Below are 104823 nucleotides of genomic sequence, written 5' to 3'. Positions count from 1 at the left end.
GACCCCTTTGTGCCCTTTCTGCATAAGAGTAACGCAGAACAAGTGTTTGTATCACAGAACAAGTGTTTGTATCACAGAACAAGTGTTTGTATCATAGAAAAGTGATGGTAGAATATTTTAACTGATATAGCTCCAGGTGAAACGTGAAAAAAAAATTTAAAATATCACTCACCTTTTACAAATTGGTTTCTGATTTACGTTAATATATATCTCCGGATCCATTATCGCTGAACAGTAGAGCTAAACCTGCAGGAAATTGTGGCTATCGCTTTATATTACTGGAAAGATACTGGCTTCCTTGGTGTGTCGGCGAATAGTTGGCGTCGCAATCTGTACGGTTTCTGCAGTTTTAAATTCAGTTTGCGAGGCTATATCGAAATACCTTGGACAAAAAACATATTTCTTGTCCAAGGAATCAACACAACAATGCGATAAAATTTTCTGAGTTTAAAGGTAAGTTTGGAATGACGCAAGCGTTTGGGTGCGTTGATGGAACTCACAGGACTATTTCTGCTATAAAAAATATTTTTCCCTCAATATCCAGTCCCTATGTGATTACAAAGGCTATTTTATGGATGTTGAATACATATGATTACGTTCACGATGCTAAAGTATTTGCCAATTCTTCCATCAATATAAAACTGAGAAATACAAATTTACCCCATTGCCATTATTTGGAAATAGAATAGTACTGATTCAGCAAAGTTTTACTGGTTTATACAGAAAATTTCTTCTGAAGAGTTTGATGAAATAAATAAAATTTATTTCGCACCGTTGATGATGGTATTTTGATAAATTTATTTTGAAGCTTGGCTTCCATCTCTCATATGAAAGGTCTGCAACAATAAATTTGTTAGTTTTTGGTCTATTGTTGTTTGTTTCTTTTGCAAATAAGAACAACTGCGTAGGTTTACTGAAAAAACCCAAAAATTATTGATTTTTGTTACAAAAATCAATTTATTGGGATACAGTAATTTACTCGTCTATTTTTTAAACTCTATACTAAGAATCAGAAGAGACAAATAAGGAAATAAATGATCGTTGTTATGGAACATTTTCTCCAGCGAATGAATTTGGGAAAATTTCCTTTTCAGGTGTAAAAATGGTCTAATTGTAACTGCTGTATGTTATGGGTCAACCTCGATCCCAGGGCTTGTAGCGGTTTTGCCCATATTAAAAAACGCTTTAGGACCTGCGATCGAGGTTGGTTCTGAGTAGATTGATGAAGCGTATTGATTTTTGAAACAGTGTTTTTTTCTGTGATTTGCTTGTTTCGGGGTGTTCAGACGTTTCTTTATCGCAACATCTATTTAGGTGCGATCAACCAAGAGTTCATAGGATAGAACTTAAGAAAAATACAGAATGAATTTGCGGACTTTATTCTTGAAAATAAAAGATTGAAAATATGACATACAATAAATTTACATGCATACATGATTCTCATTTAAACGAAAAACATTCGAAGATCTAAAATAAATATCTATGTACATTTCCCATGCATAAATCATAGACTGCATAATAGAGACAATAAAGACAATACGTTTCTACCCGTTATATTTTCTTTATTTCGATATATATATGATGGATTTATTTTGCAATGCTGAACGACTTCAAGGTGCAAATTCCCTTAACACCTTCAGATCAGTTCAATCACACTGATTCCAATTGTTTTAAAGTTATTTTGCGTTCTTAGTGAAAAGGTCTCGTAATGTCAACTTACAATCAATTTAGCAGCCTTGTTTTTTGAATTCCCCCTTGTGCAATTGTGCGTATGCGTTCACTTTTTATAAATTTATACCACACTACAAAAAAATCGATTCTACGAGTTAAGGCTACTGATACACGATTTCTTTTTCTTTCATAAGAACATGCTTTATAAGAATATTAGTTCGGATGACAGGTGAAACAGAAAAATGGAAAAGAAAAATAAGAAAATTATACTTATGTATCACTTTAAATAATAGTTAAATATAAATATATAGATAAGATATAAATAGAAAAGTCGTAACTTAATAAAAAGCACTATAAATATATATAAATATATATAATAAATTATATATACGATTTCTTCTTTCAAAGAACACGCGTCTAAAAAACGCTTAAAAATTGTGTTCAAAATTTTCTGTTAAAAATAGACTGGTTACAAGTCACGTGACTGAAAGTTGTCTCGTCAATAAAAGCTGTCACGTGATCCAACCAATATGTTGCCATTACACCACGTGAATATGTTTTGGCATTTCGTTTATAACAACTGTTTTCATTTTACTTGAGTCGAAGTAAACGATATTGGGATGGTGAACACTCTAAAAAAAAGGCCATTGTGATCTAGCAAAATCGTCTCCAGTGCCTTTTAAAAAACCGACTGCGAGAGAAAGACGCTGGCTTGTGTTCTTTTAAAAGCCTATCCCAACAATGGCGAGTGGCGCTGGTAAGTATTGGCTAGTTATGCCCCTTGTTATTGCATTATGAGTTTATGAAATTATATTTAAAAAAAAATGAGTTTCTATCAATGTTTACGGTGTTTGATATAAAAAAAAGAAATTTATTTGTATCCAACGGCAAAAATATTTACGACTTTTTCAACTTTTTTGTTGACTAATATCAGAAAAAAATTGTTTTTTTAAATTTTGATATAGTTTATTTTTTGAAAATTGTCCTTATGTAATTTTTTCCTTTTGGTAAAGTTTAAAGCCTAAGGGTATGCGTTCAAACATCAGGTAAATAATAACTGAGATATGATTTACCATCCCCTTAAACTACCCTGACCTACCTCGGCTGGGATGACAGACTCTTCTGTTGAAATGAAACTACCGTCATAATGTACTGGGACGCAGTGGACCGGAGATGTACAAGCCATGGCTGTTTGTAGTTCCATTTTGTCCGCAGAACTTTTCTGCAATTTGAAGTATTGTTCGTTTGCTGGTGTTAACGTATTCACATCTAAAAGTGAAATAGAAAATCTAGTTACGGGTTCATTTCTTAGCCATGACTTGTGTAGTTTTGAAGGAAGCTTGTGTAACGCATTTTTGACAGGACTAACCAGAAAAACAAAAACAAAAGTGAAGAATCCTCAAATCTAAAACATGTGCAGTTAAACAAACTTAGTTTAATTTGACTTTTAGGGACAAGTGTCTTTTTGGCTACAGGGTTGATAAGCTGGAAAATACACGTACTAATGGGATAGGTTGTGAATGTTACAGGAGTTGCAGTTGAGTTTGCATGGTTATACACTGTGTGCGATTCATGGGTGATAAGTGGAGCATTTTGTGGTGGCGGTGGAAGTGGTTGCTGCGGCGGTTGCGGTGGTGGATTAGTTACTGGTTGTGCTTGCATTTGCACTTGCATCTGTGGCACTACAGGCCATGTTGGAGATGTGGGTGCAGAGTCGGGGTAACAATTGGGACTGTATGACGGTGCATAAGGCTGAAACGAAAAAATAAATCAACATCAACATTTACAAAAACTTTCATTATCCTGGAGTCAAGATGTTCACAATAGCCTTAGCTCAAATAGATTAATATCGAAAATTTTCCTTTAAATATTTATAGAACTGACTCATGAGAATTGTTCATGACAGAGACAGTTCCAGATAGGGAGAGCCTATTGTATTTTAGGAATTGTAGATGCGTATAATACTACGCTACACGCTCTTTCTTTCTATTTTTTCATAAGTTTTTAAATAGGAGCCAACTAAGAACAACTCGCGTCCAAGTTTGTACTTTGAAGATGATTAAAAAAATAGACAAAGTAAAAAAATATAAAAAAAATCCCAGAGCAAGTCTGAAAATATTGTTCCGATTTGAATGTTGTTATAATAAAGTTTGAACAAACTGAACCTCGAAATGCTTCAAAAATATAAGAACAGTCAAACTTCAGTTTCACGGCTGTCATGAAAAAAGCGTATATATTTGTTTTGAATACAACGTTTTTTATTATCAACTTTATAAGAATTTATCTACCCACGGAAAAAAACATTTAGACTTAAAAACACGGTGTTTACTAAAATCTCAAGGGAGAACCCCGAAAGCATTGAAAAAGAAAATTAATTTCCGTACTCTTATTGGTCGGTTTGATCTATTTTTGGCGGCTTAAATTGTTACTAGCCAATCAGAATTTCACAGGGTAAAAACAACAGTTCAAACAAGCAATCTTGAATTCTGTTACGTCTATCAATTTTTTTTTAATTATTTTTATGCCTATATTTGTAATATTTTTGACAGATAATTAGATTTTTTGATAAAGTCATTAAAACGAACAAACCTCAAACTGGTAATGAGTTGGTGGAAATGAAGGAACCACTGGCATTGTTTGAAAATACCAAACACCATCTGGAGAAATGTAACAAGGAACGTGATGCTGGGGAATCTGCCATCCGTATTGATCTGAACGAAATCTAATACCCAAAACAGGCTTCTTTTTTCGAAGTTTGGCAGGTCCCAGCACTAAATCGCGGTCTCTGTACATCACATTACCCATAGCTTTCACTTTTTCTGCAATTTCTTGACTATCAAATGTCACAAATCCATAGCCTTTACTGATACCTGTATTATCGCGCACAATTTTCGCATCGTGAACTAATCCATATATTTCAAAAAAGCTTTTCAATTCTTCTTCAGAGCAGTCTTTTGCAAATCCTTTCACAAAAATACGGTTCGGTATTTCAACATCACCGGGACAGCTTCTAAGATGGTGGTCTTGAGATATTTGTTTCTGTCTTTCTTCTTCATTTTCGTACGTCTTTACATTCTCCTCTTTGTTTGGCTCCATTTTGTGAATTAATTTGCCACGTCCGAGTTACCAAAAATTTGGTAAAGGATAACATTGTTTTAAATCGATCACATTTTCGAATGTTCGATGATTCGATTTTCGAATTTGTGTCCAACTGCTCGTGTTACACACACGGCACCTCGTTACCGCCTCTCTCCAGCATGTGGATGACGTGCTTTTTGACAGTTTTATCATGGTCTGAGCACATTCAAAAATTTGTCGTGGTTGAGTTAAAGCCAAGATCTTTTATTGGCAGACAACCATGTTCGATACTCCTTCCATCATACTGACTTTATTTTGTTCTGGCCAATTCGTCGTTTATTATCTCTCTCGCTAACTGAAAAATCTTTTTTCTTGTTACTTTTCTTATTTCTTGCTTTTGATTTCACTATTAGTTTTCTTTGACATCCATCCTTTCAAGAATTGAGTTTTGTAGAATCCAGGTCAGATACTTTGACATGCATTAAAATTTGTATAAGAGAGGGGCATGGTCTAAGCCTGACTCTATTAATCAAATGGTAACCCGGAACATCAGGGGTCAAAAACAACTCATATTCTGATAGAAACATTTCTGTGTAAGGCAGGCACGTATTTTTTATGAATCACGATGGAAAATTTAGTTTTGATAAATTTATGCTGCGCACTCGGCCAACGCTGACGCAAGAAACTTTAATAACACCGTACTTTGTTCTGAAACAATTGAAACGCAATCTGAAGAAGCTTAATCAACGTCATCACGACTTCGCATCCTTTCTTTAATGGCAATTTATAACACGGTAAGACGACTCATTCTACAATAAAGAAAACTTTTATACGAATTTGATTGATTTCAAAAAAAAATTCGTAGAGCATATACGATTATTTATATACGAATTGATTCAAATTTTGTAGATGACCCCATGTTGTAAAAGTTATTTTAGGACAATGAATATCATGCATTGCAACTGCATATTTAACAGGTCAATTTATAAACTGATAGACGGCCGGTTACCAACAACAATAGATAAAAAAGCATGTGATATTATTTTTCCAACATCTATATCTGCTTCATAAACTGTTAAATGGGTATCGATGTCCTTAACTTTCGCGATATCTATCTTTCACGACGATCTTGATCCACGAATACACAGAGAGAGCATGATCTGAGTAACGTAAAAGTCAACTCAAAACGACTATTCTACTAATTGGAGGATTCGCTGGTCGTACAAAAAACCCTTTTTCTCGTTTCTATTGCGTTTGCGATGTGATAAAAGACTCTGGTTCAAGTCGCATTTAGTCAATGGGTTGAAAATCTTAACGTTGCAATGGACTATTGGTCCTTTTACCCAGAATTTCTTTTGATGTTGGGATGTTCCTTTCGCACATTTTTATGCGGAGTATAAGTTTGCGAACGTTAGGGATTCTCAACTCTTATAATATTGATTATCTTTAGAATACCTAAAAGATTTATCCGTTGGATTTCTTAGAATCATTTTAGTTGCTGTAATAGAAATGTGCGTCATTTTCAGAAGATAGAAGCAGCGTAATTTCGGTTTCGGCGTCTTTTTTGGACCAACATTGTATGGGGTTCTGGTCAATGACTTTCCGTATTATAAATTCGAAAACAAATGCGTGGCCGTGCCCTCCCGGTTCAAATCTTTAAACACATTTTAAGTTTTAAACCTTGAAGGTTTGCGCACAGAAACCATCAGTCTCGAGACAAGAAAAAGGTGAAATTTGCAGGCACCAAACCAAGGAGCACAACAAAGAAAGGAAACTACCCAGTTCAGATATAGTAAAGGAGCTTTAGTGCTCACAAATATTTGAAATTTTTTATAATCGTATTTACCATGGCTTCAGTCTTCCAAAGGTTCATAGACTGGATTAAAAGTTTATTTTGGAAAGAGGAGATGGAATTGACCTTGGTTGGGTTACAATATTCGGGAAAAACCACTTTTGTCAATGTTATTGCGGTAAGTACTGGTAAAAAGGTACATAGAGCAATGAGAGAGAGAGATGTGCATATTTTACATGGCTTGACTCACAAATATCAAGGGATATACCCTGTATATTTTTTCCATGCGGAACCATGATGGCTTAGATAGAGAGTCCTAGAGTATTTAATGCTCATTTTGAGCTATGCAGACCCAATTAGGGCCCGCACTCTACTAGACAACTCCCGGGAATATCTAATGGCCCACACAGTGTGCCATCTTCTCAATTTACCTCACATGGCTTGGGTTAACCCGGGGCTATGGTAATATTTATTTGCCCATGTTGAATAGATAGATAGATAGATAGATGTGCATATTTTACATGGCTAGCCTCACAAATATCGAGGGATATACCCTGTCTATTATTTCCAGGAGGGGCCATGGCTTAGATGGAGAGTCCTAGAGTATTTAATGCTCATTTCGAGCGACGCAGACCCGATTAGGGCCCGCGCTCTACTAGACAACTCCCGGCAACATCCAACGGCCCACACAGTGTGCCATCTTCCCAATTTCCCTCACATGGCTTGGGTTAACCCGGGGCTATGGTAACATTCACTCGCCCATGTTGAATCGCCGTCAAGAGGAATCGAACCCCGGTCTCCCGCACAGAGTACGAGAGCTATAACCACTAATCTACGGCGCCAATCGCCGTTGAATCGCCGTCAAGAGGAATCACAAGGGTGCATATGCTGTAAAAAGTACGGGCGTTTGCATGCGAGTTCGGCATTTTCAAAAAAATTCTGGTATTTGCCCCAAAAAACCCCCAATAGTGCAAAAAAATGCCTGAAAAAAAAAAGATTCATCACAAATGACTTAAGAATTATTAAAAAAAGAATTAAAATTAAAAAAAACTAACTATATGTGTGGTAGCGAAGTTCTTAAAAGAACTGTTTTTTATGATTTTTGATAAGATTCATTTGATAAATGACTTATATATAAACTTTATTAACTCCTTTCTCTTCAAACGCATTCTTCCAACTTTCATCTGTCATGTTTTTACAAGGTGTTGTATTACCAGAATGTTCCGGGCCAGTTCGGAAAAATGCGGGTGGTTCCGCAGGCAATCGTCAAATTAATTCAAAAATTTGCTTGTATATATGATATATGTGCTTTCACATTGCTTTGATATATGTGCTTTCACATGCAAACTTTCTCTTTACAACTAAATTTAAAAATATTGTTTGATAATTTACGCCCATGGTGGAAATGGCTAACACATGCTTTACAACACCTTTATGTTGTAGCATGTTCCTGTGCATGTGCAAGAATATAATAATATCATGAATCAATTCAGTTCAGCTTTTACTTATTAATAGACACAATAAATGGCAAAGTTGCTGCTAAGAGTCCTTAAAATAATGGTGAAGTCCACCAAGCAAACTGTATATATACCTAATTTTGTTTCCAAGAATCTTGGTATATTCTAACATTGGGTCCCAACCCCTACCGCCCTGTATCTCCTCAACAAGGCTATACGCCAAATCCTCTTTCAACATTTATAGCGTGTGCTCTTTGAGAATATCAGACTGGGATTTTAGGTTAAAAACAACAGGTCTTTTGTTTAGAACAATAGAAAAATAAGAATAACATGGTCCACTACATATAAATATTTTGGAGAGTTATTATACTTAAAACACTTAATCTTAATTTAATGGCCATACCAGTATGTTTTTTATTTAAAAACTTAAGTTATCAATATTTAGCTCAATATCAATATTTTGAACCAAAATTGGGTCTGGGAATTTTTTTGGGTTGATAAAAGAGAAGTGTTTTACACTACAAAAATAAACACACACACTGCTGCTGGTCAAAAAAATTATATAATGAAACAAAAACATCACACTTGAACATCATCATCATCATCATTCTCAGCTTAAAGTCCGTTTTCCATGCTAGCATGGGTTGGACGGGGTATATTAATGACCCTCTTCCAATCTGATCTAGACTGTGTTAGATCTAAACTCAACTTCCTCTCTATCAAGTCTGTCCTTATAACCTCCTGCCAAGTCTTTCTCGGTCTGCCTCTGGGCTTTGCCCCAGGAACTATCAAGTCTCTACACTTTCTTACCCAATTATCCTCCTGCATTCTTTCCAAGTGCCCCAGCCAATTCAATCTTCTTATCTGGATAACATCTTTAATTCTATGGAGACTTAGTCTGCTTCTTAGCTCATCCGAACTCTTTCTGTCTCTCAGACTGGCATTACACATCCACCTAACTATTCTCATATCATTCCAAGGAACCTAAGTATTTATTCACGAAGATAACTTTTCATTTTTCACACGAAACTTGAATTTTATAGCGAAAAACATACTGGTTCATAAAAAAGTAGTCCAAAAATAGAAATTTTCTGGCTTAAGCTAAACTTTTCTTTCCCAAAACTTACAGAGAGTTTTCGAAACTTGATTCGACACAAAATTCTTAGAAGGTGATCATGAATATCCTGCAAAACAAAGGCATTAAAGTGGTCCATCTTTCAACTACTACATTGCTGGATAAGCTAATGTCTGATCAAGAAATGAATGCCAAGATTGATGACATTGATTTCAATCTAATTTCAAGTGTTCCTTTAATTCTTTCTTTGGAATCAAAAACATTTTCATAAAGGTTTTTAATATCCCTTTAACCATTTTTAGCATTCTTGCCCATACAAACCTGGATGGTTTTTACCCTGAAAAATTCAAAGATTGTTGGGACAAATGTGTGCTTTGTCAGTCCAATGTAAATCACTATTGCAACAAAGTTAATTCTAATCACAAAACATCTGCTTACATTATTGGTCAAGTTTTGTGCAGGAACACTTGTGACATAGACCCATTCCATAAATAGATAGATGTGCATATTTTACATTGCTAGCCTCACAAATATTGAGGAATATACCCTGTATATTATTTCCAGGAGGGGCCATGGCTTAGATGGAGAGTCCTAGAGTATTTAATGCTCATTTTGAGCTATGCAGACCCAATTAGGGCCCACGCTCTACTGGACAACTCCCGGCAACATCCATCGGCCCACACAGTGTGCCATCCCCCCAATTTCCCTCACATAACTTGGGTTAACCCGGGGCTATGGTAACGTTCACTCACTCATGTACAATCGCCATCAAGAGGAATTGAACACCCGGTCTCCTGCACAGAGTATGAGAGATATAACCACTAATCTACGGCACCATGTCCATATTCCTAATAAACACTTCTGCTAATAGAAATAACACGTTTTGATAGAGCGTTTGCTTCCAGTGCAGAAGGTCTTTGGTTCCTACCCTGGCCGAGTCATGCTAGAAACCATAAAAGTGTAAATTGATCCTTTCTGCTCAACATTCAGTATGAAAATAGAATTGATATCTAATTAAGCGGTTGTTGCTCTTCTGTAGCTCAAATGGGAGCTTTAAATGCACTAGGAACCCCTTCCCAAAAAACCCATTGATAACAGTTCTATTAGGAACTGAAGAGGCTATCCTGGGTAAATAATAGTAATAATAATAATAATAATAATAATAATAATAATAATAATAATAATAATAATAATAATAATAATTTTAATAATTATTTTTGATAGAAGAAATTTTTTTGTCTGTAGTATCCTGTAGAGTTTAAAATCCAACATAAGCATATCTATATGTTTAAAAGGGAGTGTGTTTTTATGTGATGAAACAAAACTTCAATACAGCCTTCAATGCTTAAGGGGAAAAGATACACCTACAAAACTGCCTCAGTAAGATTTCACACTACCAATTTCTGTCAGAGAATAAAAACAAAGCCAGTTGACCTATTTTGTTCTTTCTTTTTAGTCTGGTCAGTTCTGCGAAGACATGATCCCTACAGTTGGTTTCAACATGAGAAAGGTTACGAAAGGAAACGTTACTATTAAGGTAGGTTCTTGCAAAATTGCCTGTGATACGTTATCAGTTTATTTTTGTTTTTTTTTGCGTAATATAAAGATACCTAAGTATTCTTCTTATGTTGTCTCGCGATTTAATTGAGAAGAATCAATTCTTTTTGCAAAAATTGATCACGCTCATCGATTTCTTAAAACTTAATGTTCGTAGACTAAAATATATTTTGAACATTCTAGTCATGTTTCTGTTGTTGTTGTTATAGTTATGGGATATCGGAGGACAACCACGATTTCGAAGTATGTGGGAGAGATATTGCAGAGGTGTTAATTGCATTGTGTAAGAATATTTCCCACGATACTACGTTGTATTTGCGTGATTTAAAGACTTTCCTAAGCACAGATTTAAGACTGTGGAAAAGTCCAGGGTTTTGCTGAATGTGATTTTGTTGTTTTTTACACATTTTAATGCTTAGTATGGTTCGCTATTGGAAATAAACTTTTGTTCTTATCCAGAATAACATGCTTTTTGCTATGTTCGACAAAATATGGTGTATTTTTTTAAAAGGACTGTATTATTCTTTTAAAATGGAATTGTTTTTTGCCACTTTCAGGTACATGGTTGACGCAGCTGATCACGAAAAATTGGACGCTGCTAAAAATGAATTACAAAGTTTACTTGAGAAACCACAGCTGTCTGGAATACCGGTAAATGTTCTAGCTTTGTCGTTTGCCATAAATGTTTACAAAATCCGTCATGCTTAAACTTTTTCATGAACTTTAAAGTACTCCTAAAAATCTTCCGTTCGAACGCTATTTGCAACCCCGAGAGTACAAAACCATAACATTTTCTTTATACATTCCAGAAAATGGCAATTTGAGTATACGTAATTTGAGCATCACTTTTCTTATGACGATGTTTCGGTAAAGATACGTAAAATTACTTCACCTTGTAGCTTCTTTCATATATGCTGTAGGTACTTGTTTTGGGCAATAAGCGTGATCTACCCAACGCGTACACGGAGAAAGAACTTATCGAAAAACTGTAAGTGACATTAGATGCGAGTTAGGTGAATCATTTCTATACAAGACTATCTACATGTGTGCACGAGTGGTTTCTTTTTTCTTCTTCAGAAATCTTGGTGGTGTACAAGATCGCGAAATTTGTTGTTATTCAATATCTTGCAAGGAGAAGGATAATATTGGTATGAATTTATATGTTTTCTAAGTTAATTTTTTTAAAAGTTTTTTAAAAATAAAATACACATTTGGCATCTTTTAAGAAGTTGCTAGTAAATTCACGGGGCTGTCTTTCTTTGAATTACACCCGATTTCGTGTGCCCGGACAGACAAAATACGGCTGTTATTATAGAGATGTGCTTGAAATGGTGTAACAGCTATGTTAAAACTCAACAACGTGTTGTATAGACTTCGTCCAGGTCAACAACTTTGCTCCAAACTTGAAAGTTTAAACTCTCTTTAGAACGCCCATTTTTATATTGTGGGATTCTGTTTTTAATCATCTTAGAAGCAAACTGATTTTTGGATTGTGTGATTTTCTGCTGTCCTTGCCTAAGACCTAATTGTTGTGTGTTTTCTACACGCAAGTTTAAAATGACCACGCGTTGTCAGACAAACTCCATTTCTGATGTTTAACAGGCTGTAATCCAGCGTTGTCAAATTTCCCAATTTATTAGAAGAGATGATGATATTTATTCTAAAAAATAGGGACTTATACCTGCCCATTTTATGCAAGTTACGAAGAAATAAGATTTTCATAATACCAAAGACCACCTTGATGAATTCCCATTTGGGATTTAGCGGCCTTTATTTTACATTCCTAGATTGCACCCTGTTTAAGCTCCCCTTATTTTATTTTTAGATATTACTTTACAATGGCTTATCCAGCATTCCAAATCGAAAAGCTGAACAATTTCCGTGTTATACTCACACCAAAATTAGATACTTCTTTGCATAGAGAAAATTCAGCTATTTTGTATACAAATTTTGTTATTTTTTTTTTTTTTTTGTTAAAATATCTGCGTTGTTGTACACATTCGTCTTATGCAATTTTTATACATAATTTGAAATGTTGTTTTTCGTGTTTTGTTTCTCAACTCGTTTGACCATGAATGCCTTACAGCCAATCGAAATATGTAGATGTTATTATAACTTTTATACCAAGACTTTTACGAGTTTGTTTCCAGTAAAAACACAAGCGAGAGCCTGGCTAGCGAATTATGTATGAAATATATAGAATGTATTGTAGCTACACTTCTTAAATTTATGAAATAAATTAACTTGAGTGTTTTAATTTAACTTCTGTTGTTAGACACATATATTTCTGCGCATGTTTAAATTCTGCGTGTAAATATTTTTGGTTAGAATGGGCAGCTTTATAAATTTCTAAGAACTGTCATATTTGGAAAAAGTCCGACAAAATACAAAATTACCCACAACCCTTTTTTATTAAATTTGTACGTACTGGGTTTTTGTCCCTCCTGAAGTTTACAAAATGGATATCTGATTATTATTTTTTTTATTTCTCATCAAGATTTCAATTATTATCTCTGTCGTGTTGATTTCGAATATGTTGCACGTGTTTATAAAAACAGATAAAAATTTAACTGCCTGAATGTGTCGACGAAGTTTGTTGTGTGTTTACAGTTGGCAGCTACTTTTATAGTGTAATTGCGCTTTCTCAAAACTCCCCAATTCTCCTCAATATTGGAAATTCTTCTTAATTCTCTTAAAGTCTCTCAAAACTCCTCTAAAAGTGGATTTTTTAACAACTTTCTCAAATCTCAATTTTCCTTTTACAAAACTATATGGTTTGCGACATGTAAAATGTTCTTAATTTTATTTATAAAAATATGATAAAAAAATCTTGAGAATTCTCATCAAAGTGGGACCCAGTTTTGAAAAAACATAAAAACCTTTTTTTTTTTTCACTTCTCAATTTCGGCATAACCTACAAAATTGTTAAACACTTCAAATTTAACGATACAATATATACTGCCTGTATCCGTTTCATTGAAAGTATACCCCTAAATAGTTTTGCAAAAATCACATTACTTCCTTATACAAAACACAAAAATCTCAAAATTCATAATGGCATGAACACAACACTGCACCTATTTTCGTACGTTTTTAAATCTTTTTAATTCCTCCATTAAATTAAAGATAAAATTAAAGATTAAATTAGCCTAGGTTAATTGTTTTGGTTTTTACTGTTGCATTACTTGTCCAAAAATAATTAATTTTTTCTCCTACCAAAGTGTTTTACATTTATACCAGAGAACTCAATAGGTCAATTTTGATGTACATACGTGTCATTACTAAGATAGAAATTAGTTCAGTTAAGAAATTTGTTCAAAGTATTCAAAAATGTTACCTGCTTTCCTTTTTTTTTTTTAAAAAAAAATAACAATGGGTCGTTTCCTTTGTAAGCTACCATTTATGTTGCAGGCCTCTATGTTTTTCTGAGTGAATGTCAACATCAATTTTACTTGAAATATAATTGGAGTTAGGACACCAGAGAATTTTAAGCACTATGACAAGGACTCTACTGCTTGTTTTCTAAGCAGCGATTTTCTAGTTCTTTAATTCTTTTGCACAGCATATTTGTGGCGTTACTTATAGCTGATAGCTCACCTTAAATTTCTTAAAGCTTCCGTTCCAAGTTGTACGTTCTTAACGCAAGCTCAGCATTATCCTATTTCGGGGCACTTGGAAAGAAAGGAGGGGGATAATTAAGTAAGAAAGTGTAGAGACTTGATAGTTCCTGGGGAAAAGCCCAGAGGCAGACCGAAAAAGACTTGGCAGGAGGTTATAAGGACAGACTTGATACAAAGGAAGTTGAGTTTAGATCCAACACAGTCTAGATCAAATTGGAAGAGGGTCATTAATATACCCTGTTCAACCCATGCTAGCATAGAAAACGGACGTTAAGCCGAGAATGATGATGATGATGATGCTTGTTTATCAAACGGCGTTGGCTGATCTTTTTCTTAATTATGCGATATATTGTAGATAAATTATTTCAAATATATTACGAGTTTCATACCGCGCAAGTTTGGGCCTGACCGAAGTGGCTTATAGGGACAAATTTCCAGAACTCTCGCAAAGTGTAAACATTTAGCTGGCGTTTGTACACAAGTATTGTTTTTGCAATAATGGAAAAGAAAGATTGTGTACAATGGCTTATGGAACGTGGCCTGTCCACAGGAGGTACAATAAAAGAGCTTAATATGCGTGTTAAGCGATTCAAATTATACCCCACTGGCGGAACAATTGAGAGTCAAACGAGAAAGACATTTTAGTTTTGGTACAACATTAGATATCAATCTTATCCTTCTCATATCAGCTCCCTGCGTCCTAAAGATTAATTCTATCCAATAGTTACAGCATCCATGTTTAAGATTACTGTATGTTAAAGTTCGCTACACTGCATACGGTAATCAACAACGCTGTGTTGAAAAAAAAAACACATCCGAGCTTTACGAAGTTTAGCTGGGGAAACGATGAAGAATAATCTCCAGGCTTATTTTCAATAGGCAGGAGATTATTATTATTAGTAAGTTTTTGGGGGCCAAATGTTTTATCCAACCTAAACTAGTGGGCTTAAAATAATAAAACTATGTCGGTAAATAGAGGGATACGCTTTTTTTGACAAAAGGAAAATTACATTGTGGGTGCTATAACCATGTTAACAGACTGTTTGTATCCGTTTGTGATTGCCATTGACTTGGCTTTATTGTTTATTATTTCATTTCCGTCTTCAGAATGAGCAATTCCTTAAGACGAATACAATGCATTCTTGGTTTTATTTAAATGGTTATGCAATGAGATGCAGGCCAAAACACACTTCTCAACATCTATAAGACCTAAAAATATTCTTCGGCGGGTTGGTAAAATGCTGAATAAGTTTTTCATAACATGACTGACCCTTTACAGTCGATAAATTTAAATGCGCTGTTCTGCAGATAGTCGCCCAGAGTATAGTTGCATAAGTCAGGTTTTTAGCGACAAAATTACGTCTTCAACTAAAAGGGATTAGATCAAAGAAACATCCATCTATGGTATTGGGACCTGGTACATTCGGTATTTTTTTTAAAAAACATTTTCCCAATGATACTGTTGACAAGCACCACGGTGTAATTGTTACTATCGCATCGTCCTATGTCAAATAATGTAAAATTGTAACAGGCATCACAAAATGCCAACTGTACGAAACTGATTAGCACAGCCACAAAGTCTAGAGGATTACTTTAGTTAAGACTCCATTTTTTTGATTGCTTTGCAAACGAGTTCGTCATAGTCATTGTTATTAGTCAACAGGAACATTTCTTCGGATTTATACATTAAAATTGAGATAACTTCAGACTGGTTACATAAAACCTCTATTATCGATAATTACCTGCTTCTCAAACTCTCTGAACCTTGCAAAAACAAACAAACACATCCTTATCTTTCACTGTAAACAAATCTTTTATTTGTTTGCATCTTGTTTTATTGGTATTCTGTATTAAATTATTCAACTAAAGCAATGTTTAAGCAATCTTTATTTACCTGGTAGTATATTCAAAGAAAACAAACACAGAAGCGGTAGTAGTTAAGTTTTAGATCATAAGAAACTAAAATTCCCTTAAATGGTGCGGGTTGATGTCTAGCTAATGGAATTGAGGCTGGTCTCTTACTTGTTACAATATGTAACAGTTTTTATCTATTTCATCAACAAACATACATCAAATTCACAGTAGCCGTTCTGTATTAATTTATTCAACTGCTACAAATTGTTCAACCGTTTCCATAAACAAAGTAAACCAAAAATAAAAAAAATAAAATAATATATAAAAAAATAAAATAATAATTCAGGACGGAAAAATATTTTAAGTAGCGAAAGATTCATTTTTAAAAAGTACGGATGAGCTCGTTATTTCGTTGCGAGCAAATTTTCAAAATAACACGAAAGTTCAATTTAATTGACTAGGGCGTAATTGACGTAAAGGTATTTTACTGCAACTAAATCGTATAAATATATTGTGCGGATTTCTTTATCGTTCATCAACAAACATGCATCAAATTCACAGTAGCCGTTCTGTATTAATTTATTCAACTGCGACAAATTGTTCAAACGTTTTCATAAACAAAGTAAACCAGGTAAAATGATTAAATAATGAATGTACATTCTCTAAAATGTCTATGTTCTTTATTAATAACGGCTGTACTGCTAGACAATTCTCTTGTTTGTGTCAATGTTTTGATGCTTTATCTTTTAAGGTTAAGGAGAATGAATTTATACATTATTTTACTGGTTTGCTGGCTTGGCATAGCAACTACAATGGGTATATACAATTTTTCTACTTGCCTTTCATTAATTGTATATATAGGTGACAGCTTGTTAGATCTTTCACTAAACTTTTTTAGGGACTTCTTGTGTTTTGTTTATTGATTTCAGAATTTTTGAGGGAAAAAGACTTCATCGCTGAATTTTCAAGATATGAAGTTATAATTCGTTAGAATTCCTTTGTCGTAACACTAACTTCAAAAACATGACTTCACAATCTAGCATTAATGTACTCAAATGATTAAATCATAAGAATGACTCCTTTCGTTGAAACAATTAGCTATTCTTTTGTTAAACTAAAAATTGCTCGTGAACTTTTCTTTGATTTCTAAATACCTAGCATTGTAAATTCTTCTTTATATCAGACGTTTTTGTTGGCTTATATCGATCACATGACCGGCCGCTATTTTTTTGTCCTGGCGAAATACAGAAGTAATAACTTTAAGAGGGAATCAGATTTTATTCTTCTAAGTGAATGAGCATCCCATTATGTCAATGTTTTATTTTCGTGGTGAAGACTATGAGCCTGACACCTTAACCTCCATACATCGCTGACTATAGAGATAAGCAAATATAAAAAAAGCCGATGTGAATATATTGACTCATTCCAAATTTTCAGTAATCAAGAAATGTTTCAGTTGGCTGCAGAAAAGAATTCACGTGTGTGGATTTAGAAATCAGCTCATGGCTTTGGCCATAAGTTCTAACTAAACTGGCAACGGTCAATATGACAAGAATTTTGGTCTTGCTGAATTTAAGTAATCTTCTTTTCATCTTTTGATCACGTGATACGCGTCCACTTTTTATTGCTGATAAAATACACAAAGTTTAAAAACAAAAATATTACTAAGCAAAATAAATGTATTTAGAGATCCAAAAATTTTAATCAGCTCCTTGCAATCGTTGTACACTTCCCATACTGATCTTTTCTATTTTATGCTGTTTCAGGATCAGAGGGATTCTACAATATCGCTCATATGACCAACAACAAAGAATCTGTTATATGGGCAGTCGAAAAAGGAGCCAACTCAGTGGAGATTGATTTAAAGTTTGATGAGGAAGGTGTTCCGTTAAAATTTCATCACGGTTTCCCATGTGATTGTTCGTGCATGTGTCCAATGTAAATATACATAACAATACTATTACTTCTGTTTACCTGTTAGTGTGATAAATCCATAACCTCATTATACTTATTAAATTTTATATACGTTGTTTGTGTCTATCTGTTTATTTTATCTGTCTACTTATTTATCCTTAGCAAACCAGGTGTGAAATGTTATGTTTTGTCGACTTCACCTTGATCATAAAACAGCTAATGATTATTATTATCAAAAATATTTTTTAATTGGCATAAAAGGACCTAATATACTTACAACTGCCCATTAAACGAAATCTCCCAGTTTGTTAATTTTAGTGTCTTATAGTTTAGTGTCTTATTTGATATTTACTGACGTATAAAAGTATCTTCGCAAAAACAAGTTTAACAGTTGTCTATTGGCTACTTTTTCTGATTTTACTGTATTTTAAGAATTCAAAAACCGCAACCAATGAAGAGTTTCTTCATTATCAATAACCATGCGGCCCATTTAATCATTCATAAAAGAAGTCGTAACATATTTTTTCACATTTCTTTACAGAGGAAGATGTGATAAAATATTTCCAAACAGCGTCTGTGTGCAACTTAAAAAGACTGCAAGTGATCCATGTGATGCAAGCAGTAAACCTAAGGAATTGCTTAATCTTTTAGGTAAGTAAAATTTCTAATCATGTAGGATGTTGGATGTTCTTTATTGGATAATTATAAGCCGGTGTGTGTGATATATTTTATTATTTTTTTCCGTCACTTTTTTCTAGCTCAACAAGAAAGCATGGCAATGGTCTTGATAGATAGCAAGATAGATTCTATGGACGAAGCGACGCAACAAGAAGCGGCTAAAAAGGTGACGCCTCGAATATTTTAAGGGCAGAAATGTTGGCGATTTTGACCCTTTTTCGCGAAAATTTCTGCTCGGTAAGAAATTTAACCTGAAATTCACGAAAGTTATTTTCCTGAAAAATTTTTTTCAATTTTTTCCAAGTTTAAAAAGCCGAAAACTCTTAAATAACGAGGGTTCCGAGGACAAGGATAAAAGAAACACAACGAAAAAAAATCAGCCCGAAAAATGGCTCTAAAACTCTAACTTTAAAAATGGCTTTGTATTAAAATTCAATGTCATTCGCGAAAGCTTTTGTTCCCAAAAATAAAGATTTTGGAAAATTCGCGAAAGTTTTTTCTGTAAAATTTCTTCCAGAAGTCGAATTAACTTCGCGAAATTTCGCAATTTTTATCCTCGCGAAAATTTCCGCCCGCGAAAATTTTTGCCCTCAAAATATTTTCCTAACGTAGAAGAATTCTGCAATTTATTTACCACCAAGGAAAGAAAACTTCACAAAAAAACCAGGAAAATTTGAACTCAATTTGTTAGTGCTGCTAATATTATAGTCGATGGTGTTTCCATTTAAGATTTATAACTTTTTTAACTTTTTTCACTAGGTGGTAGCTCTTGTCGAAAAAGAATTGTTTGGAGAAGGATTTCAAGGTGAAGTGATTTTTGGAGCTGGTAAATTTACATCCCTTCCATACATCACAGCAATTTCAAAAGAGAATTCCGACAATAAGGACAAGATCCATTTCACAATTGATCAAGAAGATATGGCACAGACAAAATCAAAGCTTGATGTCTTGGAAAACAAAAATATTGTTTATAACGTTGGAGAAAGTACCTGTTCACCAAGGAATGTAGCAAACAAGAAGTTGTCGCATTTAGCAGCATTAAACAAAGTGAAAGGTAAGCCTGTCAAATTATCCTTATACATTGAATCACAATAGTTATTCTATCTTTCTTTACATGCTCATTACAAAACATGGCTTAATACACATTCCGTTAATTGTTTTAAAGGAAAGAAGGGGATGGGGAGGGAATGGGTCTGCAACTGGACATTCCTTATTTGGAGATTATACCATCCACTCAAAGATAAGGGCTAATCCTTAATAAAAAGTGTAAAAGCAAGAAATTTTGTTAAAATGAGCAGTTATGGGTTATGTGTAACATACGAAACAACTAGTTGTAAATGTATCAGTTTTTTTATAAAGGTAAGAACTGTCACAAAACATTATTTTATTTAGAAATAATAGTATTGAATTCAACTTGGTTAACCAATAATTTTACCTATCGCTGATAGTAAAAATATCTAAAACGTTTTAAATCTAGAAAACTTTATAAAATTAGTTCTTTGTCGCACATAAAATGTCGCAGAAATTATTGTTTAGAACGTCCAGTCTCAAATAAACGCCCCTTCTCGACAGAAGAAATACATTAAAATTCATTCCAACTACTAACTCTATCAACCATGTCCCTGTTCATATGATTTTCATACATGCCCTAAAAAACAAAATTCAAGGGCACCTTCCGTGTGTGTTCCTTGTTTTATTTGCTTATTGTGCATGATAGGTGATAGCGTCGAGTGATTTGATCGGTCTATTTGTATACGACATAATAAATACAGCTAAATGCTCACTCGTAAACAATATTTTGGATTTGAGAAGTGGTCTGGGTACATAGTACCTATCACAACCTATAAAGGGATGTATATTAGATTATAAATTGTAGTGTTTAATTTAAATCTTATAATAAGATTTTAAATGTAAAGAGCACAAAATTGTGCCTATTATGGAGTATCCAACCTCATCCCCAGCTTTTTTTGCCTTTGACATCAGGCGGGCGGCGAAATTACTAATTGTTTAAGCCGTCGCGCTAGCGGGTTTAGTAAAGGCTTGGAACGAGGATGATGGAGGATCGTATGAAGGACAATTTTAATTTTTCTCTGCCTTATTATGGTTGGAAAGTTGTTGTTTTTTGACTTATTATGACTTGAAATTTATTTTCTCTGCTTTACTATTGTCTTGGCTTCTTTTTTTCCGCTTGTTTACCACAACTGGGAAGTTACTGTATTCAAGTTTTTTTTGACTGGAGGTTCCCTTTTTTGAGAAACCAAAAAAGTGAACTATTCCGGTACCTTTCTTGCCTCAATAACAACGAACTTTAAAAAACTATTTTTTTGTTTTAGGTGTCTGGGGGATGACATACACTTGGAGCGTGGACAAACACTCTACTCTTGATTGGTACACAAATTATTTCACAGGCATAATTACAAATTACCCTGGCATACTGGCAGATATCGTAAAAAACAAAAAAATAAGACTGGCTGCACCATCTGATATTATTCCACCCGCATTATCAAGTGAGACAGTGACATCTAACAGCAACTACGAATCATGTGATTGTGATTACGCTTCCAGTGGTTGCAAGATCGTGAAAAAAGCACCAAAAGGAATGGCGTGCCAATGTGACAATTACATTTTTCGTGCGTGTCAGGGATGGGTTGTAATGTGCAGTGATAGGAACACAGACACGTGCAAAAATCCAAACAAATCGAAACAATCATGCTTAGAAGGAAGAGGAGATTGTGAAGGATATTAGAACTATCGCTATCGTGAACAGAGATGTATTTTTGTTAGAATAAAGATTGCTTCGACTTAAATATATATATATTTTTTGACTTTGTGTCCTCTCCTCTATAAAAAGATTGAAATACAGTACAAATTAGAAAAATTTGTCACATTAAATTTAAAATTAGAACAGCCATCGCATTTGAGATACAAGTTGGCGAGACATTAAAACGGTAACGTTAGTGAATACTTTTTTGTGCGTATAGTTGCTTGCAGGAAATTTTAGAAAAATTTGTTTTTAATAGGGAAAAATAATGCAAAAAAAACCAAGCAGTCTATTCATAGAGGTCTTTTATAAATACCAGTTTTTAACTTCACCCTTAAATGATGAATTATTAGCCTGAAATTTTAGGATTTAAGAATCTGTTAAATTTTGTTCCGTAGCTTAAAGATTATTAGTCTTTCTGTAATTGATACTCATTTCTTGAAGTAATACCATTATTCCGATGGGGAATTTTTATATTTTGAGATTTTTAGATTGTTAAAGAATGGTTAGACAAAGTGATTGATTAAAATACTTCTTTATTCAAATGTTTGAATGAGTTGAGCAATGCAAAATTTGCATATATATTGGCCATAAGATATATGGAATGCAAGTTTAATTCACGCAGTTTCTGGAAGTCCTCAAACTGGAAGTTCACTAAATAAGTAAAAGAGTGCGTTGAATAGAATAAATTCAAATTTACATATGACATTTTACAAAGAAATGCGTTTCAAACCTTAACACAAGAAAGCATACAGACTCATCTCATAAATCAACAAAAACACGAACATTATAATGTACCAATGACAGAAATATTTGTTTAGAAATATGAATAGACCTCATCAGATTAATTATAATAAATACAACTTTTTTTTCTTGTCCTAACCATTTTTTTACTTGTCCTAAGAACTTCTGTTTATTTCATGCATTCTTGTATTGGTAAAAAATCAGAGATTTTTGACGTTTAAGATACCCATATAATGCTTTTTATTACTAAGGAGGTAACACCATACCACACACCTTCAACGAAATCTTAAATGCAACACGTGCAAAGAATAAACTTTTAACCATGGATAATTCCTATTTTGGAAAATTGCACGTGTTGCGAAAGTTTCTGCTCCTAAAGTATTAGTGGAAGACAAGAGCCTAGCTAACAGCAATCATATATCTATCAAAAACAAAACGCAAACTTAAATGGAAGCTATGTAAGCGACCAAAAACCGTAACCAGCTGATAATTTTAACCAATACAGTAAAAAAGTTAGTCCAAATAAATTCATCTGCAAAGCAACTGGTCAAACTAGCTGGTTAAAATACGCCTCGAAATATATCAGAGCTGGTGAAACATTATTTCAAATGTTTTGTTAAACAACGACAGCAACAAAAATTTTAATCGGAGATCTGAAACTTTATTTCAAATACTGCCAGTCGTTACCACTTTGGTATTCATTCAAATATTTAATATCTTATCAACTGCTAACAAAAGTAACATTGTTAAATGGGCACACAGCTCCAAATCAGCAGAATATTTGAGCCTAATTTTTCTGACAATTGCCTAATTAAGGTACGCACAAAAATAATCATTGATTCGAAGTGGAAATCGCACGCCCTGATGATAAGCCATTTGTATGAAAAGTCACAAAATTTTACCAGAGCCGACATTATTAAACAACAATTTTTTAATACATCTCAATTTAAACAGGTAAAAAAATCCTACATTATTTTTTTCCGCTGTAACACCAAACTCCACCTTCTGTGTATGTATGATATGTGTTTGCAGGTCAAATACTGATTTGTCTTGATTACCTTTAGATCGTCACAAAGCCCTCTATCTTTTCCGAGAGAAAACACTCCTGTCTGACATAGTAAAGTTGTGGCCCATCTGAAGATCTTGGATTTCAAGGAAAATTTTACCTTAACCATGGAGAACTTCCTTAACTAATTTGTCGGACGTGATTTTACGTTATAGCTACAGCTAGGCAATTTAGCAAATTAGTTATTTATTTACTTGTTATTTATAGCAACATACATTACTTAATAGCCAGTTAGCTAGCTATACTAGTTAAAAATGCAAAATATATATTTATCACTTATTTCTTACCAAGCTAGCTAGTTGTTGTCACAAGATATGCATCAGTAACATTTTTTAGCTAACTATAGCTTATACAGAAAATAATAATAAGAGCGTATTCTCACATCACCTCACCTCACACGTGTTAAGTCTTGTTGTCTGGTCTTTTCTGTCTTCTACTTTTTTTAATCTTTTGGTGAACTTCGAATAAATATTCGCTTAGTACCAAACGATACTTCGCAAAACAATGCAAATATAAAAAATTCAGCAAAACGAGTCCAGGGGCAGTAAAGTCTATGCGACGTCCCCTTATTACCACACCAGAGTTTGCTTCTTGTTATAAATTTACATTAGAGAAATGAAATAGTGTAACTATTTTTAAGGCATCTTGAGATCTTTAAAAATATAAAAATATGCTATTTACTGCTACAATTTGGAAAGGCTGAGAAACGTTGGGCGAGCATTATAGTATTGACCAGACATTAAAAAATATGTCATAAAGTCAGGTACAAGCTAGGAGGTATTGCATTGTTGCATAAACATATCAGTTCTTCCGCGCGCGCGTCTGGACAAACACTCTTCTGGCTTTCCCTGGGTATAGTTATATATGTATAAATAGGCTGTCTTTTTTTGACGATCGTTAATTGTTGCCGTTACAACTGGGTTGTTGTTTTGAAAATGTGTACTGCGAATGGTAAAATTAGTAAAGAAAGAAGCTCTATGTTAGAGGCTTATGATAAAGTTTGCTTAAATTGAAAGTTTTTAAGTTTGAATTTAAAGGTACCTATACAGCTTACAGTTTTACGGATATTTGGCGGTGGTGTTAACGTCGTTTAGTAAGGGTTTATTTGTAATTGATTTTGTTGATTCGTTATTTGTTGTATTTGTGTTTGTATAGGTGTTGGCGTTTGCCACAGTGTTCGATTGCCGTTTATATTCATGTGTTTCTATGTGCTACGTTGTTAAGTAGTATTGTGTTCGTAATTCCGTGTCTGCAATCCTTCGTAGTTTCGTTTGTGTGAAGTCATGCTAGTAGTCACCGTTCGTAATTATGATTCTCCCCTGGTCGTTGGTTGCTTAGTGTCCTATGTGCGTTTTCCGCGGGAGGTATTCTGGGCGGGTATGTATTTTAGCCTCAGGCTGTGATGTTACGTAAAGTACTTGTTAGCGTTGGTATACGTATTGTTTGTAAAGTGAATATTTGTCGTGTAGTTTGTTTAGTTTTGTGTAGTTATTTACCTTGCTTGTATTTATCGGAAGTTATATTGTTTACCGTATATTTATATTTATATTTATATTTACATATTATAGCGATGTTCATGTGAATCATTGTGTCCGCCCTTGCATCCGTAACACGTACAGGTTAACTGTGCCAAGCATTCTTGCAGAGGGTGTAACATATACAGTTAGAGAGCTTTGTTATAAATATACATTTATTTTCAAGGAATAGCTTTCCTGCAACAAGCTAAAACCTTTATAGAAATTATATTTTTCGGTCAAGCTAAAACAGCACTTTATAAATTCGTGAAATCGTTTTGCGAAAGTTACATTTAGTCTTGAGGATAAAAATAGTTTAAAATAATGCATCAATAATACATTAAAAACAATACATCAAATTCACAGTAAGGGTTCTGTATTAAATTATTCAACTAAAGCAATGTTTAAGCAATCTTTATTTACATGGTAGTATATTCAAAGAAAACAAACACAGAAGCGGTAGTACTTAGTTTTAGATCATAAGAAACTAAATTTCTCTTAAATGATGTGGGTTGATGGCTAGCTAATGGAATTGAGGCTGGTCTATTATTTGTTAGAATATAAAACAGTTTTTATCTATTTCATCAACAAACATACATCAAATTCACAGTAGCCGTTCTGTATTAATTTATTCAACTGCGACAAATTGTTCAACCGTTTTCATGAATTAAATATAAACTTGTTAAAATATGTAAATATAAAAAACAAATCAAATGTACATTCTTGAAAATGTTGATGTTCTTCTCATGACTGCTATATAATTATCTTGTTTGTATCAATTTTTTAAAACTTTTTAGGTTTAAGAGAATGGAATTATATACTTTATTAATTCTCTGCTGGTGTTGCACAAAAGCCACACAGGGTATATTTATTTTTTTATTTACTACCACAAATTTCGCCTTCAATCAATTGTATTTTAAGTGTCACACAGTTATTTCTTTCGTCTTTTTCATTATCCTTTTTGATATATTAAATTCAAAGTCGTTTGTTCAATCACCACTTTTGTCATCACAAACTATATAGTACAATGAACGTTTTTTATGTGAAAAACACTTCACCGCTGATTTTTGAGGATATGTTATAATTACTTCTTCGAAATGCCAACTTTAAAGACGACTAAACAATCTTTTACAAGCTGTCTACTGTTTTCCTAATCTATGTTAAGGCTTAAAATACAAAATTGAATGGCTAAAAACATTTCTAACCCTACATTCCTTATTAAAACTGTTAAAAGAAAACCTCACTCCTAGCTAAGTAGCTTGAGTGATATAACAGTGGTGATGATGTCTTGCATAAGTAGTGAAACTCCGAATTCTCAAAAAGGATCAGGATTTCTCAAAAAGATGTGCAAATACCTAGAACAACTTCTTAGGCTCCTTCGTAAGAATTCCATTTATTTTAAATGCTTGACCGGATACCATTCTTTTTATGTTAATCATTTTTTAGAATTTTTTAACACATAGGTTTTAAACAAAGTATATGCCATTGGCCCATAACATATTACGTCCTGGAACGCACTGCGGTACTGTTAATGACGAAGCCCTGGTACATATTTCATCAAATTAAACTTTCATAGATTTTGCAAAAATAAAATCATTTGATCGGATAAATTTGAGCACGTGGAGACTTTGTTTTTATTTGCAATTTTTTTCGCTTGCAAACCTAGGGAACCCTGCTCCGCAACCCTTTCTATATAAATATAACCCGGGCAGCATAGTGATTCCTAAAATGTGACTGATTTTGAAATATTTTGACTATTCTTTTGTTTAAACAGGTGTCATTTTGTCTTGGCAAATGTTTTTGCTGGCTGACAATCGACAAGCATTCAATGTAACTTGATAACATACTATGCGTCATCTGCCACTGATTTTCTTTATTCTATACTGTCGTAGGAGCAGAAGGATTCTACAATATCGCTCATATGACCAACAATAAAGATTCTGTTTTATGGGCAGTTGAAAAAGGAGCCAACTCAGTGGAGATTGATTTAAAGTTTGATGAGAACGGTGTTCCGTTAAAATTCTATCACGGTTCTCCATGTGATTGTTCGTGCATGTGTCCAGCGTGAGTTTAAAATTTACATGATAAACCACCACTTCTTCTCTGTTGAGAATGTACACACGTATGCGTGCCATGATAAACAATCACCTATACACACCATCCAAATAAACATCAGCGTTCAACACTAACATATTGCCGCACGCAGTGTAGTGGGTTCGTCTGCAGTTCCTACTTCTGCGGACCGCGGATCGAATTCTGCTCCCTGCGTGTTAGTGATGCGCAAAGTAGATCAGCATGAACCACCACTTCTGTTTATTTGTCAGTAAAAATGGGATTGTCCGTCTGTAAATTTACCATTGCAGAATTTGTGCAAAATATGACAATTAAGAATTAGTTATCTTTAATTCACTGCTGCTACTTCCTAACCTTTTTAACCAAAATAAATGTGATTTTTGAAATCCTCACCTAAAACCTGATAAAATGGAAAATCTTCAGATTCATACAACAAACTAACAACCTGTTTAAACAGAGTTATAATTTTTTGATAATTGACTTCTGCTGGACAGTTTCTTACTTTTTCCGAGTGGTAGTTTTTGTTAACGTTACCCACGAAATATTGGAATTATATTCATTGCTAGTATTGCAGCAGTTCTGCAAATCAACAATATTTCTTAAGTATGCCAAATGATGATAAATCTTTTGTTATTTATTACAGAGGAGGCTGTTATATATTATACCCAAACAGCGTCTGTGTGCAACTCGAAAAGACTTCAAAATATCCATGCGATGCAAGCAGTAAACCAAAGGAATTACTGAATCTTTTAGGTGAGTAGTATTCCTAATGATGTTCTTTATGATGATGGTGAAAATGATTGATGATAATAGTGGTGTATTCACCATTAAAAATCTTAAACCGTTGTATGTGCAAACGTAGATAACAAAAAAAAAAAAAAAACATTTTGTTATGCTGACAATTTTATTATTTTTTTCCGTCATTTTTTTCTAGCTCAGCAAGAAAGCATGGCAATGGTCTTGATAGATAGCAAAATAGGTTCTTTAAACAAAGCGATGCAACAAAAAGCAGCCAAAAAGGTGATACGTTGACCTTTTACTTTAACCTTTCATGAGTTGGCCTTCTCCTCTTACGTAGAATTGCAAAGGAAAAAGGTCTTGTCTTCCATAGTTTTGTACTTCGGCTTCATACGCAAATCACTTATCAAGAATAATCTACATTATTGAATTTATTATTGTCGTTGGCATGCGCATGTGTACATTTTAAGTATTTTGAACTAGGTTGTAGCTCTTGTCGAAAAAGAACTTTTTGAAAAAGGATTTCAAGGTGAAGTGATTTTCGGAGCTGGGAAATTTTCATCCCTTCCATACATCACAGCAATTTCGAAAGCAAATTCAAAACACAAAAACAAGATCCATTTCACAATTGATCAAGAAGATATGGCACAGACAAAATCAAAGCTTGATGTCTTGGAAAACAAAAATATTGTTTATAATGTTGGAGAAAGTGCTTGTTCACCAAGGAATGTAGCAAACAAGAAGTTGTCGCATTTAGCAGCACTAAACAAAGTGAAAGGTAAGCCTGTCAAATTATCCTTATACATTGAATTACAATGGTTATTCTAACCTACTCGAAACATATTGCAGGAACATGATTTGGTTGACTAAACCATTCTTAACTCTATTCCAAGTGGAACACCTAATTTTATCATGGTGTCTTACTAGCTAACAGGCGGTAAGGAAGAATATCGAACAAATTCTTTTTTTAAATATCCTTGTTAGCAATTCTAAAATGATATTTTAGCCTTTTTATCTTTTATGGAGCAATTTAGACTTTTAAGCTTTTTTGTGACCTAATCGTCCTCCAATGTGATAACATGTGCATCATTTAAACGGAGAGCCTTTTAGCACCTCTGTTTTCCTAAAAAGCCAGGCCTGAATATGGCTGAAATGGTATTTAGGTGACAAAAAAAACGTTTTGATGCCACGACTATGTTATTTTTTGTTCAAGACTTAGAATCTATAAATGGCCTTTGAAAAAACTTTTTGGCTAAAAGATAATTAGCTTTCCAAAATATGAGTTTCCGCTAGTGATTAAGGAAAGGAATTGAATATTTCATGTATGCTTCTGTTGGATAGCCCAGCTAATCATCTTTTAAAGACAAGGAAAGCACGTTCCATATTAACTTACTCCTCATGAGCTATGGTGCTCGTACTGTAGGACTGTTTTTTTTGCTCGATTTTCAGTAGATCCACAGAATCCGCCGTCTAAGGGTTAATGTGTCAAATTTCGTCAAAACAGAAAAAAGCACCAACATGTCGGGCAAGTTCAGTTTCAAAAACAACAAAGAGTTTATGGTACAAGAAACATTATTGTTATTTCATGTTATTTTTCACTTGTTTACTACGATTGGAAAATTACTTTTTCGGGTTTATTATGACTGTAGGTCACTATTTTTAAGAAGTCACAACAGTGAGCTACTCCGGTACCTTTTTTGCCTCAATAACAACGGACTCTAAAAAACTACTTTGTTTTAGGTGTCTGGGGGATGACATACACTTGGAGCGTGGACAGACACTCTACTCTTGATTGGTACACAAATTATTTCACAGGCATCATTACAAATTACCCTGGCACACTGGCAAATATCGTGAAAAACAAAAAAATAAAACTTGCTACACCATCTGATATTATTCCACCCGCAACATCAAGTGAGACAGTGACATCTAACAGCAACTACGAATCATGTGATTGCGATTATTTTTCTGGTGGTTGCAAAATCGTGAAAAAAGCACCGAAAGGAATGGCATGTCAATGTGATTATCACTTCTTGTGGTCATGTCAGGGATGGGTTGTATTGTGCAGTGATAGCAACAGAGACTCGTGTAAAAGTCCAGACAACTCGAAACAATCATGTTTAGAAGGAAGAGGAGGTTGTGGAGGGTATTAGAACTATCGCTATCGTGAACAGAGATGCATTTTGTAATAAAGACTGTTTTAAATTGTCTTTTCACTGTTGTTTATGTCCTTATCCTCCTTGGGAATATTGTGTAAAATAGAATCGTTTGTCGCACTGAAATAAAGACAGAATGGTGATTCGATTTCAACTCCTTGTAACTACTTTGCGTGCGTCTAGCTGCTTGTATAAAGATTCTCGTATGATTATTTCGCTGTTTAGTACGAAACAAGAAAACTCTTTAACACTTTCCGCCTTTAAGTAGGAATTACCTGCATAAATCGTGTTCTACAAGGTTTTATTCAAAAGAGAGTTTTATCGATATTTTTAGTTCTTAAGTACTCGAATTCCGAAAATTTCTCAGTTGTCCTTTAGACTTGATTGACTTTAACGTGTGAGAAAGTTTAGCTATATGAATTCTACTCAAGTTGCAAAACGAAAATGGCACAAGTGCCTAATATTGTTATTAACAAAAAAATCGTCGACATCTTCTGTTACAGTCCGCTGGTATAAAATTTACACTGTACGCCTAAACTATATCGGACTAACTTTCAGATGGGCAACAGGTGGAATTTAAAACAGACTAACTTTTGATGACTTTATGAAAGAGAAGCGTAATATTGGTCAAGCTAAATTATCGCCGTAGCAAACTTTTCAACTTGATTCGAGACTTATCTGCCAAAAACCAGAAGATATTATTGTTCATATTACTAAAAAATCGAAACAAAATAGCAAAATATTGTTCAGGACGCTCTCAAAATATAGCTCGATTTTAAAATTGCTAATGACTTTTCCTTTTGTCTCCTTACTACAATTGTGACAAGTTTTATGACTTAAGTATAGCTCTTTTAGAATATACGGCCAACCCTAACCGAAAGAGTATTCCTCAGGATTATCAAAACAAATCAATGGCACGACTGGAGAAGTGGAAATTATCAAAATAAGGAACATATTTAAAGTTGGAGTTTTTATACTCACTCGAGCCTTCATGCTTATTCACAAAAATTGTAGCTGGCTATCTCATGTTTTCTTTTTTTATTGTTTAATAAATTCTTGAAGAGCACAGCGCAGTAGTTTACATCTTTTTTATCACCATATTAAATGAGCTTGGTATCCTGGTTATCTTCTTTGCTAATCTGGAAAGGTTGTTTGGTCGCTGTTGATCACTTAAGTAGCACCTGGTGGATTTATTCATGAAACATACATAATGAAGTGAAAATTATCTCTCTCACGAAAGTGTACGGACCCCGTCAAAACAATGATTACATGACAATGAAGTTGTGCGGCGAAATATAACACCATAGAAAAAAATTCCAAAAAAATATCGGGACAAATATCTCGCTCTAACCAAACAATTAGATGTCGCCCACGGGCGGTCTAATGTTATTGTAAACTAAAGTGAAAAAGGGTTAAAAAAGCCTGATAGGATCAAATAATATCGCAAAAAAGTAACATGAAAGATGTTGACAAAAACATCAAGTTCAATGGAACAACAAATATGTCCACATGTGAATTTATCCTAATATATTTACGATGCAAAACTGTTAGTTCGGTTGACGTAAATATTCTCGCGCAATAACAAACGTTATTTAAGCTTCCCTCGATACTCCTCCTGTGATGATTTCTATTTCCAAACACTGTCTCAGGACTTCTTCGTAGATGATATAAAAGGGAGGTATTGAAGCATTGTATCAGCTATACAAAACATATTCAGTTTTTGATCCACTAGTGACCGTGGTTGGGTAGGAAAAGTGGCGTTAATATGAAGAACGGTGGTAACGAATTCGTTCAACAAACTCCAGCATTGATTGGGAACCGAACACGGCTTGTATTCCACCTGTAAATAAAGTAAAATAAATAGCTGCTTCAAGCATACTAATTTTATTTTTATCTAATTTTGCGAATCACAATTCGCGCACCTTTTTTTAGCAAATTACAACCTACGTAAAATTTAACACAACAGTTTATAGCGATAAAATATACGATAAGAAGGAAAATAGTGGTAGTCTTTATAAGACTTGGCAAAGAGCCACTCATGTCTCAAACTGTCATTACGAAAACTCCAATGCATTAATTTAGTGTTACAGTTCGAAAAAACCGTAAAGGTATTTTCACCAAGAAGCACAATTGAAATAGGTTTCAGAACGGGATAGCCGTCTTTTACATTCAATGCACCTTATCCGAAAAAATTTTTTCGAGAGTAAATTTCATTACTAATAATCAGTTTAATAATTTTCCTGAACGAAAATTTTCTATGGTAGTACATACAATTTACAATTACAATGTTTTCATTATTTTTTTTCCTTCTTTTTTGATTCCGTAACGATTACCTTTTTTTATCATCACCAACAAACATACGAGTAGCAGTTATGACCATGCGAAGTTGTTATATGTTTAAAATATGAAAACAAAAATACAACATTACATTAGCAATTGATAAAACCCTATGCTGATTTCTTTCCATAACCGAGACTTACGTAAAATGCGATTTTTTGAATTAGGATGCCAGAAAACGTATTTTCTCTGCTTTGCTTATCAAAAAACCTGCAATAACATCCTATATTGCTAGGTTCAATAAAATTAGATGATCCAGAGAAACTTTTGTGATGACTTTCTTGACAAAAGGACACCGGAAGTATCATGTAACGTTTAATAGCAAATTTTGTCATCTAAGGAGTTGCAAAAATATTTAGTAAGTCTAAATTTACCATCAATCACAGAAATGATAAGAAAACTCAAGATATGTGATTGTCATATGCTTTATTCATTTTTTTCTCACTTATTACATCACTAGTACTGAGTGAGCCTAAAACTTGATGCTATTTTTTAGTTTTATATGTTGATAAAATCGTCTTTGTCAGGCGGCAAGTTTTTTATTATCCTGATAAAGTTTAATGTTTAAGATTTTGAAAGTTAAATGTAGAAAAGGGTTTCAATAACGCTTTACTAAAATTATTTTCATTACACAAAAGAATTCAACAAGAACCTGTTTTGTACCTCCATAAGGATCCCCTTAAAATTAGATGCTTGAGTTATGTTGCCAACTTTAATATCAAAATCACCAAGAGCATATTTCGTCCCTTTCACCTAAAAAAAAAGAAAATACTATTTTATATTCAAATTCCAACCTCTTGCGAACAACAGATCAGATACAACCTGCAGTGAAGTCAATTTACATTAATTCGAAGAGAGTTTTATTATTATTCTGAACATTTATACAGGATATATCCACTTTAGTGCTGGAAACACTTTTATCAATGTGGGTTCTGTGTTCTGAATGTATACATTAAGTATACACCGGGATAGCGTACCCAGTTTCCCTCACATGGCATGGGTTAGCCCGTAGCTGTAAACACACACTTGCTAAGCTTGTCCGTGCTGTGGACCGAACCACGGACCTTGTGATTACGAAGGCCACAAGCAACTTCTTACGCAACGTCGAATAAGTTGTTCAACTTTGAGGTCACTCACATCGATTTTCCCTCCTTTCCTTGGTGTATAAAATAATTTCAGTTTACTGATCATCAAATGAAATCCATTGTCTGAAACCACGCAAGTATTGTTTTCCAAAATAGAAAATGTGAGTTGTGGTTGTTCACTACTGTGCATTAAATAGATGAGCTTGACATTCCCATCTGAAAGAAATAAATGAAAACAGGTTAAATAAAGCCTTCAGCCATTAAATTTCTTGTGCTTTACACCCTATAATGATGATGTTTAGATTATTTATTAGCTATGCAGCAAGATTCGGCTACAAAAACTTTTTCAAACCAACAGTTTCATGACGAATTAATGACCTACCTGTAGTCTGCGTTGATTGGTATGCTTCACAGTCAACGTTCCAACTTCCCACTTTTTCTGCAGAAACAAATTCTAATTTCTTTTGAATACAGTCAAAAACCTGGTGAGAACTTTTTCCATCTGGAATTGTTATTGGAAATACACTGAACAAAAAAAATTGTAAAAAAACGATTGTATATCAACAGCTGGAAAAATTCTGAGAAATGTAATGGTTATTTTAAATGGATGAAGTTCATTTTGTTCAAGGACACAACACCATTCTTACTGGTAACAAATTCTCCACAATCCCTAACCTTTTAAAATTCTCTTGGTAAGGAAAGTTCATATTATGCAGAATAAAAAACAGCATCCTGTTTTTGTTCACACACAACTTTTAACTTAAATTTAGTTACTTTGTTTGTTTGTGTTTAATACACACTTTTCCAAAATATGTTTTTAATTCCTAGGATAAATATTTTTTATTAATTAATATGCAAATTTAGTGTATAAACTTTTATAATTAGCATATTTTGCAATCATAATTTAAAAAAAATCACAAAAATAAATAGATTACCAAAATAAAGTTACACTTCCTCACAAAGTTGTATGCTTATAATAAAAACCCACGTATAGCGTACCTAGTCTTAATTATATATACCCACTTTTTCTTTATTTCCTTTATTCAATTATCATTACAATATCTTATTACTTTAATTCATTTTTGTGAAAAATACAAAAAATGCTTGAAACGAGTTAGTTTAATCTGGCTGTAGTACAAAAAAAATATGTATGCATACATATGTTACTTTTACAACCCCCATGTGCACATTTTACGCTTTTGGCTTGACCCATCAACTTCTTCTTCTTGACTACACACTATGTAGATATCTAGGATATATAAATTACTTACCATGTCACACCCATTGCAGATGAAGAAAGTCAACAACCTACATTAAAGAAAAAAAAAAATACAAACAACTTTCAACCAGATGCATTTCAATCTTGCACTATCTATGCGTATTACAACGTTCTTGTCATTTACAGCAAAATTATATATATTAAATTTATATATATAAAGAAAACCAATGTTGTTTAGAAAATGTTTTTTGTTTAAACCAATTTAAAACTTTGCAAAAATGGTCTTAAAAATCTGATTTGCTCAAAACTTTGTTAAATTACTTTGATTCATTAAAAAAACAATTTACTGTAAAAGGAAATTCTTCTGTCATTAATTTATTTAACAGCTTTATTTGCATTGTCATGTAGCATGTACAGAGAGATTGAGTTGAATAAAGTTACTACAAAAACAAAAATAATGTGCTTCAGCAGTTAATTTTCCTTTTTTGGATGTTATACACAGGTCTGGTGGCTTTGTGGTAGAGCGGTCGTCTTCATTGCGGAAGGTCTTATGTTCGACCCTGGCAAAACTATAAAGTGTGAGTTGATCTTTGTTGCTTAACATGTTTAGCATAAAAAAGGAATATAACTTAGGCTGTTACTTAGTTGAGTGGCTGGTGTGCTTGTAGACTTCCTTCAGCTTAACTGACCCAACTTAAGACGTCGAACCGATTCATCTTAAGACCGGACGACTTGCCAAAAAGCAGGTTGGTGTATTCGCAGTTGTAATGGACTTAACATGCCTGGGTCAACCTTGGATAAATGTATATAACTGTCTCAAGTTGGTAAAAGCCTAACTATTGAAGAGGGTCATTAATATACCACGTCCAACCCATGCCAACATGGAAAACAGATGTTAAGCCAAGAATGATGAATGATGATGATTGACAAGGACTCTCACGCTTTTAAAAAACGTGTAAATAAAATATTCTGGTGTTATAAGGCCCAACCACAGACAAAGGACTCTCACACTGAAAACAACATTGTCATTAGATGGGATAGGCTCAACTGTTGGCAAAGGACACTTACGCTTTAATAACACTATCCTAATATAGGACTGCTATAGAAAGCCAAAACATTACCCAGTCTAAGGACTTCCAGACTTAAGTTAAAAATCGCAATATGGACTACACCTAACAACTGATACACACTGTTTTAAGTGTCTAGAGGAGAGGTCTAAAGAGCACAAAAATGTCTAGAGGGAAGAAATAAATCATAAAAATGACAAATGCAACAGTTGACAATGTAAGCTGTGCTCTTGAAATAAAAGACAATTGACAGGGCATATATATCTATGAGAGATGACTAATATATATGTTTAGAATTTGTTATAATACACATGTAAAACATCATCACGGAGACAAGATGGTGATTCTTAAATATAAAACCCCCAACATAAGTGAGGCTAACTGCATAAATAAATCAACAGGTCAAAATATTTTAATCGTAGCTGCTGACAAAACAGCCAAAGCAATCCATCCTCTCAAATTATGTAATTGGTCAAGAGGAAATAATTCCATCACAGATTAGCGTAAAATGAAAGTAGCTGGAAAATGTATACACTTAATTATATCACAACAAGGGTGTTGACTCGCCTTAAAACGGCAAAAAAGCTAAATGTCAAAATTATTTCGCCCATCAAAACAAGATGTCCCTCATAATGACAGTGTTCAAAGTGTTCACTAACAGCAAGACATGAAACCTTGTCTAAAAGTTCTGCACAAACAATGACAAAAAAAATAATGACAGATATTGTGATGGTATTAACAGCAATCTTTGTCAAGAAATTTTGTTGCTCCTTTGATACAATTTAACCGATAAATATATAGTTAATAATGTCACTCAATTCTTTAATACTTTGCCAATTTTTGTGGTGCAGTAAACAAAATTTAAAGCGCCATTTTGCATTTCAGAGATATTGGTAAAAAAATCACCTGAGCTCAACCTTATGTATACTGGAGTTCTTGGCGAGTTGGTAACCTAGTATATCACATGGAGCAGAATGTTATATCTTATTATTTTAAGTAACACAAAACAATCCAGTTAAAAACATATTTATATTATAAGGCAAGTCTAACTATCCTGGGTAAAGAATAATAATATATAATAAACAATTTTTTATTATTTTATTTCTATTGGTAAAGCAGCATTAGGTGATGTGTAGATGGATGTGCATATTTTACATAGCCAGCCTCATAAATATTGAGGGATATACTCTGCCGATTATTTCCAATAAAGGCCATGCCTTGGATGAGGAGTCCTAGAGTATTTAATGCTCATTTTAAGCTACACAGACCCAATTTAGGTCTGCGCTCTACCAGACAACTCCCTCCAATTTCCCCCACATGGTTTGGGTGTTACTATGGTAACATTCACATGCCCATATTGAATCGAATTTTATCTTGGATTAAATAACCTATGGCAAATGTCCTATTGTAATATGTAAAGCTAGATAACTAGCTAAAGTGTGGCGCCGTAGAATAGTGGTTATAGCTCTTGTACTCTGTGCGGGAGACCAGGGTTAGATTCCTCTTGACGGCGATTCAACATGGGCGAGTGAATGTTACCATAACCCCGGGTTAACCCAAGCCATGTGAGGGAAATTGGGAAGATGGCACACTGCGTGGGCCGTTGGATGTTGCCGGGAGTTGTCTAGCAGAGCGCGGGCTCTAATTGGGTCTGCGTAGCTCAAAATAAGCATTAAATACTCTAGGACTCTCCATCTACGCCATGGCCCCTTCTGGAAATAATAGACAGGGTATATCCCTCGATATTTGTGAGGCTAGCCATGTAAAATATGCACATCTATCTATCTATCTATCTATCTATCTAAGTTGTTCTGCAAATGTGCACTGACCAAAAAACCTGTTTTGGATTTTTACATAAATAGCAGTACATATACATAGCTATGTATATACAGTCTACTGCAATACTACAAAAAATATTAGTGGTTTTCCCTCTAACTGTCCTACAAAAACAAAACATCATAAACTACTTAGTAAAAAATTTAAGTAGAAATTGGTGTAAAAATTGATGAACTTCAGTTGCGCCACCCCACCACAACAAAGTTTTTGGTTCCAAAGAAAGATTGTGTGCTTGTATGCTTTCTTGCCTTGCAAGGGAATATAATATAAAATATTTGGTATAATGGCAAATGTGCAAGGGAAGGTAAACAAACGAATCTTACCCAGTTCTCAGTTAAACCATGTGTTGCCTGGCAAATACCAGTAGCAAAGAAGGAATGCAAGCGTGCGGTTATTGCGCCATTATAATTGTTTGTTATTGTTTTTGTCTTGATATACCAAATCGAAAGTGAATCTTTGTTTTCATTGTCAATGGCGGATATTTCCATAGCTATCAGTCGACGTGTCAGGTCTCATGTTGTTTTTATTTGTGTGTAGGATAATTTCATGTATTTTTGTTTATCTTTAGAGGAATACACTGTTAATTTTTAAACATGAAGGCTTTAATATTGGTTGGAGGCTATGGAACTCGTTTAAGACCACTTACTCTTACTCGACCAAAACCCTTAATAGATTTTTGCAATAAACCAATGTTACTACATCAAGTTGAAGCATTAGCTGAGGTAAAAACTATTTAAAATTTTATACGCTTATTTTACATTAACATTTTTAAACTCACCTTACACTTAACAAACATTTGTGCATATTTTATGCTTATTTTGCCGAAACTTTATCCAGCCTTTCTGGATTGTTAATATGGCCAATAGTGTGTGAAAAAATGTTGTCTGTCATACTTCTTTCTGGAACATCAGACCCCTCCAAACTTTCCTCTTCATAGACACAGCTATCTTGAATGTTTTCATGCCTTTACTTCTAAAACGTCAAAACTTTATGCATTGAAGTTTCTGGTGTAGGTTTAAGAAAGAAATATAAAATTAATTTTTGTGGCAATTCGAGTGTGACCTTGGATCAATTTATAGGAGAAAGACGTGTGTGTTTTTCAAGATGGTAGAATAAAAGTCTGACTATGAGCAATGTTAAAATGGTGTGTTGTGTTCAGGTATTTAAGGCTCAACACTTTAAAGACTATCTAGGAACTACATATTTTGTAAAAGGGTTCTTGTATACTAATGCTCTGCATCTGTGTGTTTTTTTCATCTGATAAACAGCTCTTTTTTATTCAATCTTAGTTTGAGCTTGATAACTTAATTGGTGAATAAATTACAATGCACAATTTTCAGACCAAATAACTTAGAAATGTAAAAATACTGATGTGATTTAATATGTGGGTAGGTATGCATGGCCACCTAAGTGTGAAACCTTGACAATTCCTAAAAGATGGGTTAATGCACCTATACAGCAGACAAGCTGATGTCCTCATTAAAACCTTTTAACTGAAACATCTCTGTCAAAAGCACATAGATCTTTTATACATTTCTTGAGTTATTTGAATTTTAAATCCAAAATGCTGTATGTGGCAACCATCAGAAAGTTTTTTTTAAATGTTTGCATTTTCAATGAAATGATTTTTTTGATGGGTTATTCAACTTGCACTGGTTAATAACACATAATGACATAATTTTATGCAAGAAAATGTTTTAGAATTGAAAGCAAAGAAGGAAAAATAAGCGTTATTAGGAAGTAGGAAGCAGTGCAAAAAACATGCTTGGAATCATGCTAATTGAATTTCCACGCCCGAAGGCGTAGGAAATTCTTTAAAACCGTCGTTTTTTCTTTTGGAGCATTTTTTGAGAAAAAATCGACCCTGGGATTACACGTTCCTCTGTCCCAGATGTAAACTTTGTACCCAAGCTCCCTAACTACTGGGAACTCATCTAAATGACGTTTCAGGACAAAATTTGTTTTCGACAAAATTTGGCACAGTTAACAAAAAAAGTATGCTGAACATAATGGTGACATAATAATTTTGATTTTTTGCCGCCTTAAATGTCATTTTAGGACAAAATTGGTCCAAAAATTAAAACTACTTCATTTTCAACAAAAATTGGCAAAGTTAACAAAAAAAGTATGCTGAACATAATGGTGACATCGAAATTTTGATTTTTGTCACCTAAATGCATTTTAGGTCAAAATTGATTCAAAAATTAAAACCACTTCATTTTTGGCTAAATCTGGCACAGTTAACAAATAAAGTATGCTGAATATGATGGCGACATCAAAATTTTTGTTTTTTGCCACCTTAAATGTCATTTTAGGCCAAAATTGGTCCAAAAATTAAAACCACCTCATTTTCGGCTAAATCTGGCACAGTTAACAAATAAAGTATGCTGAAAATGATGATGGTACAAAAGTTTGATTGTCACCTAAATGTCATTTTAGGCCAAAATTTGTCCAAAAATTAAAACTACTTTATTTTCGACAAAAATTGGCACAGTTAATAAAAAAAAGTATGTTGAAAATGATGGTCACAGCTAAATTTTGATTTTTTGTCAACTAAATGCCGTTTAAGAGCATAAACGTTTCAATCGCAAGACTTTTAACCATGAATGATAGGCTGTATTTTTTGTTAGCAATTTATTCTAAAATCTGAGTTATTATGACACGTTTCGTTTTGTTTGCGTTTGTTGTAAGATATAATGTCACTTGTGTGCTTTATCTTCAGAGGTTCATGCACCAAACCTCCTTGAATAATTGGCACAATAACACAACGAATTAGCAGGTTTTCTTCAAATATTTTGGTAGCGAGCGGAAATTCTTAGAGCCCCCAGGGCTTCTTGTTTTAATTTAATTGCACTTTAAAAGTTTATTTCAATACATAATCAAAATTGATTATCAGTCACTATTTAAAAAGATGTAACAAAGACTATTAATTAAAAAAGCCAAAATGCCATTTGTCAGTTTATAACAACTAAATATTTTCTGATCATTGGGTTTGCATCTATGTATGCTATTAGGGAAAGGTTTTTTCGCACTTTGATTGGCTAATCTATATTTTTATCTTCTACTGCAAATAAAGAGCAATTCTTAATTCTTTTTCAATTCTATAATCTAAAAATCCAATATTTTATCTTTGATTGGAGGAAATAGCATTTAAAAAACTTATATTTTTTTCTAAATATCTGAATAAAAATTTTGCAACAATAATACTTTTAACGCGTACTGATAACATCAAAAGTATGGTGATAACATTCCAAGGAAGTCCTGTGTAAATGATGTGTTTGATCACATTGCTTATCTTATCATTGTTAGGTTGGTGTTAATCATGTCATACTTGCTGTTAGTTATTTATCTGAAATGTTAGAAGTTGAATTACGGAAAGAAGAAGAAAAGGTGCTTTGTAAAGTTTATTCTTTTTCTTGTATCTCATTCCTATTCCGTGTCAGTTAGCTTTCAGCAATTTTCTAATCCTCATGTGAAAGGAAACACTTGAAGATTATTATTTTTTAGATTTAAACCCAAATTTTACTTAAAAAATGATAGGTGTATCGTACCAAAATTAGTTGATCTGATTGGAAAAGCTTGATTTTTTGGCCACTGTGTCGATACATGAAAAAGAAGAATTTAATTCAACTTTTTCCTGAAGTATGCATATCAAAAGTCAAAGCAAAAAAAAAAAAAAAAAATTGAATTAATCATGAAAACTAAAATAATATGTTATGTTACAGAAAAAAAATAATATGATAAAATAATATGTTATTGTTATGTTGCATTTCAAAGTGGAAATCTGACTTAATAACAAACTTTTTTTTATTTAATTTTAATTCTTTCTCACACTGCCAACCATGATGATATCTTGATCGGATTTGAAATAACAAAAAGAATGCAGCTACTGATTGCGATTATATTCATTTATTTTACACTGTGATCTAATTTTTGCTTTGCTTTATAGCTCGGTATAAAGATTACAATGTCACATGAGGTTGAGCCATTAGGGACGGGTAAGTAAGATGAGGAAGGCGTAATTTTTTTATTTACTTCTTTTCCAAGTGATAAAATGATGCCAAATTGTCATATGAACACAAGCCTTGCATTGACTTGGTCAGTACAGATTTTAAATAGTTATTTTGTAATTTTTTTTTATATTTTTTTAAAATATCAATAATTCCAGTTTTGCTGTTTTAAAACCTTGGCTATGGCTGCATAAATTTTTGTTACCGCATTTTTCGAAAGACCCCTTTTTATACACCAATGGTTTCTTTATAGTGAAAAACATGCTTGTTAATTAAAAACTTCGTTGAATTTTTTCAAATTGAAAAAAAACGTACTCTGAAAGTGCAAAAATGTGAAATTTTGGTTTAAAAAATGCAGAAAAACATTTTCTCCTAAAACTTTTGTGACAACATATCAATTTTAATATTTTAATATTTATTTGGCACATTCTTTAATTGGCACAAAATTTTGATGAAGAAGATTCAGCTGTTGTATGGGCTGTAACGTATTTTTACCAGTAAGATTAAGGCTGGTATAGTATAAAAATTGAAGTATTATCAAACTTAGTATCATGAAAACATCTTTCTTCCATTTTAGCTGGTCCGTTGTCATTAGCAAAACATTGGTTGGAAGAAACAACCGAGCCATTCTTTGTGCTGAACAGTGATATAACTTGCGAATATCCATTTCATAAAATGATTGAGTTTCACAAAAAACATGGAAAGGAAGGCACTATTGTTGTAAGTAATAATAACTTAATACAATGATGTAATCCATGTTTTAAGCTAACATCAATCCATTCGCCTAAATCAGGAGGAAGTACATTTACGCCTGAAAACTTTTTACACCCAAAAGTTTGACTTTGTAAGTACAGGTAGTATAGGTAGTAATATTTGTGTAATTGTTATTGGTCAAGAATACTACGCAAATTGTTCAGCAAAAAAAGGACTTGTGGGTAAAGTGGGCACTTCGTGGGTTATATGATAGGGTAGAACGAGCCATAATGGCGTAGGAAAGCTGCATAACTCATAAAGACTCTTTAGAGAAGCTTTGATATGTATAAAACTCATTACTGACCAAAGCATATTCGAATGTTGCATGAGAAAATTATTTTAAGGATATGTAAACTCTCTCTTTATTTCGTTATAAACAACAATAGAAACAATGATATTGGTGATAACTCAAATATGTTAATATACAATTATACAAGAACTTCCAATGTTGTTCCTACTTCTTAGGTTACAAAAGTGGAGGAACCATCCAAATATGGAGTGGTAGTTTACGATCAAGAAACAGCAAAAATTGAAAGTTTTGTAGAAAAACCAACTGAGTTTGTATCAAATAAAATCAACGCTGGAATGTATATATTTAATCCGTCAATATTAAAGCGAATTCAGGTAATGTCTAGCTATTTAAACTCTTTCTCCCATCTTGCTGCGTTTATTTGCCACTTTTCTGTTAGCAGGATTATAACATATAAACCACAATTTTACTTTATAGCCACGGCCAATGTCAATAGAAAAAGAAGTATTTCCATATATGGCAAACGATGGAGAGCTATATTGTTTACAACTTGAAGGTAAATGTGTTGTGTATTTGATACTTCCAAGCAGTTGGATGGAAAGAAAAAACATAAAAACAATTTAAAAATATGGTCAACAAAAGTTGTTTGTAGACTACGCCCTGAAAACCGAAACGGAACCATTATTATATGTTTCGTTTTTAGGTTATTGGATGGATATCGGTCAGCCAAAGGATTTCATTACTGGTACATGTCTTCATTTGAATGCACTGCGCAAAGCATCTCCTGATGTGTTATACAATAAAGAAGGTTCAAGAGGGAATGTTTTAGTGGTATGATAATGACATTAGAACAAGTTTTAAGTGTTGTGTTCTCAATGAAGTTTGCTATTGGCGATAAATTGAACTTTTGTACTAATTGCTCTCCTCTGCAGTATCATCAAAGCCTAAAATACCAGTACACTGTCCTATGACTTCATCAATTCTATCTATTCAGCTCCTTTAGGATAAAATTATTTTGCGGCTAAAACATTCGCAAGAAGGAACCTTTTGTGTTTTGCGAGCATATAAAATTTGCGCTAGCCAATGTAAAAGAGTGTGGGCTAAAACCATCGGCGGAACTTGGTCCTTGAGCAATTGCAAAAGCGTCTTACTGCAGTACCAATAGCTCAGTTGTAAGAGCAGTGAGGCACTAAACCACTGTTGCCAGTTCAAATTCTGCTCAGTCTAAATATTTACATTCGCCAATGGATGTTGCCTCCACTACTGATTGTATTATATTACCCTGGTACTGCGTTCTACGACTGTTCTATAAGTTGTGTAGTGTATAATACTGTAGCCAGAATATGTATTGTTTTTTTTACGTAGCTATATATATTCTTTTCTTTTCACAGCACCCAACCGCTAAAATCGATCCTGATGTGCAAATAGGACCAAACGTGGTTGTAGGTCCAGAAGCTGTCATTGAGAAAGGTGAAATTTTCTTTTATCCTTTTTTAAGCCTTTTTTTTAATAATTCACGATTAGTAGTGGCATGAAGGTAGCTTTTGAAACTAGAAAAAAGGGAGAAAGACTTTTGGTGACCTTATCACCTTTATTAAACGCCTTTTTTTTTTGAAACGCAAAAATAAAGAAATTTATTCTTGAAACTGGTAGTGTTACAGCAGGGCAATAAATGTTTTTTCTTAGGATTTTCCGATAAATTGCATGAAATAATTTTCAAGTCTTAAAATCTCAGTCAATTTAAGGATTACAGAGGGTATTCTCGGTAATATTGCTAAATGCATCGGTTGTCGGAATAATGTCGTTGATATCTGCAGGTACATGTTTGTCTCGATGTATTATCATGAAGGGAGCTAGAATACGCTCTCACTCGTGGGTGCAAAACTCAATCATTGGATGGAGATCGACAGTTGGCAAATGGGTAAGACATCTTTTTTGGATTATTATTCCTTATTTATATTTGGCAAGGAGTAGCTCTGTTATCACTATTAGTAAATGTTTAGTTATTCGATCTGTACCTTAAACACTTGAAATTTGTTTTTTTTCTGAACCTTAGTATCAACATTACTTGTACGTCCCTTTATTTTTGTAATAGACCGCGTATTTATATGTGGATAACCAGGCTTGAAATATCCATAGCTTATTCATTTCCATTTTGAACCTTTCTTACGATTAGGTGTATATATAAAACCAGAAAAATAAAGTTGCAGTGTGTGTGTCAGATGCTCCCTAGTGTTGACATAATAGTTCTATCTCCTTATTCTTCTCAGGTTCGCATGGAAGGTGTTTGTGTCTTGGGTGAAGATGTTCACATAAAGGATGAAATTTATTTAAACGGCGCAAAAGTTCTGCCGCACAAATCTCTAGCAGCTTCAATACCTCAACCGAACATTGTCATGTAAACCCCCGCATACATTATACTCGATCTAGGTGCTATATTACAGTAACTTTTTGAAAATATCTGCTACGTCTCTCTGCTCTTATTCTACAGTTTCGTTCGTTCTAGTGTCTCTTTCTTCAACGGAAGTAATAAACACTTTTAAATGTTTTACGAGGAAATTTATTTATATACTACAAGTAATAATTTATATTTATGTTTATGCATGTTTTGTTTGTAGTTGTCATGTGTTTAGATCACGTGTTATTGTTTTAATGTCAGGTTTTGTTGTTGTTATGGACGAGTAAATAAGGTCGGACGTGCTGTTAGAGATTATAGAGAAAATAAAAACGTACCTTATTCGTCTTGATTTGTATGTGTATGAATTTCTGATGTATTTCGCGCAAAAAATAGCAAAATTCTGGGTGTTTAGACAATATACAGATGTGTTTCTGTTTTGTAAACTGTAGTACATTTTCGCGCAGAAGTTTTTGCGCGTAATTTCTGTGCTATATATCGCGTAATAATGGAGATTTTGCGCGAGCGCGAAATCAGTACGAAAAAGGTATCTGAAAATTTACCCCAAATAAAATAAAGCGAAAAACAAAGTAAAAAACTGAACGAAGTAATTGACAGTTTTACTATTTAGACTTCAATATTATCCCCATGTTTTAACAACGCACGTCATTTTTTTTAAAAAAATCTTTATTTGAAGATCTTTAAAGTCAACGTATCAGATCTATAACTAAAAAAAAACACGAATTTTGTCTATCCTTGCCGAATGAAAATTATATTTTTGTAACCTGAATATTTTAAATTTTTCCGGCGGAAATATTGTTATACGTTGGCATAGCTAATTTATTAGAGTAATGCTGACTAATTTTGTGTAGTATTTGTAGAGAAAAATGTTCTGTTTTTAATGGCGCCACTTTTGTTTTCTGATCACAAATATTTCTTTCCTTAATAAGGGAAAGGTGTTGTTCGTGATGTTCGTTCTAGGATCAGGAAAATTGGCTTTGTGAGTTTCCAAATAAAACAGGCATTGTAAATTAGATAAAAATTATCCTATAAAATATAAACATTTTTGGCTTGTTTCGTTTTAACATATTTTGCGACATTCGTCATTTTCAATTTTATGAATAGGCAAAACGACTTTCTAGTGGTTTAACATTGGGCAAGATTTGTTTTTTAGGTCACGTGTTTGACCAGACATTGTGAGCGGGTCAATTTAACCCGCCCGTAGATAAGGACTTTAAAACAACCCGGCATGAATAGGGTTAACAGAAGACATCAATCCATCATGACTATTAGTTTTCAATGATGCCAAATGTGCTTTCCCCCTATTTGGAATTAGATCCTGCAAAGTTTTCAAAATACGCAAAGCAAAATATATCTAACTAGCTAGCTAGCTAAATTTTGGATATTCAGTGGCTTAACTTGAGATTTACAGCTGGCTGACCGTAAACATGCTTAGACTGTCTCAACGTTCAGCAGTGTCTTCAGGTACATATTTTCACTGTGACCCATCATAAAATAACAGTAGCTGGACATCACAAAGAATAAAAAGCTGGCTAGCCAAAATTTACTTTTACTACGCTCGTTTAGTTATTTTCGTAGTTATGTGTGAGAGTTTTATGTAAAAGGAACACGAGTTAATCAACATTTCGTTCCCGATTTGCGTTTTTTAAACAAAGGCCCAAAATAAACTGAGCGCAATGATGTCATACTCATAAATATATTTTTCCTATAATATCTCACTACCAGATGAAAATAATGATCTAGTGTTACAGCATGTTTTGCTGCATTTTTAATAAACTTTCCATCAGTATTTTATATTGATGAAAACCTTCATCCTTACAGTCGGGCGTCATCCGTACTTTATTTGGTCCTGGAATGTCTTTATTGGTAACTTTCCAGTAAAGTTTTTTGAGTTCATCGAGTTATTTTACGCCACTTATCATAACTTGTACATCCTTCCCATCGTAAAAAAATTTCACTAGCGTCCTGAACAGCCAGTTTGACTAACTTCGTCTCCATGGCGTACTTTAATGTTGACACAAAATCTTCAAACTAGTCTGATTCTTTATTTTCTCAAACTTTTCTTACGGTTTTATAGTTCTTCTGGCTTAGTTTACAAGTCCGGCAAAAGTTATATATTTAACTTAAAGGTGTGAAAGAGAAGATCAATCAGAAAAAATCGGTAGTTATATCGTTAGTTGGATAAATTCAGTTGTGTCCAATTTATAAAAGTCATACAAACGGGTTCGCTAATCCCATGCTCTATCCTGTTTATAAACAGGCCGGGAAGTGTTTTAAATCCGCATGGCGTTCACAACACACAACAACCACAATCTGGCTGTACTGCGATGACGACGTCAAGACAAGGACCGTTTCATAAAATATAAGCGAGGGAGGACTAGGGTTTGTTGGGTTGAGGGCTTGAGGGATTCCTCTTTGTCAGGCGGGTTTATAAAAAAGGGGCGGAAGGCGAACAGGTCTGTGCTTTAATTTCTCTCTTATATCTCTCCACCGCAGTGAATACAAAACAACAAAGGAAAGTGATTGTCATGAAAAGTAATTTTTCCCAAAAAAAGTTCCAATTTTACCTAAAGAGAGCTAGACATTGTAATTCTCTAGGTTAGTAGTGTTCTTGTCTTTCTTAAAAATTATGCTGAAGCTTCTCGCATATGAAGCATGTTTTGTGCGTGTAGCTATGTAGCTACTAGCTACTACAAGGAGAGTTTCTCAAGCAGCTAGTCAAATCATTGTTTACGAAAATGGACTTTAATTAGCTTAGCTAAAAATAAGAGGATACAGTGATTCGTGGCAAAGAGCTTTTATTAACTTTTAGAATTTTGCTTTCTTTTAGTTGGCTAGCTATAGATATAGTTATAAAGAAGACAGAAGATAAATAAAATTTCAAATTTTATTAAACTAATAAAGCTTTGACTATTGAATATCTACAGGATGTATAACTAGCTAAGTTAATAACTTGAATATATGAATTCCAGCTAAGAGAATGAAAAGGAGGTCTCATAATCTGACAGAAATATAGCTAGTTGAACAAGAAATATTCAAGTTGAATGAGAAAATATTTTTTAAAGGGACCCAAACAGGAAAATTTTTTTTATGTTTTAGCTAGCTAATAGCTAGAGGACAAAAAGGGGGGTTTGTTCTGCCCGGATAATAAACCCTGTCATGATTATGCAGGGGAGCTTGTCCTGGTTAAGAACAGGGCAAAAAATACATAATCAGGGCAACATAGTCAGGACAAGCTTATTACTTACCACAATTTAAAAAAATATTATTTGACACTTAAAAACGAACATAGTCGGGGCAAGCCGGCTTTAATCCAGTTGCCACAACATCAGGGCAAAAAAAAGCATAATCAGGCCATGGTACATAATCCGGCCGTCCTGTTTATAATCAGGACAGAACAGATTTAAAGCCGGAAAAATGTATCTGTGCAAGCACAGTTTGATTATGCTTTAAAAATTGCTTAGCTGTAAATTACTAAAAAGAATTTAAAATAACTGTCTTGTTTTAATACCAAAAGGAGTGCTTACGTTCGGTATATATTTTTAATTTACTACATGTTGTTGCTTCACGTAAAAACCAAAAAACATTTTTACATCGGGTCTTTTGATTTTTTTAAAAAATTCCTTTTTATTCTGACGGGCTTGACATAATGCTTATTTAATATATACATATATTTATATTTGTTTTTATTAATTTTTAATTCCCACGTCCCATATGCACTGCAGCTTAGTGGTTATAACTCTCGCACTTTGGGCCATTAAATGTTGTAGGGAGTTGTCTAGCAGGACTCAGACCCTAATTGGGCCTGCATAGAATATGCACATCTCTCTATATATATAAAATAGGGGAACCATCCTAACTTAAGGTGCAATTGTTAACATCATCTCGACACTAGAATTTTTTAACCGTAAGACAACGCTAGAATTTTTAACCCCAGCCCTGTCTTGTAGTACAGTCCATAAGTACACACTAAAAAACCTTTTCCTGCAAGTTATAAGCTCTTTTATCTTTTCTTTAACTTATTTACTTAAATATATTTTGGGAGAGCAATGCTGCAAGTGATTTAACAAAAGCTTTGTGATAAATTATTACTCACAACAGTGAATTTCATTGTTAAATCTTATTGAAAATAACGTCCCTTTTAGGTATTAGTGCGAAGTAGTAAAATTGAATAAATTGCTAATTACACGAAAGATTGCAATACATAAATCGCACTCAATATGGATGTTTTTAAATATTTTTAGCTAAAAAAATCCTCTTCTTATTATTAATTTTCAAGCAACCTATATTGGTGTTTTGGCTTTCCATGGTCCAGTTTTAGCAGTTTTTAAGTTATATAGGGCATTCTATTAACTTTATACGGACCTGTTTTAATAATTTTTAAACAGATTAAAGCAACTTTTGAGTGCAGCTAAAGTTCATTTGCCACACAAAATTTTATCTTTAAAAATTTAAAAAATATTCTTTAGGATATATATAAAAAAGTTTTTTTAATTACTTTAGATACAGTATTATTTATTATTTTTAATTACTGTTGTTGTTTTTTTAATTCTAAAGGCTCCCTACTGAAAGTATTCTCAAGATTGTCTGATGCAGGTTAATGTTGTTTAAACAAGAAGTTTCCCTGATCTATTCATCTTTTAGCGATTAGTAAATATTTTCTCTAAACAACAATGATCCATAATGAAAGTAATTATTTATGCAAATTGCATGTATGCAAAAGCTTGCATTCACACTGTACTGTATATGGTCAAAAATTGATTTTTACAAAGATTTTATGTAACTTGAGTTTGAATGTCCATCCTTATGAAGTCATTATTCAGGATAATACAGGTCAATTTATTACATCATTATATAGATTTTGTGGACATTCAATTTTGGAATTTTATATAAAATGTGGTTTTAAAATGACTGCAAATTTTATTTATTGTAATGGGCGAGAGAGAAGAACAAATTTGTTGGTGGGATTCTAAATTTTATAGGTTCACTTTGAAATATCATCTGTTCGACACAAATAAATTGTTTTTCTTTAAAAGGATATTCCATATAATAATTCTAGAGATCAATGAACATTTTGTACTTGGTTTATATTACGTTTATTGCGTTATTTTAAGCTGATAGACATCTTCCCCTATCGAGCAGACACACTAAAAGTGTACTATTTCCTAATGCTAAATTTCTGTCATTAATTGGTTTTTACTTATAGTTTTGGCTAAAATATAAAAAAAATAATAAGGCTAAAATTTTAATTTTCTCATAAAAGTTATTAAAAAAAACCCAAAAACACAACAAACAAATATTTCAAAGCAGATATTTTCTCATAATCAGTTGTAGGGATTTTGAGTAAATTTAGGTTTTATGTCGCAAAAACATGTAATCTACAAAATGAACTAAAAGGTCCCTAAATAGCAACAAATAGAGTATGTGACAAAAATAAAAACAACTCAAGGGGAAACCAAATATCCTGGTTCTTAAAAAAGTATATGGAAGTGACCAGATTTATCTGTGTCTGCTCAATGTTAAAAGCCATAAACAAAAAGTCATATAAGAATCATTTTTTTTTGTTCATGCTGGGTTCTGCTGGGATCATCCTGGGTTCTGCTGGGATAATCCTGGGTTCTGCTGGGAACATCTGGGTTCAGGTTTTCAGGTAAGTACAATTTCTTTTTATTTAAAAGATGTAACTTACAAAGTCTCACAAAATTAAATATTTTTTGCAGTGTATGTTTGAAATATATATAGAGCTTGGATTAATTAAACCTTTTCAGCCATTTTATTAAGTTGGCAAAAAGCATCAACTCAAGAATTCTCCTCTGGTATATGCAATGTCAAAAGGCCTCTGAAGGCCCCACTTTGAGGCAAATGACCATTTTGACGTCAGAAACAATTAACATATAATGATAGTTTTCATGTAACCAAATACTTTCTTTTCTATTGCTGATGGTACACATGTATATTTTTAGATAATATCTTTGTCATCATTGTCATTGTCAATTATATAAAAAGCTTTTGTAGTATCCAACATCTATGAAGATCCTTTGTCTGTGAAACTTTACATTTGCATTATATTTCAAATAAAGCTCCTCTGAAGGGGGGCCTCAGTCTTCGAATTTCAGATATATTTGCTTGGCAAATAATTGCCGAAGTAGCTTCGCAATTTTTCAAAATCACTTCGGCAGTCCTTCGGCAGAAAAAATGCCGAAGACAATGGTCAAAAGCACTGAAAACCTTTGGCAATTGCCTCGGCAGACTTCGGGACTTTCGTTGGCACTTTTTAAAATAAAAAAATATAAATGTGATGCCAAGCCTTGATGAGTATCAAACATCAACAAATTCAACTGAGTTAATCCTGATGTTTTTGTTTTTCTTGGGAACGATAATACCGCAGGCCGATATTACTATGGGGCCGATATTAAGTTTGTCAACACAGTGCAGTGCATTGGTTGAAGGAATCGTGTTGTCTACCTTCACGTCGTTTAAGGGTTTTCAACATTTTCCCTTAAAAGAGAATTTAATAGCTGGGGGCATTGAGACTATATGTTTTTTTATTTTTCTTTGTTTTCGAAGTGGGCAGTGGAAAGTTATTTGTGTCATTGTGGCGATATCTGTTTGATGAAATCCAGGAGTATGGATAATATGAATATTCATAAAAAAAGGGAAACTACAACAGTCTTTTTCAGGAGAGGCGTGCGATCGCACGCGCACGCCTTGACACACACGGTGTAAATTTTTTTGAAGTTTTAAGCCACATGGATAAAGATTTTTTTTAGCTTGAAAACAAAGAATATTATTGCCTATTTGCTTGTGATGACCTGAAAAGTGGACAATAAATATAAAATGACAGTATAGTCATGCATACTATTTCGGACATGTAGAAAAGGAAATCGTCGCACACCTACTCAAATATTCCTGAAAAAGACTGCTACAACAGTCAACGATCGAGTTTTTCTTCAGCAATATTATTGCCGAAGAGAAAGCCTCAAAACTGCTAATACTTCGGCAATTACTTCGGCAATTGCCGAGTGCCGAAGCGAAATTCGAAGGCTGGGCCTTTATTAGAGGTGTCTATTGAAGTGGGCTTTTATTGAAAAAATGCAAAAAATTTTGTTACGCTCAAAATAATGTGAAGTAAAAGCAAATACGAAACGAATGGAATACGATTGTAAAATGATTTTATAACTATTTCGAAAACTAACTCTTTGAGACTTCTACAATTTCTGGTGGTGTGTTTGCTGTATATGATCATTCTATTTTGTTGATTTAAAACAATTAATACTAACAATGCTTTTGTTTTCTACTATCTCTTGTTTTATGATTTATAAAGGATCTACAGTGATGTTGTCTATCTATAGGAAAGTTCTCACCTTCTACAATCCTGTTTTCATGGTTTTTAAATGATGTATGACGGTGTTTTTGTTTCCTGTGATACCGGTTTAATCGTTTTTAAACAATCTATTGTAATTTATTACTTTCTACCATCTGGCTTTGAAGGTTTTTAAACAATCTACATTTGAACAATGTTTTTCATAATGCAATTCCGCTTTTTTGGTTTCTAAACAAAGTGTTTAGTAGTTTTGTAAGGAAGAATGCAGTCATAATAAATTTCTTTAGAAATCAATGATGTGTGATATTAGAAGCGGTTTTAAAAATGATTTAAACTGTACCAAATTTAACAGTGTTAAAATGAATTAATTTTGAAACGATTGGGAAACTAATGCAAAACGATTTGGGAACAAGTCCAAACAATTTTTAATCCAATAAAATAAAATAAAACTTTTTCTAAACAAATTTGAAACCATTTTTCGGGAAAAATATTTCAAAACTTGTTTAAAAATGGTATAGAGATCTTTTCAAATAAAATATTATATGCATTAAAACAATTGTTTTTGAAACGATTGTGGAGACAATCCCTTAGCTATTATACAATACTGTGTTTATTTTTAGGAGACCAGAATGAAATTATAAATATATTTAGCTACATACAGTTTTCCACTCAATAAACTGAAAAGATGTGTTTTCTTCATGGATCGTTACGTTTGTTACTATCTTGCATTTTATTTACAACATCACCGCACATAATTAATTCTCAAATAACAGAACTTCCAACAAATGTCACAAATACTAAAGTGACACCTGACACAGGTGTTATTACTACAGTTAGTCCAACATCATCAGGAGTGACAGCAGCAACAGCATCATCAACTACTGCAACAACTTTGTCGACAACAACAACAACATCAACAACAACACTATTGCCAACCTCCTTATCTTCAAGTACTAAATACCCAGCACATATTGGTCCTTGTGAAAGAGTGAGTACTATTAAATTTTATTTTTGTGTTTAGCCTGTGTTTTTGCGTGTATATAATGTTCTAAATATTAAGCAAAGTTTAATTACTTAAATTTGACTTGCTTTCTCTGCTTAATGACTTTACACAGTTCTGTGTGTGTTTGTATTTTGTGACGTTACATTTGTCTATTTGAGACAATGTAGATGCAAGTCACATGGGAAATGAACCTTGCACCTAAAATTTATAATTATATAATATTTTAATGTTAGGAAAATCTGAAGTATGTTTACACACCGTGTGATGATGCAGGTAATAGATGGAAAGTCCAGGTACCAAAAACGGAGTGTAATCTTGAAAACCCAGATCCTCCTGAAGCTGGTGTGTCTTGCAGTAAGGAAAAATTTTAATTAAAAGTAATTTTTAATAAAACTTGATTCAATGTGTCATGGTAGAGTAAAAAAACCCCGCTGGAGCATCCAGAAAATCTTTTTTTTTTGGTTGACAATGGTAAAGAAAAATGGTTCTGATACCCCACAGGGGCTGCTTTCTTTTGTGTTTACTATATTCTCTGTTGTTAATGTCTATTGCTGTTGTCGTTAAACAACAGAAATAGATGCATATAAATTTTCCGCTTTCAGTAATTTCTGTAAATTAATTTGCACAAACTCTTTTTTGACAAAGGTTTTTCATACAGATTACTTTATACATGGAATTAAGTTTTAACGGGGATAAATTTTCTTGACCAGGCCAGCATTTTACATTAGGGCCTTCTAAATGAGCCTAACGACGATATGGTTAGGTACCTTTCTCCAAGCTTTTTATCCAGTATTTTTTATACAGTATTCATGAAAAAGATTACGATGAATTGTTACTATTTTATTAAAACTGACCCTGAAAGAATAGAATATGCATGTTGTTCCAGGCATTAAAATACAACCTTAAGTTACATCCAACAAAAAGAAACACTGCATTAGCAAAAGTTTCTAAACATGAATCAAGAATTTTTGTTAACATGATAGCATCTGCTTGGTGCCAATGTGAATTAGTAAGGCTGAAATAACTCAATATTATTTATTTATAATTTTCTGTTCAAGACAATTTTCAAAAAATATATATAAACAGATATAATCAGTTTAACAATTAGACAGAGTATACCACAGGGGATTTTAAACATTTTCAATCCAATTTTGTTTTGCATGAAAACTTGAATTTGTGACTTATTTTGTAAATGATAAATAATCTTGAACAAATTATTTGCAAAAATCGAACTAAAATGACTTTTTCCTGTATGCATCAAAAATAAAAATAAAAAATGGATTATACACTGAAAACATTATTTTAGCCTTGTAAAAATCTATGTTTATATCCTATATTGTTATTGCAATGTGATAATTGTAAGTCTCAGTTTCCACTAAAATTTGTTAAGTTTCAACATTGTCAATGTCACTTTTCAGTAAGAAAAGCAACAGAAACTCAATTTTATTAACAACAACATATTCAGATTTTTTTGAGAAGTTGTAGGAGGTTACAGTACTCTATAGTCAATCATTAACCTTAAGATACATTGACCCATTTTATCCATTTTTTTAAAAATTATTCAAAAAGTCATATTCCGTAAAATGTTTTCAAAAATATAATTTTGTGATGTCAAGAGGGGTTATTGTATCTTTTTTTTATATATATTTTATATATCATATATTATATATATATTTTAAGGACAACCTTAATTAGGATTGAAAATTTGTTTTAAAAACAAGATTACTTTTTTTTGACAAGATTGAGTGTCACCATTAAAAACAAAATGCTAAATATGAAGGTGACCACCATTTTGAATCATTGTTGCAAAAAAACTGGGAATATGAAATGTACATCCTGCTATTTTTTTGTTCTTATTAAAATGTACATCACATTTTTTTTTTTACTGTATATATTTTTCATTAAATGTTCTAAAGTTATATCTTAGTATTAACGATAGTAACTAACACTGATATTTGCACTATATTTTCCCTGTGGTATATAGAATATTTAATTGAATGCAACACTTGCAAAAGGATTGTCACGTATTATCTAAACAATAATTTTTTTTAGCTTTTACATGTCAACCCGGTGAGTATTTGGATATCAGGACACAAACCTGTGTGAAGTGTTCTGGTGGATTCTACTCTGTTGGTGATGGTAAAAGATATGCAAAGTGGGATAAGTTTCCCGAAGGCTTTGAAACATCTGCGCATTTATCTGATTCTCCTTTTTCATCCAAATCTACTGGCTGTGACAAGTACGTTTTTCTGTATAATCAAAGTAAGGGTAAACTTTCCTTTTCGTAAAAGGTTTTGCTCAAAGCCTGTTTTAACAAATTATGCAATAATTATTTGAAACTGTGCGAACATTTGTAAGGTGTTCAATCTAGTGTCATTGGCAAGAATTAAGAGAAACACATACCCGTATGTTTAATAAAGCTTTTTTTCCTATTTAAAATAATATACTTTTTCTGTAGTTGATATGTATTTTAAACAAATATAAACTAGATTTTGTGTTTATTGTACTTTGTCTGTTACAGACAGACAAGACACATAGAGTTTCCATATTATTGTAAGAGATGTGAAAACACAACTATTGAACTAAAAAAATGCAACTTGTTTTTAGAGCTGGTTGGAAACTAAAGGGTGGATATATCGAATCCAATGGTTCCAGTTGTAGATCTGTTTTGAAAGTTAAAGTTGATGTAAGTAAAAACTTTTAGTGTGCAAACAAAATTTTATGCTAAATCAACTTGGTGAATTTTTGCAAGGATTTTTAAGCATTATGAAAAACCATAGTAATTGCAGAACTCAATTTTCATGTAAGTTGCATTTCATGTATACCGTAAATCCTGTTCTTTGAACACCTCTTTAATACGTGCCAATCCTCTACTAAACACCAAAATATTTAATATAGGCCCCTCTATTTAATGCCTCTCTGGAGACGTTTAATAGAGAAATATTGCCAGACTAGTTGTTAGCCCGTGGAAAAATCCATGGGTTTGCCTGTCGCAGCTAAGCTACCATTTTGCGTGACAGACAGACGGACAGACGGACATTTACGGGAATTATAATATATATACCTTTTTATGCTTAAAAACAAATGAAGTTGTTTTCAGTTTAGTTGTTTGGGTTATTAAATATATTTTCTTTTAATAACTTGCCTGGTTTACCATTTAAGAATGATGTTGTAAAGTTGATAACTCCAATGGGACATGACCAACTAAATTCACTTTTTTCGTTTTCTTTTTTCCCTCTTTTAAATCCCACCCTTCAATAAACACCCTCTTAAATTTAAAAAATAAATGCACCAGGTGTTTTTTACAGAATTTACAGTAGGGTATTATTATTATTGTACTTCAGGTTGGTTAAGTGTTTACACCAAAAGAAGCAAAAATGAAAATAAAAAATAGTGACAACATTATCGCACTTCAGGTGTGATTGTGCTATAGTACAAACGGTGAGGCTAACTCACTACTCCACACACTTTTTGCAAGTAGTATTTTTTCTTATTCTTTTTTTAGCTTGTGAAAAATGGAAATATAACTTTTCTTGCTAAGGCTGGTGATGAGTCAGCATTTTTTCACGTATGGGTGAGTGGCTAGTAAATGCTTATGTTTTCTTTTTGATTACCATAAAAATAAATTAATGTACAGTAAATTGAATGCCCTCTTAAAATTTGAGCATAGAAATAAATATAGCATAGACCCTGAAGTCTTGTATACAGCATTATATCTATTTACAATTTTTGTTTAATATATACATATAATTTTTTCAATGTAACTTAATATGTCCTGTGAGATTTCTAATGGGCTAGTATGGCATATTTTGCTGCAGGTTGAAGGTGGCTTGTCGTGTAGTTCTAACTACGATGCAAGAGTTGTAGAAAATGGAGTCACTGAGATGTACTATTCTATGACAAGAGGATGGAAAAAACATACTGTAAGTAAAGATGTTTAAACCTAGTTGATACAGTCCAGTGGGTTTTGTAAATATTTTATCTGTTATGTTTTTGTTTTGTCTTGATAACATCAATGCATCATTTCAATTTTGTTGTCATAAACACTGCTTATTTCCAATGCTGTTACTGAAAGGTCTCTTGAGGCAGGTGCAGTTCTATAATTTTTAAATCTTTCAGAAGTTGAGTTATCATAATAAAGAATGCTTTGTATATTTCTGTCATTTCTGCTTATTCTAAGAAAGAGAAATGTCTAAAATAAATTCATCTCTTGCACCAAAGATACTGAGATAGTTATCAAATTCTATAGCACAATATTTTCTTAACATTTTCTTTCTAAGTTTCAGAGAATGAGTAAAAAAAAAGTATTAAAAACGTATAAAATTCCTAATCTCTGGGTTTCAGGTACTCAATGATGTGACTGTCTTTCTAAATGCTATATTAGTTTTGGTGACTCTCTCGAATAATTTAATTAAAGAATAGCACTACTCGAATAATTGATATTGTTTTAAAAAAATAATAATTGCACACTTGTGTTGGTTTTGTTAGTTGAAAAAATGTTTTTCCAATTTTGCTTTTGAAGAAGGGGTTTGGCACATTTTGTTACATTATTAGAAAACTTGTTTCCCTTTTGTCAAAGTTGGTAACTGTTTGACTAATTTACATATTGTGTTGCATTGGCGCACCTTTTGACATTTTGATATTTTGATATTTGCTGTCATATATTTGACTTTTGATAGTGCATTTTAACATTTAGTGGTGCATATTTTGATATTTGGTGGTGCATATTTTGATAATTTGGTGGTACATATTTTCAGCTTTGGTAATGCAAATTTTAAATTTTGTTGGTGCACAATGTATCATAATTATTTTTTTTTAGCTTAATTTAGAAAAAGGCCACAATACGATTTATTTCGTAGCTGCGTACTTTACTAACTCTTTCGAGAAAGAAAGTACTACGTTTGACACCAGTTCAGAGAAGTCTGTTCTCATCAAAGAAATAGTTATTAGAGGTTTGTGCTTCTTATTGATTACATTGCTAAATACATTATAAGAAAATAATAGTGATATAAATAAGATAAAAAATACATGATAAAACAGGTTAAACATTGGTTATTACAACGAGTTCCATATTTTTAAAACCCACTGATGTCATTACATATGTGGGAATGGGTTTACAATTCTAGGAAAGATTTATACATAGAAGTGGAGCCTATCAGTTTATTTTGCATTTAATAATTTTTTTCAGATACGATATATGCTATAGAAATTTTAATTCCTTTCCACCCCAGAGAAAATGTGAATTGTACTGTTTAATTTTTGTCATGAAATTGAACTGAATGTCCAGTAAAAACGATGATGTCAGAATTAAATTTTTTCACTTGCTTAAAGGGAACCCAAGGTATAAAATGTTGATAGACTTAGTAAATAAAATTTTCTGGGTAAGCTTGTATAGGCACTATATGTTTATTCACGAAATTGCAAACTGACATCCGAAAAAGACTTGTTAGCCAACTTTTTAAGCTCTATGATATCCAATGAAGTCCAACATCATTTTATACCTTGGCTCTCTTTTATTTTGGTTAGTTTGACATTTTTTTCCTCCCTTAAAATTCAATGAAGATGATAAAATGCCCCTTCCCCCCTTCCCCCATTTAAAAAATAGAATCTTTTAAACTAAGATAAGAGATACTACCCACTACCCTAAACCGAAATAACAAATATTTTTACTGAATGTTGGTAAGGAAGCCCTGGGACAGACAAAGGCAGTCCTGGTTCTCCTATTAATATTTTTTTGTTTGATGTAAACGCAGAACATAAACAATAGACCAATTAAATTAAATTTTCTTTAACTTGAACTTTAAAAAAATAGGTGCTGCAAAAAATATTAATCAGTGTATTGTGTTGTATTTTGTATTCCTAAAAAATCAATTTCTTAAGATAACCAATATTTTTCCTATCTGGTCCTGTTCTTTTCTCCACACATGGGCGTTAAAAAATTTTGTAAAATTTTAATCTTGTCTATGACCATGTCTGTTATAGAAAGCCCAATTTAAAAAGTTGTCCTAACTTCCTGGCACAGTAAAATCACATGGTTTCTAATGTCTAATAGTATAAAGGATTTCTGTTAGTTATTCGAAATAAAAGCAAATTAAGTTGAAAATAAGTTGTACCTTTTTACAAGAGTTGTGCTTTATGTAAAAGAATTTTGAATACACATTTTTATGTCAGCACATGCAACTGTTTGTATATTTATAGTAAGTCGACCTTTAAATAAAACTTGGAAGGTTTCTGCATGGGACAATTCATGTGCATTTAAAAAATTTAAGGTTTTAGTGGTAAATCAAGTATGTCCATATGACTAGCTGGGCCAAGAATGTGCCACTGTATTCTTGAGCTTTAATTTGAAATTAACTGGAAGAATGTTTATGTATCTTATGTGGTTTAATCACTTCAGGATTTTCTTACTCTCTCCATTGTGAACCATGTGAAGCTGGAACTTTTAGTAAACCAGGAGCTGCTTCGTGAGTGCATTTCTATAGAGTTAAATGTATACATAAGATTACTTTTTTTTTAAGAAATATTTTGTGTTTATGTTAAGGTGTAAACCATGCAAGAAGAACACATTTTCAAGCAAGGAAGGAAGTAAATATTGCATTGAATGTGATAAAGACACCGAGTATGCCCGTAAGTCAGTATGTCTACAGTTGTTATAATATATATATATATTTAGGGAGAGTATGTCTTTTTAGTATTCCTTTTGGTTTTATATATCTTTTTTGACCTAAAAAGCATAACTTTTAATACCATGTCTGCCTGTGTTAATTTTCATGATCTATGTTATAATACCTGTGTCTGTCTGTCTGTCTGTCTGTCTGTCTGTCTGTCTGTCTGTCTGTCACGCAGAGTGGTAGCTTAGCTGCACAATAGCGAGAAGCACGCAATGCGGTATAAAAAGGACGGGCGAACCCGTGGATTTTCCACGGGCTAACGACTAGTTTTATAAATTAAACTTAATTCCTAAAAAACGATATTTAATTTTTTTTAAGGGACTTTTTTTGAAAATAAATCACCACAATTTTGTCTGTCTGCAAAAACAAAGAAACGTAAAAGCACAAAAATTTGGTGTGTTCACTGCTAACAAATCAATTACAATGCATGACCTTTTAAACTGCTTGCTTTTAAAGTTGTGTAAAAATGCACAGAAATTTCGAGTAAGCAATGCTGATATGAACCAGTGTCAATCGAAAACAGCTACTAGTATAGTATATAATGGCTACCTGGTATTTTTCTAAAGATTTCCTTAACTTATCTAATTCTGACTAACAGAAATAATGTGCCAAATTACAACAGTGTATATTTGTAAACAGTGTTTACAGGTTAATAAAGTGTAAAATTGAGCTATGTAGCTACCTAAATGTATTGTATCCTTGATGAAGAGTGTGGTTGTTTCGAACTTCTAAACCAATACTTTAATACTCTCTAAGCAATACTGAATTTTCTTAAACAATATATACACAATAACGTTCTATAATATTTATTCCTAAAAGTAACAAGACAACTTTTGTCGAGAAAATCAACCTTGCTCATATGAAGTGTGAGACAGTCATCACTGCCCTGTTGTAAAGTTTTTATTACTTATAATTCTTATTGACTTATGATATCTTTGTATAGCTCCTCATTCTGATAGATGCATTCAACGTAAGGCATGCGAAATATCTGATTATCACATGTATTGGGAACGTTGCCACAATCAAAAGGTAAGATTATTAATGTGGTAATAACAGCAAGGAAAGCTTCATAGTATGTGACTTAAACCGGATATATATGGTTTATTTTCAGCCAAATTTAATGATAACAGTTTATCAGTTCTCGTTTCTCCTGCTTGTTCATTTTCAAATTTTCTCTGACACAACAACAACAATTCTTGTACTATGAACTTTCTGTAATACTTATTCAGCATTATTCAAAGAATGTTTAAAGTTAACAAAAATTCCATCACTTTACCTGGCTCCACAATGCGATTTTTCATCCGCGTTCAATGTAACAAAATCGCATTGCATAAAGATGAAAATCGTCTCCCATAGCTATGTGTTGTATGTGATATAGATTTTTTGTGTAGCCATACACAGCTTTTGAGCTCAGCGACAAGGTAAAATTTATTCCATTTTTTGAGATGTTAGCCAATAATATTTGAGTATTTTAATTGCATAATTTCACTTATCGTTTGCAAAAATGGTGTTGAGATATAAATTTCTATTTTACAAAAGTTAACCACACTTTTAACCGTTTGTCTTAAAAACTATCAAATAATTTGAATATTCTCTTCTACAAGGATTTCATTTCATTACAATTTTTATCTTCTTACAGTACACTAAGCTAGTTTTCATTTACGAATTAAACAATCTTTTTACAACAGCTTTGATAATGTCGAGATGCTGAAATGCAACCGAATAGAAACAAGGCTTAATAAATGAGTCTTTTCTCTGGGTAAATACAGAGATTGTTTTGATGCAAGCTTAAAGCTAAACCTGAAGATACATGTTAAAGCAGATAGCAAAAGAAAGGTCTTTTGTTCTCGTTTTATCTCACTGTAAGTATATTATGATATTTTAGACACGTAAGAAATATGCTTGGAACAAACCAAGAATATGCAAGATTGAAAGCGTAAATCTACCTCCCAACAGCGAAGAAATTGACTGTCCAAAATGTAACCCAGGGATGTACAATAATGGATCTGCATGTATTTTTTGTCCCCTAGATCAATATAGTAACGGTGGTGAAGGTAGAATATTTGTTTATTTGTATTTCATGCGAAGATGGTGTAGTGATAGCGAATTCGGCTTGTAATCATACAGTTTACGCTTCAAGCCGCCACTCAGGCGCACTTTAAACCCATTTGGTGCAATTTACTGTCTGTTATAGCCAGTTTAAGCAATGCTTAACGTATATCTCTGAGCCATTAGGATGAAATCAAGGACATTAAAACTTTCCGTTACTTGCTTACTTTGACTCACTTTGACTGGATTTTTAAAAACTAGCTAAAGGCATAAGTAGAATGTAAATGAATGATATGAATAATGCAACATACTTTGTTAAAGGGGCACTGCAGTGAAAAAAATAATATTTGAGAAAAATGTTATTTTGATAAGACAATACATAATATGTCAAAATAAACCTTTTACAATTGTTAAAAATCTTTATTTATACCTTAACTGGGTCTGTAACACATGGCAACTAACCAGTTTTTAAAGATTTAAACGTAGATTACATACAAAAAGCGATTTAAATGTAAGCTATAAGTGTTAACATGAACGTTCTCTGCGCTCGCTTAAACTTTCTGCACTATGTGATGTCATTATTTATAATCGGGTCCAGTCCTAAATGAAATCGCTTCTGTCTGTTTTTTTATGAGAAAAAAAATTAAATATGCGAAGGCTAGTACAACAATTTTAAATAAGGAAAACAAGTGAAGTAATTTTTTTTTGATTTCTGAGTACTTGCTTTTCTGAGTACTTATAAAACAAAAACAAGGATGTATAGAGAATCAAAATTCGAATTTTTGTAAGAAGAAATCGACCTTGGTTGTAATATTTTTTGACAACTGTGTTTTAAAACTGGGATGCTAAAATGTTTTAGATTGTAGAAGGTGTGCACCCAGAACACGTAGTGTTCCTGGATTGTTCTACAAAGTTTGGACACAGTATCCACCTCCGCCGATGCATTTATATTGTATAGCTAGACCTGGTAAGAAGTTTTAATTTCTGATATGAACCTTAAATCGCCAGTTTCTAACAAAATTTGCTTAAACCATTGTGTTGTATAAAGCTGTGAGGATGCTTCAACACTGTTTGAAAAGAAATACATTATCAGATTTTTTAAAAGTGATACTTGCCTAAAAAGCAATTTTAATACAAACATTGTACTGTTTTTTGATTATTTAGTCTGAAAAGTAACTTTTTATTCTTTTTAGATTCCGGATGTCTATCAAAAAAAGGATGGGTAATGCAGCAAGACGCAATCTCCAGTGGTGTAGGCCATGCAGACGATGCTGAACTAATCATGTTCATTGTCGTGCCTGCTTTTACAAAATCAAGGTCTGAATTTAAAATGACGTTTGAGATTGTAAATTGTGGATCAGACACCTGCAGGTTAAAGATTCAATCGGTATGTAGAATGTGAAAGGTAGTTTTGTACATAAGTGCTGGCTAACACAATGATCATGTGTATATCTCAAGAAAAATTGTTAATTTTGTAGATGGATGATGGACATAATGCACATTCATTGCAAACGTATGAAGGAGACCATGACAAATTCACGTTTACGTAAGGCTTTTTTGGATAACTTTACCAAAACATTGTAGTGGACAAATTGTTGAAGGTCTGGAAATACTAATTATTTATGCGGCAGCGTCTGACAGAATATTTTTGGATATTCGTGCAGTCATTAGCCGAGAGTCGAATATCTCAGCAGATATCCGATATCGAATATCTGCTCAAGATATTCGATAGTCTCTTCAGCACTTACATTTCTTTTATATATATGTTCCTTTAAAAAAGTATATGCAAGTCAATCAGATGGAGAGTTAAAAATAATTAAAAATAAAAAAAGGTATTAATCAAAGGTTGTATTATATCGCACTCCATCTTTTATTGTTCTCGATAGTAGTACACAAAGGATAAGCAATCAGATGGAGAGCTGAAAATAACTGAAGCTCGAATGTTTTAAAACAACAAGAAACAAAAACAACGAAAAAGCCAAAAACAAAGCAAAATAAAATATGGAGAGGTTAGCCACCTTAGATAATGATTCCTTTCCAATGGTGCATGATAAAACAGATATTCAGCGCGGTAAAATCGGATATCGTAATTGTTAAGTCTCGCTTTGTTTATCATATCACAAGCTCTACTGAATAATTACGGATATCTGATTTTACCTTGCTGAATATATGCTTATTATTATTATCAAGCTTTTTGTTCTTCCAACTGCGCATCTAAACGAATAAAAGGTCAGACTCAAACGTGTTGCCTTATTTAATTACCGTTACACGTTTTCAATTACTTCATAAACATATAGTGCTAAGAATCGTTTCTTTTTCAGAAGAAAGCGTGTAGTTCATACATAAATGCAATTACAAATATCTTCTTAGCTCAGTGTTTAAATTGATGAAATAAGAAGATTTTTCTTGAGATAAACGTTTAGCGAAATAATTTAACTTTCTATGAATACTGAAATTATAAAATGTTTTCGAATGCAAAAACAAGAAAGAAAGTCGAAGTGAAATGTTCAGGGTGGAATGTTGTTGGGAATCAGGTATGCTGTGAGTACTTCCTTTTCTCTTTTGCAGACACACAAGATTTTCATCTGAAGGAACGCGTTATCGTATTATTTTTGAAAAAAAATATGATGAATACAGACAGACGTTTCGTCATCGAGAAGCTGAGTAAGTCTACTTTTTGATTTTTATGCAATAATCAGTATCTAAAGCTAAATTATGTGTCTTTCGTTTTTATAGAGTCAAAATTTACGAAATTGAAGTTACCAATGCATTTAATGGAGGAGCTCAAAAATGCGAAAAATGTGACACAAGTTCTGAAGGGTAATATTTTCATACATGCCTTTTTTTCCTTGCCCAAGTTATCTTCTTTGTAAATTTACTGACACCAGAAAAAGACCTATTAATACCCTCCTCCCTACAGTCTATTTGTTGGTGGTAGAGATAGTAGTGGTGGTAATTGTGATGACAAGTGGTGGGCGGTTGTTGTCAAGAGGAGAATCTGCTGGTTACAGCTGGGAATATCCTTTAATTGCACTGTTGTGAAATTACCTGCTTTGAAATCTTTTACTTTTAAATAGCTTTCACTGTATTCCGAATTCACTGTGAGAATTTTCTTGTAGAGGCTGCATAAAGTGTGAGGCTGGACAATACATTGAAAATTCTAAATGCGTAGACTGCCCTGCAGGTTGGGTTGTTTTATTTCGTGTTTATTTAAAAGTTTTTTATGCGTTAAACCTATTCCCGTATTTTTGTGTGAAATCTGTGGGATGTGCTTGGTGTTTTAATGCTATTCATCTAGTGATGTCTAATATAAAAGGTTGTGAGGTAAAATGTAAAAAAATATACTCATCTACTGTTGATAATTCTGGCGATACTTACCTTATGTGTGAATAAGCATATTCAAATACATTGAAATAGAACTTGTTAATTTTTTTTGTATACAGCTAATTTAGTGAGAAATTTTATTGCAGGAACTTATTTGAAGAAAGTTGACAATCCGGAGGGTCGATCAGCATGTGCGCAGTGCCCAAAGAATACACATAGGTAAGAACTAGATGTGTTTGTGTTGTGTTTATCATGATGCATTCCGAGATATTTTTTTGAAGTGAGCGAAAAATGAAATATTTTCCTATTTTATTCTGAATTGTCAATTACATCGTTGAGAACACATTCCAAACTGGCTTATCTTGAACGAAACAAAAAAGATTAGAAGCTTCAAAAGTCATACCGTTACACATTTTTCGTTAAGTCATTATTTATTGCCCTAAACACCAGTTTTCAGAGCACAAAAATAGAAAAACCTTTTGGAAAAAAGATAGTGGTATCCGAAGAAAAAATCTAAATTACTCAAGCCAGTTTTTTTTGTCCACAAAAAAAGTTGCATGCTCTTGTTTTCGCCTAATGTAGATTCTGCTTTAGACAATGATATTATGAGTATGCCAAACAAGAGTCTGTTGGAATCAAGGTTTAAAACTGATTAAATGAGCTGGTGTAAGGGAATAATATAAATTGTGTTGAAGTAGCCTCCAAGCACAACTTTCTGTATGCTTATATTTATAAACATTTTTACTATTTCCCGTTTTTTTTTGTCATTTAAACTACGAACGAATTTCAGACCTGAGGTTAATTAACATTATAAGTACCGTTTGTATTTTCTTCCATTTCTTCTAGTTTTTTGGACATGTTTTGTTTATAAACCACGTTTCTTTACCGTTAATACGTTGCCAATTTTTTATATTAGTGCCTTGATTATTTGCCTTTTTGTGGTCAAGAATGCGTTAATTTGACGCCATTGATATTGTGCTTTTCCCAAAGATCACAAATAGCGAGGCGCCTGAAAGCAAACAGTCGAATTATAGTTCGAAGTATGACTGTACCATATTACCATATTAAAATCAAAGATTTTTTTTGTCATGTCTTAATAGTCACATATGGAGCAACTTGTTATATTTCATATGAACGTAACATGACATAATATACTGTTTTATTGTCTCAGCTCACTGAGCTTACTGCTAATACACTGGTCATTTATGTCATACTATTCCTCATAGTTCACCCAAAGCTACTTCATGTTATTCTGATTGCAACATGAATTTGGATGGAAGAGAGTACAACTTTACAGAACTGTCTGGGTAAGTGGGAAAAATGTCTTTTACACTATCCTTCTTTTATCTAAGCTTAACCACCAACCCAAGTATATGCTCTAAAACAAACTGTAAAATCTTTAGATACATTGAGTGTATGTATTTGGAGACGGTGTAGTGTAGCACATTTGACTTGTAATTATAAGGTTTCCGGTGCGAGTTCCTATTGCGAGCACTTTAAATGCAATTTTGTGAGCAAATTTGGTGCCATCTATTGACTCCAAACAGGTCCCTGTGGTGGACAAGAAAGTTAGAGGAACGCTTCACGTATCTCTGGAAGTAATGTAACATACTTCCAGTTAAAGGAAAGAAAGAGCCCCCCGTTAAGAAAAAATGAATGATGTTGTAATTTGTTCTAGATTCCATGTAGTAAATGCTGGAAAACGATTCACTTCGCTTGGATATGGGTACTATCATGCCTACAACATCAGTTTCTGTGGGGAAGGCGTTTTTGACAGTGTGTGTCATGACCACTCCAACAGAGATAACAACTCCACTCAAAAGGTTAGCGTTCGTAGTACTGCAACATTTTTAAATAATTATGATAATTATGTAGAATGTAGAATGTGTTATTGTTTTTTTAAAAAAATTATTTCAACATAAAGGAATTACTATGCACTGACTGTTTTGTAACTCGACAACATTTTCTCAATCTTAGTCTTTATATATTAACCACCTTAGGGGAATAAAAAGTATACCACTTTGTGGTCTATGAAATAATTTGCTATGTTTAAAACTGAAAGAAAATGATGAAATTAGAACTAACAACGGATACGCTCTTTCAGGTTGCATTTAAAACGCTTGCGTTTCTGCATGAATGATGTCTTGTTTGACTTTTTTCTATTATGGATATGTACAACAAACTTTTTTTTGTGCAGGGTAAAAAAAAATTGTCGGTAAGAGGAGCTGTCTGCAGAAGTACGATGATACCAGATGGAGATACTGTCCTTACTGCTCAATCTATGATGTAAGTTTACTATGATACACCTGAAGTGTAAGTAAGTAAACATTTCAATATAAGTCTGTTAATTTGCACGTAGCAGCATGTCTAAAAAGCATGTTAAAACTGCAACATCCCTTTTTCCGGCATTGTTACTATACCGGCTGCAAGTAAATGTGGTCAGTCTTATCACAATTTATACCCGCCCATCGAGTTTCGATTAGTGTCAACCAACTTCAGCTGTCAATGCATACAGCAATAAGTAACATTTAACGTTGCTAGAAAATATTTTCCACATGGAAAATGGCTAGGTATCTTTCGAATTGGTGTGTGTGTTGGTTTGTGCTGTCCAATCAACCATGGTAGATTTTCTATGCAAAGTGATTTATCCTTTTTACTTTCATATGCAGACACTTTTATTTTTATTTTTTTTGCTAGTGTTGGAAAAAGATTGGAATCTGTTAAGTTGGTTCGCGATACCACCAACCACACCAAAAAGGGTAATTCTTAACTATTTGTTGTTGTTGTTTAGTGTATGTGTGTGATTTATGCGGAAATTGTGTTTCAAATGTATTTATTTTCGAGAAAAACAACAAAGCAGACAATGTCTATGAGATGTTTCAGGATGACTTTCTTACTTAATACTATCTTAGAAAGCCACCTTAGAAACTTTGACGAGTTCGTCTTTTAATATACACACCCTCTGAGTTTTTGTCGACCACCAAAGTTTGGCAGGCAATTATATGTTATTCTCTCGTGCAAACATGGACAAATTTTGTTGCAAACCTTACACATTCTGTGATGTTAAGCGTTTATACACATGCAACCTAACTTTTGAGGTTTTACTGCAGTTTTTAAATCTCGAATATTAGAACCTGTTTGTATGGATCGATTCATGTCCCTGTCATTGCTGTTCAATACTTTGAGGTGTAAATCGTATGTTTAGATTTGTTGGAAGCCTCTAAAACACACGAAATACTTGTGACGTTCGCATCGCCAGAGTAAGTTCGTGTCTATAAGTTTCCTTAGTTGAATTTCAATGAGTACGAAGGTTTCTAAAGTTATAATGTTATTTTAGACGTACAACACACCGTTGTATGAACGGTACATTCACGATAATTCGCTTAGTATGTGATCCTATTGCAGACGGAAAGGTATAATTTATGGTGACAGGATTAAAATGTTATTTGATAGAAATATATTGCTAAAAAGATCTTTCTGCGCCACAAACAGTGCAGTCATTCCTGTAGTATTTAATGTATGGCTTGTTTCTTTCAGGGTGTTCTGGATATCGGAGACAAAAAAATGAATTGCTCAACAGAAACATGCGATGGCTGCAAGTAAGACAAATAGAACTTTCAGAATTTCGTTTATCATGTTGAAGTGATGCATTAAGGTTTTTTTTGTTTAAAGGGGCTACCAAACGATTCAATAAGCTCAATCCCTGCACATTCTGAAAAATGATGTGTAATAAACGGATCACTCAAAAGGTCAATGTGAAAAAAAATTATACACACATTAGAACCAGATAGACGTCTAGACAACCTTTTTATAAATAATTAATTTTTTATGATGAATTTGATACTTTTTTTAATTTTATTTTCTAAAAAAAAGAAGATTTTTTCTTCTGTATCCTCTTTGCCGATAAAATAGGTTACGGTCTGTAAAATGTTTTAATTATTAGTAAAACGAAAGTTTATTTTGACGAGGGAACAGAGGCAAGACGAGGAGCTGTATTTGTTAAAAATGCTATGTTACTAACTTTAAGAAGGTATTTAAAATTATTGTTGTTGCTTCGACTGGCTTTATGTGCAATAGACTGATAGGTTTCTAAGCAACATATGTATAATAAACTTGTACGTTTCTATGCAACATTTCGAAGGGTATAGCTAACTAGCTAGTTTAAAAAGTTTAAAGTTTATTTTATTTGAAAACTGAAGTTAAAATCAAGGTAATTTCAATGCCGGGAAACTTATGGATATCTAATATATGTAGGCGACTTTTTTTGTCACTTTCATTAAAATTTTAATACCCAATATTATATGTAAGAAGATTTAAAATTTTGGTTTTTGTCTTTGGTGATCATAAACTTTTTCACCGCCATTAGCACGACTTTTGTGTCAGTCACTAAAGTCAAAAACCAAATGCAGTTTCGTAGCCCCTTTAAGTATATTATCTATATCTTTTTTTCTTCTGTACCGTCTACATACTCGATCTGTTTTCTCGCTACCACCAAAAAAAATGACAACTTTGCGATGACAATTTATTTTAGTTTTTTGTTTACCTGGAAATCAAAACATGCTTGTCCCAAATGCACAGCCTCCGATATTCAAAACATAACAACTGGTTGTACGGTAAGTTTAAACAGACTTCACAGTTTCTTCTGTGTTTTCAGTCTGACAAAGTAAACTTGCGTTTTGCTCTGATTTTTTTTATTTAATTAATTTTTTTTTTAACATTTTAATGTATTTTTTTATGTCTTCATTTGTTTGTACCTACACATGTTGTTTTAGGACGGAAATAAAAAAATGCATTTTCTATGGAAACAACCTCAGTAAGTGACTTATTGACATTTTTTTACTTAAGATACAAAATACTTGACTTTAAGTTGTTGAATATGGAGTAGCTAAAAATGAAATTTCTTTCGGTGGGAAAATGATACTAAATGTGTATATAGTCAAATGTTTAGTCTCTCCTGCTTTAAAGTACCTTATTTCCGTTTAAAAAACAATTCGTCCCTTAAAAATTCTGATTGCCATTATTCACATTTTTGTATAGACTTAAGACTTAATACTTTTAAAAACAGTAGAATTCGAATAGTAATTTTTTAAGGACTTTCTGTGGGCTAGTTGTGAGGAAAATTACAAATTTATGAAATTTTTTATCGTCAAGCATAAAATGATCCAAAGGGCGAAGAAAAAAAGAAGAAATTACTTATGATAAAATACTTTGTTAATAAAGAACTCAACTTCGGATTAAATAAAAACACAACTTGTATAAAAATATAAATAGTTTTGTTAGTTCACTTTCTTCCATTTTTACGATAAAATATTGGTGTCAAAATTATAAACAACACGAGATGTTTTTTTTTTAATGTTTAAAATGTAAGCCAATCAAAATAAAACTTAAGGTTCTAAACAATAAAATGAAATTGACAATTAGTTTTGTACTAAAAAAACCGCGGGCTTTTTTTATGATAACAAAACAAATCATGAAGTAAAATAAAACCGGACAATTACAACCCGATCTATTTCAAATTTGAAATAGACTGGTTTGAGATTCGAAATTGACGAGTTACGGATAATTAGCACATTGAACCCAAAGCGGCTTCACTGTAATAGTTTTTAGCCATTTATCAAATCCCTTAAAACATATATCAGGAGTAGGCTATCCGTTTTTATGTTTCGATGAAGTTGTCACTTTTGTTCTGTCTTTTTTAGTGTCTGCACAGGAGGTATTAAGCCGGAAGACAAAGTGTTGGAATGTTCAATCTTTGAAAAGAGTATACTTGACTTAAAGGTTATATTTACATCTTAGATTATTTTAATGAGATTCTTTACCTGCCTACGTCCAATTAGCCAAACAAAATTCGGTTCAAACGTGCTTTCTCTTTCATTTATCTTTATTAAAACAGTAAAAATGTGTTGTTTTCCTTTTTATTCCAAACTTTTTTGAATGCAAGTTAGCGTGCATCTTTTAACATGTTACAATTACCAAATCAACATCCGAAACAGCTGCGAAATTAACTTGAATATTTTATTTTGAATCCGTCAATCTTGTTAATTACATTAAAGTTCCATTTAAAGTCTGTTAATACAATTATTTAGGTGGTGATAATGGGTTTCATGCTTGGCGCTTTGCTACTCGCTGCGATTGTTATATTTCTCTGTTATCGCAACAGGAGGTAGGATGTAGCTTCGTTATATTTTAACAGCCATATCTTGGGAACAATTACGATAATGCCTCTTATACCTTGTTCAGACCGAAAAATTAAATATTTTGTCACGCAGCTTTATCAAGTCATGTTTTCTTCATGATCGTTCGTACTACAATAGGCTTGTTTTCAAGAAACTATTAAAATCCACCCGTCAAGGTCGTTTTATTCATATTTCCATTGAAACTGTTTAAGTATAAACAAAAATAGAACGGTTGCATGCATGTACAGCACAACGAAATTATAACGACTTCAAAACATTAAATAGGATACAGCACTTGTATCTAAAGTAGTAAATGTTTTTTTTGAGGAGGAAACCTTTCAGTATTTTCATAGCGGTTTTGCTTAAAAACTTGACTTACATTCACCGCACAATATAACTCAAAATTTGTGTAAGAACCCTAGCTGTGAATGGGCTATCTAGAGATTAATTCACAAAGCCCTGAAGTAATTTTGTTAGCCTGATTTATCGTAGGTCTTTTCGCTTTGTTTTTTTTATTTGCAAAACAAAGGGGAGGGGTGTGGTGTGATTGTTTGTGTCCCTAGAAATTCTTCACTCCCTTTTTAGGTTGAATTATCAGTATCACCGCCTAATTGACGCAAGTCAAATGAAGGACGGTGAATTACCGGCATCCGAAAAATGTGCTCTTGAAGATGGTGAAGAAGATGAAGAAGTAGGATTTTTCTTAGTATTGATAGATCTTCTTTACTGCTCGGCTGTTGTTGAAAACACTCTGGCAAAAAATAATCAGCTTTCCAAAATTTGAGTTTTCACTGATGTTTATCAGGATAGAACCTAGATGGTTTATATTTGCTTCTTCCCAATTAATCCTCTTTTGAAGACATGGGAAGCACGCATATATACTACTCCTCATCCGCTATGACACTCCAAATGTGGTGCTGTTTTAATCGTTTCCGTACGTTTCCGTTTTTCATCCAAGGGTTAATGATGCATAAAATCATGTTTTCTTGTGTCGTTTCAAGTATTTAGTTTAACCTAAATTGTACGTTTATGATATATATTTGAATGATTGATATCTTTATTAGGTTATTCTTTCGCGTGGAAAAGGCAGTAATAGGATTATGGATCGTATCAAAGGTTTGGGAAAGGTAAAAAAAATATTAGTTTATTATCATAATGTCCTTGGGAAAAGAATGTCGGGCTTAATTTTACAGATCAGCTAAATTTGATCCTGTAAAAATGCATAATGTGATATTCCGTCCTTGGAAAAGAAAATTTGATCCTCTAAAGAAAGCATAAAGTCATTGTCAGTCCTTGGAAAAATATGTTGGACTTAATTTCACGGATCAGCTGATATGGAGTTTGATCAAGTAGAAAATGTTGGAGAAATATTTTCTTTATCTTTAGAACAAAAATAAATTCTCCGAGTTCGAAACAATTAACTTGGATTCAATGAAAGGATACTCCGACGACGACGATGATGAAATTTAAAAGGTAACACGATTTTAATTTCTTTAAATAACTAAAGAGCTCTTCAAAAACTTACCTTTTTTTGGTATTTCTCAGGAGCACATAACAGGACTTTCTCTGAGTTTAATGTTCATAAGAAGATATATTAATTCGGGCATATGACTTCACAATAAAAATAAATACGAGAAGTTTGATTGATGATGACATTGTTTTTATTTTATTTTAACGGATATTTCGTCTTGTTACTACAAGACATTATCAACGTAAATTGTTACAATTACCTTACAAGTTTTTTAAATATAATTTTCAACAACTACATAATACACAGAGGACGTATAAAACAATACTTAACAAAACATATAACACATAACGGCAAACCCGAGGGTATTTAAATTATATACCGTTGGTAAGGGTAATGCCAGTGCGCGGAGCACAAATGCACTCCTCCCCTTGTGGGTTCAAACTTCTCGTACTTATTTTTATTTCTAAGAAGATATAAAAAACATAACTGCATCTTGATTCCACTTCTGCCAGTCATCTTTAAGTGCGCATGCGTGCTGTACTCCCTGCTCAACATTAAAAAAAACATGTTTTTTTATTAGATTTTATATGCTAGAATGCAGCTATTATGAATAATTGGGAATCATAAAGACCGGTACCGATTGCGTTTACTCATTGTTAAGACTGTTTATTTATTAACCTATTTATCCATAATGATAAAAGCATGTGCGATTTTAAAGATTTTGGACCTTGTACTTGGATTTTGTTTTAGATTTTTCATTTATTTTTGTATGTGCTTTGTGTTTTTTTATTAGAACCATGTAAACGGAAAAGTCAAAATTGTCTCATTCATGATAATGGAAATATTTTTGACTGTTGTTTTGAAGTTAGCGTAGTTGCTAAAATGATAGAAAGTGCATTTTTTTTATACACACATTCTGATTATTTTGTATTTATAGTTTTTCGAATTTGGGGAATAAATGTTGCATTTGTATTTCTTTATTGTAAACTGCAAATTTGTTGGTAAGATTTCATCTTTTTGTTGTTGTTGTCATGTTCATGCCCAGCGTGACAATGTAATATCCCACATGTTGATTCTGATTAAATTTTGCGCGAGAATGTTTTTGTTGATCCGTGGTTTGACCACGTTTAAGCCAATCTTTGTCATCATTTTTTATGCCTATTATTGCGAGCCAGCATTGCGAGATTTTTACAAGCTCGTGAGCTTGTTACAAGCTCGTGAGCTTGTATTAAAACGCAAATGTGTCCTACAAGAATGGAAATTTTTGCCTCTCTGAGCACCGACACGGGAGTAGTCGTGTGTTCGAATCTCATCTTGGTAACTATTTTTACTTTTTTTTATCTACCTCGCCTGTGAGGATGTGTTTCCAACTCGTAACTAACTAACTAACGAAATGGTCAATTGCAACGTCACAGATTTAAACTTCGTACCTAAACTCTCTAAGTACTTAGAAGCCATCTAAATGATGTTTCAGGCTAAAATTGGTATTTGTTTTCGACACAGTTCGACACTGTATAAATATTTTTTTTGGGGGGGAGGGAGGAGGGGGGTTTAATGAAATACAGAATTTTGAAAATTTTAAGTAGCTTGTGGTCTTTCTTCTTCCTGTCAGTCAGTTTACTCCAGACTGATCTAACGAAAATTGAAATTTCGAGGAATTTTCCGTTCAAGAAGATCTCACAAATCAATTTTGAAAAATAACTGCGTACTGCATAACAAATATTATTGCCTATTCGAATAGCAAAATATGTCGTGTCTAACTTCGTAACAGAAATCACAGCTTTTTGTAAACTTTATTCGCGAGGTTGTTTATGTATATCATACGTTTTGTTGAAATTTAATTCGAAACATGGGGAGCTAATAATGAAAATCTAAAACTTTAGTTGTGACATTTCACAGAAGCTATCTTAATGCATAAAATTTCCCCTGGATTTAATTTTCGGTCGACCGAAATTTTTTATTTCGTGTGGATTTAATTTCGCGGGCTAGCGAAAAAAAGTAATTACGAAAAAAAAAATTTTGTGCATAATTTGGAGATGCTCTACTTTATCTTTGTTCATTTAATCAAGGAGATAAAAAAGTAGAAATTAATTAAAAATTGTTGCATCATTTGAATGAAATTTAAATCATTGTTTCAGCATAAAACGACTTATTGTTGAGACAAGTTCATGTCAGATTTCGCCCGCTTCGTGCGAGCATGATCACACAACCAATATTTTAACAAAATCATCGCGTTATAAAATAAAAAGTAATAATAAAATTAATGACTCGTATCAAAATAGCTCAATAGGCATACCGACCTATTAAGGAATGGTCGGTCTCGCTCAATGAGCAGACTCTCCTTCAGCGTGACTTTTAAATTATTAGACTCACGCATTGAATATTAAAATACCCCAAAGATGGTGGAGGGCACGAAGGAAAGTCCAAAATATGTTGTACTGCAGCAGTATAGTTTTTTTTGTTTTGTTTTGATTAATTCCAAAGAAGATATCCAACCTTTTCTTGAATATTGGAATTCTTGCCAAAGGTATATTTATTTTACTTATGAAGTAGTGACAGATGAGAAACTGTATTTTTTAGACGTTTGGATTTCTAAAAATAATAACGAATTTCTTACTAATGCATTTTGAATTCTGGTTGTATGGAGATCGTCCTTTGGCTGTGCTTGTTGGGTTTTTCCTTTAGGGTTGGGTTGCTAATGGGAATTCCAGAGTAGTTTATATTATAGTATACTTGATATAAGGTAAGAATTATTGTATTTCGATTAGCTGGTTGGTGTTGTGTTCTTTAGCTGACCTGCATATGTCTTTGTGTAGTCACCAAGCTAGCTAGAATAGTTAGAGCTAGCTACCAGAAGAGCAAAGTTTTTCTTAAGAGGTAGCCAAATGGACTTAGGTACCCCTTTTTCTTTAGTTTTACAAGGGTTTTAATTATCTATTTCGGTAACTTTAAGATTTTTCATCTGAAAGCTTGGGCACTTTGTCGAACTTGCTTGGTAAATTCCCTAAAGCATTCACAAAATGTTTTTTCAGGCTTTTGTAAAATCACTTGTCCCCAGCTACAGTTAACTCCATCATATAGTATATAGCTAGCTAGCTAGACATGTTTCATCGTGACATGATGGTGTTTATATTTCCAGACCCCAAACGCAAATTGACAGGCTAAAATATGCAGGCGAAAGCCATAGACTATTTTATTTCAAACTTTATTTCCAAGATTTGTGTATTGCTTACTTATATACTATATTATAATCATTTTTTACATCTATATTTTAACTGGGGCATATATGTTTTTCCCTAAACTGATAAAATCCAGACCAGACTTTATAATTCACGTCGACACTGCAATTGCAGGCCTCTCCAGGAGAAGCATGTAATAGCACGTGCACACCTCCACACACACACACCAAAGTTAACCAGTGCACACACCCAAAAGCACACCTAAAATACTTGAGGCATGCTTTTTGCCACAAACGTATTAAAATTTTCCTGAAAAGCCTGCAATTGGCCAAGGTGAATACCCAGGTGTTGACAAAAAGTCTCGATTTACGTTGTCATGTATCGCTGACATGGTTTTTATTTCTTATAAATTTCGATCACAATACGATCACAAACAAAACATAAATTGCCCACATGAAACAGAAGTTTTCCAACTTTGAGCAGGCAAATAGTAGTTCATGTTGGTATTTTTTGCCAACAAGAAATAAATTGGATTAGAAAGGCTGATTTTTGAATACCTTCATAGACTATAAGAACAAAATAATGAGTCTACAATTGCTATATAATACAATTAAAGAACGCTTGAGGTTGAAAGAGCGTAAAAAGTAAGAACATACGCATTTGTTGAAATTAAGACGTTCTTATGAAAAACCTGACCCCATTAAAATGAAAGCAGGTTTAAACTTAGAAGAAAATATGTTTTTTTGTCTTTCTGGTGATATTTTAGGTAAATTGCGTTTTATCAATGTTGTACAAATTTTTGCATTTTTCTGAAATGTGTTGTGAATACTGTGAATAAAATGATATATATATACTTTACCCATCTTGTATATACGTTTTCTGTCCTGATGGTTTTAAAAATGCATGGATAAATGAGGCCTAAATATGATTAAATAGTAACCTTGAGTAACTCAGCTTGTGCTACAATTGTATTATTGTTCCTTATTTTTTGAATGGTTTTTCTTTTTTTAGATCAGCCAAAATATCCAACGTCACCAAGAGTAACGGCTAAATACTGAAACATTAATGAACTTGTTCAGAAGTTCAATTTTACATAAAAGGATTTGTATATATCATAAAATGTCCAAAATTTTCTAGATCAATTTCAAATACATGGAGTTAAAACTTTTATATTTTTTAGAGAATTTTTTATTTATATATAGACATTCTTTTTCTATAAGAACATGAAAATGGAAGAAAGCCTTGCCATGTTTTTAACCTATAAATATTCTTGGGATGTTCTTAATTTACCGTAAATGACGAATAAGCGCCCGAGCAGTGACCTTATTTAGTTTCGGCCATTAAAAAAGGCGCTTAATTGGCAGGGCGGTCAATTAGAAGTAGTGCTTATTTAGCAGGGGGGGGGGGCGGTTATTCTGTAATTTACGGTATTACTGTAATTCGTTGATAATTGCTACAGAGTGTAGCACTTGGATTTGTTATATTTTTTTAATATTTTTATTAAAAAAATTGTAGTCATGCTCCACAAAACCTTATAATAATCTTAACATGTTCTTAAATTTTGAGGTTGCGGTCTTATATACCTCAGAACAAAAGATATTTACGCTGGGCTTACATTTTTTTTAAACTTGTTAAACTTTGGTTGCAGATAACATGCATCGCGTTTTTGTTTTCTGAGAATCACACTATATGACATATTTTAATCCCATACTGTCTGCTGATTGCAGAAATCTTCAAGCCTTCGGGCTTTTTGTTATAAATTATTTCATGTCGAAGTGGACAAACTTAAAGACATTTTTAGGAAAAATTACTACCCTGATAATGTTGTTTATTTCTGCATACGTAACTTTCTCAACAACATATTTCAATGCTGGAAAGGGTTACCATTGTTCCTAAAAAAGTGGTGTGTATTTAACTACCATTTTTAGGGCCTGTATAAAGACAAATGCGGACCAGATTATCAAAACTATTTAGTTCGTTTTTACCTCATTGTAGACTGAGAGTAGTATTTACCTCTAATATGAGCCTGAGTAATTATTTCTCATCCAAAGATCGTAATCCGGAACTTCTATGCTCCGGACTTGTTTATAAGTTTATGTGTAGTGACTGCAGGGTCACTTATTATGGCAAGTCTATTCGCCATTTTAAGATTCGCATGTCCTAAAACATGGGAGTTTCGCCACTCACTGGTAAGAAAGTTAAGGTTTCACAACCTACTGCTGTATTACAACATATTTTGGACTCTCCTTCGTGCTTTCCACCATCCTTGAGAATTTTAATATTCTAACATATGAGTCTAAAAATTTTAAGTCACGCAAAAGGAGGGACTGCTCATTGATCGAGACCGACCATTCCTTAACCCTATTCGGTCCGGGGGGGGCGGATTCCGCCCCCCCTGACGGTTATTTTTTAATAACTCCTGATTGCTTTCTTATATGGCTATGATACTTACTGAGTTTCAACATTTATCTATTAGACACCTGCATGCTAAATTTTTAGGTCCCATACCATTCAGAGGCTTTGATATTGGCCATTACTCGAAACTACCCCTAAAATCTCTATGAAATCCTTATAATGGGAAAAATATAATAACTCCTGTTAGGATTATCCTGAGAACTTGAAACTTGCAACACAACTTTGTTTTGTCAAGAAGAATCATTTCGAATAATTTTGACACGTGACTAATCCGATTTCCCGATTTTGTCGGATTTTACCCGAAAATCGGGAAAAAACGGATTTTTGGTCAATTTTTGGCAATTTTTTATTCGATCCATGTAAAAACCGGAAGATATGTTAAAAACATTTTATTTAGCTTTCAGAAACTTCAAACAGAATGTAAAAATTCGCTCTAGAACAAAAGTAATTATATTTTAAGCAGATAGTGGCATTTTTAACAATTTTCAAGCTTCTGATGACGTCACAGAAAATGTGCTGATGCAAGCAAAAATTTATTGCCGCCATTTTGTTCCTTTTATGACGTACTATAAGTGTGCCAAGTTTGATTCAATTTGAACAATCCTATGAAAAGTTATTGAGGGGGGGCGGAATCCGCCCCCCCCCCCCCCCCGGTCATAGTATATTCGAAAAACCCCGGACCGAATAGGGATAATAGGTCGGTATGCCTCTTGAGCTATTTTGATACGAGTCATTAATTTTATTATTACTTTTTATTTTATAACGTGATGATTTTGTTAAAATATTGATTGTGTGATCATGCTCGCATGAAGAGGGCGAAAGCTAACATGAACTTGTCTCAACAATAAGTCGTTTTATGCTGAAACAATGATTCAAATCTTTTTTTGTCTTTATCGTGCTTATCAAGTAAACAGAGACGGTAGATTTAATTTCGCCTCTTTTTGCAAAAACCATGAAATTTAATCCACGCGAAATTTTATCCACTTAAGGTATGTTTCTGGGAATATCCGCTAAATAATTATGGTTCCTGTAGAAGGGTGGCCCACACCTAAAAGTACTTAAAACACGTTAAAAAAATACCTACAAGGAAATAACGAAGCAAAACCACACTATCAGGTAGTGTGTACATTTATTTTGGGTTGAATTGAGGCTGCAAGTAAAAATAAAAACAAAATGAAAATAACGTAGCATTAAAAATTGAATGACTGTTAAGAAGTTGATTCTTCTACCGCATCATATGTAATAGAAGAAAACTCGTATGGATGTTTTTGCGCATTTAATACACTTGGATCGGGTTGAGAGAAAAAAGGAGAAATCAACTGGACAAGTAAAAAAAGTAAAAAAAAATGAGAAAATCTTGTTTTAGTGTTACCTTTATCGTGCTGAGTTAAAAACGCTAATTGCGTATCATTTTGCCAGTTCCGTTTCTTCGACCGGCAAGGCAATATGTTGCTTTATCTTTCATTATCGAAAAAATTATGTTTACAGTCCACACTCGATATCTCGAATACCCGTTATCTCAAACTTTCGCTGTCTCCGACATTTTTCCGTTCCCTTAAGGCATTGTAATTTCTAGGCAAAATTACGTTTAATACCTCGAACTCCGTTATCTCGAACTTTTGTTTTGTCGAACTACTTTTTCGGTCCCTTTAGCTGTAAACAAATGTCAATAAACAACATTTTATTTTAAAGATAAAATAGTTGAAGAATTCTAACACATTCAATCTCTTTCATAATAGCCGTATTCCGTCTGGCCGTTTGTGTGCGAGAAAAATGTCGTGCTACGGAAGCACGAAATGCGATACAATGGACGACCGACCCCGCAGATTTTTCCACAGGTTGACGACTAGTCTCTATAATAATAGCCGTCGTCTGTGTGTTCGTGCGTCAAAAGTGACTTGTGTTAACTACGCAGAGAATGCACAAGAAACCTGTCGGCCCCCCCGCTGGGACAGGGACGAGTTTTCACTAAAGTAAAGGTGTTTTATATAAATGACCAATCAGAAACTAAAGCTCGTTATATTCCTTAGCAACAATTTTTACGTTCCCCCAATACCAGTCCGAAATTTGACAAGAAGATCGGATCAACTTAGTGCTTGAGAAAGGAAAGTTTTTGAACTTTTTGCTTTATTTTTTGCTTTGCTATACTTCTATTTGTGTTTTAACAAGATTGCAGTTTCTTTTTGTAAAAACTACTTTTCGGGTATCCTTTCTATTTTCTTACATTTTTTATTCACCTATATGTGATAGTTAGCTAGCTATTTAACCACCTGAAGCTTTGTGTTAGTTTTATTAGCCTCATACTGGTCACGTTCTCTAGCTATGTATAAATCTTAAACAAATCTATTTTAAGATTTTGGCTACCAACGTAGATATGTGATTTTTATGTTAGTCAACATTATTGATTTTTGTGTTATCTTCGCCAATCTGATTTTTACTTAGCTCCACTTGGGGTTGTGACTGGGGTTAGCTATCTCTAGCTAAAATGTAAAAGTAACCAAATACAGTTGGCTGCAACAAAATTTTAAAGTAATCTTTTGTATACTAAATCCAATTAAGTAGTTCGTTACCACTTTACTGTAATATAAACTTTAGCAAAGCTCATTGCTATATGTGCTCATCCCGTTGTTAACAACGGTCTGTTCCCTGTTTTTATTTAAACTGAAGTAACAATACAGTTTTTTGGAAAAGGCTATTATGCCTATACGGATGTGTGACATGGTTTTACTGTGCTAAGCGCTAAGCACAGTGTTAATGACGGACTGTTTTCTTTGTTTTTATTTAAACCAAGGCTACAATAAAGTTTTTTTTAGAATAAGGGTATTACTCCTATACAGATGTGCGACATGGTGTATATAAAACTTTCCTCTCTCCAGCACTGAGTTGATCCGATCTTCTTGCCAAATTTCGGACTGATATTAGGGGAAAGTAAAAATTGTTTCTAAGGAATATAAAGAGCTTCAGTTTATGATTAGTCATTTATATAAATTACCTTTATTTTAGCGAGAAGTCGACTCTGTGCCAGCGGGGGGCCGACGGGTTTCTCGTCCCTGCGCTAGCAGGCTTGTATTTCGTGCGTGGTTAGCACAAGTCGCTTTTGACGACAGCTATTATAATAGAGACTAGTCGATAGCCCGTCAAAAAATCCACGGGGTCGCCCGTCCTTTTTATATCACATTTCGTGTTTCCGTTACGGGACGCGGTTACTCTTTTGAACACACAGACAGAACACGGGTATTATTAAAGAGATGTACGATTAACACAAGATGAATTTGTCAAGCATTTCATCAAATGTTTACAACTTTTACAGGGTAAATTTATACAATACTTCTTAATTAACAAACGTGTATTTGTTGCTATGGTGACACCTACTGATCAACTATTTCCTTTGCTAAGTAAACCTCTTCGTTTTGTCCGGATAATAACTTTTGGGCGCTAACTGAACTTTCACAAAATCACCTAGACGTGTAGTCGAGGAGGGGGCTGTGGTGCTCACAACAAATTAAAATCTCACCATTACAGGTGCCTTTCACCTACCAATTATATTTACCAATAATATCACGTGACTTAGTCTTCTCTAGCAACAAGACAGCACATTTTTTCCCTTTCCTTTTTTACCTCGCTAATCATCGCACGTGGTTTGTTATCGATCACTTACAAAATCTGTTAAGCATGGCCAACAAACAAATCGAGAAAGAATTATATAGAGGTAACCGTTTCGTCAAAAACAGACCCTTCAGACCGACTGCTAATGCCAGGTTGGGTTGTTTTGATTCTATCATAGGTCAATTTCACTGCCCGAGCAGAAAGCGGTATAAGAAACAAGGCCTTTGCGTCTCTACATACGGTACTTCGAATCCTCCTCTGAAGAGTGGGGACACCCAATCAAAAAACAAAAACGTTTATTGGCGCATAAACGAACCATTACTAACTTGATAAAGTCCAAAATCAACAGCTCGTTATTTTATAGCCTTTAATAATTAACCTTATTTTAGTGAATATATAACATCTGCCGTATATTTATGAATTTAGGATAACTTAATAAGTTTTGTAAACTAACCGCGCTGAAACCGTCTTGTTATTGCTCCACATCACATAAAAATTTAATTAAGCTAGTTCAAACTACATGTGACATGAGTTTTATACAATAAATAACCCTAATCTCGTTTTTCCAGAGCCCAAAAATCCCCTGCAGAGATGGGGTTATGCTACAGGGTTATTAGCCTAGGATTCAAAAATAATATGCTGTTAATATTGTTTGATATTTTCAAACTGAATGTATGAAGATATACAATCCAGCCAGTGGCACTTCGATTAAATTGGATAACAAATTGGAATTTCTGGTCAAACCAATTATTCTGCTAAATCTATCAGATGGCCGGAAATGTCAATTATTTAGCACAGCCGTACTATGCAAGAAAGGTTCAGATGATGTCATAATAGAACCAAGTGCGTTAAAAAAGAACCATTTTTTTTCTGTATGATTAGTAAGCATATAGAAATACAATAAATAAAAAAATACAATACAATAATATAGAACTTGCTTGCATTTTTAAAGCGGCCAAAAACTGCGGTCTTAGGATCAATATAATTAGCATGTATAAAAACTTTCCTAGCTATAAAATTTCAGGTCATAAAACTAATATGGATAAAATGTATTTTAAAATCTAGTTTTGTTGAAAAAACAACTACGTCTGCTCTGAAGACTGTAACTAATTTTAACTAAGACTACAGATTAGAGGTTTGCAAGAGGTTACCAAACGGTTTCCAAAAGATTACAAAACGGTTTGCAGAAGGTTATCATTTATACTTATCTATCTATCTATCACTAACTTGAGTAGGACATCAGAAGGTTTGTTAAAAACTGGTAGTCAAAGGGTTAAATTTAGAAGGCGACTATAGCGTGCAATCATTTCTGCATCAGGCAATTTGATTAACCACAAACTGATCCATTTTGTGTTCCGATACTTCTGAAAAAAAAAACAATCGTGTTTTAATCTTCCAAACAAAAAGTAAGAACAAGTCATTTAAGTTTAAAAACGACAAAAACTAAAGAGAAAATGTAAAAAGTTTTATGCGTGTACATGTTTTTGGACATTTTCGGTTCCATCCACTTATATTAAGTTCATACCTTCTATTTGCGCATTCCACCATCTACCAAGGGCTTTATAACACAATATAGTAGCTACAAATGTTAATACAAGTTCTGCTATCATTAGTGTCATCACAAGAACGTACACATGAATTCCAATTTGACGTGAGCAACAGTTGGTGCATTGCAAAGCCTCTTCCCCACAGGGTTTGCTAAATAAACACAATAGCTACAGTATATTTATACGTAACGATGACATCAATATGTTAATACTTAGATAACTATTACAACTTTTGGCCTAAATTAATCCAATTTACTTGTTTGACACAAAAACAGGTATGGGAAAGTGAAAAGATTTGGAACATAATGGCGCTGTGCCTCTTCATAGCCATTTCAAATTTTGCTGACTAATGATATCAGTTTTGGCACAAACTTTATTTTGAATGAAAAATTATCGGTTTTATCAGAATAATCTCGCTATCTCTATAATAATACGCCAGTTCCGTGTGTCTGTAACAGGCAAAGTGGATGTGTTCATTTTCCTTTGATGTTGCCGAAAAATGCATGTCTAATATGTTAAATTTTCTGACGTTACGGCGCGACGTCAATAACACTACTTTAACGTCAATATCCTATATTAAATTAATGAAGCCATTACAGTGCACCCAAAACTTTGAGGCCAAATAACTTGAAAACGAGGTAGTCACATCAATGATTTTTCACCTCGTGGGTAACTAGGGACCACCTGCGCTCAATTTGGGTAAATTTTCCGAACCTGGGTCCCCAAATCCGTTTGGGAATGAACAGGTTGATGACGTCATCAAAAAACCTTCAAACCCTAATATCTCTGCAACCGTTTGTCAAAAGTACATGATCCTATACATTTTCTTCATCAATGTTTCAAGATCTATGCGATTGAGGCATTAGATATGTGTGTTTGCGGGTTCTTGCTGACGTCAGCAAAGTTTTAAACCCTTATATCTTCCTAGGCGTTAGTCGAAAACATTTGATCCTCTATGTTATTTTGATCAGTTTTAACCTTTACACATTACAAGCAAAGAATAAACTAAATTTTGCCAATTCTTTTTCGAATTTGCGCTGTTGGAACGTGAAATTAGCATAACATCTAAAACAACCTATATTTTCATTGTACCTCTGCCTAAGTGGATTTCTCCATGGGCTTTATCGACTAGTATATAATAAGACGGAGAGTGTGCCTGTGTGTCTGTGTGGCTGTAACAGGCAAAATGGATGTCTTTATTTTCCTTTGATGTAGCCGAAAAAGTTATGTCTCAAATGTTAAATTATCTGACGATACGGCACGACGTCAATATTACTATTTTAACTTCAATATCTTAATTTAAATTAATGAAGTCATTACAGTTTACCTAAAACTTAAATTAACGCCCCAGAACTTTGCTTGTGTGGGTTTTAATTTGTAATAGAGAGAAATTGATCTTGCACGGAGATAAAATATGATGAAATTCTTCAGTCTTAAGGGTTTCCCATTTAGCAATATCGTGATTGATTTTGTATTGCAAGTTTATTATATAGGTGAATGTCAGCAGACCACACACTTTACTGCTACGCAAAGAAGTTACCATTGGGTAAAATTACACCATTATCTACTTATACAGTAAGTCATTTTCAATTTGATATTAATCTAACTCTTGCATTTTAATTTGAGTGCCGTCAAGCTTGGTTTTCACTATGGGCTAACGACGAGCTCACCATAGTGCGCTTAATGTGTTAGCCGATTTCAATTTTTGAGCTGCGGGTACCTAATGTATTCGTTTCACGTTCACACTACGGGGATCGTTAGCTGTTTTGTAGTCGAACTTAATGCAAGAAAGAATGAAAAAGAAAGATAAAAAAAGTCTTGTTATTATTAAGACGACGTAGCCTGGAAAGAGAGAGATTAACAAAATTACGAAAAAGGAAACGACTTTGGGTCAGAAAAGTAGAGAAAATCTTTCACCCTGAACACCAACTTTTCTCCTTCTTCTTCGAACTTCATTTTTTTTAATTTTGTCAGCAATTTTAGTTTTAAAATGACCTTTTACAACGAAACATACTACTATTTTTAACAAAAATACATCGCTTTCAGCACGATTTATGTCTGAAAGTGACCTTATCTCACTGGCAGCCAAAAAAAAATATCAAAAATTTTGATTTAAAAAAATCGGCTAACGATGAGCTAACAAAGAGTTGAGCTGTGAGCTAAGCAGGTACTTTTACGTTCACACTATGGGCCAAGGTCTTAGCAGCGCGTCATGCGCATTATGGTTAGCTCATCGTTAGCCCATAGTGAGTACCAAGCTTTAGCCAAAACTGGATTACTTGCAACAAAAAGTAAACAAACACAACTTTACCTTAATCCAACTGCAAAAAAAATACAACTAAGTAGTGCAAAGACAGCCGAAACAAAGCAAAACTCAAAATGGTTTTTCTTTAAATCATTCATTTTTGTGTGTTCAGCAAACATGATGCCAAAGAAACCAGTTAATAAGATTCGCAAGCCACCTGCTACAACTGCACTTGTGTCGCTCAACTGATCATGTACGACAATGTGTTTAGTTCCACTTACACCACATAACAGGACGAGAATGCCTATGATGGTTTGGATCACACCTAAAAGGTAATACCGTTGTTACTGTAGAAATAGCCAAAAATAATTATTAATGTTTCATCATTGATACCACATCTTTACGCTGAGAAATTTTATTGAGTTTTAAGAATTGAGTTTTAAGTTATTTCAAACAAAGTTCTCACTTATCATGAGGTAAGATTAAAGCTTATTTGTTTCTCCTGTCATTTTTTGTGTTCTGGGACCGAGGTTGCTTTCTTTTTCAAAAAAACTATCGAATTCGAATGATAAATTCGAATCCAAAATGTAGAAAACAAAACTGTTGTTGTAGAGCGGCTTTTGTTGTCGAGCGAAAATAAAAAGTTTGTTGTTGTCAGAAATATTTATTATAAAGAAGAAAAACGTACGATGATATAACGTCAAAAAGAGAACTGATTGGAAATGTGTCAGACAATTGTAGCTAGCTATACATTTTCAATTTGTTTTCTTTGGGATGAAGCGAAGTTTAGTAATCGAAGTAAAAAACTTATTGGACTTTTATCCAAAGAACGTTGGCTAGCGGCCTACTGAGAAAGCGAAAGTAAAGCAGGTGTGTTCTTTAGATTATCCGGTAGAGAAATGAATTTAGGTGAATAACGTTTTTTAACCCGTTTGCACACTTCCAGCTAAACTTTACCTTAAATATGAAGTTCAATATGTTTTGTCTTCAACCTGAACATATTTTTTTGCAAGAATATAATCAGCGTCAGTTAAGAATATCTTAAGAATATGGCTAACCTCGATTGTTTGTTCTAAACATAATAAAAAATTTTCCGATAGCTATAGCAACTTATAGCAAGCTTTATTTTATTAAGGCATTATATATATTCAGGACATTGACATGCTAAGAATATATTGAGAATAATGAGTATAGTATTTGTCAAAAAAGTTAAGAACATCGAGGCTGAAACTAAAATACACTCTTCTTATAAAATCAGGGTTTGTGTTACAATGTTATTTAGACCAATACTTTGTAATATTGTGCTGAAACTGTTAATTAAACAAAGAATGGGTTGCTAAACAGATAAAAACTACAAATTATGGTGAAAAACCTTTATTAACAAGAACCTATATAAACATAATGTTAGATCAAGCATACTTGTTACAATGTAAGATGAGGTTCTTTACAAGCTTTTCTTTTGCATGATTTGCATTCAAAAGCAAGAAGTAAAAACTAATGGAATGAATAAAAAGTTGATGACATTATCATGTGTGAAACTTAAGAAAAAAAGTATGGTTAAAGATACGCCCCCAAAACGCCCACATTTAGTGAAATCACAACTTGAATGAATGCTAAGAAACAATACAAATTATGGAGTAAGAAAAAGTTGGAGAAGAATGAAAAAGTGATTTACCGCAAAATACGGACGTAAATTACGCCCACATGACGCAATCTGAGGGCTAATAAAGGCGTACATTAAGAACTAAAATTTTCGGCGGAAAATGTTTAGGCGGTAAAACTTTCGGACACATTTTTTTATTTCAGCGGAAAAATTTTCGGACAAGATTTATAAAGCCAAAAATGTATGGGTAAGTCTTTTGAACGAATTTTAACCAAATTTCAAAAGTAATAATTACGGGAAATGACACAAAAGGAAGGCTAGAACATATATTCAATCAAGATCTAAAAAAGGGTCTTCAGGATCCAACTTTATAAATAGAGCCACATCTAAATGTGAAAATAATGAACAGAATAAGTTCAAAAACTGCAGTTTTTATTGATTTTCTGATTACCCTATATATAATTTCTATGCGCTGTTCCTTTTTTTAAAAAATTAGAAAAATCAAAATTTTCGGACAAAACAAAATCCGAAAGTTTTTCCGTCCGAAATTTTTCGTTTCTAATGTAAACACACCACAATAAACATAAATCTAATATATTGATCAAATATCGTAAAATATGCGCTTAATATTCTAAAATAATTTTTCATGTTTAATTTTTGCATAAGGGACCTTAGAAATATCGGCGTTGCTGGCCAACTGTTGAGAGCACAATTTTAATTTTTTTTTACTAAAAAAATTTCAAGTAAAATAGGCCAGGCAAACAGAAGTTATAAGTAAAAAACGGAAGGGTAAGGCATTTTTGCCCCACCCAAACCTGAATAGGGTTAACAAGGTTAGCTAGATGAAGAAGTAAAAATAAACTCGCGATAACGCCATGGTTTCATTTCATCTCGGCTTATCGTTCGACGTTTTTTGAGGTGGTTAAAACAATTACTTTTATACACACTATATTCATCAAGTGCAGAAGAAATGTGCAAATTGATCTCTTATTATAACCTTCATTAATAATATAAATTTGTTTCTACACAAAAACATCGCCTCTCCTTTGCGATTGTTAATATGCACAGCATTTTTTTGTTTTTAATTAATTTCTATACTTTTTTTGGGCAATAAAACTCAGACACTCAGAAAGCCAGTATCAATAATAAGATCGCGGTGCTTTTTTTAATTAACTTCAAATTGTTGTTTTCCGCATTTCTACCGTCATTTCTATACCTTTTGTGGGTAATAATGGCAATTTAATCCTCCTTAATACTAAGAAAAGAAATCCTGACACTGCATATTTCCTAAACTAATTAGTAATAATAAGACCACAGTGATTTGTATTAAATACCTTTAGCCTTTAATACTCTGACATTGGACTGAAAACGAGAAACTTCTTAGTAACCTTTGTTAACAAATAAATTCAGCTTATAAGTGACCCGTTTTTGTGTGTTGTGAATGATCTTATTGTTTGTTTTTCTAAGCAATTGCAGGTTTTTTTTTAAACAAAACTACATATCTTGCAGTTATAAACGTCATAACCTATACATTTTCTTCATCAGTGTTTGAAGCTCTACAGATAGGGGCACGGGCTAAACAAATTTCCAAAAAATTTTTTTTTATGTTTGTGAGACCTTGCGGACGTCATCAAAATTCAAGTGACGGTTCTCTTTTCTATTGTTACTCTGCCTAAGTGGATTTTTCCACGGGCCTTATCAACTAGTCTATATAATAATACGCTAAGTGTGTCTGTTTGTGTGTCTGTGACAGGCAAAGTGGATGTGTTCATTTTCCTTTGATGTAGCCCAGAAATACATGTCTTATTTGTTAAATTTTATGGCGTTACGGCGCGACGTCAATAACACTACTTTAACGTCAATATCCTATATTAAATTAATGAAGCCACTACAGTGCACTTAAAATTTTGAGGCCAAATAACTTGGAAACGAGGTGGTGACCTCAATGATTTTTAACCGCGTGGGTAACAAGGACCACCTAGGACCAATTTGGGTAATTATCCCAAACCTGGGTCCCCAAATCCGTTCTGGAATGGACGGGTTGATGACGTCACCAAAAAACCTTCAAACCCCAATATCTCTGCAACCGTTTGTCAAAAGTACATGATCCTATACATTTTCTTGATCAGCATTTCAAGATCTATACGATGAAGGCAACAGGTATACAAATTTCTAAAAACAAGGTTTAGGTTTTTACGGACCATTGCTGGTGTCAGCATAATTTTTAAAACCTTTATATCTTCTTAACCGGTGGTCAATAGCACATGACATTACACATTTTTCTCATCAGCGTTTCAAGCTCTGCAAATTACAGGAAACGGATAGACAAATTTCGCGAACTTTTTTTTTGTTCATGCACTTGCTGATTGATGACAGCAAAAAATCAAAAACAACCTATTTTTTTATTATTCTTTTGCCTAAGTGGATTTTTCCACGAGCCTTATCGACTAGTAAATAAATATTAGAACTCGGGATGTATCATAGCCATACAGCCGAGCAAAAAAAAAGAATGCCCCCTCCCCCGGAAGGGTAAGCTAGTTTCAAAATTTATGTCGAGTTTTTAGCAATATTTAGGAAAAAAATACTTTAAATGAATGCTTAGTTTTAGATATACTATTCCTTCCCCTTCAAGTACACGTTACACACGTTCTTAAAGTTTTAGACCGATAAAGTTTATTCTTATACTAACTGTAGTTCATGTTCTATAATTTTAATTTTGTAGGATTATCTTGTGTATTTCGCGTTACTCACACTTTCTTAAAAACAACACAACAGTTTCACTCAATACAACCTATGTTTTTCTATTTTGCTGGCTTGAATGTTGCTTACCTGTTGCTCATTGAGCATCTACTAAGGGAACTCTATATTTTAGTTTTCTGTTAATCGCGTTAGTCATTGTATGAAAGTAACATATATCTTAAGAAAGCTTCCGAAATTAATGTTTTTTAAATCCTTGTTGTATAAAAAAGCGTGCATGTCATATTATATTATTCTTGTAAAATTGGTTATTCATATAAATAATAGAATATAAATAAGAAGTTTTAAAAGGTATAATCCTATATTATAATACGCTTGTGTAAGTGACTATATGAGTTCAAGGCACTAAAATCACAGGTCATTTTTTTATTTCTCATGCATTGTCTCCGCAAAGCGTGGCGTTACGCTAAAATTTACTAAGTTATAAATTCGCAAAACAGGGGGTTACTATTTAAGCATTTGATTCTTTTTTTTATTATCTTAAACATTAAAACTCATTTTTTGTTCATTTTGTTCATTTTATTTTTTATGTTTAAAATTTTTGTTTAAACGTTTATTTTTAGAATTTTGATGTATTAATTAACGCATATCACCGCCCGTGATTGTTAATTTACCCCCGGAAAGCGGCGCATATTAGGTTTTCACCGCCTCAACCTGAAGTTCTTCCTGCAAAAAACAGAGCCATATATTGGTCAATAAAGCATAAGCAGAGAACCTCATAAGTTTTTTTTCAAGGACCGTTACACTTTGTGCCCAGGCAATGCAGAGAAAAGAACAAACAGATCAACAAACAGATTGATAAAGGTATTTAAAAGAAGGCTACAAAGAGGAGATACTGTGAATTATGTTTTGTATTTTGTAATTTCTGAACGAAAACTTACCAAGGTAATGGATCAAGAGCACATTCTTTGACTTGAACTGTGGTGAATGTATTTTTGCCATTGGATTCTGCTTGCAAATTAATTAACTAGAAAACTAAATGACAAGAAAACAAACAAATACATTTTCAGCGAGAGAAGAAAAAATAGATGTATAGATCCTAATCCAAAATTAGGCAGAAAAACCTTCCGAGAATCACATTTTAAAGAATTTTCATGTCTGTTTGGAGAGTTTTTAGATTAGCAAACATCAATATATTTTCTGCACTATCGTGGTGATTGTAATTTAAAACATTCTTTACATAATTCATTGAGGTTAAAAAACGTATGTCACAACCAAGATTAATAATGATTCTGATCTTTAATTTTTTTTCTTATTAAATAACATGCATTTCTGTGATAAAAGAGCAAAAGATTCGTCCAGTTCATTAACACGAAAAAATAGTCGTCATGGCTGCAATTTTGCATATTTTTCATTTTTTTTTTTTAAAAAGTTTAAGCTCAATAAAATTAAAAAATAGCAAAATTTCCAGGTGTAATTATAAACAAGAACAAAAAAAAAAAGAAAAAGAATCAGTGACCCCCATCACAGCAGGAAGGAGTTAAAGTTTTGAAAAGACACAGTAAAAGAATAGGAGAAAAAAATATTTACCTGTCTCTCGTTTATCGACTTCTTCTGTTTTCGAGATAACACGTTTTACATTCTGCACTTCAACATAATGAACACATCTCACGTTATCCTCGCAAAAAGCTGAGATAAGCTAATAAAAGCAAGAAGTCGATATAAGATTATCTTTAGAAACACAAATCAATAACATAACAATGGTTACTGTGGAAAGTTTATCATTTCTTGAACATCATCACGGCGGACTATTTCCCGTGTGAAAATGCTTAACTCGTATTTTTCAAACGACCTGGCTATTTTGTCAAGGATTGTTACATGGAGTTTGAGCCGCAATTCGACACTCCTTCATTTGCAACCTAGGTTTTCACAATAGCAGGTACAACAGCAGCGCGATGGAGAGATTTGTAGAAAAATAAAAATGGCTACCTGGCTAAACACACTGAAAGGTTGCTGCAAGTGTTTAAAGTTTTGATTTGGTTATATAACGAGTAAAAAAATGGATAAATTATTGTTATTTTATGGCTTTCGTAGCTACCGTTACTCATTATTGCATATAATAAAAAATAAAAAGAAGATGGGATGGAGGCAGCACAGCTAGCTAGCTGCCAGAACACACAGGACAGTCAAACAACAAAAACTACTTTTGTGACACATTGTATCTCAATATGAAGCAAATAATAACACAACAACTCTGTTTAAATAAAACATATGAACTATGAAAACTTTTTTTTAATAAAATATAAACTATCATATAGCTAGTGTTTTATAACATCTATTCACAGAAAAAAATGATGATGATCTAGAATTTGTTTTCTTTTGCTCATAAAAAAAAAATATATTTGTATAAAATACATATTCTTTGATGTAAGTATTATAAATTTTATGCTGTAATAGTCACCATACTTTCTATATGATTACGTCGTAAACATTTATGTACCAAATGTTCTGACAAAACATTAATTCACACACATTTATATTAAAAAAATTGATTTTTTTGAGCTTTCTAATTAGGAAAATTAATATTCATACTCTTGCGAAAGACACTATCTCACTGATTCACAAATATACATTGCAAATGTTATGCAAACAAAAAGTATATAGCAGAATAAGGAAATAAGGAAAATATACATCTAACACGAACTATCAACATACTGAACTTTTAAACAAAAAACGGTGTCTAAATTTCTAAATCAGAAAAAACCTTTTTCATGAAAGCACTCTCACATAGTTGGCATTTCAAGTTATTTCTAACAAGCAGCAACGAATGTTCACAACACATATCTCTCTCTGGTATGTAATCAGATCCTCTTGAAACATAGTGCAACTTATCGTAACCGTTTTCTCTCAGATGCAACAATTGTATGTACTCGTGACGGAAAATTCTTGGCCAGCGACATTGGAAAGTGGTATTGTTAGAATACTTTACAATCATCTGGTGCTTTCGCTCCCGCCCTTCCATACTATTACATCCAATTCCGAAACCGTAGCACAGCAAAGTACTTTCAGCATGGAAAGGTATGCAGTTACATAAAGTCCATAAACTGGGTGAGACGCTTACATCATACCAACAGCTTGACTTGAAAAGTAGTTTACATTGCTTCTTTAAATCTTTTAAAAGTTCCAAATTTCATCGTCACATATTATATCACCGACGGCATTGCTTTTAAACTTCTTTTTGAATATTTTATTGATATCAAGGCTAGACAAGTTTGATGAATGGAATTTCAATGACCCAAGATGGTGAAAAATAATACTAATTTCTTTAATGATACCACTTTTGTCTTTCTTAACAATCAATTCTCTACCGTAAGCTGTGCGGAAGTCGCGAATGGCTTTATAAACAGCTAAAAATATTTCGGAATGGACACGTTCATTAATGACAACTTTGAAGGGATTATACAAAGTTTGTTTTGCTTGAATTTTTCGATTAAGAGATGTTAAAATTGTATCGAAGTGAAACTTTATTAAATTGATGACGAGGATATTTTTTTCGTCCAACTCTGCATATGAATCAATTAAATCTGACATCATTATACATGATCTAAAATCATAGGTAGTTATAAATATATATATTATATATATATATAGAAAAGAAAAGTTATTATCTGTCATTTTAGAAAAAGAAGATGAAAAAGAGAGGATATTTTTATTTACTATCTTAGGTGGATAAATTTTGGCGAGTATTTAATGGTGAATGACCAAAAAGGAATACTTGGTGGGGATTTAATTTTGCGAATGATAAATTTTATAAAATTTGGCGAGGATTTAATTTGGCGAATACAATAAAATGTTTATTTTAACGGAATTTATTTTGGCGAATGACACAAAGAAATGAATTTTTATGTCTTGGAATGTTTTAAAAGAAATAAGAATAAACGTATATATATATAAACACAAGTTCGTTATTTATAGGGAAAAAACATTTTTCTTTTCTTAATTAAAAAAAAAACAGTATTCCAATTCCAGCTCCTTTTAGATCGTTTATTCCTTAAATATATAAATTAGTGGAAATAGTTTTTCTTATGTGGTCCTTCTTTTATTGCCTGTAAGAATGCGCGCACATATACAGAACTTTGTAAACACTTGCTCATCTATACACAGAACTCTAGCTAGCTATGGTTTAACGCATCTATTTTGCCTAAAAACCCTAAATTTTTCCTTGCTACTTGTGGATGAATGAAAACTTGCGAAAAAATTAATACATGAGAAAATTTAGTCGGAATAAAGCATAGCTAGCTATAGCTATACAATGTGACAACACATCCACAAAATATTTACCTAGCTAGCTAGCTTTAAAGACAAGTTTTAATTTTTTTATATGGATGGGTTTTTTGTAGCTATATATTGTGAAAAATTGAGAAGTCGGCTATATGAGACCTAAAATACACTTATACTCATAGGACATAGCCAGATAGACCATTAACACACCTTAGTTTACAGAATATAATAAAAAAGAAACAATTTAAAAAATGGCCATACTTCCGTTGCTTTTATTTACCAAAAAAACTTCAAAATTAAAAAATGTAAAACAACAGAATTGAAGATTCGTCTTACAACTTGCGTTTTAATGCCTTCAAATAGAAAAATAATACCATTTAATACTATTCTATACCCAACAAAGTTTGTTACTGGAAGGGTAAAATTGAAAGAGGCACTATTTCAAGACAGCTAAAAAGACATTCCACGATGTTCAACATAAGCATGTTTATATTCGATCGAAAGAAAATTTATTCGGCTTTCAAATTCTAGCGCTCGTAAAACCATCAGACGCGTTTAAAACACATACCAGATAAAAGTATGGTACCATGTACCAAAGATATAATACTTCCTGTCCTCGACCGTTTTTAAAAACCTACGGGCCGAAAAACGCGGACGCTTTTGATAAGCATTTCTTGGACCGTTTTTACCCGCCGTGCATATTTTAGTAGGCGACGTTTCGGGAGATGCTTCTCCCATCATCGGGCAAAGTAAAATGATGTTGCGCATGTATTTATATAATTGCAGAGGATCGAAATTCATAAAAATTAACCAATGAGAAACGAGCTGATAATTACAGTTAATTACGGTAATTAACATTTTTCGGACCTGGATGTAGGTAACTACTTCTTCTGTAGGGCTGGTAACCAAATCTCAGGGATTCGATACGAGATGCTGTTTATGTGTTTGTTACGTTCTACACTGTTGATGTTTCTTTAATCTTCCTGGCAGTTGTTCTGGATTCTCTGTCAATGATTTTCTTCTCATCCCAATTAAACTGATGACTTCTGCTCCAGCTGTGGTCCGCAATTTCGTTTTTCTTCACATCTCCGTTTCTCACTGCGCGCATATGTTCTTGTACTCGTTGCTTAAACTTTCTTTTTGTTTCGCCTATATACACTGCATCACAATGTTTACACGGGATTTCGTAAACAACATTGCTTTGTTCTTCCAGGTTTATTTTGTCTTTTGGTTTAGACAAAGTGCTTCTTAGGGTGTCTTTAGAGGTAAGAATGCATTTGATCTTGTGTTGCCTTAAAACTCGACGAAGGATCTCGCTGGTACCTGGTACGAAAGGTAGATAAATTCCTCTGATGTTTCCTTGTTGTCCCCGTTGCATCTTCTCTTCATTTTATTTTCTACTTGCGTGATGACTTTATGACCGTATCCATTTGCGATAAATGCATTTCTTACACGTCGAATTTCTATTTTACTCTCCTGTTTGTCACTGACTACGCTGTTGGCACGATTCAGTAATGAAGATATGACACTAACCATCTTCGGTTTTCTCTACGTTGTCTTCACAACGAAATAACACCTAAAGATCTTCGACTTACCTGCAGAGTAAAGACTGAAAGAAGTAAGAAAATCTTACAACGCGCAAGCCGCCAGTTGTTGCAAGAACGAATCCACCTAAATCACGTAACATGTAACACCCTACATCGTCAAATACTTGATCTTGACAACACCATCAAATCGAGACTTTCCACCGACCAATATAAACAGGTTAAGAGTATTCATGATAGCGTGTATGAAAAAGAAATGAGATTGGTTAAAGACAGACACCTTAAAAAGTTCAACAAAATCAATGAGAGATTCAATGATGATACACAAACGGGTATAGAAAAGAGCAAATGGATTGTCAATCTCTCCAACAGACAACTCACGACAGAAGAAACAAACCTTCTATCAAAAGGAATGAATTTCTGCATGACACCAGCTTCAATTCCAAAGAAAGAAATAGTTGCGAAAGTGGAAGAGGCAATTAAAGATCTACCAAAGAAAGAGGCAGACACAGTAAGAGCTAAAGTAAGCCTCACGCTACAGAAAAGCAAAACACCAAAGGACAATTTGCAAAAATCTGAAAGACTGTCATTGAAGAATCTAAAGAAGGACAAAGATATCATAATCCTACCAGCGGACAAGGGGAGAACAACGGTTATCATGAATACACTTGACTACATCAACAGTGCAACGAACACATCAACAACGGGCCTTACCAACTTCTCAAGAAAGATCCCACAGAAGTCATCAAACGAGAAGCGAGGAACATCTTAATGGAGTTGAAGAGAAAAGAATACATCGACGATAAGCAGTATTACCGACTGAAACCTTGTGACGGACCACCACCGCGATTTTACGGACTACCAAAAATTCATAAACGGGGAAATCCAATTCGACCAATAGTCTCCTGCACTGGAACACCGTTATACAACCTATTAAAATTTGTTGCTTCCATCCTCAGCAAGTGACCACAGCAAAAACTCAAAAAAATTTTCGGAATACATCAGAGAAATAAAGATAGCAGACGACGAATGCATGGTATCATTTGATGTCACATCACTCTACACAAATGTTCCCATAAAAGACACCTTAAACATCATTAAAGAGGTTATCGAAAACGATGCTGCATTCGATGAAAAGACAAAGATTCCAGTACCGGATTTTCTGCGTTTGGTCGAACTTGTTCTAACCAAAACATGGTATCTGTTCAATAAGAACTTCTACACTCAAACAGACGGGGTTGCCATGGGAGGTCCTGCATCATCAGTAGTTGCAGAAATATACATGCAAGCACACGAGACAACAGCATTAGTCACATCAGACAGACGTCCAAAGGTTTGGAAAAGATTTGTTGACGACGTATTCGCCATAATCAAAAGATCTCATCTAGAAGAGTTCCATGAACACATCAACGGCCTACATCGACAAATCAAATTCACTGTTGAGCTTGAACACGATGGAAGTATCGCTTTCCTGGAGACTTTGGTCAAACGCAAGAATGGTTCCATTTCAGTTTCATTGTATCGTAAACCAACACACACTCACCAGTACCTTAACTTTGAATCAACCCATCAGAAATCTTGCAAAGAAAGTGTCATATCTTCATTACTGAATCGTGCCAACAGCGTAATCAGTGACAAACAGGAGAGGAAAAAGAGAAATTCGACGTGTAAGAAATGCATTAATCGCAAATGGATACAGTCATAAAGTCATCACGCAAGTAGAAAATAAAATGAAGAGAAGATGCAACGGAGACAACAAGGAAACATCAGAGGAATTTATCGCATCAGCATTCCTACCTTTCGTACCAGGTACCAGCGAGATCCTTCGTCGAGTTTTAAGGCAACACAAGATCAAATGCATTCTTACCTCTAAAGACACCCTAAGAAGCACTTTGTCTAAACCAAAAGACAAAATAAACCTGGAAGAACAAAGCAATGTTGTTTGCGAAATCCCGTGTAAACATTGTGATGCAGTGTATATAGGCGAAACAAAAAGAAAGTTTAAGCAACGAGTACAAGAACATATGCGCGCAGTGAGAAACGGAGATGTGAAGAAAAACGAAATTGCGGACCACGGCTGGAGCAGAAATCATCAGTTTAATTGGGATGAGAAGAAAATCATTGACAGAGAATCCAGAACAACTGCCAGGAAGATTAAAGAAACCATCAACAGTGTAGAACGTAACAAACACATAAACAGCATCTCGTATCGAATCCCTGAGATTTGGTTACCAGCCCTACAGAAGAAGTAGTTACCTACATCCAGGTCCGAAAAATGTTAATTACCGTAATTAACTGTAATTATCAGCTCGTTTCTCATTGGTTAATTTTTATGAATTTCGATCCTCTGCAATTATATAAATACATGCGCAACATCATTTTACTTTGCCCGATGATGGGAGAAGCATCTCCCGAAACGTCGCCTACTAAACTATCATGTTCAAGAAATGATAAACTTTCCACAGTAATATGAATACTGAACAGAAATAATATCTTCAATAACAATGATGTTGTAATTAGTTGTTGGTTGTATTTATTTATTAATTTTTAATTCCTTTTCTCAAGGACGCAAAGGAATATAACACAATCTTAGAGCTGATATTTTATTTAAAAGCTGTAATATGACAGTTTTGCATGACAATATTGCTTTTGGCCTGTCCCACTAAACAAGTTTAAACACTTTTCGATTTGACCTCCATCTTGAAGACCATCATTATTAACACAGACCATGACGTTGACAACAAATTAAAACTAAGACAAGAAGCCCTGCGGTTTAAAGATTTCCGCCGTTAGGAATAATCTGAAAAAAGATATATAATAATCTGAAAAAAGATATATAATCGTGACATACATGTCACGATTTTATAGCTATAATACATTATCTTTCACCAAAAATATCCAGTCTCAGCAATTCCTCTTTAAATTAAAATTCATTGATAATTAATTAGTACTGCTGAATATAGCTTTAGTCAACGTGCTTACAAAATTGTACAGAAGGAAAAATCTATCTATCTATCTATCTATCTATCTATCTATCTATCTATCTATCTATCTATCTATCTATCTATCTATCTATCTATCTATCTATCTATCTATCTATCTATCTATCTATCTATCTATCTATCTATCTATCTATCTATCTATCTATCTATCTATCTATCTATCTATCTATCTATCTATCTATCTATCTATCTATCTATCTATCTATCTATCTATCTATCTATCTATCTATCTATCTATCTATCTATCTATCTATCTATCTATCTATCTATCTATCTATCTATCTAATCGCACACTTGCTCTTTATCATGGGGTAAGGAAGACCCTGATGGGTTCAGTTGAAGAACAGGCAAGGGAGGATCATGACGAAGACGAGCATTAGCCGAACCAAGACTTTACCCCTCAGGAACATAAGCATGCTCACCATAGGACCTTCCGAAGTTTCCGCATCCCTTGCATAGACGGGAAGGATGTTGATGGGTACTTGGGGATGGTGCGATCACACGTGAAAATCCTCGTCGAGAAGCAGGTTAAAGACATGGAGTCTGCTAAGGTGCAGTGCGCCCTCTGGATTTTATGGAAGAAGCCAGTGGAGGTACTAACGAGTTTATCGAAGTTGATAAGGTCTTCCACAGCAACATGACACCGGTCTTCCAGGGTACCGACGTGGATTGGCTGCCGGATACGATGTTTCCTCAATAAAGAACGCATGTGGAGAACCCAGCGCTGCCCAAAAGCGGCTCTACGATCAGTCGAATTATGCATCTCGACGTGGGATTCCATAAGCTCAAGCTGACAAGGGGCTCATCGTATATCAAAGCAACAAAGTGGATAGCCACCAAAAAGGCCATCATTAACTCCGCGAACAAGGACGAGGAGTGCTTCAAATGGAGCATAATCACCGCTCTACATAATGGGGATATCGGTGATCATCCAGAATGCGTGACCAAGCTGAGACCCTACATGCAGCAGTATAACTGGCAGGGCATTGAGTTTCCCACAAGCATCAAGGACATCTCCAAGTTTGAAAATAACAACCCCGACATCGCTGTGAACGTCCTGTACGTGACTGGAAAGACGATCAATATCCTGCGTCGATCGACACACAACGGCACGAGAAACAGGTTAATCTGCTATTCCTCACGTACGATAAAAAGAGTCATTATATAGCCATCAAAAATCTCTCACGGCTCCTGGGCAGCGAGACATCAAAGAATCATGCAAAGATGCACTTCTGTATGAACTGTCTGCAAGTATTTCCCACAATTGAATCGCGAGACAAGCACTGTACCTACTGCAGGGATATTCGATTAGATTATTTTGTAAGGGGTACCCAGTTAGAACTAAACGTTTTCTAGCTGTTTCCCGTGGAAGAATCCACTGTATTCTCATTTAATTTATGTAGCCGATATATGTCCATTTAAAAAACAAACAATACAGCAGTACGCATCTTACGTACATACAACTGCAGTATATATGTGACATTTAAAATCTAAATTTACCTAAATTACTGCTCTGACCATCTGACAAATGCGAAAATTACTCGCAAAGAAGTTTTTAAAAGCATTTCAACATACATCTCACCCATAAATTTTAAATCACTCAAAACGTCACATATATACAAAAAAAGCTGATCAATGTCAAACACAAATCTCTCTCATTGTATATGTTAAAATCAGTTTATTGCAAACCCTGCCAAAGGTTGACACAAAATGTGAAAAATAAACAATAAATTTTGCCTAAGTGGAAATTTTTATCTAAGGTGTTAAAGGGATTTGCAAGGATAAATTGTAATGCAATAAAACGTTTTTTGATATATTGCATACGGTCCTTCCTCGCCAAACTTTAGACAAAATGCCAACAAAAAAACGGTGTTTAAACCTAAAATTAATAAAGTCCTTTTAGCAACTTGCATGCTGTTTTACCATCAATAAAGTAAACAAAATTTCAAATCTCATATAGTATTCTGTCACAAATTTTCATAATATATATATATAAGTCATAATGAGTCATGTTAAGCAACAGCAATCAATCTATATATAAGTTCATTTTATGTCAATTTTTGCACCAATTTTGCAACACAAAATACAAATTCAAAATAATACTAAAATCTCTTACTAAGAACATGGCTACATATATATAAATTCCTAGTTAGCTAGCTAGGTGGTTGGCTTTTTATGATGCTAGCTATAAAACATGTCTGGCACCAATATCATACGATCATACCAAATTAGCTATTTAGTCTATTGCATACAGCAACCCTCCCAATGTGCAAACGTGCCGTGCATGATAACAATACAGTGTTTTCAATTTAAGAATCGAATATATTTCAAACGGTAACGTAACATATGTAAACCTTGATTTAACTTTGTTAACATTAAGGTTTACTATAACGACATACCCACGTCTTAGCGTTAAAAGCAGTAACAACGGAAAAATTATTTTTATTGTTTATAAAATTCTTATACGGATATACACCTCGTATTTCATAAGAATTGCGTTATTACGTTTCAGCCTTAATGTTCTTAACTTTCTTGACAAATGCTATTCTTATTGTTCCTAATATAGTTTTAGCAGGGCTATATTAATAAAATGAAGCTTGCTCACATTTTTATATTAAAACAAACAATCAAGCTTAGACATTTTCTTAGAATATTCTGACCCATTGTTTAGAGTATATTCTTACAAAAAAAATTTCTTAACTTTCTTGAAAAATACTCGTGGCCTAAAAGTATATAGTGCCTCAATAAAATAAAGCTTGATATATGTTGCTATAGCTAATTCTTTTTATACTTAGAACAAATAATCGAGGCTGGACATATTCTTAAGATATTCTTAACTGACCCTAAGTATATTCTTACTAAACAGATTAAGTTCAGGTGCAAGACAAAACATATTTCACTTCATATTTAAGGGAAAGTTTAGCTTTGAATAGTAAACAGCCTAAATATCGTTATTCACCTATATTCATTTCTCTACCAGATAATCTAAACAACACACCTGTTCTTCTTTCGCTTTCTCAGTAGTAGCTAGCGTTGTCTGGATAAAAGTTCAATCAGTTTTTTACTTCGATTTCTAAACTTCGCTTCATCCCAAAGAAAACAAATTGAAAGTGTATGAAAATGTCTGATATATTTCCAATCAGTTCTCTTTTTGAGGTTATATCATCGTACGTTTTTCTTCTTTATAACAAATATTTCTGACCACAATTCTCGCTTGACAACAACAGTTTTGTTTTGTACATTTGAAATTCGAATTACATTCATATTCGAATGCGATACAACTTCGGTCCCAAAACAAAAGATGGAAAATATAGAAGAAACAAATCAGCTTTAATCTAACCTCATGTTGAGTAAACATTGTTTGAAATAACTTTTTTCAGGATTAATTTGAAAAAGAGACAACCTTCTTTGCTTCGATTTTCTTTTTTTCAGTTGATAAACAACTTGTATCCAGGAGATACGGCGCGCATATGGTAAACCGGGGGTAAAATAAATTATTCTATCTATACCGACCAGCGGGGCCTTTTAAACAAAAAAAAAACAAATAGGAACATTTAAAAAAAATAGTTTTAATAAAATAAAGAAAAAATAGTTTTCTTTATTGAAGTAATTAGAAAAGAGAATTGAACATTTAAATAGTAGCCCCCTGATTCGCGTTTTTTTTAACTTGGTAAAATTTAGCGTAACGCCACGTCATAGAAAAGTGACCCGTACTTTGCGTGTCATGGACTCACATGGTTACTCACACACAAGCGTATTATTATATAGACTAGTCGATAAAGCCCGTGGAGAAATCCACTTAGGCAGAAGGACAATGGAAAAATAGGTTGTTTTAGATTTTTTGCTGACATCAACAGTGCAGGTACAAAAAAAATTGGCCAAGTTTAGTTTATTCGTTGCCTATAACGTGTAAAGGTTAAAACGCTGATCACAATAATGTATAGGATCATATGTATTCGACAATAGCCTAAGGAAATATAAGGTGTTAAAAATTTTGTTGACGTCAGCAATGGCCTGTCAAACCCAAAAATTTATTTTCAAGAAATTTGTGTACCTATTGCCTTCATCGTATAGATCTTGAAACGCTGATCAAGAAAATGTATAGGATCGTGTACTTGAGACAAACGGATGCAGAGATATTAGGGTTTAAAGGTTTTTTTATGACGTCATTTACCCGTCCATTCCGAAACGGATTTGGTGACCCAGGTTTGGAAAACTTACCCAACTTGTTCTTAGGTAGTCCCTAGTTACCCACGAGGGAGATGACGTCAGTTATTTCCACCCGTTTCCAAGTTATTAAGCCTTAATTTTAAAAGTGCAATGCATTGGCTTCACTAATCTTAATATACTTTCCTTTGACGTCAATATTGCTTTAACGTCAAAGTTTGCTAATTTACAGAACAAATTTATAGGCGATGTTTTATAGACTTTATCAAAGAAATTTCATCCACTGTGCAAAAGTCACAGACAGACAGAACTGGCGCATTATTATGGAGACTAGTCAATAAAGCCCGTGGAAAAATCCACTTAGACAGGATAACAGTAAAAATGAACCGTTATTTAAATTATGATGACGTCAGCTAGGATCTGTCAAGAGACAAAATATTTTTTCTTGGAAATTTGTTTATTTGTTGCCCCTATTGTGTAGAGCTTGAATAGTTGATTAAAATAATATATAGGAACATTTGTTTTGGACAAACACCTAAGGAGATATAAAGGTTTAAAAATTTTGCTGACGTCAGCAAAAAACGAACAATATGCAAAAAAATTATTTTAAGAAGTTTTTACACCTGTTGCCTTCATTGTATAGGTCTTGAAACACTTATCAAGAAAATGTATAGGATTGCGTATTTTTGACAAACGGTTGCAGAGATATTAGGATTTGAAGGTTTTTCGATGACGTCATCAACCCGTCCATTCCGAAACGGATTCGGGGACCCAGGTTTGGGAAAATTACCCAAATCGGTCCTAGTTGGTCCCTAGTTACCCACGCGGTGAAAAATCATTGACGTCACCACCTCGTTTCCAAGTTATTTGGCCTCAAAGTTTTAGGTGCACTGTAATGGCTTCATTAATTTAATATAGGATATTGACGTTAAAGTAGTGTTATTTTCGTCGCGTCGTAACGTCAGAAAATTTAACATATTAGACATGCATTTTTCGGCAACATCAAAGGAAAATGAAGACATCCACTTTGCCTGTCACAGACACACAGACACACCTAGCGTATTATTATATAGACTAGTCGATAAGGCCCGTGGAAAAATCCACTAAGGCAGGATAACAGAGAAAAACAACCGTCATTAAAATTTTGATGACGTCAGCAGAGACATGTCAGAACACAAAATGTTTTTTTTCAGAAATGTGTATGCCTGTTGCCTTCATTGTATAGATCTTGAAACGCTGAGCAAGAAAATGTATAGGATCATGTACTTTTGACAAACGGTTGCAGAGATATTAGGGTTTAAAGGTTTTTTAATGACGTCATCAACCCGTCCATTCCGAAACGGATTCGGGGATCCGGGTTTGGGAAAATTACCCAAATTGATCCTAGGTGGTCCGTAGTTACCCACGCGGTGAAAAAACATTGACGTCACCACCTCGTTTCCAAGTTATTTGGCCTCAAAGTTTTAAGTGCATTGTAATGGCTTCACTAATCTTAATTAACTTTCCTTTGACGTCAATACTATTTTATCGTTAAAGTTTGGTAAATTACAGAACAATTTTATAGGCGATGTTTTATAGAATTTGTTAAAGAAAATTTTGAAGAATGTAATCCACTTTGCAAAAGTGACAGACAGACACACGGAATTAGCGTATTATTATATAGACTTATTATTATAAGAGATGCACTTCTGTATGAACTGTCTGCAAGCCTTTCTCACAATTGAATCGCGAGACAAGCACTATACCTACTGCAGGGATAATGACGCGGTCAAGATCACGATGCCAAGCGAAAAGGAAA

General features: G+C 33.4%; 9 protein-coding genes across 9 annotated transcripts; 6 read left to right on the top strand and 3 right to left on the bottom strand.

Moving 5' to 3' along the window:
- Positions 1 to 2756: 2756 nt before the first annotated feature.
- Positions 2757 to 5186, bottom strand: LOC130625629 (protein boule-like). The gene is made up of 2 exons (XM_057440727.1): positions 4261 to 5186; positions 2757 to 3423 (listed from the first exon to the last, which is right to left on the bottom strand). The coding sequence occupies exons 1-2, from the start codon at positions 4765 to 4767 to the stop codon at positions 2980 to 2982; spliced, it is 951 nt and encodes a 316-aa protein (XP_057296710.1). The 5' UTR covers positions 4768 to 5186; the 3' UTR covers positions 2757 to 2979.
- A 1238-nt stretch (positions 5187 to 6424) lies between these two features.
- LOC130625628 (ADP-ribosylation factor-like protein 8B-A) lies at positions 6425 to 12887 on the top strand. The gene is made up of 7 exons (XM_057440726.1): positions 6425 to 6719; positions 10530 to 10610; positions 10840 to 10913; positions 11188 to 11281; positions 11551 to 11618; positions 11708 to 11778; positions 12456 to 12887. Exons 1-7 carry the CDS (start codon positions 6597 to 6599, stop codon positions 12500 to 12502), a joined length of 558 nt encoding a protein of 185 aa, XP_057296709.1. The 5' UTR covers positions 6425 to 6596; the 3' UTR covers positions 12503 to 12887.
- Positions 12888 to 16480: 3593 nt separating this feature from the next.
- Positions 16481 to 18095, top strand: LOC130625871 (dermonecrotic toxin LarSicTox-betaID1-like). Its single transcript, XM_057440985.1, has 2 exons — positions 16481 to 16920; positions 17871 to 18095. Exons 1-2 carry the CDS (start codon positions 16752 to 16754, stop codon positions 18044 to 18046), a joined length of 345 nt encoding a protein of 114 aa, XP_057296968.1. The 5' UTR covers positions 16481 to 16751; the 3' UTR covers positions 18047 to 18095.
- A 422-nt stretch (positions 18096 to 18517) lies between these two features.
- On the top strand, positions 18518 to 21578 carry LOC130625870 (uncharacterized). Its single transcript, XM_057440984.1, has 4 exons — positions 18518 to 18669; positions 18777 to 18862; positions 19456 to 19750; positions 21030 to 21578. Exons 2-4 carry the CDS (start codon positions 18791 to 18793, stop codon positions 21440 to 21442), a joined length of 780 nt encoding a protein of 259 aa, XP_057296967.1. The 5' UTR covers positions 18518 to 18669; positions 18777 to 18790; the 3' UTR covers positions 21443 to 21578.
- Positions 21579 to 24106: 2528 nt separating this feature from the next.
- Positions 24107 to 29878, top strand: LOC130625869 (dermonecrotic toxin StSicTox-betaIB1i-like). The gene is made up of 6 exons (XM_057440983.1): positions 24107 to 25643; positions 26674 to 26845; positions 27498 to 27607; positions 27789 to 27874; positions 28076 to 28370; positions 29333 to 29878. Exons 1-6 carry the CDS (start codon positions 25589 to 25591, stop codon positions 29743 to 29745), a joined length of 1131 nt encoding a protein of 376 aa, XP_057296966.1. The 5' UTR covers positions 24107 to 25588; the 3' UTR covers positions 29746 to 29878.
- Positions 29879 to 30959: 1081 nt separating this feature from the next.
- Positions 30960 to 37708, bottom strand: LOC130625502 (mediator of RNA polymerase II transcription subunit 20-like). The gene is made up of 6 exons (XM_057440607.1): positions 37616 to 37708; positions 34442 to 34478; positions 33553 to 33695; positions 33223 to 33386; positions 32749 to 32838; positions 30960 to 31588 (listed from the first exon to the last, which is right to left on the bottom strand). The coding sequence occupies exons 2-6, from the start codon at positions 34453 to 34455 to the stop codon at positions 31394 to 31396; spliced, it is 606 nt and encodes a 201-aa protein (XP_057296590.1). The 5' UTR covers positions 34456 to 34478; positions 37616 to 37708; the 3' UTR covers positions 30960 to 31393.
- An 82-nt stretch (positions 37709 to 37790) lies between these two features.
- Positions 37791 to 45606, top strand: LOC130625500 (mannose-1-phosphate guanyltransferase beta-B-like). The gene is made up of 10 exons (XM_057440606.1): positions 37791 to 38014; positions 40602 to 40682; positions 41242 to 41290; positions 41880 to 42022; positions 42521 to 42679; positions 42783 to 42861; positions 43009 to 43136; positions 43697 to 43775; positions 44123 to 44226; positions 44576 to 45606. Exons 1-10 carry the CDS (start codon positions 37886 to 37888, stop codon positions 44705 to 44707), a joined length of 1083 nt encoding a protein of 360 aa, XP_057296589.1. The 5' UTR covers positions 37791 to 37885; the 3' UTR covers positions 44708 to 45606.
- Positions 45607 to 47227: 1621 nt separating this feature from the next.
- LOC130625401 (endosome/lysosome-associated apoptosis and autophagy regulator family member 2-like) lies at positions 47228 to 73744 on the top strand. The gene is made up of 34 exons (XM_057440491.1): positions 47228 to 47319; positions 52666 to 53033; positions 53282 to 53402; positions 55101 to 55287; positions 55656 to 55734; positions 56554 to 56622; positions 56867 to 56971; positions 57868 to 58000; positions 59446 to 59512; positions 59590 to 59675; positions 60663 to 60748; positions 61605 to 61773; positions 62628 to 62735; positions 62962 to 63155; positions 63247 to 63314; positions 64337 to 64432; positions 64505 to 64588; positions 64888 to 64952; positions 65239 to 65311; positions 66319 to 66399; positions 66771 to 66915; positions 67290 to 67378; positions 67790 to 67851; positions 68298 to 68352; positions 68430 to 68505; positions 68630 to 68691; positions 69624 to 69705; positions 69865 to 69905; positions 70792 to 70870; positions 71179 to 71255; positions 71854 to 71959; positions 72333 to 72395; positions 72655 to 72741; positions 73320 to 73744. Exons 2-33 carry the CDS (start codon positions 52731 to 52733, stop codon positions 72736 to 72738), a joined length of 3195 nt encoding a protein of 1064 aa, XP_057296474.1. The 5' UTR covers positions 47228 to 47319; positions 52666 to 52730; the 3' UTR covers positions 72739 to 72741; positions 73320 to 73744.
- Positions 73745 to 82819: 9075 nt separating this feature from the next.
- Positions 82820 to 91843, bottom strand: LOC130625837 (uncharacterized). Its single transcript, XM_057440951.1, has 5 exons — positions 91622 to 91843; positions 90973 to 91066; positions 85798 to 86056; positions 83465 to 83637; positions 82820 to 83303 (listed from the first exon to the last, which is right to left on the bottom strand). The coding sequence occupies exons 2-5, from the start codon at positions 91031 to 91033 to the stop codon at positions 83254 to 83256; spliced, it is 543 nt and encodes a 180-aa protein (XP_057296934.1). The 5' UTR covers positions 91034 to 91066; positions 91622 to 91843; the 3' UTR covers positions 82820 to 83253.
- Between the last annotated feature and the right edge of the window lie 12980 nt (positions 91844 to 104823).

Source organism: Hydractinia symbiolongicarpus, chromosome 14, assembly GCF_029227915.1.
Source record: "Hydractinia symbiolongicarpus strain clone_291-10 chromosome 14, HSymV2.1, whole genome shotgun sequence".
Lineage (NCBI taxonomy): Eukaryota > Metazoa > Cnidaria > Hydrozoa > Anthoathecata > Hydractiniidae > Hydractinia > Hydractinia symbiolongicarpus.
This window is presented reverse-complemented; position numbering and strand designations above follow the sequence as displayed.

Coding starts and splice junctions, on each gene's coding strand:
- LOC130625871 (XM_057440985.1), top strand. CDS start 16,752: ATGAATGTACATTCTCTAAAATGTCTATGTTCTTTATTAATAACGGCT. Junction 16,921..17,870: donor TGGCATAGCAACTACAATGG/GTATATACAATT, acceptor ATGCTGTTTCAG/GATCAGAGGGATTCTACAAT.
- LOC130625502 (XM_057440607.1), bottom strand. Junction 32,839..33,222: donor GGAAAGGAGGGAAAATCGAT/GTGAGTGACCTC, acceptor CTTTTTTTTTAG/GTGAAAGGGACGAAATATGC. Junction 31,589..32,748: donor TTAAGGGGATCCTTATGGAG/GTACAAAACAGG, acceptor CTTTATTTACAG/GTGGAATACAAGCCGTGTTC.
- LOC130625628 (XM_057440726.1), top strand. CDS start 6,597: ATGGCTTCAGTCTTCCAAAGGTTCATAGACTGGATTAAAAGTTTATTT. Junction 6,720..10,529: donor CTTTTGTCAATGTTATTGCG/GTAAGTACTGGT, acceptor CTTTCTTTTTAG/TCTGGTCAGTTCTGCGAAGA. Junction 11,282..11,550: donor CACAGCTGTCTGGAATACCG/GTAAATGTTCTA, acceptor TATATGCTGTAG/GTACTTGTTTTGGGCAATAA.
- LOC130625869 (XM_057440983.1), top strand. CDS start 25,589: ATGGAATTATATACTTTATTAATTCTCTGCTGGTGTTGCACAAAAGCC. Junction 26,846..27,497: donor TGTTCGTGCATGTGTCCAGC/GTGAGTTTAAAA, acceptor TATTTATTACAG/AGGAGGCTGTTATATATTAT. Junction 27,608..27,788: donor GGAATTACTGAATCTTTTAG/GTGAGTAGTATT, acceptor ATTTTTTTCTAG/CTCAGCAAGAAAGCATGGCA.
- LOC130625629 (XM_057440727.1), bottom strand. CDS start 4,767: ATGGAGCCAAACAAAGAGGAGAATGTAAAGACGTACGAAAATGAAGAA. Junction 3,424..4,260: donor CAACTCATTACCAGTTTGAG/GTTTGTTCGTTT, acceptor TTTTCGTTTCAG/CCTTATGCACCGTCATACAG.
- LOC130625401 (XM_057440491.1), top strand. CDS start 52,731: ATGTGTTTTCTTCATGGATCGTTACGTTTGTTACTATCTTGCATTTTA. Junction 53,034..53,281: donor ATATTGGTCCTTGTGAAAGA/GTGAGTACTATT, acceptor TTTTAATGTTAG/GAAAATCTGAAGTATGTTTA. Junction 62,736..62,961: donor ATATTGTATAGCTAGACCTG/GTAAGAAGTTTT, acceptor TATTCTTTTTAG/ATTCCGGATGTCTATCAAAA.
- LOC130625500 (XM_057440606.1), top strand. CDS start 37,886: ATGAAGGCTTTAATATTGGTTGGAGGCTATGGAACTCGTTTAAGACCA. Junction 38,015..40,601: donor AAGTTGAAGCATTAGCTGAG/GTAAAAACTATT, acceptor TATCATTGTTAG/GTTGGTGTTAATCATGTCAT. Junction 42,862..43,008: donor ATATTGTTTACAACTTGAAG/GTAAATGTGTTG, acceptor TTTCGTTTTTAG/GTTATTGGATGGATATCGGT.
- LOC130625870 (XM_057440984.1), top strand. CDS start 18,791: ATGGCAATGGTCTTGATAGATAGCAAGATAGATTCTATGGACGAAGCG. Junction 18,863..19,455: donor AACAAGAAGCGGCTAAAAAG/GTGACGCCTCGA, acceptor TTTTTTCACTAG/GTGGTAGCTCTTGTCGAAAA. Junction 19,751..21,029: donor AGCATTAAACAAAGTGAAAG/GTAAGCCTGTCA, acceptor TTTTTGTTTTAG/GTGTCTGGGGGATGACATAC.
- LOC130625837 (XM_057440951.1), bottom strand. CDS start 91,033: ATGGCAAAAATACATTCACCACAGTTCAAGTCAAAGAATGTGCTCTTG. Junction 83,638..85,797: donor TTTTTTGCAGTTGGATTAAG/GTAAAGTTGTGT, acceptor GTGTTTATTTAG/CAAACCCTGTGGGGAAGAGG. Junction 83,304..83,464: donor GTGGAATGCGCAAATAGAAG/GTATGAACTTAA, acceptor TTTTTTTTTCAG/AAGTATCGGAACACAAAATG.